Source organism: Porites lutea, chromosome 7 (genome assembly GCF_958299795.1).
Source record: "Porites lutea chromosome 7, jaPorLute2.1, whole genome shotgun sequence".
NCBI classification, from domain to species: Eukaryota; Metazoa; Cnidaria; class Anthozoa; order Scleractinia; family Poritidae; genus Porites; species Porites lutea.
In genome coordinates, this window is record NC_133207.1 from 6971374 (window position 1) to 7115552 (window position 144179).

At 39.4% G+C, this 144179-nt stretch overlaps 3 protein-coding genes, 2 long non-coding RNA genes and 1 pseudogene across 9 annotated transcripts in view; 4 read left to right on the forward strand and 2 right to left on the reverse strand.

Moving 5' to 3' along the window:
• The first annotated feature begins 9730 nt into the window (after window positions 1-9730).
• On the forward strand, window positions 9731-32896 carry LOC140943329 (uncharacterized; annotated as a pseudogene).
• A 4115-nt stretch (window positions 32897-37011) lies between these two features.
• On the forward strand, window positions 37012-70826 carry LOC140943326 (uncharacterized). The gene is made up of 17 exons (XM_073392407.1): window positions 37012-37170; window positions 39210-39915; window positions 40151-40256; window positions 42172-42718; window positions 52549-52798; window positions 54041-54250; window positions 55083-55256; window positions 56534-56699; window positions 56830-57065; window positions 57480-57696; window positions 59094-59338; window positions 61533-61671; window positions 62071-64040; window positions 64568-64604; window positions 66771-67013; window positions 67286-67366; window positions 69775-70826. Exons 2-17 carry the CDS (start codon window positions 39247-39249, stop codon window positions 69963-69965), a joined length of 5481 nt encoding a protein of 1826 aa, XP_073248508.1. The 5' UTR covers window positions 37012-37170; window positions 39210-39246; the 3' UTR covers window positions 69966-70826.
• Window positions 48912-51725, reverse strand: LOC140943330 (uncharacterized). The gene is made up of 2 exons (XR_012166604.1): window positions 51014-51725; window positions 48912-49328 (listed from the first exon to the last, which is right to left on the reverse strand). It is a non-coding gene; the product is annotated as an uncharacterized lncRNA (long non-coding RNA).
• Window positions 70827-89764: 18938 nt separating the features above from the next.
• LOC140944371 (uncharacterized) lies at window positions 89765-136452 on the forward strand. The gene is made up of 19 exons (XM_073393527.1): window positions 89765-89896; window positions 91421-93708; window positions 94406-95639; window positions 105489-106165; window positions 106401-106506; window positions 108422-108968; window positions 118795-119044; window positions 120284-120493; window positions 121326-121499; window positions 122777-122942; window positions 123073-123308; window positions 123722-123947; window positions 125336-125580; window positions 127775-127913; window positions 128313-130282; window positions 130812-130848; window positions 133009-133251; window positions 133525-133605; window positions 136014-136452. The coding sequence occupies exons 2-19, from the start codon at window positions 91516-91518 to the stop codon at window positions 136202-136204; spliced, it is 8925 nt and encodes a 2974-aa protein (XP_073249628.1). The 5' UTR covers window positions 89765-89896; window positions 91421-91515; the 3' UTR covers window positions 136205-136452.
• LOC140942535 (uncharacterized) lies at window positions 115148-117971 on the reverse strand. Its single transcript, XR_012166550.1, has 2 exons — window positions 117260-117971; window positions 115148-115575 (listed from the first exon to the last, which is right to left on the reverse strand). It is a non-coding gene; the product is annotated as an uncharacterized lncRNA (long non-coding RNA).
• Window positions 136453-138403: 1951 nt separating the features above from the next.
• LOC140944168 (uncharacterized) overlaps window positions 138404-144179 on the forward strand; it is a 70486-nt gene continuing 64710 nt past the window's right edge. For 2 of the 5 annotated variants that reach the window (XM_073393293.1, XM_073393292.1), the window contains exons 1-2: window positions 138404-138541; window positions 143641-143924. In XM_073393293.1, the coding sequence (XP_073249394.1) occupies window positions 143648-143924 (277 nt within the window). In that variant the 5' untranslated portion in view covers window positions 138404-138541; window positions 143641-143647. Of the gene's footprint in view, window positions 138542-139500; window positions 139621-143640; window positions 143925-144179 lie in introns of those variants that run through there. The other 3 variants (XM_073393295.1, XM_073393297.1, XM_073393294.1) reach the window with 3 other exon arrangements.

Sequence of the window (144179 nt, forward strand, 5' to 3'; positions counted from 1 at the left end):
CTGTTTTCACTAGATCGTTAAGTCCTACGCTTCTGATTACGACTCCGACTCCGACTACGACGCCAGTGAAAACCAGCCTTTAAAGGTCAAAATTCCCTGGCCACGCCTTAAAATTGGTCTCTTTTCCAATTGTCCGAGGAGCAACCCTTTGCAATTTAACATGGGAATCTCGCGCGGTACAGCATCAACCTGCCAGTTAAACGTGACGTAAAGTTCAGAGAAAAGGTTCGGGCATGCGCAGAAGGAAATACTTTGGTTGCAACCACAACTTTTACCTTTCGCTTTTTCTCCTCTCTCTTTCTCTCTTCGTTCTTCTTGTCCCGCATTTTTTCTTTTGCCAGGCATTAACTAGGGGTTGCTCACTATTTAAAAATCTTGGAAATCTTGTGCACTGATAACGGCAAAAAAAACTTTGCAATTGAACATGGTGGGAGAGTGATCCGCTGACTGCATCTGCAGAACAGACTAAAAAGAAGACAAAAACTGGATCGCCTCAAAACATAGCCCATATTTTCGGAAGCTTCCCAAACGGAACGGCACGAATCATTGGATTTTCCAACCAAAATTTCAGTCCGGTTTTCTCAGGTAAACGGTAAGTACCCTAGGGTTCTTTTCGGTGGAAAGACTTTTAGGATCGAAGGATTAAAAGGAAGTAAGTGCGAGTGGGAAGTGGAGTAAGATTTTCATTGGAATTTCCGTTTCAAACTGACGTATATGTCGTTTTGTGTTTTTCTCCGGCCTGCCGGTTTGACTGAATCGTGCTCATTCTCATTTGATTTGAAAGATCTCTATCCCTGCGCAAATTAGATGTCAGAGTTGTCCTTGACTGTTAAACAGATTACGTCGGAAGCAATACAAGGGACATAGATCAGCACGGGCAGTTATGGCCGGTTCAGGGCTTAACGGAGCTTAAAACAGCGAACATACAAATGAACTTTTTTGCGTAACGTTATTCGCTTCGTGCCGTCTTATTCTATTTGAGCCAGTTCCATATCCATCGTGATTTTTTCCTTCTGAATTTCTAGTACTTTCCCTTTTATGTTGTTATTTATTTTTTCAATGTTATCTTTTATCAGATCATAGAGGGGAACAAGGACGGTAACTCTGTTGTGATATACCATCTCAAAAAGCCGTTTGTAACGAAAGAGTTGAAGATTATTCCTGATGTTTCAACGTCACCCATCTGCTTAAGAACAGAAATATATGGATGTCACCCTGCTGGTAATAACATTACGGCTCCATTACAGTAAATGGAATATGTTCGGTTGACCTGCACCGTTCTAAACCTCTTATTTCATTGGTCCCCTTTAATCTACACTTCCATTGTTTTTAGGGATATTGGCATTGTTATGTCACAATCCCTATTTAGACTAATTGTTTTCCCAGCTAATCGTACATGTCAAACGCCGGATCTTTCGAATAGGTACAGATCACCCCAATATGTTTACCATAAAAGAATTCGTTGCCTTATAGCTCCTTAGCTAAAAAAACTGGATTTGAAAAGAAATAATCACAACTATTATAGTACGAAACTCACAGGATAGAAGGAATAAAATTGTACATACCTATACAAATATGAGAACACACTTTCTAAAACTAATAAATAATAATAAATAAACTGCTTTTCACAAGTGCAGTATACAGCCAGTCCGAATACTCTGAAGGTTTTGTGCTTGTCACAACTCCAGGGGAAGACTATTCTAAAGAACAGCCCCATAGCCTAAATTGATATGTTCTTCATACAGAAATCAGTGAGTGGCAGTGGAATGAAAGTTTGCTCTCAGTGTCCCTTATAGAAATTAAAGGAAAAAAAATAGAACAGAGACAATTCAGAGGAAGACTGTTGGAATAAAGACCATAACTACTTTTTGAGCTTTTCTTTGGCAGTCCAGTAATTTACCAGCTAATAAGCCAAAAAAGATAATCAGCATCAGTGTCTCAGCTGGGGAAAGTTAACACCTGTGCCGCCCCTTTTTGAAGCTTTTGTAATTTGACGCTAAGTAGGTAGGGTTTAAGAAGCTCTTACTCGTATAAAAGTACGATTTAAGCGAACATGTTTCTTCTTTTCTGTTCTTTAAGGGTATTTAATTTATTTAATTTTAACTTTTTTCTGTTTTTTTTTTTAGATTGTATTCTGCTAGGTTCAATGTTTTGGGGACTTTGGTCACAAAGAGACAACTCAAGTAATTACTATATGACCTTCATATCACGGATAAATAACACTCACATTGAATTCATCTTGCAATTGAACAATAACTGGAAACGAACATACAACCGTACTGCTCCAGTGCTTATAATAAACAGGATCCCAGAGAAGCAGGAAATATCAGTTAACGCACCTGTCATAGCTGTTCACAAACGTAACAGGCCAGAGTGGTATCGAACCGGTACCGTGAAAAAGATAGTGTCTGACAGGGGGAAATTCAAGGTGGAGGTAAAATTCGATAACGGTGACTCAAGATCAGTCCTGTTAACAGAAATCCGCTTAGCCAAGCGACCACGATTCTGTTAAGAATTGCATCTAACAGAAAGGCTGCTTTTATTGAAAATTTTTTAATCTAGATTTGCGAAACCACAAAAAAAAAAAACAAAACAACAAAAAAAAAAACGAACGGTTTGCGCTATGGCTTTGTTTTTGCTGTTGTAACACAAATCCTCGAACTCTTGGCAATTTATTAGTTCCTTTTAAAACCTAATTATAACAACAACAAAAAGGACTTAAAACATCGTCTGTCTTGCCTAGCATCCTTTCGTTTTTATTTACTCTTAACTTTTTACCTTTTCTTTTTTTTTCTTTGTGTAGACGAGTATATTTTAACATTTTACAATTAAGAGGAGGAACAGTAAGAAAGCAAAAATTACTAGATACAGTAAAACCCCGCGAGAAAGAACCTGCATTTTCCCAAGTGAGTAGCCCAAACATGTTCTTACGTCAATGCATGGTAATTAGCACAAATTTAAGCTTTGGTTCCTAAACAGGTTCCTATTTTCTGAAGAAAAACAATACATTGTCGCTTAGAGTGCTATTTAGCATTTTTAATATTCCTTATATAAAATCTGCAAACCATTTGTAATGCCTTCTCTTATTTGTCCAAGAGTACAAATTTTTTTTCAAAAATTTTTAGAAAATAAGAACCTCTTTCGAATGTAAGGCTAAACATGTCCTTGTACAAAAGAGGCCGAACTGGCAAATTTTAGCGTAACAGATTCTTAAAAACCCGGTGCTTACTAGCTGGTTTTTACCGTAGTGGTAACATTAATTGTAACTCGTTATGATACAAGACGGTCTGATTGTTCATACTTCTTTTCGAAGAAGTGTTAAGTCACCTTAACAGTTAACAGACAGTAACTTTGTTAAGATGGTTAACTTTTAAACTTTAAAATACACACAAGTAGGCAGCCTTAAAAGGAAATTAAAAAACGCTTCTTTCTTCACTATGTGTCTTATTTATTCTGAAATTATGAGCACCGAGAGGATGACCTTTACGGTATCATTTTCACCTCTTTAGTAATTTACCTCAGTCGGCGTATCTGACTAGAACTTGCAATAACGTAAGTAACAAGACGTATAACTGTGGAAAGACCACTGAAGATTTAGTAACATTTAGAAATCCACGGAGCACCAAGAGGGTCATTTGATATAGAGAGGCCCTGCCAGGGTAAATTCCGACAAGCGACAGAGCGTAAAATGAAATGGCGACAAGAGACAACCTCCCTCAGCGAAATTGCGACAGTGATGGCAAAGCCGAGAATAAGCGACAAAGAATGGTGGTTTGGCTAATTTATTACCAGTCTGAATGCCAAGAAGAAGTAATTTTAGTCAATTTTCCTTGCGCTTCAGAGAACGTCTCTTGTCAGTGAGCTTCGGTGGACATATCCTGAGCGTGCGTCGCGTTACCGTGATTCCATTCACCCAACCCCGCACAATTCCTGGGAGACCTGAGAACGAGGTTGTCCGTCACGTGGCTTAATTTTATGCTACATCTCCATGAACGGGATGTTCGAACATCGCAAGGCTTCAATCCTCGGCCAGTATTATGATCGTCGTACTCACTATACACTTGGGTGAAGAGTAGCCTGAGTATCAGGCGTTTCTGGGGAAAAATCTCTAAAATTTCCTCTCCCCTAGCCCCTTAGGAAGGACTGATACTCAGGCTAGGTGAAGAGAGACAATGCGATCCAGACTTAAGTTTCTTGTTTAATGTAAGCAACACGGTAGTGACGACGGTGGAGAGACCAGGGACCAGGTAACCTAACCACCGACCTTCCAACCACTCACCGGCTCACAGAATAGACCACCGTTAACCGTGCATTCACGATTTACCAGGTCAGTTAGTCTTAAAATGTTGAACGTGGGTCACATTATTGTGAACGGCGATGTATATGTGTTCGATACGCGAAATGTTAACTGAGAAATTGCAGAACTGTAATGGTTTCTTTACAACCCATCGCTATCCCCTCTTTTTAAAATTCCGACAAAGACAAAGAAGTTTCGTTCAATTTCCGGCAGGGACGTGAAGCATGTATAAACACCTACACGAGACGTTTTAAAATTCAAACGAGTGACATGGGACACACCCCCCCCCGCCTCTCCCTGACGGGTCCTCTATAGATCATCATCATCATCATCATCATCATCATCATCATCATCATCATCATCATCATCAATCTTTATTTATACACGAAATCGTATCATTTTACACGGTCTTCCTAGGAATCGTGTTTAAAACTAGACTAGAATACTCTAAGGAACTATTGACTTTAATGTTAAAAATACAAAAACTTACATTATGAATAATAAGAGTTACAATGGGTCATGGCGTATAAGTGAGAGCGGCACAATTCGGCTCCACGAATTTTTACAAGAATGGGCGAGTTGTATTATTCTTCTGAAGTGTACGAGGAAGTAGCTCATGACTGAACACCTTCATTCGTGTGTTTTTACACCATGGTTGACGTCTTTCGTGACTTCAGTGTTGAATTCGTGATAAACGTGATACTGCAGAGCAACTTTTTATTGAGGCTCTCTACAAATTTTAGAAGTGTACATTTACTTCATGCAAACAAGGTAATTTTCACTGCAGGATTCGTATTGTGGTACTGCCGCTGGGCTACGCGGAGAGTCCTGAGACTGCAACATCTTTAAAAAAGAGCCTTCAGGCTTCTCGGTCAGTGGATAAGGATTCTCGATTACCCAATCGAGTTTACCCACGATTCCAAGAAGCATCCCGGAAGTACTTCCGCTTGTTTGTTGTTGGTGATGTTTCTCGCTCGTCGATTTCTGATCATTTCTCTTTCTCTCGGCCAAAATGCGCCTAAAAAGATGTAACTATCAAGAGTGACCCTATCAGTGGCAGCATGGACAGTGGAGTTAATTATCAACGGCGCCGAGAGAGGTAAGGGATGTCGTTCTTATGCACGCGAAAGACATTGGCTGATAAAGATTTTTGCGCGAAGGATGATTGATCCTAGTGCTGTGGGTCAGTGAACATTATATTTAGTAGAAGTGTGCCTTTTCGTTACTTGGGCAAACGGTTGCGGAGCTTGTCATATGAGCAATATTTTATGAAAACAGGCGGTGACTATAACAAAATTTTAACTTTAATTTCAAGTTAACGGTTCCGCACTGCCAGTTTCAGGTATACATGCTCATAGAGGGATCGGGGGGGGGGGGGGGGGGGGGGGTTTGGGTTAATTTTTGCTGGATATGTGCCGCTGGCTCTCAGAGCCCCTACCCCATTTTAGTCTATTTTTTGGCCAATGATAGACCCCATCTTAGTCACTTTTTGGAAAATGTAATTTTCACAATCCCAATGTAGTCACTTTCTAGTAATGTATCTACCTTGTCAATCTTTAAAAAGATCATCCAAAAAGTATCTTCGATGGACGATAACAATCCAGTAGAAAAGCACATGCCGTAGCACTGATGACACTGATGTTTCAGTGGACTTTGTTCTAGACGCGTGATTTTGTGCTATTGAGTAACTAGTGTTAAGTTGTGGTTTCAAGAACGGAATGTAATGCGGTCAATGCCAGCTTATTGTTAAACTTAATAACAACAACTTTGTGATCTTTTTAACCGAGAATCTTCCCATTTTGAATCCCTACTCAGGGCTGTGCTCTAGCAGAGCCCGGTGGCCCCTGGCGCCTAACTTTTGCCCTCGGGCGACTAGAAAATCTTTCATTTTTCATACAAATCATATGCTGGGCACCCTAGATTTGACAGTTTCAGAACAGTGGGCTCCCTTGAATTTTCCTTAGAGCACAGTCTTGCCTACTTACCCCAAAAATCCGAAAATGTGCGACCCCATTCTAGTCACTCCAGTCTTAAAAATGCGACCCCATCCAGCGGCAAATCCCCATTAGCCTGTTGTAAGGAAGAACCCCCCCCCCCCCCCCTGTAAGAGGGATGAGTGGAGAAAATGGTGCCTGTTTTGTTCAATTATGATAAAATTATTAATTTGCATACCTTAATGGTCATTGGTGCAAGTACATTTTGTCCCAAAACCTGTGGGGTTTGAGCTAGCCTGTTCCACGCTCTCAGATAGAGGGGAAGACATGAAAGTAACATGCATGCGAAAAGTTGGCGGGCACCTGCTCTCCCCAGTTTCTTCCCGTTTTATTTTCGTGTTTGCACTATCTCAATTCAGCGGACCGGACTATCTCGGAGCCTGGAACAGGCTAAGGTTGAGCAAGATCAGGTCAAATTTGTTTTCAGGTTAAAAATTTTCAACCTAGGCTGATTTTTGATTTCCTTTGTCTACTATAGGGCTAGAGGACAAAGGAAATTGAGAATTAAACTTAGTATAGGTTAAATTCAAAATTACCCGAGATCAAATTTGGTATATATTTTGAATCCCTGGAGCACTCCTCTTGGTCTGCTAAGCCCAAGAAAAATTTCCACTTACATGCATAGCTCAAGAAAAGTATGCTTATTGTTGTGTGTTAAGCCATGTAGCCTGAAGATTAAAGCAAGCATATGCATATTTTTCACTGTAGCTAGTATACTGAGAAGAAAGTGAGACCATCTTTATTGCCTAGTATAATTTGCATAACTTTGTCATCTAGTAGGTTGGCTTGGTTAAAGAAAAAACTCCTTCAAGCTAAATCCAAGCAAGTTTAGGATTAAATTAAGGCTAATTATTTTATATTTATATTATTCTGTTTATTATAATTATTATCATTATTATTGTTATTTCAGTCGGTATTCACTCAAATGTTCTTCCCATTGCAAAACCAATGGCCATCTATCTGCCCATGCAACTATAAACTAAGGCTAATAAATTCTCACCCCTTAGAATGAGAATCAGGCCTCATTCCGTTCAAAAGGTTAGGTCTTCAAGTAGAAAGGGTAATGTCCGACAAATCTCCATAACTCATACGGACTAGAAAAGCTTTCGGGCATACATTATATGGACTTTCTATGTCATTCTCTAGCTTCCAAATGATAATCTTTGACATCTTTGGTATTTTATTTGTCCGTTGATCATAGACCGACCGCGGGTAGAATGTCCTCGGACATAGGGCATATTTTAGTCAGACACTGTCCTTGCAATGACCGACTGTTTTACTGTTATTTGCAGCTCTGAAAGGTGGATACTGATTTTCACTGCATAATCATACAACTCAGTATTTTGCCGTACAGCTATGAACATTCTATTTTTAGCTTTACTTTTGACCTTCGTATTCCCCATTTTAACTTTTTAACAGTTTCACGAGAACAAAGACTCCCGCAGATGAGCTAGAGGAAGTTCCAAAAGAATACAAAGGTTTGGTGTTCGGCAAAGGGGGCAAAAATCTAATGGACATCAGTAAGAATACAGGAGCGCAAGTAATTCGTAGAAACGGAGAAGTCTTCATTATTGAAGGTAAAGAGGAAGAAAGGGAGCAGGCAAGAATAGAAATCAAAGTAAAAATTGTAAGTAAACGAATAAGCTGAATGTAGTAAATGAATATAGCGGAATTTCCAGCCGAGCGAAGCCTCCATTGCTATCGATGCGAGAAAATTTTCTTTTGGCGCCAGCGTACGCTCGTCTGCCCTCCGCCCGTACAGACTCTTGTGGTGGGGGAGAGGAGACTAAGTTAGGGAGGGGAAGAGTTCAAGATATGCACCTTGCATTTTTCCAGACGCAAGTTGGCCAGTCTAAAGGAAACCTTCTGTTTAAGTCTGTGTTTGACCTACAAAAAACAAAAACAAAAAATAAACCAGTTCAAAGTCTTGACAGGTTAATTAATACATTAAAACGTACCCAACATCTGGAAACGAGGGACTTTGAGCAAGGATTTCGGAAGCTTCTAGTACGTTGACCGGAAGTACTTTTTTCCCGCCAGGTGTCAATGCCTCAAGTAACGACTTTAAAGGAGTTGTGTAACGAAATTTATCAAATTAGCAGGGTGGGAAACATAAACATAACCGCTCAACTGAAACATTAAAAGAAGTTATAAATACCACATCAAATACAAAAGTAGGCACGGATGGACTCATTTAAAGACAGAGATTTTAAACGGATTGGAATTGCGAAGCAGATCTGTCTTCGAATTAAGCTTATTATGTCTTAAACTATCCCCCGATTCGTCCATCTATCCTTTCAACCATCCGTGCATTTGTATATGTCATTATTCCTTCATTCCCTCGTATCATTCAGAGCACTCGCTTTACTGGTGACTAGAGCACCGTTCTAATGTATAAGCTTTAACTTTAACATTACTGGAAAGTCATACAAATATCTGTTGCACTCATGAAGGCATCGTTTATTGCTAGGCTGGAGCGAGACTCAGAGGTCCAGGAAACAAATTCATTAAGTTCGGTGTCTACATCGATGGCCTGAATCTCCCAGAGAACTGTAAACTAAAACTGGAGCAAGTGAGTCAGGAAGATCGTGTTGTTATCCCGGAATCGTATACACAGTACCGACTGAAACCCGTCGAGGAGTTAATGCAACAGGTATGCCCTTTTTTTTTTGTCGTATATAAAGTGAAGGATCGAGCTGTGTCGATAACCAACATGGATTCGAATAACAACGAACTTCTAATAATTTAAGCTGATAGGCCAATCAAATTCAGAAGCATATTTTACACGCATTTGTTATAAGATTACTCTTATTATTACAATATTTTTTAAATACCAACAAATAATAATAAGACTAAGGCAAAAGAAAAGACGAAACGGTTTTACACGTAACAAGAGCATGATCTTCTCGGAAAGAAGGTATTGTCCAAGTGGAATATATACAGGCTGATATTTTTTATCATTCTTTGTCACTAAGTGAAAGAATATAATTAAAAGATCAGTTTAATTCGCACCCAAAACCTATCGACACATTTACGTGTAAACGTAATAGAGGCCTCTTTCCCGGATGATTCATCGCACCCTAGTAGATCGAATAAACACATTATCATTAAATAAGACTGATAAAACATTCCTTCATTCTTTGTTTTCTCTCCTCACTCAAACGCGCTAAAACTGTGTTTGGTAAACAAAAAATGCTTGTCGTCCTACACGTCAGTGCAAAAACATAATTTTTAATTTAAAAAAAAAACACACAAAGACAAATGCTTTCTCTTTACTTGGCGATAAGGTGTTCAATAGCTTTTTCGGTTCCTGCTTTATGTATTTTTCAATGTTGTTTGGTCATGAAAATTATCAACACAAGAAGCAGTTAAAAATTATACAACTGAAAATTATTATAGTTGTTTATAGTTGTCTGTTTTACTCACATTCCTTAGGAAACTAGTACTCCAACTGATCAACCAAACTACCTATCAAATCTCTTCAGTGATGCTTTGGAAACTCTTCGAAGGATAAAACAGGAAATGACCACAAAAGAGAACCTGAAAGCCGATATGTGGTGTCATTTTGGTAAGGCCGTCATCCGAGGACCCAACCAAGGTAATGCTAAAATTTTGCTTAACCGATACACCTAGTATCTAATATCGCATGTAAGTCCTGTAATCCCTTGTCTGATCCATCAGGTCAAAATTACACTAAGGGTTGATTTCCAGTGTCGCCTAATTTTTACGTGCGTACGTTAGTAAAATTTACGTTCGCAAATAAAATAGAGGCAGTGCATGAAAGGTCGCTCGTAAGCGTAAAAGTTGAACCTCGCTCAACTTCTCCTTTACTTTCAACACGTTTTATATTGCCTCTATTTTATTTACGTGATTAAAATTTACATGCGTTAATGCCGTAGCCAAAAACGCGTCAGTGAAAATCCACTCTAAGGGTTGATTTCCACTGTCGCGTAATTCTTCCTGAGAACGCACGTAAAATTTACCTGCGTAAGTGAAATGGAAGAAATGTATAAAAGACTACGCGTAATACATTGCCTCTGTTTTACTTACGCGTACGTACGCCCATCCACTCAGCGCGATTAGCTTTTGCTATTTCTGAGTAGCTGTGCCTTTCATTCTTTCACAATTATTTCCTTTAAATGACTCTACACTTTTGTATCAAGAGCACAATAAAGATTGTTGTTGTTGTCGTACGCACATAAGACGCGACAGTGGGAATCGACCTGAAGAGAGTAATTGAAGAGAGTCCAGGTTTAAACCCTTGACTTGTGAGCTGATTTTGCGTTTTGCTTTATCCTTATCAGTTTTTATTCCCCCATTTCCCCCAAGCCTTTAAGTGCCTCGTATTTTCGTGTGGTGCACGGTGGGTGGGGGAGGGGTGGAAAGGGGGTCATAAGGACGGGGACGGATCAAATGTCTTCCACCAGCTCTGATGTTTAAATGTTCTGTCTTTCTTTTTTGTATCTTAATCTCATGAAATATGCAGAAGAAGCTGATCGAGGAAGTTGGAGTATCGATGACGCAACGAACAAGTTTAAATCATCACTTGGAGGAAACTTATGGAAAGCAGCATTGAAATCAGGGGTGAAATTGGACGCGAAAGTCCTGGAAAGACATATTTGCGATAAAACTCCAGATGAGTACGTCAATTATGCTGCAAGATATGAGTTAGCATTTGTAACACCGTGCGGGTATCAAGTGATATTAAAGGTGAGGTTCAAAATTCATTTCGTCACTTACATGTGTATTGCGTTTTTTTTGCTAGTACTCTGTCCTTTTTATCATAAGCGCGTGCCACTTTGCAGCTGGAATAAAGGATGGCAGGGTTTTTGGCCCAGATGCCAAAACCTTAACGAGGCATCCTTGGGGGAGTGTACGCGTAGAAGAACCAACAGGTGGCGTATGCGGAATGTATGCCAGTGAAGTTTTCCATGTTGTGTGGAGACAAAAGTGTGTTAGGTTCGCATTTCGTCAATAAAAAAATTAAGCCGTAGTCGGACGGTTAACAGAATAAATAGGAAGTCATTACGAAGGGGCCATGCAATGATAGTTAATCAGCGAATAGCTACAGGAGTCATGATATTGACCTGATCTTATCTTGATAAATTATACTAATAAAAACAAGAAATCTGACACAAATTAATTGGACAGAATAAAGATCACAACTATGCGTCGCTAAGGGAACTTTAACTCGACAGAGTATATGTAGAATGATTTAGCAGTTGCAAAGTGGACAACGAAATAGAAACCTGTCAATTTTTCAGGACTTGTGTCGAGGCTTAATCTAGCAAGTGTTTACGTAAACCGCAAACGAAGGTGCCATAACCAAACTCTGTGAGGAGATTCTTACTAACATAAAAACACTCAGCTACTACCAGTTTTGTTCTCTCTATAATGTAAATTTTATATTAAGTGTAAGTCATAGACTGAAACTGAAATGTGACCTTTTCTAACATTGTTGCGCCCGCGCAGGCGGATCACGACTTAAGTCCTAGGTCTGCAATATGGATGCAGTTCAAATGCAGTTCTAGTTTTATTCCACTGGAGTGTCAGATAAGTTGTGAGCTAAACGTAAAAGCCAGAGATCTGGAACCATTTAGACACATTCGCCAGCACCACGTTACTCCTCCAACTTTGCTGGGTGTTGTAAAGACTGAGATATAACCACACCATCCAAAGTTTTTAAGAAAACGTTTATTAACGCGAATAACAAAATAAAGGTCGAACTGTGTCCTGAGATGCCATGAATTCGATTTCTGTTGCATGCTGATGACATCTTTCTCCAACTGGAGACCTCACCTAATTTTTCGGACAATTGCTCTTGTTCTCTTGTCAATAATAGAACTGAAAGCACCGTGTGACGCGATTTGCGTCAGCTTCTACTAAAAAAGCTACAAAATTTTAAGTTACTTTTAGATTTTTCGTTGTTATTACACAGGTGTGGGTCATAAAAGGGGACGTCGGCAAAAAACTGGAAGATATACCAGCTCCTTTTAGTGACGTCAAGAATATTTTGAAAGAGATAGAATTCAAAGATGAAACGACACGTTCACGATGCAAGGGATGGCTGATTCTACCATCTCGGAAGTACCTGCAAGCAGACATTTTGTTTCCTGGCTGCGCATTTGATTGTAGGCTCCATATTCGTGGAAGGATTGGTACGATTTGGTGTAACAGTTATGAATACGTTAATAGAAGCATCAATACTCGACAGTTATGTCTATTTATATTGGAAAAGAAAACACGCAAATATAATGGCATATTACAAAGCAGATTTTGGTATAACACCTTTGTGTACTATTTTAAGCTTTAACTGAGCGTCAGTCGAAATTGTCCGAAGCGTCCCAATTGCCCGTTTGAAAAATTCGTACACTGACTGTCACTGTTATCTTGGTAAGACATTGCCCTAGCTCATTCACCTAGTCGTGCTAACCTCGTGCACCTCAGGACTGGTTAATCAAGTGTTTCTACACATTTTTTGTATATGTGCCAAATGTCTGGTATGAAAGTAGTTTTTTTGACAGCTGAGATACCTCGCCCATATTTTTCCCCTGTAAATGAATCTTTTGCACTAATTTGTGTTGCATTGGTCTCTCATCATGCAGACAATGCTCTTCTGGCAGACTACGCACCTAAGGCAGAGGTGATACAGACACTGGCAAGATATGTTTCTGACCTGACTTTGACAGATGAAGAGGGAATTGGATTTTGTCGACTACCAGAGGAGAAAATACCCCGTGGATTTCATCTTACTTATAAACGGTGCTCCAAAAGATCTATGTATGAAATTAGTCCAGGCTTCACGACCATTCTCTCTAAGGAAAACTCTTGGCGAAGTGACGGGCTGAACCAGGAATCAAGAGAATCGGTATAATGAAATTATCACCATTTCTCGACTATTCTGTTCTTAGAAAAGTTAAGATAGTTGTGTCGCCATGTCATAAACGATTGCAGAAGATCTACTGAAACACACATCCGGCTGCGTAGTATTTAAGTGATTCAGGTTTACATGAACTACGATAATTCTTATCTTTACCAATTCATTCATTTAATTATTTATTCACTGCTCTGGCAGACCGACCTACACCTTCACTGCAGAGAGTGGGACAATTTGCTTAATAATGGAGACTGGAGCCCGGAAGTGATAGCTGGGACACTACCAGAGTTTTTTGGCTTCGTGAAGAAGGTGCAAGCAATTGTCTTGGAAGGAGAAGGTAAAAAGTATTAACTATGGTGTTGAGTAGATGGTAACTTAGGATTTTATACAGAAGCCTTAAGATCGTTATATTTTGTGTCACACGACAATCTGCTAGGAGTAGATTATAATCACATGCAGCTTTCGAGGGAAAAATTTTTTATTCATATGCTACTATTCTCAATCAACTTCAATTCTGACTGCTCGAAAAAAATGATACACGTTATAAACTCACTCTAGTAACGATCGTTATGAATACGCCACAGCCGGAGACATACCACCCCCCCCCCCCCCCCCCCTTATCTCAAGGTCTGGATCCGGCACTGTGCACAAATTTGCAGAGGCGTTATTCTGACTTAGTAAATAACACTTTAAAACCCGAGAACCCGAAAAAAAGTAAAAAAAGTAATACCTGAGAAAACGAAATCAAACAGACTACAATGGAAAAACAAGTGCGTTGGAACCTTGATAACGGCCAAGAGACTGGCAAACTTTGTTCGCTATAACGAGGTTTAATTATATCGAGGTTCTTTTTCACAAGATTTTACCATTTCTGGGGTAAAGAAAATCGTTCGTTATACCGAGGACTTTGTTATGTAGAGGTTCGTTATATCGTGGTTCCACCGCTTTAAGGAATTTATAAGCCGAGAGCAACCAGTGTTGTGAAGGCCATCATGGTTCCCCATTTTGAAGCAACAAGCCCAACTGAAATTCCCCAGAAACATTCGAAAGCTCCCTTTCCTTTATGCCCTTTTCTTCCAGATGCAGGTAAAGTATACAGCGGTGAATACGAACCTTTCTCCTTGATAAGCTGTCGATCATTTGGGCAATGTTGTTTACAGATAACGTTTCGTTGACGTTGAGTGGCATGGGATAAAATTAGTTATGCGATGCCTTCTCGTGGTATACCGTAAATATACCATTTGTGACTTGATTTTTCTTTGTATACACACTGGCCTAAAGGCTCGTGTCTACTTAGAAACATCAAACCACTCGTGAGATGTTTTACTGTATAACCCTCGAAAGAATGGCATAACTAGTGTATACATTTTGAATATTTTTCCTCTAAGCTGTTTTTATGAGGCTCATAAATTAGAAAACTCTTAAAGGTTATAACGTCTCTCTCTTTGAATAAAGTTAATTGTGTTGTATTGATAATATAGTTAGATTTAGGATCGAGAGCCATTGGTTTTTAGGCTGGTCTATTGTCAAGCATTTCTCTCGTTAAATAAAGACTAAGTTTATATTTTTTTATTATAATTATTAAAAGACTATACAATTTGGTAGGTTCAAGAGGTCTCTTCAAAATAGTATAGAGTATCATCTCAATTAACAAACCCTACAAAAGGCAGACCTTGAGAACTGACAAAATTTTGTCCTAAGTTAATGACAAGCCATTTTACCGCTCATGTCTCTTTTTCACAGTTAAAGATGATTTTAAAGTTAAGTTTTAACAATGATAAGGTCGAAAACGTGAACTAAGACATTAATCGAAATTAAAGGCGATTATTGGCTTTTCATTGTGTTCGTTTTTGGTTGCAGTTCCTCCCGAGATACTTGCGCGGGGTCTTGCAGCGGTGGAAGCCTACAACAAGGCCCTATTAAGTGGAAAAACCGTGCTCAAAAGGATTCCGTTAATGCTTATTGGTCAGGACCAAGCAGGAAAGACCAGTTTAAAGAAATCTTTGAGAGGAATCGCTTTCGATCCGGAGGAAGACAGCACTGATGGAATAGATGTGGATCCTTCTTTTTTCAACGTGTGCACAGAGACATGGAGAACTGGAGAACAGGACGAAGGACAAAATTCAGATAAAGAGATTTCTTTTGATTTTCAAACAGCACGACGCATTGTAGATAGTCTGAAAATGGAAAGGAAAAGTACCACAGTACACGCAGTCACGGAGAAGTCAAGTCTATTCGATTCTGAGAGTGCTAACGTAGAACCGGAAACGCGAAACATTAAGTCAGCAACGGTAGGAGAAAACCCTCAGAAATCCAGAAATCCAGCCCCTACCTCTAGTAAAAACATACCCAGTGTTACCCCTGATCCGAAAGAATCAAACCCCGTAGGGAACCTTTCAGCTTTAGATGTTCCTGATGAGGTGGCTTCTGTTGCTGAAACTTTACTCCAAAGTGATAGGGAGGAAAGTGAAGACGAGGTTTATTCAACTTTCTGGGATTTCGCTGGACAGTCTGTTTACTATGTGACACATCCACTATTCCTTACGAAGAAAGCCATATACTTCTTGGTGTACGATCTGAGCTTAAATCCACACGGTAAAGCTTAGCCTTTGGTGAAGAGTGGATTATACAAGAAGACTGTGGAGAGCTTCAGTAGTCTAAAGACCAATTTAGATTATCTTGAGTTTTGGATGAAGTCCGTCGCGTCTTTAGCCAGTTGTCAGGAGGAATGCATGGCATCGGAATTGCTACCTGAGAAGCTACCTCCGGTTATCTTAGTATGCACTCACGCTGATACACCTTACAATGATCGTGATCCCAAAGAATTGGCCACCGAAATCTTCGGATTCCTCAAGGATAAACCATACGGTTGCCACCTATATGACGAACCGTTTTTTGTAGATAACACACATTTGCGAAAAAATAAATCTGAGTGCTCACAAGTCCAGTGCTTGCGGAAGGAATTAGTTTCCGTCGTCAAAGAACTACCCCTAACCCACGACACCATTCCAATCAAGTGGCTAAAATTTGAGAAGGTGCTTCGGGTAGCAAAGAAAGGGGGACCCAAGTACATTACTCTGGAGGCAGCAAAAGACATAGCAAAAGCCTGTGACATTAATGACGACACAGAGATCAAGACCCTGATAGACTATTTGCACGACCTAAGAAGTTTAATCCATTTTGACGACAACGCAGACCTTAATAAGTTGGTGGTTTTAGATCCTCAGTGGTTGGTTGACGTGTTTAAGAGAGTGATAACTGTCAAACCGTATGATCGTAAAGAAAAGGAAGTCTTAAGTTTATGGTGTAAGCTTGAGAAGAAAGGAATCCTAGAGGAAACTCTTTTGGCACATGTGTGGGGCCCCTTGTTTGACAGCAAGGACGAAGAAACATATCGGGTTCTTATAGAAATGATGATGAAATTTAGTTTGCTGTGCCCGTGGTCTTCAGATGGTAAAAACAAGAGTTATCTTGTCCCATCAATGCTGAGATCACATCCACCAGAGGAGGTTCTTGAGCTGGTTAAGAGCCAATGTCGGAAAATATCGAGAATCTCAAATCAGTTCCAAAAATTCCAATTTTGGCTGATACCACCCAAACATCCCTTTAGGGGAACTCTTTCAAGAAATGATATTAAGAAATTCCCAAGCGCTTTACATTTTGAGAATTTTAGAAAAGTTCGAAAATTCGCAAAAAATACATTTTTTAATTCAGAAAATGGGTGCAAATTTCAACAGATTTCAACGAAACAGTACAAGCGCGCAAAAGCTCCTATTCACTTGATATTGCTCATGCATTTAGCAGACATCCACAGCTTTAAGACCGCATAAAAAGGTCTTGTAAAATTACTATTTTAATATAGTTTCTGGCTTTTATTGTGTGCGCTCTGATTGTGTGTTGCTTTGGCCGTAAAAATAACGCCCAACTTCAACCGTCAAAAGTCGATCCTGGTATGTCACAAATTGAAAAAACTACTATACCAAACAAAAAACCTGTTATTCTTTTAACTACACTTGAAGTTTTAGCTCTGCGAATTTAAACGCTTGCGAGGAATAAAATTTTAACTTGTGCCCCCCAAGTCGCCTGTCCGCGACAAGAACGGGAATGTAAACAAAGGAAAACATATGCAAATCGAGGAGAAAATCACATGGAAGTTATAGCTAGCACATCAAAGCGCAAAAAATTGATGAAAATTCTGTTATCTAATCAATTATTGGTACCTGGGAAGCTACAAAAGCGTAATTGTTCGTCGAATAATCTAAAACAAGGAAAAAAATAAAAAAGAGTGATGGGCCAAAAAAATAATGCAATTGCTCACAAATTTTGATCGGGTGAATTCCCGGTACTGAAGTATCAGGTCTATCAATCATTTCTGTCAACTTCAAAACCCCATTGCAAACTATGTCAGAAAAAAAAAGTTACTTAGATAAAAATGAACTATGAAACCCAAGTCAAAACTATTGTAAATCCGGACCTCTCAACAAAATGGAATTAAAGCGGCTATCAAGACCGCAAACAAACACTAAGCGGACCGTAATAATTGTTTCCCAAATAAAAGAGATTGTTCGTGCTCAAAGCTAAAAGGCATTAAGATGCAAGTATTTCAAAGCAAACATTTACAATAATGGTGAACACACCTTCCTGCAGGGTCCTCAACAGACATCCACCTCTAAGCTTTGAGATTACGAAACACGAATATTGGTTTTCGACGTTCGTCCAGGATTTGTAGAAACTACTGTAATACCCTCCACCCAGTCACAGTGTTAGCAAGTGTTCATATCTTTCTCGTGATGTAAGGCTCTTAAGGTTACCTGAATAAAATGACTTAAAACTAGCGACTAACTGAAAATTGTAATCTGTAGTGTACGTCCGTAAAAAGATTTCGGCGCCAAATGTTGGTTCTCCTAACTTGGTGTCAAGTTACGTGTATGATGATTTGAATAAATTACTCTGCAGCCGCTCACGCAATCTTTCCCGTGTACACGTAATCACCTAATTCTGTACAGTATGTCGAAATCTAAAAAAAACTGCATTGCATAATCGACACATGGTATAACCTACAGCGTTTATAACGAAAGTGTGTGGAAAGAAAAAAATGTTGTGTACTTTTTCGACTCTTGTTGATGGAAATCTTAAATGCGGTGTTAGCCAGGAATATCCTGGTCAATACGAATGTATACCTCTTGGTAAATGCGAACGAGACATCACGAGACATCTGGAAATGTATGGCCTCAGTGAAGATCCATCGTTGGAAAGTGAAAGGAAACTGCTACTAGCTCGTGCAGGTCAGTAAATGACACGTGGTTGAATTTTTACTTTGTTTTGATTTTCTGTCAGCACCTAATATAATTCTAATTCCGAAGGTTTTTTCTAATCAGGAATTTTTTCGCCGGATGTGTCTCATGACCTTATAACTATATGTCCCCGTCATCGGGCGGAATATGGTATAAGATGGAGAACAGGGAAAACTATGTGTTCGGTTCCAAGCCCAATGATCGCACATAAGTCAGCAAAAGTGAAAGGAACACGCAGAATAAGCAGTCAACTATCTTCACTTATTTTGAAGGAAACAGGCCAGCTAATTGTTGTTGGATCGCGTAAGTGATTTTTACGTTTTGTCTTGTAATTTTACTGAAATTCTTATGAGCGATTGAACGCTTTGACTCTGTTAGTAACAAACAGCGGTTGGGTAAGGAAGTGATGGAATCCAGGGGTGGTTTATTCTCCAGCTGGAAGTTCGGATTTGTTTTTGATCCTCGGCCGCATGACCTTCAACTTCCTGCGCTTGAGCTTTTCCACATTGCATTTGAGTTCTTTATGGAAAACTGATACCAAGTTCAGGAGCCCATAAGAAGAATCCCATCTCCATTAAGCCACCCCTCAGGGGGGTAAGTCCCCCATCTCTATTAAGCCACCCCTAGGGGCCTTAATCGAGGATTTTCTAACATACTATTATTTCACATTAGCTATTTGCTCGACTTGCTTTGGACATCTGACGAGGGAAGAGGAAAAACATCTAATGGGCGCTGGAGCAATAGAGAAGGGATCAGAAGGACCTAAGGAAGCTAAAGCTGAAGAGGAGAAGTTAGAAGGACCTATGGAAAGTGGGGATGAAGTAAAGAATTTAGAAGGACTCTTGGAAACTGGTGATACAAGGCTGGTATGTTGATAAGCCCATAAAATAGGTTATTTACTCAAAATATTTCTCCGTTATTAATTGGCTCAAACCCCTCCCCCCCCGCCCCCACCCCCCCCGCAACCTCCCCGCTTATTCTTTGTAAACAGCAAACATTGACGACGATTGTGATATCTGGAAAAAGATGTCAATATCACAGGAAAGACGCCAGAAAAAGAAAGGTCAATTGAGAATTACTGGGGTCGAGTCGAGGTTGCCACTAAGCGTAAGCCAGTTCCTGTAATAGATGAATCACCAAAAGAAATGATTTTAGGCAGACCGAGAAAGGTGAATTCGGCCGAGGCTGAAAGGCTGAACTTCAGCCCAATCAAATTTAAAGAAACTGGAAGCTGTAAATAAAGTGCTATCAAACGAGCAAACTGTTCACCTGCGTCTTCGATGAGTTTTTTTTTTCTCAAACTGTATTATCCTCTTATCCTTACAAAATCGAAAAATGCGGCAAACCGGTTTAAACTGTAATGGGAATTAAAAGGATTCTCTAATTTGTTATTTATTTTAAATGTGTAGGAAACTGAGGAGTCGACATCTGCAGACAGTGATGTCTCTAGTGCTGTCCTTGGTGCATTAAGCAAGTTAGAAATTGCTGATGAGACCTTTTTAAGCCCTGAAACCAGGAGCACAGCGTCTACTCAAAGCGATGAAATTGTTCCCTCTCAAGCAACAGCCGCAGAAATGCAGCGTAGCCTTCTGAATGAGTTCTCGGTGGCTTGGAATATACCGCCGCTTCAAAGAAAATGGTTGGACTTTAGCAGTTGCAGTGAATCCACTAAACAAAAGTATACAAGAAGATCAAGCGACATCGTAGCTGCAGTGCTAAAAACCATTTCTCCCGAAGATGCTGGCCTTATTTGGAGAGCCATGACATCAACAGCTTCCATGAACAAGTTGCTTGGTATTGAAGATATCCCACAAGCAGATCAGCGTTACCTAGAAGCCCTAACAGAAGCGTATAATAACGCCGATAGCTGGGATACCCGCCGACAAATCCTTTCTGTAATGACTGGTGTTGCTGGTTTTAAAATTTTAGCCACCTTCATTCCAGGGCTAACAAGGTACCGGTACTCTATGGCAAATCTGCACCGCCTTCAGTTTGGTCGTGGCGCACCTGTACCTCCTCGGGTGTCAACAAGAATAAAAGTAGATCTAAAACAGTTAGATCATTTTCTGTGCTTTATCACAAGCCCACATTTAGTACAAGATCTTCCGTTCGGACAGAAACAGTTCACTCTTTCGACGGGTGAAGTCCTTAAAGTCCCCAACGTGATAAGAACCATGATACCTCAACGAATCGTGCGTCAATATACTCAGTACTGTGAAGAGACTGGCTTTAAGCCGTTTAGTCAAAGCACGATGTTGCGCATTTTGTCTCAATGCAGTGCGTCAGTAAGAAAGTCTCTTCAGGGACTCGATTACTATGCCGCGGATGGTACACGAGCATTTGATGACCTGATATCACTGGTGCGTCAAATAAATGAAGTAGAAAGTGACATGGATTGGGAAAGACGAATGATCGAGTCCCTCAAAGCTGCTAAGCTTTATCTAAAAGGAGACTACAAGGTATGTTTTAAGCAAACAGAAAAATTTGATGGTTAATGCATTAATAAATTTGGAGTATTGATAAGTATAGGTACATTTCGCCTCAGTTCCCGCCTAATCGTTAGTTACCTATAAGATACTAGGAGACATCACTGTTTACAAACATTGTAATTTGTAACGAGTGAAACAAAATAGTCTTTTGTTACAAGAACCAAAGCGCTTCTACCCTGGGAGAGACTTTTCTTGCCTGGTTTCCGGTTTCTGTAAAGCCTTAACAGTGAGCCGCATTTTTCTCAAGACTTCGGCCGTCGGCCGACGCCGAGGATTCCCGCAGGCCCTACGCGCGCGGAAAAAAACCCTGGTACCCAGGGTAATGCACTTCTTGTTGGCAAATTAATTATATCAATAGGTAAGGTAAGCTTGAGTATCGCTATATCCCCTTCCCATGTAGGAAAAAGTTTGTGTGAAAAGCGTATAACTTGGGTAGCCAGCACATACAGGCGCAAAAAATGTGAACCGCTGTTGTGGAGTGTAGGTGATCGCCCGAAATAAGTTGATTAAATGAGGCTTATTGCTTTTGCAATGAATTGATTTGTTTGCAGGTGCATTTGGAGAAGGAAGCTAGCATACCAGATCACTGTGTAGCGTTTTCATTGAGCGATGCTAGCGATTCAGACTACCAGGTGCAGTGCCAACACAATCACGAAGATATCTGTGAGCAGTGTGAAGCGCTAAACGAAACTTTAAGGGAAATTGACAGTCGCATTAACTGTTGCCATTTTTCATCTGATGACGAGCGTGAAGAAGCGATTTACATTATGCAGTCATCGAAGCTTGCCATCCGTTCATGGCAGTGCCACATATTACGATCATTTAATCAAGACCAAGCCCGACTGGACTTTCTTGACCTTCTTGACAATGAGACAGTACTGATTGTCAACGACTGGGCAATGAAGTTTCTCCCACAGAGGTACCGAGAATCGCAGTCTGACTGGTTCGGAAAGCGTGGCATATCTTGGCACATTTCCGTGGTCTATAGAAGATCTGACAGTCAGTTACAGTGGCAAGGATATGTTCACATCATCCAGTCATGCAGTCAGGACAGTACCTCTGTGATATCAATCATGCAGGATGTGCTTCGCTCTGTCAAATCTGAGATCCAAACGTAACGAAGGCCTATTTTCGGCAGGACAACGCTGGATGCTATCATTCGTCCGCAACGATCCTTGCGTGCCCTGTAGTTTCGAGTTCTACAGGAGTCCAGATCAGACGCATTGATTTCAGTGATCCACAAGGCGGTAAGGGAGCTGCAGATCGCCTTGCGGCCACATGTAAGGCTCACGTGCGCATTTTCATCAATGAAGGCCATGATGTCACGAATGCCACTCAATTAAAAGACGCTCTTGTCTCACATGGAGGAATTGATGGCGTCCGCGTAGCGTGTCTGGATGCAATCACAACGGCATCACCAATCAGCGAACCAGCGAAGATCCACAATGTCAGTAAACTCAACAACTTTGAGTTTACAGAAGGTGGTATCAAAGCATGGAGGGCATATGACATTAGCAAAGGAAAAGAAATCAAAGCCGATACCTCGACAACAGGTAACGCACAGTCTTAAAGTTTTGGTTTTTGTTGTTTGTATTTGGGACCCTCGACTATTTTAAAATTTTCATTAAAAAAAACTTAAGGATAGCTAAGAAACCCGTACGTAACCGGGGAGATCAACTCAAAAGCAATAAGAGCAATGGAAAAAATAATACCGATATAGCAATACATACAAAGCTCCTAAAACTGAAACACAATAAAATAATATCTATCTCTACACTGAATTTATTCGTTTACCCAGTGTCGTTTTGACACTTATAAATTTCCCTATTTACAGAATCCGAAAACAGGTGGCTAGAATCTACATTTTCTCCGGGAAAATTCAAGTCTTTCGGCCATAAAGAGAAAAAGCATGTAGACGACGACGAGTGTCCCAAAACAAGAAAGAGTTCCAGTGACGTACAGGAGAGTCAGACCAACCATGGTTTATACACTTGCCCCGAGAGTGGATGTACAAGGGTTTTCCAAAGACATTCGGCATTAACGAAACATCTGTCCTCTGAGAAATGCATACGGTCCTTGGAAAAACACACTCTTATGGATCTTGCTAAGCTTGGCTATCAGCAGGTTTTAGAAGAGGGTGTCGGTGTCGTGCCAACCTTAAGAACCACCAGCGTTGCAAACAAACAATCCAGAGAACGTTTAACAGAGGGATGGGCGTTGCGACCAGCTAAGAAGGCGTACCGTTTTAGTGAAAAGCAGAAGGCCTACCTCACTGCTAAATTCAACATTGGTCAGTCCACTGCACGGAAAGTCGACGCAAGTCTTGTAGCACGTGATATGAGACGTGCCCATGGTTCGAATGGCGAGCGGCTTTTTAAATCAACCGAATTTCTGACCTCTCAGCAGATATCTTCATATTTCTCTCGCCTTTCCGCGACAACTCGCCAACAGACCCTCACCCATGAAGCCGACCTTACCGCCATTGAAGATGAAATAAATTTTTCTACGGCCAGAGACCAAGTGATGGCTACTGTCACACTCCAACATCCCATTGTTTTTGACCAGTACAACATCTGTGCCATGGCAGAAGAAGACACATTAAAGAGCTTGAAGGTTTCGTTGCTTCAGGTGATTTGTCAAGGCCTCAATCTTGACATTCCCGATCAACCAATTCGCCGTAAAGCTCCATACCTGAAGTTGCTCAAAGAAGCCATCAGTAATTGTGGATGCCAAAGCCAAGGCTGAAATTGTGTACTGAATAGGTGACGCTAGTCCGGGGGGGAGGGGTACTCCTGAAAATTCTTGGTGGGGGTGTGCCGCCCGTTTCTCCTAATTCTGACCCTACTCCAGACCAAAAAATGTCATTTTCCACACCCGTTTTCAGACCCGACCACTAAAATCAAAATCGTTTTCAGACCTGGCCTTTAGGTAAAAATTATGTTATCATTACTTAGATTAAAGCGTAAACAAAAAAAATTAAATCCATCTCGAATTCGCATAATTATCTTTCTTTCTTTCTCATCTGGAATTGAAACGACAAAAACTTTCATACACTCCCGTAGTTCCTTCGAAAACCATACCCGATTCCGTACCAAAATGGGCAAAGTGTGTACCCGTTTTCAGACCAAAAAGGCCCAAAAACCCGTGATAAGTGATATTTAAGTGATATTTTACGAAAGTAAAGAAGAATAAGTGGAGATCTTAGGCTCGGTTTGGGCCGCTGCTATTGTTAAACTTTTCGGAATTTTGGCGGGTCGATGTGGTAGTCAAAAAGTAGAGAGGTAAGGGAGAGAGATTAGGATAGGAAAGGTACCGTGGGGTTTGACCGTGGGTTCCGATTTTCTTTCTTTCTAATAGAAACACTCTCAATAACAGGTCAAAAAGTTTCTAAGTGTCTTAAAAATGGCAGCGACCGTTTACGAAAGGGACAACTGCTTCGCCGCTCCCTCCTCTCTGAGAACAGACTTTTGGAGGAGGAGCGCGGGCTCATTTCCTAAGCAACTGCTGGTAATCGAGCCTACGAAAATCTCAAATACTTTAGTTGTAAGAGACGGACCATTACAAAAGTTATGAGGGGGGGGGGGGGTTGGGGGTGGAGTATTCTAGAGCCGTATGTCGAAGAATACTTTTTCGTTGACATTTCCCTTGCTTGAACTTTGTTAGGCCAATGCGAGAGTATTTTTAAGGCTACTCGGCGTGCATGAAGTATTTTTTCAGAATTTTTCCTTGCACGAATATATATAGAATTTATATAACCTCAAAAAACAGGAAAAAACGACTCTTGCCGATATTTTATCTATATTAAAAGACTTCGTCAGGGCAATTAAATACATTTTTGTAATTCTTTCCCACTCCAGAACTTTTTTAATGATCTGTCCCTTTCCCTATAAAAATAGAGCAGTGCGTGGCAGAGATTTACCACACACCCGAAGAGGTACTCTACATGGGCCCTCTTTAACTGGTGTCAAACACTTTTTAGGATTAATACCCTTAAGGGTCATTGAAAGATATCACCAAAGCTCTCATGACTCTTGCGTGGTTTCTTCTTCTTTCTTTCCTTTCCCTAACTCTAGGGATGTCGGAAGAAGAATTACCCTGGAAAGGGGCTTGACAGCTCCGGCATGGGTACGATTGGCACCCCTATTCAGGGAAGAACCTCCACCTAGACCTCCACCTCCGACCGACCCACCTTCACGAGAGGGAGGGCGACGGGAAACGAAACATTTTATGGGGATGGCCTAATAAAGTAGAAGTTAGTAACGATTTGGATCTGTCATACAGCGGGAAATTCTGAATACAAGATGATGTTTTTGTTAATGAAAATTTAAACGGAGATGGCTTGTGTGCTCCAGGAGATTCTGTTAGTTTTGATTGCACAGTCCTTCTTTATTCATTGACAATTGTGCGATGTTTTGCAGGTGACTACCTTAAGAGAAATAACTAAATAATATGTTTTGTATTTCATTTTCACAAACCGTGTACAGCAAGCAAAACACGTGACTTGAAAAATGTGACAGGTAACACAACACCAAAAAAACGAGATGAATTGACTTCTTCGTTTTCTGTGTTTATGGGAGGTTTATTAACTCACTATCTATAGTTCTAGTAAACAAATAAGTTAGTCTTTTTTTATGAAATGTATAAACAAGACGGAGGGTTTTACTCTTCTCCTGTGGAACTTGGAACATGTAACACGACATAAGATCAGTAAGTAAACATTCCTGGTATTTACATAATTAAAACTTTGCGATGAGGGAAATCTAATTCTCAAGTTAGCATTATACTTTTTAAAGATTATTGTAATATATGTTTTATTTCGTTGAATCTTGTTTCGGTTTTTTGGACTTAACATTGAGTACGATAGCCAAGGGACGGACCATTTAAAATGGAACTGTCGATGGCCTCTGTCATTTTATTTCTTATCTCTTTTAATTTTAAGGGTCACTTGTAAAAATAAACTTACAATGGTTCATTTCTATCATACCTCAAAATATCAGTCTACTTTTACTGACATTGTTTGCTTGCTCTATGGTGCATTTTGAAAGCTTCTTTAGAAGCTTTTTTATCTCCGGAACCATACACACGAGTTCCGATGCATCCGAGGCGATTTCATGACCCTAGCCCTCCGGCCCTTTTTATAGCTTTTTTATTATTATTGGACGGATAATTTCGTTTTATTAGTCTCTCAGATAGAAATACCTGTTAAGGTAACAGAATTCCATCAATTTTTTGCGCTTTGAGGGGTAAGTTATAACTTCCGTATGATTTTCTCCTCGATTTGCATATGTTTGCCTTTGTTTACATTCCCGTTCTTGTCGCGGACAGGCGACTTGAGGGGCACAAGTTGAAATTTTATTACTCGCACGCGTTTAAATTCGCAGAGCTAAAACTTCAGGTGTAATTAAAAGAATAACAGGTTTTTCGTTTGGTATAGTAGTTTTTTCAATTTGTGACATACCAGGATCGACTTTTGACGGTTGAAGTTGGGCGTTATTTTGACTGCCCAAACAACACGAAATCAGAGCGCACACAATAAAAGCCAGAAACTATATTAAAATAGTTATTTTGCAAAACCTTTTTACGGGGTCTTGAAGCTGTGGATGTCTGCTAAATACATGAGTAGTATCAAGTCAATAGGAGCTTTGGCGCGCTTGTACTGTTTCGTTGAAATATGTTGAAATTTGCACCCGTTTCCCGAATTAAAAGATGTATTTTTTGCGAATTTTCGAACTTTTCTAAAATTCTCAGAATGTAAAGCGCTTGGGGATTTCTTAATATCGTTTCTTGAAATAGTTCCCCTAAAGGGATGTTTGGGTGGTATCAGCCAAAATTAGAATTTTTGGAACTGATTTGAGATTCTCGATATTTTCCGACATTGGCTCTTAAGAAGGCAAAAGTTCCTCCTCTTTTTGTCAAATTTTTAAACGGCCAGGTGCCTCCAGATTTGTTTCCACGTCTGGTTGTGCAGTTCTGTCAGTGGGTCAAAGACGAATGCAAGATATTAGAACAGCCTCAGTTGTTCCACGAGTTTGCACGATTTATTACATCTGAAGATGGCGACTCGGTTATCCTTATCTGCCACTCCTCAGTAGTTGAAGTTGTCGTTCTCGGAGATGATGACAGTCACAAATTGGCAAAACATCTGTCAGCAAGCATGACATTATCAACAGACGTCCAGGTTGAAACCACGAAGTTAATCTATGCTAGTGATGTTCATAGGCAACTGGTTTCGATACTTGAACGCATGCGCAATGAATCTCGCTGGCAACGAGATATGAGCTACGAAATCAGTTTCCTATGTCCAGTCTGCTCTCCTGAAGGTGTTGTTAGCTACTGTCAAAATCATGGTACTGAAAAATGCAAAGAAGAAGAGTGTCTGCACTTCCTGTGTGAGTCAGAGCTGCGCAGTGCCAAAGAAATAATAGTTTGCCCCAAGGCTTCCTTTGCTCCGAATCTTAGAGTGCAAGTGAAGCTATTTGAACCTTGGTTTGCTTCTTCAACAGAGCAGGTATGTAAATAGCGTAAGACATGTTTCGATCTTACCAAGGACCATCTTCAGCTACAAATGAAGGTTGCCGAATTAATGTTACTTAACACGAACGACCAAAAAACGCGATAACCGCGTCAGTACAGGAACAGTAGAATTTATAATTAAAGCAGTGCTTATAACAAAATCGTCTTCGCTAACTCTAGTGCTAGGCAAATTTGGTGAATCTCATGGACACTTTTTCAATCGTGTTCACGACATTCTATCTCTTAGTTTCTGTTTATCATTTAAAATCTGTTTTGTACTGACTCATGAACATTGTAATTATCCCCGTGTTTAACGCTGCAGTAAACATTCCGAACATGAGCAGTAATGAAACTGTTAAGTTGGCTGGAAGTAACGGTTCCGCGACAGAATTGAAAAATAAACGCCCTTTTTCAGCTTTGAAGTCAGAGGGAGCTTGGAAGCAGAGATGCAGAAGTCGTGGAACTTTTAGAAATTTTACCCTCTGTACGACAATGTTTCTTTCTGTACTAACAGGAAGACAAAGGGTTAAGGATATGGCAGGTCTCTGGTTTTAAGTTTCCAAACCAGTGTTCCTCACCTTCCATACGCCAGGTTTGCTCTTACTTTCAGGCCATTGAAATGGAAAACAAAACTAATTAGGAACTAAGAACTATGTGTGATTATAGTTACCGGTATCTTTTGTTTTTTTGCAGGGTTCGGGCCTCCCCAGCTCAGATGGCACAACAAAAGAAGCGCGAGTTCCAAGTATTCCCGAAAACTGTGCGAGAGAGTTGAACATCACTCTGTTGGCGAGTGAGTGGAGTTCATCCATGGGTGGCTTGTCAACCTTAAATAGAAAGCTTGCAGTTTTACTAGCGAAGCAACCTCACGTCAATGTCACTTTCCTTGTTCCACAAAACGCTTGTTCTGAAGAAGATAAGAAGGGCGCGTCACAGTCAAATGTTACCATTCAGGAAGCAAAGAAGCGTCCAGGCTTTGATGATCCCCTAGACTGGTTGTGCTCTCCACCAAAACGCCTTTCAATCGATATCATTGTGGGCCATGGTGCTAAGCTAGGCAAACAAGCCCAATTTATTACCGAGTCTCATAGTTGTAAGTGGGTGCAGATGGTGCACACTGCACCTGAAGAACTTGGAATGTACAAGGAGTATCCTGGGGCAGTTTCTAAAGGCGAAATGAAGAATAGAGTTGAAGTAGATTTGTGCAAACTGGCAGATCTTGTTGTTGCTGTTGGGGCTAAGTTAAAGGAAACCTATTTATCCTACCTTCGGTCTTGTCAGAAATCCCAAGATATCTTTCAACTGACCCCGGGCACATTCAATGAATTCAAAGCAGTAGAGCAGGCCGCCCAGGAAAGGAAAAAGTTTAAGGTTTTAACCTTTGGCCGCGGCGATCCTGAAGACTTCGAACTCAAGGGATACGACATTGCTCCAAAAGCACTAGCTGAACTAGAGGACAACTCCTATTGTCTGGTTTTTGTTGGTACACCCAAAGGGAAACAGGATGAAGTCAAGGAACGTTTGCTCGAGTCTGGAATCCCTAAAGATCAGCTTATCGTGAGGGAGTTCATTCAAAGTAAGGAAGGGTTGAAAGAACTGTTTTGTGAGGTTGACCTTGCCATCATGCCTTCCAGAACAGAGGGCTTTGGATTGACAGGTCTTGAAGCATTGTCCGCTGGTCTTCCCATTCTAGTAAGTGGCAATTCAGGATTCGGACATGCACTGCGCGCTCTTCCACAGGGGCATTCATTCGTTGTGGAATCGAAAAACCCTAATGACTGGGCAAAGGCAATAGCCTCTGTTCGTCGAAAAGAGAGAGCAGAGCGTCTTCAAGATATCCAATCCTTGCGAACAAGTTATGAAGAGAGGTACAGTTGGGAGGAACAGTGTACATCTCTCATTGAGAAACTGTGGAGTTTGACTAAAGGTGAGCTTTTATTTTACTAACTGTTAAGAAAGAAGTGAACGGTTGAACGTAATGGGACTTTTTCTCAGGTTTACAGCAACAAAGGTATTTTTCAAATATACTACAGTGGGGTAGAGGGGTCAGACGGCCAATTGTTGTTGCTGGAAATATCTATAAGTCGTCTAGCCGTTTTTGACGAAGGTTGATTATTCTGGTATCATCACACGCATTTTGGTCATCTGTGGCTTACTTGTGTGCATCTTGTGCGTTAGGGCGTAATTGGTAAAAAATGGGATCACTCTTTACATGTGTGTAGAGTGTACACTACATGTATTTTGCGTTCTGCCGTTAAGTTCCTGTGCACTACAGTACACAGAGACCTTAACCGCTATAGCACTCAGAATAGTACACTTAAGTACTCGGAGAAGAGAAAGAGCGCTACATTGTAGTATGTTGACGTTTGCGAGTTCCAAACGGTGCATCATAAAAATCGGAGAAACGAAAATTGACGAAATGACGTTAAAACTGACTAGAAGACAAGAGACGGTTATGAAGCAAAGGAAAAGCAGTTTTACCTCTATAAATTAAGTGGTAATGATGATTTAGTGCTTTTTAGACCAATGCTTTGCTCATTGAAACCCCAATGAAGGTGATTCACTGAGGTGATTACAACTGGAGTCACCAATGACCTATTTGCCTGTGATAATGCAAGCATAATCATTTTTTCCAACATATGGGATAACCACAGTCGAACTGAATTAACCTTAATTTCCTCACATGGTATGCTTGGGCTGCCTGTGCAACAAAACCTTAATAGCAGATCGCCTTTTCTTACTTTCTCACGTTGTCAGAAACTCCCGTTTTACCTGATTTTTTTTTGCCTGTTCTTTGATCCCTCTAGAGACTTGAAGAGTATCGATAGGCAAAGGTTAGTATGTTTTTGTTCATGTTGATTCAAAAGAAAGGAGAAGAGATCTTCACCATATAATAAGTTGCAGGCTACTATCGGACATCATTTTTGTGCTTCTGCGCCGCCTATTTGCCTGTTGTTAACGGTCGTTGGCATTGAAACGGTCGATTCCACCATTGGTAACCAAGCCTTTAGTCATGATAGATGTAATACTTTCCCTGGATTAAGTTGCAAATAAGGCAGATAATACGTTTTTGAATAGTCTCAGAAAAAACGACCTTAAAGCCCAACTTGAAATTACCTTACAAGTTATGAAAAAGGCTAGGGTCAACTGTTATTGATGTATCAGCTGAGAAAGACAGTTTTAATTTTTGGCGGGTCGGTGTGGTAGTGCAGTGGTAACCTTTAACCTTTATTTTAAGAGGGTGACACCAATTGCAATGAAAAGTATTCTCCCTAGTGGCCCTCTGAAAACAAAATTGATAATAATAAATTAAAACAATCATGATTGAAAGCCTATTTACAAATACTAATTATAATAAAAGATCGTAAAAATTCTAGTATTCTCCCTCCCTAGTGGCCCTCAAAAAAACATAGTTGATAATCAAAAAAATTACAACAATCATGATAAAAAGCCTATTTACAAAAAGTGATTATAATAAAAGGTCTTAAAAATTCTAGAGATTTAAAAAATTGAGAGATGTTAAAAACGGAAGTGAATACATTGGTAAAAAAGGGAATCCAATGTACTATGATATTAAAAAGGGCGGATTTTTAAAAGTCAGAATAACTTTTTAACTTTTAAATTGTCCACCGTATAGTTTGAGGCGGCGTTATTAGTCAGTGTTGTCTTCATTAAGCTAAAGGAGGTGGTTGGTTCTAAGTTAAGAGCATTTAGTTCTTTAACAGTGGAATAAAAGAATGTTCTCCTCATTGCTTCAGTTCTGGGTTTCGGTAAGCGGTATAATGTTTTTGTTCTGGTAGAGTACTTGTGTTCAAACCGAAGTGAGCTTGAACAGTTGATCAACCGAAAGTATGATAAGATCGTGCATCCCGAGCACTATATAGTTTAAACAGTTCGTCTAAGTTGGTTTGGCTACAGTTGCTCCAAACAGTACAGCAATAAGTAAAGAGCGGTTTGATACTTGCATTGTAGAGAAGCAATCGATATTTAGTTGGTAAGGGAGAGAAAAAGGATACGAAAAGTCCGGATCGAGGTCTGGGGTCGACCCTGGGTTGCGATTCTTTTTTAAGAGAAACACTCTCAGTAACAGGTAAAAAATATGGCGGCGACCGTTTACGAAAGAGAAATTTACATCTGCGCTGCATACTCACAAGTTTGTCATTGGTGAAATATAACTAGCCCCTCAGACCTTATCACGTTTACGATCTTCGTAGCCTAACTTTCCCTCAGGCTTTGACAATCCGCGTTCTTTCTCATTTTGCAAACACGCGCGCAGATGATTTATTTTTTAGAGGAGGATTATAATGAAAAACTAAAATGAAGGTTATTGTCTCTCCTGTAGTTAATGTGAAGCTTAATTAATAAACCTAATATTCATGAAAGACGGGGGTGTTAGCCAAACGTTTATTTATTTAGTGTCTAATATATTTGTTCTCGTAGCGGGAAAGATGAGCTTTCGCCTTCACCGCTATTTATATGAATTTATAGTGTTCTCTCTTTTTCCTTTACAGCTGAGAATTCCCTAGGAGTAGCGGCATAGTGAGCTGCTTTGTCATACCAGTTTATCACAAGTTCATTTATTTCATAAACACCAGGCGACCGTACATTTCTGCCCGTATCAGCAAGTTCATAGTCAGATCATTTTAATGTCGTAATGTAATCTTCGAGAAAAGAATATCGAAGCAAAACAAAGGAAGAGCGAAATTATGTACCTGTCGAAACACGGAACACCAGTTTAATTTCTAAAAATAGCGTCTTCAGGGTTAAGCTTCTGTAATTTATAATCTTCGATATTTCTTTTGTCGCCCCTTTCAGTTATTATACAGTTGAACCTCAATTGTAAGCGGCCACCCAGGCGCGGGGTCCCGACAAGGCTGCCTAATGGAAGTTAGCCGCTAAAAGAATCTCGTCATAAATTAGCATAAGCTTTAAGAAGCCACCTTCTTTTAAGCAGTCAGTAATCAAAGTCCCGAAATACTTGCGGGAAAGACTGTATTACCTTCGACTATTCACAAGTTAAACATGCATGGAAATAAATGTATTGATTTATTTAGGAACTGCCAGGAGATGTTGGTGAGACTAGTGTCACAGACTAGTAAACCAAAAAAACTACAATAATTATCAAGATTCTTAATGATATGATTAAAAAACATCTGTAAATGGTAGGATTTTAAAAGATAATTGTATATATTTAGAAAATAGAAGGTATTGTAGAATATTTCATCGAACTGCAAGCGTCTAAGATGAAGAAGCAAAAATGTCATTACGAACTGAGCTAAATATGTGAATTTCTATGTATCTAATACCACAGTGAACTCAAGCTTTATACAGGTCTACTCCTTTTTATTGTATGCACTATCGTTAAATTACAGACTTAATTAGCAAGGGTTGTTTCGTTTAAGCAATTTAGACCACTTGATTTTCATCAAGGAAACGGTTTCCTTTTTTCAAATTTCTCCCTGTTCGCGTTGAATTGAATGTATATTTGACATAATTGAAAACAACAACAACAACAACAACAAAAATTCTGAGACGTCTCGTGGTCTGAAATGGGTAAACAAACAACCCAAGAAAGACATAAGGAACGAAAAAAAAGAAACTTAAAGATCGTAAGTAAATACGGAACATATACCGTAAATCCTCTATAAAGCCCCCCTCTCAAATCCTTCTAAAAAGCCTCCCCTTTTTAGTGGAAGACAGTTCATAAGCCCCCCCCCCCCTCCCCCAATTAGTCTTCACTAATAAATGATAGACTGTATTAATCAATCACGACTGTAAAACTTCGTGTGGACTGATCCGGGGTGATTTATTTACCAATTGGAAGTTCGGATTTGATTCCGATCCTCGGCTGCATGACCTAAAACGTCTTGTACTTGAGCTTTTCCGCTTTGTATTCTAGTTCTTTATGGAGAACTAACACCATCGTCGTTTCTAAATTAATAAACCCCACCTCTCAAATAAGGTCAGCGTCTTCATTAAGCCCCCCCCCCCCCCCTCCGCTTCAAGTAGGCTTGGAATAAATAAGCCCCCCCCCCTTCCTGGGGAGGGGTTTAATATAGGATTTACGGTTTGCAGACTGCGCAGCAGGTAGCTTAAAGTTTAGTCGAGCGGACCAGTTCTATTTATTGCAATATTTATCATAACTACAATTCGTCTTCATTAGAATCGGATTTATTAATTTGAAAAGCACTTTACAAAATCAAAGAAAGAATAGTAAAAAGGGAGAAAATGTAATTAATTATTAAGAGGAGTATTTATTCGTCCTTGAACTAATCATCTCTGTGTCAACATAAGAATTTTTATTTCTTTGGAAATTTAAGAGGATACTATGAATCTCTCCCTTGAACCCAAGGTTTCTAGTTTCTCCGTCAGTTTACACGAACTTCAGACTTCAGTACATCATTCTGATCTTTTAACCTTATAAATTAGTCATAGCGTAGATAGATAGATGAGGGTAGAAAAGAAATAACACCGCAAGTTTTAAGGAGATTCCGCACCGCCGGGGTCCGCTCTTAAGGGACACGTGCTATCCCAAGCTATAAGGGTCGTTTTGAGTCAATAACAATTACAATGCAACAAGATTTTAACTAAAGGGTTTTTTTTTCCATTTTCATTTTCTTTACTCGAGGTCTTAAATTGCGATTGATTTTTAAATAAAATGTTCTTTTATGAATCGTTAGTACGTAAGTTGTTTCCTGTGAAGTTTGGTGGATATGAAGCGATTTTTTTGGCGTTCAATTCCAACGGCTTCTGCTCCTGTAGATGGGGTATTGGGTAGAATATCTTGTAAAAAATAGCAGGGGCAAACGTACATAACAAAGGGTTCTTATTCTGATGGATCTAGTCAGCAAAGGTTTTGAAAGCAAACAGGAAAAAAAGCAAGGCTGACTGTAATTGTAGAAGCTTAACCCTTACCCCCCTCAAATTCCCTTCTCCATCCCCTTACATTTCGTAAAAAAAATTAAAAATAAAAGAAAGCTTTGTAGGTGTCACTCCAAGTATGCGCTTTATCGGTTACGTGGCTGTAAAGACGCTTATCAACCACGAAAACACTGCATTGTTCTCTACTTAACAGTTATACTACAAGACCTACTTATGAGGCGAGAGATTCATAGCTTAAGCCCCCTTTTCAATGCGACGCCCTGGAAGCAACTCTAAAAAGATGAACTTAAAGGGGGAAGAGGGCGAAGTACAAAATGGGACAAATATATGAAAATAATTCATGTACGCCAAGCAACCCTAAAAAACATTAAAGCCCCGGCCTGCCAAAAAAAAAAATCATAGAAGGGAAATGGTAACAAAAAAAAATTCATGCGGCTTGAAAATTCCATCCCAGGCAGTGCTGCATGGACTTCCCTTGGGATCATGAAGCTAGTCCCGGAAGCTAGTTTAACGTTTGGTGACATTTGCCCTCTTCATGAATATTAATTTCAAAAAGTTCACGTGGATCCTGCGCAAATCACTTTCTGCACCTATCATTGTAAAGCCGGCTGGGGAGGGGATGGGGGAGCCAGGACATGGCGTGAGGATTTGATTGTCTTTGTTGGCCCTGTGGTAGGACATTTGACTGATCTTGTTCTCCCGGGGGATAGGACATTTGAACCTTTCTTCGCCCGATGTGGGGATATTTGACTGCCGACTCGGACGAAAGAGACTGAGACCGAATATATATTTTCCCGCCTCTACGCTTCATGCATGCGCCGTACGGTGTAGAAAGATCTGAAAATCATGGAAGCCAGGCCAACGATAACAATTGAACCTTTAAGATACTGTGGTATCAAAGTAAAAGGGAGTAAAGAGAAACCAAGTCGATTTTGCAAGTACAATTGATCAATGTATGGATCATTCGCTATAATCACTGTATAAAGCTTCTAAAACTGACTTTCTTTGTACCCTTTACCTAGAACGGTATATTCAAACTTACAAAATGTGGACTATCTCCTAAAGGTTTCTGTATTCTACGTTTTTGAGCAGGGGGGGGGGGGGGGGAGCTACTTCCCATACATTCCCTTAAATGAAATCGAAACGATGTTCTCACAACTTGCAAAGCGATCAGCAAAGCTTTTGCTATTCTCGTCCCCAGAGCCCGTCGTTTCTTGGTCACGTGGTTAGGAAAGGTCGGTTACAAATTAAGCCGAGTGGCTCTGGGGACGAGAATGATCAACGGTCTTGAGAAGAAACAAAATCATGGCGGTTGAAGGCGGCACTGTTTCTCACTATTATATTTTGATAATTCGCAAATTTATTGCTTTTATGTCGCTTTTAAGGCATAGTGTGTGGTTTTCCTTTTCTGTTAAACGATTTCCCTCTGCAGAGTTTGGAATATGCAACATATAGCTCCGTATAGCTGATAAGAAGCGCCGAACAGTTGAGCTATCAAGACGGTGCTTTGCTGCAAACCGTAGGAAAGTTAAAGTCGCTTCAAGGTGCAGAGCTTTCAGTGGTAGTAGTTGTCATTTGTCTGTTAGGATCGTTTTCAATTTTAACTTTGGATTCAAGGTGTTGACTGATCGTAATAAAGGAAGTGAAATGTTATGAAGTGTGAATATTCAGTTATGATATGTAGAGCTGTAAGCTCATATTTATAAAGCTCTCTGAATATACTTGCTTTCGATAAATTTGACACTTTCTTCAGTAATTTTTATCAGTATCAAGTTATCCTTGCCCGGCAAAAACGATGTTACCTGTAAATCGATCGAGCGCGATGTTGTTCAGCTGTGTTGTTGGTTAAGATCTAACACGGTTGCGTTTAAGTTTCTCCCGCAATTTCAGTACCGAAAAGACAAATCCGATATGCAAGAAAAAACAAAGATGCATGATATTATTTTTTTCAATTTTTTTTTTTCTCTGCCGGTTCGCTTCTTCTAAAAAGTCTAAAAATATAAAGTACAATAATAATAGGTATGCTTAGGTACATAATAATAATCATATATGAAGTACCTACCAAGACACTTCAATTATCCGCTGACCACCACGCAGGATGACCGTTTTGCAAGTTGTGAGAACATCGTTTCTCGGTCCCAGACCACGTTTCTCCCCCCACCCACCCCTCCCCGCTCCTGTTTTTGAGTTTTACTTGAAGATATTTTTATTGTGCCTTTCTTGGGTCTAGCATTGGGATATTTGACAGCAATTGCAACCAGGGATGGGGAAATTTGGTCGCAATTGACTGGAATTTGACGACAATTTTTTTAAAAAATTTCAAATCCCCACCCCATGCCCTGTCTCCCCGGCCCCCACCGCCGACTTAACATTGATAGGTGCATTATACAAGAACAGTGTGATGTTGCGAGTTTTTGACAAACTGTCAACAAGCTGCCTGGCGTTTAACAAAGGTTGGGCATTAAAACAAAAAATGAATACAAGGTTGGCAATACGGCAAAGGGCTGATTTATTTGAGGCCAATATTTCGGCCAGCAAAATTAGCCTTCCTCAGGGTCAGAGCTACACTGTAAGGGAATACTAAAACAGCTCCTGCTTTGGTAGCCAATCAGAAAACAGAGTTCAGTTCACGTGAACAGTAATAAATTCCATTGCATCCCGGAAGCATTTCTTGTTGTTTTCTCTGGTGGTTTTCATTTTATTATTGCTCCTCTGAATCGTTTAGTCTCAGATGTAGAACAGTTCTAAACCAATTGCTAAAGTGTAACACGTTTAGAAATCAAAAAGTCATGGCCAGCGAGGACTATGAGAGACGGCGAAAGAGGTAAGCTATGTTTTAATCGATTCATCGAGCAATCTAGATCCATTCGATTCGTCGATTTAGATTTTGAATAGCTGCAGGCTTTTGAATATCGTAAAATATCATTTCCGTTTTCCCTTTTCGTTCCCTGAACGATCGTCACTAGCAGGAGTAAATGTAAGGCTTTGACTTGTCGTTTTAATAGAGCTGATTTAAATGCAGTCGAAGGTAGCGGAGAAAGATTTCTGCTGTGGAATGGTCAATGATTTGTTTATTTTGAATATTTTGATGCCTTAAGTTTATTGATAGTAAACTTTGGATTTGTAGATGAAAATCGAACCTCCCATGCTATTTATAATTGAATTAAAGAATTTTCCACTGATTCCACCAGGTAAGGGAAGGAACATACATTTGTGTTTGATATACAGTAGACGCCGTGAGTCCCTGCGATCACTCTCGTAAGTCTCGCAACCATGGCCACACCGCAAAAAGAGTCGAGTTGAGACACCCTCCCCCCCCCCCCCCAAAAAAAAAAAAAAAAAATTGAGTAAAACGTTGCATCCACAATGACACCAAATAGTGAGTAGGCGTAAGCTTCGATATTGAGTAGAATGTACTTGACATTATGATCAAAAGCAACTCATCTGTGAGTGAAACAACTCAACGCTTGAGCAATTTTAACTCAAAATACAGAGTGAAAGCACAAAATCGCAGTGCATCAACAATGACGCCTTATTTTGAGTAAAATGTCACCTTACTCAATGTTTGAGTAAATTGTACTTTTCATAATTAGCAAAACCACTCACGGAAATGTCATCAACAATACTCTTTATTTTGAGCAAATGCCACTCTGAAGAAAGAGTACATGAAACTTTCAGAAAATTTCTTGGGTCCTATGGAGTATTCCTTTAATTGCAATATGGCCAGTAAAAGCCAGTTATGCCTTTGCTGTAGTAAAAACAGCTTCAAATAAAAGCTTGTATATCTTACAGGTCGAAATTAAATTCAGGTTAATTTTGATGTAACATTCTTAGGAATGATTCTCAGTTTCCTTTGTTTCCTAGCCCTAATATATAATTGTTAGGGCTAGGAGAAAAAGGAAATTGGTAATTTTGATTTTAATGTTCGGTATTGCAGTATCGCGAAATATTGGCTCGTCACGCTAGCTGTGCATCGCTTCTCATTTGAGATTTGGACCGAAATTTGTTTTCTTGACTTGGTTAAAATAGCGAGTACAGAGAATTATACTGGTCAACTCGAGAGACTGTAGTCTTAAATATTTATTCATATTTGTATTAGGTCATAAGGGTCTTGTAGGAATATCGTATGTGTGTAACATTCCATCAAATTTGCATTCATTTAATGCAATGGCCGCCAAAACACCGACTGCAGACTGGCTATATTAAAACACGGACTAGAGGCCCCTACAAGCCAGGTATTAAAACGCAGGCTACGTTAAAAACAGCCCTTGGTGTTCTTTTAGAACATCTACAGCTTTTTCAGGTCTCTGTAAAAATGAGGTAAATAGATTGCGGACCAAGACATTAAAAGAAGTACTAAGTGGTCCTCTCGCCCCATAGAGACATTCTTTTGGCTCGTCACGCAATCTCTCCTCCCAAATACGTGATGAAACCCCAAGAACCTCTGGCTAAAGGCTAAAAACTGTAACACAGATGTCCTGCGCAGGTATAGAAAAACTGAAGATGGTATATATAACTGAAATAAACTGAGATGTGCTTAAATCGTTATTTAGTGCTTCTTCATAGCTTTAGATCTTTTATTGATTTTGGTTACATTATTTTCCTGACTCGTTTAGCCGAAACAAAACAACAAAAGTTTCAAATGGTCGGTCAGATCCAGGTGCATAACCTATACTGATCTAGGCTTAGTTATAGAGCTAAACGTGACTCTCTGACTGGAGGGTCTCGTGTGGCTTCTCAAAAAATAGGGAAAAAATTAATTTGCCCCTAACCGGTAGAGACTGATGTTTTAAGTGCTAAAAAACTTCAAGCTAATTATTTCAGCAAAATATAATTCAGTTATGTTTGCATCCCATTTCCTAGTAATATGATCAGTGATTCATAAGTCTAAGAGAAGAAAATGGCGGTCGCTCCAGATCCAGAAGAAATCCTCCGTTCGACGAGTGGAAAAGAAAATTTCCAGCGCATTACACGACTTTTAATAAGTGGAGGGACCAGTCTACTGAGGGAGATTTTTGACTCAATATGTCCTCCAAGTAATCTTCCTACGATTCTCAGCAATCCAGTAACAAAAAATAAGGTAAAAGCTGCAAAACTCACCATGCCACAGTGCCACTGTCTTTACCCTTCCCCAGGGGTGTACGGCAAGTCAGCAGATTTTGATGTCACTCTGCTGGTCCGTTTGCTGAGGACAATATGCAACCTGACCCCTCCCACCACAGGATGGGATGAACTACCGGCTAGTACAGACCACAGTTTAACAGCTGATATAGCAAGAATAAAGTATTACCGAAACTCGGTATATGGTCACGTGAACCAAGGCATGGCAATCAGAGATAATGAGTTTAAAACACTATGGCAAGAAATTAGTGAAGCTCTCGTGAGGATTGCTGGGCAGATTAGTTCTACAAGGAAAACTGCATGGCAAGGAGCCATTGCTAAATATTTGATAGATCCCCTCACAACTGAAGATGAACGCAATGTGCAAGAACTTGAGGCGTGGTATAAAAATGATATGGAGATCAAGAAATCCATGGATGAAGTCAATGAACGGATAGGTCGTTTGGAGGTAGGGTTAAAAGTAAGCAAAAAAAGACAAACAAAATAAAACTCAAACGTAAATTGTCATTTGAGTTGTAGAGAGAACTTTAAAGCTTTCAAATTCAATAGTTTTATGCTTTTTGATAAAGCCAAGGAGTTACTGGGTTATTTTTTAAGTTTACTGATTTATTTAGTGCAATATAAAGCAACTTCTTTTTTTTCCCAGATATGGTGACTTATGACACTTTGAATTTTACACTCAGACAGCAGTTCATGAAAGAGCAAGAGAAATTAAAGATCATCTGGAAGAGATGAATCAGTTGATAAACACACTCGCCTCTTCAAGTGCTGCAAAACAGTCCTCTAGGGGTGAGTTTCTTAAAACATTACTTCTTTGCTCAGTGAACCGAGAGTTACCCAATTGTTGTCACCTCCATTAACGGGCCACCATGCGCTTGATACACTTACTTTGGCTTTGTGTTAAGAATGAAAGAAAGTACAATCCGAGATAGAGGGTGATGACTGATTGTGAGCCAGTTCTGTTCCCGTCGCGTGTTTGTTTCAAAAGAAAGTGATGTTTCTTCTAAAGGTTATTTTATAACGAACCTCTACTGAGCGGCCAAACTTTACTTTTTCGGCCACATGCCGGTACCCCCGAGGATGGCCGCTTAGTAGGAGTTCAACCGTAATTCCAAAAGCCTCTTTTTTCCTTAACAATGGTGCTGTTGTTTCCCTTCCAAAAATGAAGGGAAAGAACGCGCTTGTTACTTGTTATTTGGTAGTTATGCTCGTTCGCTATTCGGTGGGCCAGTTAACGTTAGGAATTCCTTTTACATACTAAGCAACGTCCACCTTGGCTCCACGTCTCCGTTTTCAACCATTTCAACGAACCCTTAACAATTTAACAACATTGCGGCGCTCACACGAATAATCCTCACATACTCTTGATACAACGACGTCTAAGTGTACGCTTTGAGAGCGTCTTGTTTCTATTTCAGGCGGAAGGAGTCGTCATGGCCGAGCGGTTATAACGCTGAATTTGCAATCCGGAGGACCCGAGTTCAAGTCCCGCCCTGACCGCCAGCCTCTCGAGCTTTTTTTCCGGGGGCTCCGATTAAGATTGATAAGCAAGCAATCAGTTATTGGTAACTCGGTGTTTCAAAGCAAAAAATATCGTTTATTGTTTTCGGTCGGCTGAGTGCTTTTTACACGGCTTGCATGATAGTTTATGTAACACGATTGTCGTCGGCTCATGAACAAACGTCCGCTTATCTATCTGCAGTGACTTTGTTACACAATATATTGTGGTATTCAATGTAACGTGGTCATGTTCCCTTATAAGCCTTCTTCTGGCATGTTTTTAACTGAAAGGAAGTAATTGAAGTTCACTGGTTTGAGAGATGACATCACTTGTGTCGTGTTCGGCCGTACCGCCTCCATGGTTCGCAGTGACTTACCGTTGATAATTAACTAAGAAAGACCTCTACAAGGCAAAATTGAGATTATTTGGCACTGTATTAACATAAATAAAAATATTTTTTCTCTCTTTATTGCAGATTATCTTTCGCATGAAATTATAGTGCAACGGCATTTTTGACGAAAGTATTCTTTCCATGGGCTACCCAACCAAGTTGGAAAATTACGGAAATTCCAGGGGGTGGGGGGATATGACAAGCATCCCCTGGAATGGAAAATCCAGGGGGTTAGGGGTCTAAAACAAAAGTGCCGTCCGCTGGGGGTATGGATATTTTTTGGAACACAACGAATAGATTATCCTCGCAGTTAAGAGGCTTACCTGGGGTGGGGAGTTCTACATTGCGCTGTGAAAAATGAAATTTCACTGGGGAACTGGCGGGATCAGTTGTACTTCGTACAAATTTAGTCCGGAGCTGAGGGCAGTGTTGTGTGTTTTACTTGATTTGTTTTTGCTTCAGGTTCCTAATCACATATTTACACCGGTGCAGCGCACTAACCAATTTGGGTAGCAAGACAGCTGAGAGCTGGTCATTAATTGTTGGTATTATACCCGGGAAAGATGAAGACGAAATGATGAATATATGAATTTCATATATTTGAACCGCGGAATTAAACAAAACAAATGAAGAGAGCATGATCATTGCAGTCAAAGACACGACTTTGCGAAAAGAAAGCCTGAATAATTTAGGCTTTGTCGGGATTTGACTGGAGCTTGTCATTTTTTGTGAAGTGAAATAGAGAAACAGGTTACAATCACATTAATTGGTCGTCTACATCCACCTTTAACAGATTTTTTTTATGTTATTAGCTCTTATTAGATTAAAGATTGAGTGTGAGGCCATTTCTGGACCTGGCCTGCAACAAGGAGCCACGGTGATGATAGGACAGCCACAGGAATCCCAAGGAGTGATAAAGGAAGGTGCAGTTGCATCGGTCACCTCAAGTCAGTCACAAGTGTCAAACACAACTGCTTCCCCAAGTGGGAATGTCGGAAACGGTGTCATTCCTTCCTCACAACAAATTCTGAATTCAATTGCCTCAAAGTACTTGAACAACCTAAATCCATCGACACAGGAAGATTTCAATTGTTTTATTCGATACATGAAAGAGGTACGCGAGGTGATTTTAGTTGATTGTAAGCCTGGGAGCTTGATAATCACTGTAGAGTGCGGTTCTTTAAAGATTCTTGAAGAACTTTGGCAAGACTATTGTACAGGTAATCTTGGTCGAGTGGTGCAGGAATGCCTAGTAACGGAGGATATTCTTAAAGAACTTGGCCTTTCTGAGATAAAACTGATCACGACCATCGACGAAAAAGACTACAAAGATTGTCAAAAGTACTTAGCAGGGTGTAGGTATGAACTATATGATACATCAATATAGACCGTTTTGCCCAGGGGGGTACATACTCCGGATTTCAAGTGACAGGGATGATCGAAGGGTTGTTTTTGGGTTTGAAAAATGGCAAGTATCTTTTTTGGGTAGCTTGATTTTAGTAGGGATTTTTTTGGATATTCAAAACAATCTGAAGATTCGTGATAGTTCCTGCGTATCCCGGCCGCGTAGTTCCGCAAATATGTTTTTATGGCTCGAAAATTGGGCATGGGATTGTTTTGGGTTTTGTTTGAAGCCCTAGGGATTGCTTTGGGTTTTGATTTCCCCCCATTAGATAATCCCTGCCACTTGAAAAGCAACCCCTAAAGATAGTTGGATACGCGGATACTCAGTCACTCTGTAGCCGCGTATGCACTTTGTCACTACGTATCCGGCTATCCACCTAGTAAATATGTTTTAAATAATAGTCACTGCGTATTTTCGATATACATTTAAGGTGACTCGACCCAGTTATTTTGTGGGGGTACCATCCTACTTGGAAGCTCTCCGATATCCCCACCTTTACTTTGATCGTCAGTCCAACATATAGCATGAATAACATATAGATCAATCTACAATACAGCATTAAATTTTTGGCGATCGGAGTAAATGTCACGTGGTTATAGTACCACGCCTCTTTCGGGTCTGGGTCGAAATTCTGCTGTTGCCGGCATTTTTTCGTCAAAATCTCTCGGCTACATATAGTGCGCATTAGTGCCTTGCGTTGAACAGAGTTTCACCAAAATCGCAAAGACCCATGGCCAATTCGAGAAATTCAGCGGTTTGCAAATTCAGGTCATAATTTATGTGAGAATGATAAGCAAACTTTACACGATTATATCTAATAAACTATGAGATTTATCCCTTTATTTTGGGGATCTTTATAACAGATAGGTCCTTGCAATTCAGTAAAAAGCTTTAGGGCCTTGTAAGTGCGCGCGATTTCGAGCAATGCAAACATATGGAAATTAGAGTTTTAGCTATTTGTTGACGTTTGTCAGCGTTTAAGAGTCCTTCTCACGAAAAACGCATTTTGTTAAAGCTTCGTAGTTTTTTTCCCTTCAAATTTTTTTCAGGGCCACAATTGATTAACTAACTACCCGAATGGTCATTGAAAAACCGTGACATTATCTTCTATAACGCCAAACGTGAGTAAACATTGAAGATTTTTATCGTTTTGATTGAGTTTGTGCTTTGGGAGTTTTTTATTGTTTCTAGTCTGTCATGATACAGCATTCTTTTTTAGCATGCGTGCAATGACCGCACTTGGCTGACTTCCGAATGCTCACCGAGATATGATAATTTAGTATGAGAAAATAGAAGAGATTCCCGTCTCGTAACGTCTCTAGCCAGCTGAGTGTACATCATGCCGAGAATTAAAAACTCGAAAAAGAAAATGGTCGGGGTGTTCATGGCCTAAACCGCCGTGACGAATTATTGTAATCCATATCCTTAGTATTTTTCCTTTCCAGTTTTTATGTTATACGTCATTTCCGTCTCTCCCTTTTATTGCGACATTTTCCATTTATATAATATTGTGGTTGCTACATAAGTTCAGTAACATCTGTAAACCTGAAGAAGGCTGGTATGGCCAGCCGAAATATTGTTATAAAAAACAATATACGTTGTTTTAAATCAGCTTTGCAGTAGTCTTTGGACTTCTTGTTCCTGGTTCTTTGTATTTTGGCTGATTTGATCTCTTTTCTAGAGATCCAACGTTTTCAACTAGCAGGATCTTCGTCCACGGTTTTTGCAGCTAATTTAATCCTTGCATTTTTAAGAAAATGCTTTTTTCGCGAGAAGGACTCTTAAACGCTGACAAACGTCAACAAATAGCTAAAACTCTAATTTCCATATGTTTGCATTGCTCGAAATCGCGCGCACTTACAAGGCCCTAAAGCTTTTTACTGACTTGCAAGGACCCATCTGTTATAAAGATCCCCAAAATAAAGGGATAAATCTCATAGTTTATTAGATATAATCGTGTAAAGTTTGCTTATCATTTTCACATAAATTATGACCTGAATTTGCAAACCGCTGAATTTCTCGAATTGGGTCTTAGCGATTTTGGTGAAACTCTGTTCAACGCAAGGCACTAATGCGCACTATATGTAGCCGAGAGATTTTGGCGAAAAAATGCCGGCAACAGCAGAATTTCGACTCAGACCCGAAAGAGGCGTGGTACTATAACCACGTGACATTTACTCCGATCGCCAAAAATTTAATGCTGTATTGTAGATTGATCTATATGTTATTCATGCTATATGTTAGACTGACGATCAAAGTAAAGGTGGGGATACCAGAGAGCTTCAAAGTAGGATGGTACCCCCACAAAATAACTAGGTCGAGTCACCTTAAAACAGTATATAAAGCTTATAGATGTCTAGTTGTCGTTCTTAAAGCCACTGAAGGTAGAAAAGCGCATAAAAGGAAAAACTGCGTATCCACGTATCCAGCTCTTTCAGGGATACAGCCTCGTAGTGGCAGGGTACTCTGCAGTTACTCCGCTGACAAGATATAATTAGTGTTGCTTAAACCCAATCAAATTACAGTCTGTAGTGAAATGGTCAATATTCCTAGAGTCATGATAGATTTTTAATACATCGAACGTGGGTTGTTAAGAGGCCAACTTTGTTTTTTTAAATTATTATTTGGGGGGGGGGGGGGGGGGGGGTTAAGAAAAGAATCCTTCACACAAATTCTTGCACAGAATTGAGAGTCTGATTTTGAAAAATAAGGAAAAATCAGCCAAAGTATTAGGTTTGGAAAAAAAATCCTGGCCTAAACCTAGCAACCGAGCCCTCCCCTCTCCTCATAAACAAATATACCACCCAGCACCCGCAACTCGTACGAAGGTCTCTGATAATGATTTGACACTCCGACGAGCTGAGTATAAAATAAAGATGTAGATGTAAAGCTAGAGGTCATCACTGAAAACATGTTGTTTCCAATGATCTATTAACATAGAAACTGCACATAAATACAGACTTTTTTTTTAAACTAGCAAACTATAACCAAAAAACAAAAATCTTGTCCGCTAAAACGTACATGAATGCAAATGGCGATGCTTTGTGCTTTGTCTGTTCTTTGTCTGAGGATACTAATACGTTTAGGATGTTGCAAAAACATATATCCCTTTTACACTAGTTTTGCAGAAGGCCCACAGAGCCCTTAACCTATTAGTACGTAGCTCCTTCTTCAAGGCGATAAGCCTAAGCTTATATTGTCTGCGAGTGCTTATCTTGTAATTTCGAAGAATCTTCAACACCAGTACTATCGACGAGCCATGTCTGTACGTCGTAAACACGAGACTCTACCCCCACGGCTAAAACTAACCTACAAGTAACTAAATCAATATCGAAGCAAGAAAAAATCGAAGAAGGTATAAACGGCGTTTTACGTTTACGTATATCTTATCACTTTTATGCTGATGATACACAGCTATATTTATCTTTTGAAACGTCATCGCCTGAGGATTTGTCAACATGTAAATCTGCTCTTGAAGATTGTGTTAAAGATATTGACCTTTGGATGTTAAATACCAAGCTGAAACTGAACAGTGGGAAGACTGAAATTATAGTTTTTTCATCCTCCTATCGCCCACGTCCTGCGTTAAATAACCTGGTGATTGTCTCTGACACTGTTGACTGTTCAACTACTGCTAAATTTTTGGGGTTATTTTTTATAACTCTCTATCGATGTTACCGCACGTTACTGCTGTTTGCAAGTCTTCGTTTTTTCATTTACGCAATATTTTTTAAGATTCGCAAGGTTCTTTCTTATGATACATGTAAAACGCTAATTCATGCCTTTGTTACTACAAGGATCGACTATTGTAACTCATTGCTCTACGGTCAGCCTAAATGTATCTTGAAACGTTTACAGAGTGTCCTAAATAGTGCTGCTAGGCTTATTCACCTTACTAGTAGATATGAACATGTTACGCCGTTGCTTATTCAACTTCATTGGCTGCCAATTGAACAAAGGATAACTTTCAAAATTGCAGTAATTACATTTAAGGCACTTCATGGTGCTGCACCTAGCTATATCACTGATCTCATCAAGCCTTATACACCTGGTCGACTTCTTAGATCCTCTAATCAATTTTTAGTTTCTACATCATGGTGGCCGGTCTTTTACTATTGCTGCACCTTCTGTTTGGAATGCACTTCCATTCGAACTTAGATCTTGTAATTCCCTTTCTTCTTTTAAATCTAAGCTTAGGACTTGGCTTTTTAAAATTTGTTATGACGTTGTCGTATAGAATGATGATGTTTTTATAGGGTGACAATGTAGTTTTGTAGTTTTTGTAGATTTAGGATTTTGTTGTTATTTTTATTATGTAAAGCGATTTTGGACCATTGGGAATTTTTATAGGATGACAATGTAGTTTTGTAGTTTTGTAGGTTTAGGATTTTGCTGTTGTTCTTATTATGTAAAGCGCCTTTGGACCATTGGGAATTAGTGCTCTATAAATATTGTATATTATTATTATTATTATTAAAATCGTTATTTTTGAGCGCTCGTTTATCCAACGATAATTTGATCCAAGACCAGTGATTGGTTCAAGTGTTCTACGTGATCAAGTCAATGATTTATTTGCGCGATCGAGACAAATGATTGGTTGAGCAAAACAAATGATCAATGTTCGTATGAGAACAACGGGATCATTAGATCCCTTCGACCGTAGCCCCTTCTGACCCCTCATGAAATTTACACAACGTAGTTTTTACAGATTAGGGTTAAGAACTGCCTTTCACAGATTAGGGTTAAGCACTGCAGATCCAAACTCAGTGTAATAATGTTGCTGAACGAGCACAGGTTGATGAAGACGACGACACAGAAGACAGTTGTAGCTTTGGTGTTGAATCAGTTTGGGATAGCTTGCCGCTTGATCGTAGCGTATAGATTCTGATAGCTAAACCGCTTGGTAGATCGGTATACCACTGAGATCATTGCAGCTTTGTGCCTTCCTTAATTTGCAACGCTGAAACGAATCGGTAAACTTTGTGTGAGTGTTTTTACTCAGTTGTCTGCTTCACAGCCAAGTAACTCGAAATAAGGTGTTAATTTTACTCACCATAAAAGGTAAAAGGATTTATATTACTCAGCGAGTAAATGTTTTACTCACATGTTTTGATCATAGACATTTTACTCAGAATAGTGAGTTGTTATAACTCTCTCTGAGGGTTACGAAAGCTAACTCATATTAACGGCTTGGAAACTAAAATTTCGAGGACGTTTTTGGACTTTTTACATTTAGGGCATGAATTTTTCGTCATTTCAGGCCGTGGAACCTAAAAATGAGCCTAGCTAGCTGTAAAAAGGGGCAATACGGACGCAATACGTCCTAGCCGGCATGATCGCATGCTGTTTACTGAAAATTCCCTCATCCATGTCAGGAAATTCTGTATTTTAAAACCTCCCCTAGGGCATGACTCAGCAACTGAGGACATTTCTGCTACGTTTTCAATGTTGGTTAGCATACAAGGATTTTTCCCATGCCTATCGTCAATGATTTGCTCACTGGTAATAGAGGGGGTGGCCCCAGAGTGGTTTTGCATTGAAATTGGCATGCAACAGAATTTCGCATGCCCTGTAAGCATAATTTGAGGTTCCGTGACCTTCTCACCCAGGCCGCGAGAAGCCTAGGTTCTAGTAATAAGTAATTCATACCCAGCAAAATCTCCGGCATGCCGGGCATGCCAAATTTTCTGGCATGCCCGGCATGCCAAATTCTCTGGCATACCGGGCGTGCCATAATCTGGGTCATGCCGGGCATGCCAAAATCGGTCTCTGGCATGCTCTCAACGCACAGGTTATAATTCCTTGAATCTACAGAGATTTTAAGCCTGGCTAAAAAAAAAAAACTAAACAGATCACAGTCCTTATCTTTTGATGAACGGTTACACGATGACGTCATTGCTGTTCCTTTCATTTTCATAGATTTGGTTGTCCCAGCGAAGTTTAAATGACAAAAGCTATAATTTTCACAAGAAAGAAAAACCCTGAGGGATTCTGCCGTAGTAATAAAACAGCGTCATCGTGGAGATGACCTGTTGGGGGATTGTAAAAACTCCTCACCCCTTTTAATGGGTCTTTAATAGGATTCCCATTTCACATTGCGAATAAAATGGAATTGACTGAAATCAGTAAAAAGAGAGACAGAGACTATTTTCATTGTATAATAAAATGCATCTATGTTCCATGAAAGCTTTTAAAAATACAAGGTTATAGAATATCTTTCAAAGTTCATTACAAACTGAGCTAAGCCCCAAAATCACTGTTCATTATTCAGTAAATTATGATGTTTGACAATGCAATGTGCTTAAATATAACGTTGCAATTACAAATCTCTCTAACGCAATTTTCCCTACGTCAGAAAAGCTGTTTTTATCTTGTTTCACATTTTGATAAGGAGTCTGAGTTCCTCTTTCGTGTTTTGTAGGCTTGCCAGGGATTAATGTTTTTGTGTCATTACCAGTGTCTGTGTTCTTTGTTTTTAACTCAAAGTAAGTCAGTAATAACTGACAGTATCAAAGAATTGCTCTCTAGAAAAGTAATTATCTCCTCGTCATGTCTGGAAGTTACCTGTAACAAAAAAGAAATGGAATGTTAACACATGCAAGGGCAATATGAAAAAAAGAAATAGAACATGTAGAGCTCAGCTTCTCTTAACATATTTTCATGCTGGCTTGTTGAGTCTGTTAAAGGTCGAAACTAATTGTCTGAGGCTAATTTCACAAGAGTATGCAATTGAGATAAATGCATGGTAAATAAAGTGAAAGAAACGTGGTTTCACATTAGCCAATTTACATTGCATTGTTCGATGATGTTTACACGCTCTTCTACTGCGAAATAAACCTGTGCATTTGGATTTGCATGTCAAGATTATACCGAGTTTGACTGACACTTAATTGAACAACAGTTTCATTTTTAAGCAGGTGAGGTGTAGACCCATATAAAGCCGGAATATGTAAAGGAAACTCTGCGAAAACTTTTTCGCATCTTTTTGTGGCGATATTCTCTCATGGCCCGTCAGCTGATTAGGGCTTGCGAAGAAAAAGTAAATTAGGACCAAAGGTTAAAGCCTGTCCGGTTACATCATTTCGTATGTTTCGTATAAATAGGTCATAAAATAGGATTTAACGAGAGCGAATTTGTTTCTCAATCGGTGTATAAAAAAGTGAAGCTATCAAATGAGAAGTTTATAGAGTATCAAAATTATTAAATTAAAAGCTCATATAATTAGGAAAATTCCTGTACGAAAACAATGCTAGTGACATTAAATTGATCAGATAAAATTCTCAGAAAAAATGTCGAATAAAAGCCTCATTGTTTGCTTTTGTTTTTGCGTAAAGGTAAATTTTTCGGCCCACAAAGCAAAGCTGAAAACGGGACTAAATCTTAGTTTTTTACATTGAATTTGTTTATTAGCTTAGTTTTCGTCCGTTTTAAAAGCTTTATAACCCAGTCATAATTTTCGGGTTAAAATAGTACAAAATCATTTCAAAAACCATGTTCATTCAAAGTAGAGCGAGCAAACGTGAACATTTTGTAATTCAAAAGTCGGACCCAGCCAGGTTGTTTAAGCTTAGAATTATTTGCATTTTAGTGTCCTATAAATTTAACAGAATCGCCTCTCAGAGGCTTACTGTAGCAAAGCATTTTGTAGTACACTCGTAGACAAGCAATGTAAGCCTTAAGACTTTGCTTGGATGAGATGTCCAAAAGAAAAATTAGTTTTGTGGACCTAAACGCACATTCACAGACTGCTTATATTGAGTTGTTTACAACTTTGCATTGACACCTGCAGCATGTTCATTTTTTTAAAGCGAAATCCAAATCTGATTTTGGCAGTTGATTTACGGATATTTTATTTTGTCTCCAAAAGTGATTGTAATATCCGTTTGATTGTCTTTCAAACAACAGTCAAACTATGCAGCAAAAATAAGTAACTTTACCATTACAGTGAAAAAATATGACCGTAGGTGCCAAAAATAATTATACTCGAGCTATAAAATTAGATCTGACTTTTTTTAGCTTTGGTTTCTATATTTTTGAAGTTTTCTCTAGCTAGTCTTCTTAGCAGCAGAAGAAGATTACAAGACATACAAACAGAAACAATCCGAAGTGAACGAGTTGACAACCACTTATGCCGGAGTTCTTAGGCATGCTCAACAGCAAGATAAACTGAATGCCAAAAGGCTAATTTACGGGATTTGTTCGATATTCAGGCTTTTTCTTTACGAAATTAATACTAAATTTGTACTTACAGTCTCTCGCAGAATCCATTTCTTGTCCAGCATTCACCAACATCTCAACTATGCACCGCAGAAAAAAAAGACAAACAAGTGCGAAGACACATGACGACATCGTGACGCCACAACTGCCACGCTACATCAAACTAGATTCATCGTCATCCGAAAACACTTCTGCGGAAATTCGGCCGATTTCGTGCGTGCTCGGGGTATCTTCGGATGACGCAGATGACGTTGCTCAAAGGACTATCGTCAGCAAGGAGTAAAACAGTTTGCGAGATTCGCATAGCCGACAAGAAGCGTACTGAAAAACTAAGCAAAATCTCTCTGAGAAGGCAGTCCAAATTCACCAAATCTGAACGTCTTTGCAGTATTAACGTCGTACTCTCGTACTGACTTGAACGACCTGGTAAGCTTAATTTTCACCAGTCTTTTAATGCTGTTGACCGGGAAACATTCCGACGCGATAAAACTTAAGCATGGATAAGTTTATACTGAGAAGATTTGTTATCTTATTGTTTAAGACGCTTTTCCGCGATCAAATTTAAATCTGGACCTAGAAATGTCAGTATCGGTTTGAAATAAAAGGATTAATCTTTGATTGCAAGTTAAGTATTCTATTTTATGCATGAATAATGTTGTTTTGTTGTGCTTTTTATTTATAAATCCAGGCTTCTGTCTTCAGTTTTGCCAGTCGATCCCGTGACACACATTGTGACAAACATGACTTTTTTTGTTATGCATTTATTGCCAGGCATGAAACCTGTCACTTCAAGCTCCCTAAGATATATTTGGCGATTATATGTGATTCTCAGGATACGATGCTGAAGCGAACATCAAAATCAGTCTCGCTGGGCATGTCAATTTCTTGCCTGGCATGCCGGGCATGCCAAACCAACTGGCTTCACCATCGGCATGCCGGGCATGCCAAACCAGAGGAGCAAAAACTGGGAATGAATTATCAACCCGGCGAGAGATCTGGGACCTAAGTTTAGCTCGGTCAATTTTGGGCTGCGAGGGCATGAACCCATTTTTTCCATGCCTATGAGATGTTATTTCTAAGTACCAATGTTCCCTTGAATTTTGTCATGCCTAAATATATAAAATTTTCCCTCTCTCATTAATCCTCAGACTGGATGCGTTTTTTACGCTCGCTAGGCATGTTCCACTGAAAATCATGCCTATACCCTTATTCAAAACAAAATGCTATCAAATTTTAGTTTCCAAGCCGTTTATTGAGTAATTTTACTCAATAAATTGAGTAAAATGTAACACTTCACTCAAAATTGAGTTATCTTGACTCATTTGTAAAAAAAATTCTTTTTTACTGTGCGTTTTTTTCAACCAGCGGCAGTGGAAGGGTTTACAAGTAAAAGAAAAAAAATCGGAGAAAAAGGATAACTTTGGAAAATCTAACGTGCATCGGCAGGCGACTATATATTGTCACAGATGACAACATAAATCACAGCTAAAACATTCTACACTAATTCTACATATTTAACAAAGTATATGTATCTCAGTGGATTTCTTTGTCCTATTAAAACTGTCAGGTTGTCGCACGATAATCTCCGGGAGCAAAGTAAAGAACAAGAAAAAGAAGAAGAAGAAGAAAGTAAATTTGTAGACGTTCCAGTGAGTCTGAAGGGTCATGTTATTGGAAAGGGTGGCCACAAGCAGCGTGAAATTACGGAGACAACTGGAACAAGATTAGTCTCCCAAAGCAAGGAGGAAGCCGGATTTACAATCTTTGGTGATGAAGAACAAACTGCACATGCTGAAAGGCTTATCAAGGGAATAGTGGTAAAGTGTTAAACCCATAGTTACAGTACAGGAAATAGTTCTCACAGTACACTTAAGAGCCTGCATTAAACCCATCATCAGCAAGTATACTTTATGCAATGTCATGCCACCTTCAATGACTTCTTAATATATTTCGCATTCTCAAGCGACCTTTTATTTATAGTGGCTAAATGTTCTGCAGAAACGAATGCCAAATAAAAAGATAACCAAGTAGTGCAGTTAGTGTACTGAGCTCGATTTGTTTATTTGATTGTTAATTTTTTGTTTTTGTGACTGGTTAAAAATAGGAGTTAATATAGGAGTTAAGGCTTCTTGACTTAAGAAATCAAGAAATAGAAATGCTGGGCATTTTAGGATCAATGTTAGGTCATGTAAAGCTATCGAGGGCTGGAGGTTGGAATAAGCTCTTCTTTTGTAACTGGTATTTTTAAACAGTGTCTTAAATAATACAGATTTCATTTTTATGACCATAGTCGACCGAACAAATAAATATTATTAATATTAAATAAGATCACGTTCCTTTTAAACTTTTTAAATGAGCAGTAACTACTTACAGTACCCAAAAATAGTTTTAAGATCATTTTCACGGTGGTATCATTCTACTAAAAGTACAAATATGCTTCAGCGATTTTTTTCGTTGATGCTAAAAACTCAAAACAGAAAAGAAAGAAAAAACGAAATGAATTCCACTTCTTGACACAATATGATTTCCCATATTATGAAAATGATCTATTTACCTGCCACATATAATGACGCCATGTTCGCATTATACGTCCCGGATACATAGCTTTCCCCCCCCCCCCGGGGGGGCTACTCCCTTATATAAACCATAAAGGTATATGCCGCCCCAAAGGGTATGGTTTTTGGGCTCCTTTTGGTCTGAAAACAGGTATTTATTTTGCCCAGTTCGGTCTGGATTCGGGTATGGGAACTACGGGAGTGTATGAACGTATTTATCCTTTCATTTCCAAATGATTAAGAAAGAAAGAGAAATATGGTCTGGAGAACCGGACGGCACACCCCCATTAAGAATTCCCAGGAGTACCCGCCGGGAGCTTTTCGTGCCGACAAGAAAAGCTATCCGGTATACTATGATCAAAACCTATCAGAGATGCACAGCTTCTCTCCGTTACAGAAATCGCACCATGTGAACAGAAGCCTTATCTGGTATGGGTTTCGGACCGGCGCAAAAGCTATCCAGTATAGTGTGAACATGGCCTGAATTTAGTCTTTTTTGTGCAGGATAGTGCCAAAAGAAGAAGGCGGGAACTAATAAAGGTTGAAGACAGATTCAAGGGTTTAGTGATAGGAAAAAAGGCAGCTAAACTCCGACACATTTCCGCCCAGTCAGGAGCAAAAGTAATCTCAGATCGTGAAGATCAAGAAATTTACATAATCTCTGGAACAGAAGAAGAAAGAGAGTATGCTAAAGTGCTAATTGGAGAAATAGTGGTGAGTAAAAGTTGTCTTTCGTAAGTGTAGATCTACGCATCGTGCTTCACATCTACAAGTAGGAAACGTTCATTTTAATTTATATTTTAAGAAGGTCATTTTATGTTTTTAAGAAAGCAATCTTTCTTCTCACTAACTACCGCAATCCGTTGAACTATGAAGTCGAATTATGGACGTTCAAAGTCTAGTCCGTCAAATCATCATGACAGTCCAATCCGCTTTTAGCTTTTGAGTAAATCAGGAGTAAACGTAGGGGTCTTAACGACGAGCCCTTTTTTACTTTTTTTAAAGACAGAACCTTAAATCTCAAAAACTAAAAAATATTTCACCAAACACTCATATCATGATAGGACGCTTTCTCGTTAACACGACCACAAATGTGGATGTATCGACCGGGTTCTACTGTCTGATGTAAGATATGAATGCCTTCAGAATACACAAAATGCTGCCTCAAGCGTGCCTACGAAACCCCCTAATACCTCGAGCAGGCATTCAGACACAGTGGAGAGTGGCGCAAAATGGCGAGGAGAGGGGAAAGGAAACACGCGAAATTCAACCTTGGACAATCCAATTTTTCAAGTTTCTTCAGGGGAGTATCCTCGCTTTATTTTCCTACTACGCTTCTATTTGCGCCGTCCTCGTTTCTGTCTGAATGCCTGGAATAAGCTACTTATAGGTCATACGCTTTGAACCTTTTCATGACGAGATGCCTGGGAAACAGAATCGGGAAGGGGGCATGCAGAAATTTACTTCTATCTAAGAGTGGCCAGAGGCTTTTGTTATCTCAATCTTGGGCTCTTCTTTACAGTATGTGTTTTGGCTTATGTTGAAGGCTTTTGCAAGAGTGAGAGGTGTTGGACGACAAAACACGAAAGCCAGTTGCTGGATCGATGACTATAATCTCAAGGTACCAAAACTGAAACTGGAGCAGGTGCTGAAAAATGGCCATCCAACCGGACCGCTCGTACAATACCGACTGAAACCAGCCGAACAATGTGAACCACAGGTGTGTCATACAAGTGATTAATTTCCTCTGTTCTCCATTCATTGGTTGCCTCTCCCAATTCTTTCTTTGGACTGACAGTTATTGTTTATGAATATTCTTTTCAAGTTTTAGCATGCAGATTTGAAATTTTTACCAGTTTTGCATAGTAAACTCGAAGGCGATGTCATCTTGGATGCTGTTTGGTTGACGTCATGTTTTTTAAGCTTTCCACCAAGCGTTTGCGTAGTGAAGCTAAAAAATGGGGAGTTTAGATACGGCGACTACGGACTAACGACTACGCTTAAACATGCTACTGTGCATGATCAAAACCACGTGACTGTTCATTTTTCCCACGTAATCCTGCGGCTACGGTGAGTTGTTGAGCTGTTTCGCGTGGTCGGGACTCAGAGAACATTTTGGTCGTATTTTGCCGTTTCGGTAATTCAAGAATCTCGTCTTTTCTTAAAAAAGTTTTCAATTCACCTGCTTTAAGTGAGAGGGAAGCGAAATATGTAAGTTGTGTCTAATTCTGCTCATATTTACGCTTTTAATCCACTGTTGTGACTACATTTTTATCTAGCTAAGCTCATATTTAAATAAGCTTAGCTGTTTGTACGGAGAATTCAGATTGACGGCCGAGGAGAAGAGAAATCATGCAGGTAACTTACTTTCTAGTTCGCACTTGAAAAGTTTCAATGTTTGCTCGAACTGATTAGTGTGTCTTTCTACTTGTGTGACCTTTGTTTATGCGAGTTTTTGTATCGCTTTTGCTGAATGAAAATGATGTAAACATCTTCGAGACAATCGAAACTCGGCATTTCAATACTTCAAACTACATCAGATCAGTAGTGGGAGAAGTCCATCTTCTAAATCTAATAAATGAGCTATTACTATTTCTGTCTATTTCTTTAATATTTGACATAAGTATTCATGGGCGAAAAAAATAAAACCTGTGTAACTAAAACTTTGTTCACCAGTTTCACCCGACGTAATCGCTTCCTTCAAGTATGGAAGAATTTGTTTATTGTTCTAAGGATAAGATCACATGCAAAACTGACTTGCATTTTTGTGAACTGTGATGAAAACAAGAAGATCTTTGCGTGCTGTTTCCCTCTCCGCCTCTTCTCTTGTAGTCTACTGTCTATCGTGTAATCTTAATGTTCTATATTTGCACGACTCAACCCATTGCTACAAACAAAGGACAACGCTCGTCCAGCCGTAGTTCGTAGTCCGTGGTCTCCGTATCTTAAACTCCCTAATAAGCAAGGCAAACACCTTACTTCCTTTCTCTCGCTTAGGAACCATACACTTCTGACGCTGGTCATCCAAGCTATAAAGAACAACTAATGAAGGACGTCTTGGTATCTCTACGTAAGGTTAAACAGGAAATGGCTGAAGAGTTGATACCAAAGGCCGACATGTGGTGTCACTTTGGAAAGGTTACAATTAAAGTTCCGGATCGAGGTAGTGTTTCTTTCAGTTTTACTATAAATTATCAGCTAAATTCATTACTTTATGAAGTGTTATGTATGGGCTTGTGAATGTTGGTTGTTAACAGCAATCCATAGACCGCTTTTTATCATTTTTCCTTCAGAGGATGTTCGGGATGGACGGTGGAGCATTAGAGAGGCCACAGAAAAGATAAACTACCGTAACAATAAACACTGGAAGCTAGCTTTTAACTTGGAAGGGGTTACGCCAAATGAAAGAGCATTAAGAACACAGTACAAGGAAACCTGTCCTGAGGAGACAGGTTATGTTTCAAGATATGATTTAACATTTCTGACACCATGTTGGTATCAACTGAATTCTCTCTTGTTGAGATGCAAGGTAAGTCCGCGTGCTCACAATCCTGAGGTCTGTGTCTAATAATTGGTAAGTAAATGTTTTTTTTTTTTATGAATAAATACACAAACCTCCACGTGTATTTTAAGAAACAAATACCTCACAAAACTGATCCTAAGAACCTGCCCACCCACAAAAGTAATAACTGCACTTTCCCCAGATAAATTTACTATGGGGTATATTCAAAGATACGTAAAAAGATCAGAGAGAGCGCCCATGATATTTAATGAGGTAAATAGTAAAACTTTTCACTACCCGACGCCCGACTCTTCATTTAACATAAACACTGAACCACAAAAAGAGTGTTTATTTGAAGCAGGTTATGTACTAGGCACTATTTCGGGAATGATCAATGTTCATATGTCAGATTTCACAACATAATCCATTTTTTTAACGTAGGTATGGGTTGCAAACGAGAACTCCAAGCAAAGGCTGGAAGACATACCGATTCCTTTTGATGTGAAGAACATTTTGGGAGAGATACACTTCAAAGATGAAGATACACGGTCAAGATGTCGGGGATGGCTAGTTCTCACGTCTCTGAAGTACTTAAAAGCAGACATCTTGTTTCCAGGCTGTGAATTTGACTGCAGGTTCCACATTCAGGGACGAAGAGGTAGGATAAGTAAGCGGTGTAGAGGTGTTAGACTAAACTCGAAGAAAAAATAATGCGGCGATACCCAACTCTTGAAAATGACACTGTAAGGCGGCATTAAAAAGGGGGTTTGTTTTCTGTAGAACTTTGGAGACACTTTGGTGTCTATTAACTGTTTTATGAACATTGTTAAAGAAGATGGTGATGTAATTGAAATGACAATTTGCAAACAGAAGCAGAGTGAGACGTTATGTCAAGGTATAATGAAAATGGCTTCAAGACTAATAGATCTAATTACCGAAAAAAAAAATTACATGTGCAACACACTTTTTCTTCTAATTAGCAAAAAACAAATTTGCACGTGCAGCACGCTTTTTGGTCTATCCCTTGCCGTTGTTTTGCAGGACTACAAGGCTGTTTTGTACGACTAAAACGTCAAACTTCCTAGTTACACATTTTTTTTATGGAGGAATTGTCGTATATGCTTACCCAATATTTTGTTTCCTGTGTTCATCTTCGCTTTTATTTTTCACTGCCGCTCATTTTCACCTTGCTGGCCGCTAGCATTTCTCATTTTCTCATCGCCGCCTTGAATTTCCATGTTTTTCTTCCTACGAAATTCGTCTCCTTTGTTTTCAATAACTCGCTGTAGCTCTTTCTCTGTTATCCACCTTATTGTAAACATAAAAAAAATAACGCCGAAAAAGACGCGACTTTGTTGTTGTTTTTTCTTTTTAAATTTCCGGGCGGTCGTGTGATTTCCTTCCAAATACAACCTTGAGTTGCATTTGGGTTGTCATACCTGTTGATTGAGTTATTTTAGATTGGTATGCCTGTGGTGCGGACGGACGGTCACTCGCTCGCTCAGTCTACGGTCACGTGATTACCAGATTTTCTCGAATGGGTAGATTAGCACATTTCCTTAACTATGGTGCTCCACCCACGCGCGGCGCTTATATGCGACTTTTTTGTACAACAACTACAATCTGCCGCAGATTTGTTTACGTGTATGCCAGACACCGCCGACATAATTAAATGCGTGTTTGCACCCTTACGAAATACCTTAAGATGTTCAGGAGCAACTAAACTTTATCATTTTTTGCGGTCAGAGAGGCTTTTGAAATACGAAGCAGAGCTTTTTCGCTCGTAATGGTGTTCACCTTTATAAGCTGGAGCATTATAAGTTTTACTGCAGTCGACGAGAGGCCGTTGTAAAGTTTTGCAATCTTGGGCGAACGCTCCGCATAATTTTCTTACCGGTAGTAATTTTTCATTAACCCATTTCCTATTTATCTTTCGTTTTATAGTTCACACCAGGCCACGTTTTTTATGGAGGTTTGTTCTCAATAGGAATTGCTGTGAAGAGGGTCATCAGATCATCCTTTCAAGATCCTTAATGCAGTATTCTCTATTCACAGATAGCTCTCAGGACCTGGACTATGCACCAGACGAAAACATCCAAGATGCTCTATTGACCTACCTGTCTGAGTTAACATTGACGGATGAAGAGCCGATGGGACTGCATCTTCCCAAGGGAGACGAATTTCATTTTATACATTGGCGTCGTTCTAAACGAACAGAGTACACTGCTAGTACAGGCTTTAGCATTATCCTTTCTAAAGAACACACGTGGAGCATAGGAAATAAAGTCATCAGAGAAACGGTCAGCATGCATTCTCTTTAGGAATTCTCAACAAAACTACCCTACCGGGAATTGCTTATATTTCAACCCATAGCTGAATTTTTTAAAAATGGTAAAACCTACCAAAGTTATTGTGCTACTGAGACCCATGCATGGAAGGATTTGCCACCCATAAGATCCCAACCAGTATTTTTTATCCCAAAAAAGTACCAATGCAACTCATTATATAAAGCAATTTTACGATGATACTAGAAAAATCGCCTTTCCTTGAAATTTCCGACACAGAAACATGGATTTCTGCCGTACAGATGTATAAGCGGATAGTGAGTGAATTTGAAATTGACTACAGGGTGTCCAATAGACCTGTCTTGCTTGCAACACGTGACCTCAATTAGAACAACAAACGATCAAACTTCTCAAACGAGCACGATACATACCAACAGTGCGTGTGCCCAGTGACAGTAGTGTAAATAGCGGTTTCTGCGTGGCGGTTTCCCTCGCTTCATTTTATTTTCCACGCTTGCTTCTAGAGACATGGCAAAATGACTCCCATCGTAACTGAAAGGAAGAATTAATTATGTTGATACCATGCGGTTCGTAAGCCATTTTGTGATCATGCTTTGACTTTCGAAAGATTTTGCCTTGTTTCTGGTCTATCGATGGTATAACCAGATAACTACTACGCAATCTACTTCATCCTTACCCAACATCTCTCATTTCAGACATCATTGTTTCCTTGATATCGACAACTGGAACTTCACTTGCAGTTTCTGCGGGGTCTGCTGTCGCCTTTCGTTTGCTTTTCGCTTTCGTTCGTGTTGATTTCGCACTGGTTTTCGGCATCTTTCCCAACCTAACCAACATTTCAAGAAATAAACACAATATATTTTTATTGTCACATGAAAATCGGATTGTTGTTTGTAAATTAAACGATTACTATACATGTACGTTCACTTACCTCAACAAATTTTGTCTTTTGTCCACACGCGGTGTAATTGAACTGACTGGAAGCAAAATAATTATTTCCCGCTGCTTGCCGCGAAAGTTTGTTCCTGTTACATGTTACCTGTCCTACTGTTAGAGAAAATTGATCCCTCTCTGATATCAATCAGAATAAACATTTAGGTGTTATAATCTCATTCCAGGTAGGATGCCGCCAAAAATGTATTTTCTATTTTATCTCCGAACGCAAATTTTGCCGATCGACTCGCACGTTTTGAACTCCAAGTCGGCAGCCTTTCAATCAATTTGGCTAAAATTTGGCAAGAGTGATGCCTTATATCTCTTCTACCAAACTGTGTCTGCGGATTTTAATACTCCTTTTCATTTTAAAGCTAGAACTTTTTTCCACAGGTGGTGTTGATTAATTGCCTTCCCCAACTTCATTTGCTAATAAAAGAAAAACAAACCCACTTGTCAAAAATTTGAGACACGGTTTTTTAGTGGAACGTGTTGAGAAGCGAATGCGGTGTTAATTTGTTTTCTTCCGTTTATTTCCGGCGTGAGTGGAACATGATTTATAGAGACGTGTACTTTTACACAAAGCGTTCCAAATTCGAAACACATTTAAGTAAATCGTTTTTGTTAGTTCAAATCCATAATCTGGAATTATTAAGCTTTTAAAAAATATATGGTTTATAGGGGTTTTTATAAAAACAACTAACGCTACAGCGATCCGCGCGCGGACGGTCCTGAAGGGTGGCTGACTTTTCAATAGAATACAAATTTCAAAGGTCAGAGCAGCACTTTGAAGGAAAATCAATATTTCCTTGGGTTCGCTCGAACTTCATCAGCGATGTAAATGTCAGGTTACGTAACAGATAGGTTGTTACGTATTGCTAGGATACTAAATGTCTTCGCCGGAGCAGATAAAAAAACTTTTTGGTAACTGAAAAGTCACCTTTTTAAGGTTTCAGAACCACCAAGATATCGCCACTTTCGCTTTACTAAAGGCTCTATGCTGTCGAAAAGTGTCGTTCCTCGAGAGCATATATCCGTCCGTGTCAATAATTGAGGCATTTGTCGGCCCAGTACAAAAACTTTACCTTGGTTAATATCAAGCGATTGGGTCACTGTGGACAGTAATAGGTAGACAATCTTGAACAAAATGCATTTGTGCATTGACCATTTGATATTATCTTCACTCACCTTATGGTAAGATTTAGATGTAAAGCTTTTACCTGAACTACTCTCTTTCCATTTTACCGTTTAATAGACTGACGTCCATGTGCGCTACAAAGAGTGGGACACTTTACTTAGCAGCGGATTATGGGAACCAGAGGCCATAACTGAGAAGCTGCCTGAGTTTCTAGAATTTCTAAAGGAAGCACAAGCCTTCTTGTTTCATGACAAGGGTAAGGAAAGTTTTATTATTTTGATCATTGTTTCTTTTCTTTAGAATTGTTTACTGATTCTACAGGCTGAACTTTGCTTTTGTTTTAAGTGGTCAGCCTCACTCAATTTTTGTTTTGTTGTTTTTGGCGTTGACACTTAATTTTAATTTTCATCATATTATTTTAGATTCTCGTTGAATGTGCAAAGACGTGTATTAATTTGAAATATAGGTGTGAGTTTGTGACCGAAAGTTTATGACACCAGAGGATGGTCAGGTTAAGTTAAAAACCTTATCAGTGAGTTGAGAAATACAACGTTGTTTTCCCCCTTACTTTAACTTTTTATCTTGTCAAATCTTCGGAAGCAACACCCATGGACTAGAAAACTGAGGTTGTGAAACATTTGCTCTTACATTATAGTACCTCCAGAGATTCTTGCGCGGGGTTCGTCCGCCGTGGAAGCTTATAAAAAGGCTCTCACGCATGGAAAAACGTCTGACAGAAGGTTTCCATTGATGCTCATTGGACAACACCGAGCAGGAAAGACCAGTTTAATGAAGTCACTAATGGGGATATGCTATAACCCACGAGAAGATAGCACCATTGGCATAGAAGTGGATCCTTCCTATTTTAAAGTGACCACAGAGCCTTGGGTAACAGAAAAGAGCAGCGAGGACCAAACTTCTGAGTTCGAAGAAGTAGCAGCTGTGACTGGCGATTTAGACGTGTGTTCTAATTTTTGGGATTTTTCGGGACAGTCAGTTTTTTATAATACACACCCACTGTTTCTGACATCACGAGCAATTTACTGCTTGGTGTATGACCTAAGCTTAGATCCATATGGCAAGGCTGAGCCTTTGGAGAAACAAGGTGTATACGAAGCAATACCAGAGAGCGCAAATCTGAAAACTAATATAGATTATCTCAACTTCTGGATGACGTCTGTGGCCTCGTTAACTTGTAGCGACGAAGAATGCTGCTCATCAGATGTGTTGCCAAAGAAACTTCCTGCTGTTTTCCTGGTATGCACGCATGCTGATAAACCATTCGGCGGTCAAGACCCTAGAAAATTATGTCGTATAATTTTTGGTTATCTGAAGAAAAAACCTTATGGTGACCATTTGTGTGATGTATTCTTTGTAGATAACACAAGTCTGAGGGTCAAATCCTCTGACTGCCCAGAAGTCGCACGCTTGCGACAGAAAGTACTTGAAAAGGCTAAAGAACTTCCGCACATCAAGGCGACCATTCCATTGAAGTGGTTGAGATTTGAGAAGGCGCTTCAAGCTGTGAAGAAAAAGGGATATAAATGCATTTCCCTGGAAGCGGCAAAAGATATCGCCTCGGAGGTCGGCAAAGTCAACGAAGAGAACGAGTTCACGACCTTGATGAACTACCTGCATGACCTAAGGTGCTTAATCCATTTTGATGACACTGCCGACCTGAAAAAAATCATAATATTAAATCCCCAGTGGCTAATTGACGTTTTTAAAAAGGTGATCACTGTCAAGCCATATGATGCTGATGAAAAGAAATTCTTGGATTCATGGCTTAAGCTTGAGAGGGAAGGAATTCTGGATGAAGATCTCCTAGCACATGTTTGGGGTCCTTTGTTTAACGAGAAAGAAACATGTGCCACTCTTATTGAAATCATGGAGAAATTTTGCCTGTTGTGCTCCTGGCCATGTGATACAACAAGCAGCAAGAGCTACCTAGTCCCTTCAATGTTAAAGTCGCCCCCACCGAAGCAGATCACTGAGTTGGCTGCCTCTGCAAAGTTTCCTTCTTTGTTTATCAAATTCGAGAGTGGTCTAGTCCCTGCAGGGCTTTTCCCGCGGCTAGTACTGCAGTTATTTCAGTGGGGCAAAGACAAATTGTGGAGGGATGATAACCCTCATTTGTTCAATGGCTTTGCCAGGTTTTTCACCACTGAAGATGACTACTCCGTTATTTTGATTTGCAACTCGTCAACGGTTGAGATTGTAATGCACAGAGGAAGTCACAACCTAGAATTGGCTGAGGATGCGTCATCAAATATGTCATCATCTCTACATTGTCACAGAGGCACAACTGGGATTAACTGTTGCGCTGTTGTGAGAAAGCAATTGGGTTTGACGCTTGAGTGCATGCGTAACGAGTTTTGTTGGTTAAAGAATATGAAATATGAAATGAGTGTTTTATGTCCAGTTTGCTGCAAGCGAGGATCGGTGGCCTACTGTCGAACACATCAGAAAGAAGGTTGCGAAGAAGAGCAATGCCTGCACTTCTGGTCCCTTACCGAGTTGTACCGTTCCAAGCAAGACGTCTTTTGTACAGAATCTGCGTTAACTAAAAATCCCAGAGTTCCGGTCATGCAGTTTGCACCTTGGCTTCCCTTTGAAGAACAACTGGTAAGATGTTGTAAGATATTGTTACGATGAAAATGTCAACTGGTGACTTAAGAATTTTGGAACACCCTAAGGACTAAGGTTACCCATAACAGCTTCCAACCTATCCACCCCGCCTGGGGCGGAACGTGCCCTCGCTAACTTAGACCATGCATTTTTTTTTCAAGGCAACCAACATGTACAAGTTTTTTGACTAAAACCGACGCTACAACTTCTTGTATGGGTTTATAACATTAGATAACTAACACTAGATTTCATTACTGATTTTGCACAATACATTCAAGATGAGGAATCCAAAACAGGTGGTCATTTCGTACAATCTTAAATTCACTGCTGTAAGTGAACAGCCACGCCGGCGTAGTCGTTGACAAACATTTTGTGTTACAATCCATGTAGGGTTTATTCTTAGAGCTTTCAAATTCTTAAAAACATGGAGGATCAAAGTGTCCAATAAATGCACCCCGACCCATGGCCAGACTATTTAACTATTGTTCCTTTAGTTAACGACTCTCACATCTATTTTCTCACAGCTCGAAGTTGATGAAAGGCTTTTTGCGGGTAATGAAGGTAAGCTTGAGCAAGTAATTGTTGAAGCAATACAAAAGAATTGCATATCCTCTATTCACCTTTACTGCCTGTGTTAAGCGTTTTATTTAGGAAAAAATAAATGTAAGATGGGCATGAGCAAGTTTTTCAAACAGATAATCTCATCGTCCTAAACATTGATGAATATGATACACTCTTTATCTTGTAGACTAACTGTTATCTCACGTTCTTTTATCCCTGAAAATCGCAGACATCTGAAGAATCAAGAGGAAAAGTCTGTACTTCACGTTCGTAGCAAAATTTCTGGTTCTCAGCAAACCGTGGTTTCGCAAATATATGGCAGAAGAGACTAAAAAATTGACATGCATGACTCCTGTGCATCATTGCACTCAGGAACAAAACGTTAGCCCACACTTTCCTTCTATCTTTCGACAATGCTTTCTCTAAATCTTAAAAAGACTAAATTTATGGTCTTTAAACCAAGACAAAAGCGTTCAATTTGTAATATTCAAATAAGTATAGATAATTAAAATATTGTTGAAGTAAAGGAGACAAATTTTTTAGGCGTAATTTTGGATGAAAACCTAAATTGGAAGTCGGAAATATCACACGTTACAAGTAAAGTTGCGAAGTCAATCGGTATAATATCTAGATGCAGCTTCTTTCTTCCTAAATCGTCTTTACGTATGCTCTACTATTCCTTAATTTATCCTTATTTTTACTACTGCAATATCGTTTGGGCTTCAACCTATAAAACCAATCTCCGCCGCCTTGTTATCCTGCAAAAGAGCATTATAAGAATTATTAATAAATCACATTTTGAACAATGCTCATACTGAACCCATCCTTAAGGACCTCGGTATACTAAACTTTAATGATATCCATTTGTTTCAACTGGGCCAATTTATGTATTCTTGCAAAAATTCATTCTTACCTCCAAAGTTTAATAACAATTTCTCTCAAAGCAATCAATTCCACTCTTACAATACAAGAAATTCCCAGGCCTACCGTCTACCGTATTGTCGTACAATCATGAATAAGTTCTCGCCCTTTTTTCAAGGGCCTAAGTTTTTTAATTCACTTGACAACAAGGTCATCAACTCTCAATCCCTCTCCTCTTTTAAGAAAAAAATGAAGATTAAATTATTGAGTAAGTATGAAAACAGTTCATAAATCTTTCCATCTTCGACTTTTCGCCTTCTTTTCTTCAGTTGATGTGAAACAGCTCTAGCTCATAGCTCGAGGAGGCCTAACCTCTCATTAGCTCCTATAGTTTCTGTTAGGTCTCCTCGCCACGTCTTTTTTTCTTCTTTTCCTATATTTTTTTGTAATTATTGTGTGGCAAATAAAATAAAATAAATAAAATAAAAATAATGCAAATGGCCGTCTCTTTCAAGAAAGGTTATCTACTATGGAATGTGATGTGACACTTCTCCTCTCTATTGGTGACAGGCATAAGAACCGTGCGATAGCCTGTCCTATTGAAGTTATTTTTTGGAGAACTAGCCGGGGGATTTCTGGATGAATAGTAATGAGTGTGAATATGCACGAGAATAGAAACAATATGTTCATAGTGAATTTTCGTTCTTGCACTCGTTTTGAGAAAGAGGCTTTGGGGCAACTAGGGTTTATTCACACACAATAAAATTTAGTATGACATAGTCTAGTCTGTTGATTACAAGTATTAAAAAGCAAATTTAGGTAAAATACTATCCATTAAACTTATCATCCGACCATCAGCCCATTAGTCTTAAATTATACTACTTTTCAGAGGATTCAAGTCTACTTTATGCGTCCAGGGTAGGGGTTCGTTTTCGTTTTTTCCTTCGAAGAGTTAGAACCCCAGACCTTATTTTGTTCATGGAATTCAAATACTCTGTAGTGTTAATTGTAAGTGATTAGCTCGGTTACATGACGGTTATCAAAAATGTATTGTTTTGATCCGAAAAAAGTACACACTGAGGTTGGATTCTGACTAGCTTTCGTCGTCCAATTCACTAACGAGATCAGGTGTTTAGCGTCCCACGACTTTTAAGACCGTCAGTTTCTTGCTCTTGTCGGTGTGGGTGCTTAATACACGCCAAAATAGATCTCGGGAGCATAAAGTCACTCAGCTTTGATGCTGCGCCTCGGCTATAGGGTACGACAATTGGAACACCTCTAACCGTGCTCCATTTTATTTCGTAGAACATGTGGAGAAGGCGATAACTATCCCTGATGATGTCTTGAAAGCCCTTACGCCCGGATCTTGTGATTCGGAGGAAGTTATTTGTCAGTTGAAAGAAAATTTGCAATTGGACCAGTCCTCTTTTGAACAGGCAGATTGCCACACTAGACAACTGATTCGCTGTTTCGCAAGGGAAGCTAAGCTTTCAAATAGGGATGATGTCATCATTCATCTAAGAGAAATGACACCGCCTGGAACAACGGGTGGGTTTATCAGTTTTAATAATTTATACATGGCTCTCGGAACGCGAGTGCATTTAAATGCATCCTCAGGCTTTGCTGTTGTATCGATTTTTTTTTACAGTTTTTATAGTTGTTGTTTTGTCTTCCGCCTTCAAGATATGTGAAGTCAATATATTAACTTGTAGGTTCTGCAATTACTTGCGCTGGGATGAGTTTGTATATGTATCTGTCCATATACTTTCAAACTATGGATAGACCGAAATGTTCTAACTTGTTTATCAAATTTTTTCTAGGTCCTTTGTTACGTGAAAATCTTGATGTGAGAAGAATTCCTATCTCCTTGGAAAAGGAGTTGACCATCGCTTTATCATGTGGTATGATTGAAAAAGCTTTCAGGCCCTGTCCAGAAAAAACGCAACTTTTTCTTTACGGATATGGCTTCCGTCCACACGAATCCGATGAAAACAATCAATGAAAACGGAACTTTTCGAAAACTCTCTCCAGAGTGGAACTTTTTGAAAACGCTGTTTTCCCGTGTTCGTGTGGACAAACGAAAACGGAACTTTTCGTAAAAGCTGAGGACAAATTATCAGTTCCAATCCACTCCGCACAATATTAGAAACTTATTAAAGGTGGCGGAAGGGCCCTTCCCTTTCTTGTCTTTTATAATTGGGCTTATTTCTAACCTAATTGCTTGTTTTCAAGCAAATTTACCTTTGTGAATTCTTCAAGCTGATTATTCTAGGAGGCAGCAGAACTTTATCAGGTTACTTTAGCTACCGGTGTCAAGAGGCGGAAGGTTGGATCTCCCTTTAGTTTGTCTTTGTTTTTGCCCTTATTTTGACATTTTAACTGTTTCTGCGACTTTAAAGAACGTCACAACAATATATACCCACACCAAAGAAATTCAAAGATGGCGTCGATTTATCATTTCGCGGGCTCATAATAGCGAACACGTACGCGTCAAGCATGCGCAGTCGGGTAAGTTATCGTTTTTAAATCGATTCATCGTATGCGTCTAATCTCGACCCCACAGCTCTTCTGCGCCTGAAGGCCAGGGAGGAAGAGCTCTGGGGAACCCTGGAACAAGATTGTCTCTGATTGGTTTCAGCAAAAAACAATAAACGTGTTTCTTATTGGTCCATTCAAGTTTGCAAGAGCGCGGGTGAACGTGTGGCGTGTCTGGCGTGTGAGCGGGTTTTTCCCTAGAAATGTTGAAGTATTAAAACACGCCCGGCCGATTCTTGATTTCAGCGATTACAAAACAACATTGGCTCAAATAATTAGGCAGAATAACTGAATTCCCCAATTTTCAAATAAAATACCTTAGCTACATATCGAAAATTGACCAAGAAAAAGATTTGAATGTGAAAAATAATAATAATAAAAAATACACCGACATCTTTGCCAGCTAAAATTTAAGAACCATGACACATTACTGACTTTTCTTCGACTGCCACGTCATCGTATTCACACGAAGGAGCCGAGTATGAATAAAAACTTTAGCTTCACGTCGTGAATTGCCCAAAAACAGACTTGCAAGGGAAAAGTGAACAGAAAAAGTAAATCGTGACGTGACGCGACGCGTTTATAATGCGACTAGATATTTATAGTTGTCTTCTGTTCCCACGATATCGCATCTCAAAGTAGCTTTACGGGAGCGTTTAATATTCATGAACAAACATAAATAAAAGGACCTTAAATTCTTATTTTGGAAAGTTTTATTGGAATTTCCATATGTTTATCTTAACAAGCCATTCAGGTTTCACTTACCGCTTCGTGAAGTAGTCCACGCAAATATTTAATCAACTGTCAAGCATATGCAAATTTCAAGTCTCAAATCTGCGAACTTTTAACGGTATTTTCTCAGCAGCTACCACAAGAGCCTTGGATACCTGAAAAGTCTTCAAGGACTCCGTTAATTTCTTCAGTTCTAATTCCGAAGCAGCATAAAACTTTCGCGATGAAGTAGATATAAAAGAAGAAAAACGTTTTTTTTGGAATAAAAGAGCATGCGCTGTGAGGCCCAAAGAACCAGATTTTGGCTACACCGGCGCAGAGTTCCAAACCCGTAAGCACTGGGGTCGAGAATGCGTATACGTGTGGACGGGCGAAAACGCTACGAGTGGACCCGATTTTTTTAAAAAACGGAGAAAAAAGGTTGCGTTTTCCAATGAATACGGATACGTGTGGACAGGGCTTCTGTTATTAGTTATGTCCACCATGCCTGTTCTTTCTAGTAACTTTTAGCCACACTCCATGCACATTATAAGACACATTGTTCTTTACGCACAATGCTTGCTTTATATTAACGAAACCGAGCCACACTCCATGCACATTATAATTAAAAACACATTGTTCTTTATGCACAATGCTTGCTTTATATTAAAAGTACTGAGCCATTGGGTAAATCAGAACTTAGGGAGGGTAAAAGGCAATTAAGGCCATATCCACTTTTCCCGTACAAAATGGAGACACCTTCTAAAGTATGTTCATCACACGCATTTTAGGGTAGACCGCGAACGGTCGTCTTTCTTTCCTCAGAGTAGCCTGCGGTGATAAAGGCGGGCGAGAGTAGGGAAACCGCGAGTTTTGAGGCTTCGCCGCTCAATAGTACTCTCGACAAAACCGCCATACTACGCAGGCTATCCTCAGAGCCACGCGCAATGAGCGAAAGAGTCAAATTATGCAAATTAATCGTTAAAAAGGAGAAGAGATTAATTGGGGCGGGGAATGAAAAAAAGTTAGGGTAATTTTCCTTTTCCCTTTTCTTATGTTGCAGGAGACCACTGGAAGATTGTTGCTGAGAAACTGCGTTTAACTCCACAAGAAATTCGTTTTCTTGATAGACGCACACTGAACCCAGCTGAAGCTTTGATTGGTTACATCGCAAATCAGCGTTACCTGTCTGTAGGGGAACTTTACGACGTTTTATGCGACTCTGACCTACCTGTAGTGGCCGATCTATTGTAACGAAAATAGGACATGTCCAAAATATTTCTCTTGATTAAGAACATATATTACGGACATTACGCCATTTCATGTACTTTTAAATGAACTGTTTGTGAAGAGAGGTTGAAATTGCGCATTAGTCCTCCTTTTCTTCGCTCAAATCCCGTAGACCTATTCGGTTAACTCAATGTTGTACCCAATTCAAATCTCCCGGTGTTAAGATTCTTTGTGTATTGTATTTGCATTATAATGTGGCATTCACATTTAAATGATGTGGAAATTGCTGAAACAAAACGTTTTATTCCCAAAGGGTTTGAATTGGGTACAACATTGAGGTAGCCGAATAGGTCTATTACCCCTTGACCCTCTTTGAGTTTGATACTCTTGTGCATGGGACATTTTTTTGGATTGTAGGAAGAATTCCACGTATATTATCGAAATAAAAAAGTGGCGTGGGCTTTAGACAGCAATGAATAGTGGCATTTTCAGATCAGAATGGAATTTACCTCCTTTAGCTTAATGAAGACACTGACTAATAACGCCGCCTCAAACTATACGGTGGACAATTTTAAAGTTAAAAAGTTATTCTGATTTTTAAAAAATCCGTGCTTTTTTAATATCATTGTAGATTGGATTCCCTTTTTTACCAGTGCATTCACTTCCGTTTTTAACATCTCTCAATATTTTAAATCTCTAGAATTTTTAAGATCTTTTATTATAATCACTATTTGTAAATAGGCTTTTTATCATGATTGTTGTAATTTTATTATTATCAATTTTGTTTTTAGAGGGCCACTAGGGAGTACACTTTTCATAGTAATTGGTGTCACCTTCTTAAAATAAAGGTTATAGTGGTAAAGAATAAAACCACTATGGCCTAAATTTAAAAGAGTAATTGTTTTAATACATACACTTGAAATGATCTTAGCAGAATCAGAGGGAGAACCTTTAAAAACACGGTTTAATTGAAGGGTCTTGCCTAGTCCCTAGGACTCATTTTTCCGTGCGGTCTATGCACTTCGGGTCACATGGTAAAAGGCCTGGGACTGAAGACGCTGTACAGGGACAAGAGAACATGATCTCTTAAGAGGGACTAAGCAATAACGGATCAATTCATACTTGGAGAATGTGCATGTAGCGGTAAACAATACATGCACAAAAGTTAGATCTTTAAGTTGGATCTTTTTTAATCACGGCCAACTGATCAGGCTGATAATCACCTTTTTTCGGCAGTGCACAGTACAGCCATGGTGCCGCTTTCTTTTGTGGGGTTCATTTACAGAGACTTTATGGTGCCCCCTTTGTGGCAATAAGCAAGGAGTTCTCGGATATCCCCTATATGTCAATTTACAGATATTAAGGACATTAGAATTGCCCGTTTGTTTGTTTGTGCCCATTTAATTGATCAGTTTACAAAGATTTATGATTTGCCGTTTGGGTCAATTTACAAATAATTATGGTGACCCATTTGTCACAATTTACAGGAATTTCTTAACCCACGAGTTGTTAATTTTGCAAATAGAAGATTTACGACCAGCATGTACAAAAATTCTAAGCAGATTTTGTTAAAGTCTAAAAGCCTGTATGTCTTTGCTTTTTATACTGTTGCAGTGGCGGATCCAGGGGAAGGGGCCCGGTGGGCCCGCCCCCCCCTTATTTTTAGACCAAACTGAGGCAAACTGAGAAAAAAATTTTTTGAAGACCACCCCCCCCCTTATCTCAGGATCTGGATGACCGGGCACCCCCCCCCCCCCCCCCCTTATCTGAAGAGCTTGATCCTCTTCTGTGTTGTCAGAATTCTAATTTCTTTTGACCCAAAGAATAAGGCAACTAAAATGTGAAACGGATACACAAATATTTTGTATCGAAACAGGTTGAAGCAGCAGGTCTGTAAAATTCTGGACTTGTACTTGTCTGTATATGGTTTCAATTTGCCAGTGGGTGTTCACTTGTTGTATTTGTAGTTCGTTTGATACCGCAGCAGTGAACTTTTGTGCAGTCGACAACTTTTCTTTTTGGCAGGTTAGATCAATTTACAAACAATTATGGTGCCCCATTTGTCACTAACTCGCAAATACTCGGAAATGCGATGCGGTCTCGATTGTATCCCCTTGGTTTTTCCTAAAGATCGCGTGGGATTGAAGAATGAACAATAATTACTGTCCATGCAAGCAGGCGTATCATTTTCTCGCTCTCTATTCTCCCTGAGATAAGGATCGATTGCAGTTTGGAGATAATTTATGGGGGCGTTCCTTTGGGATGATTCAGGTCAGGATCAGTGATTCGAGATCTCTCGGATCATGATCCACCAAAGGAACCGTATTTTATTCAAGACAGTACTATTTTACAACCTCTGTTTCACTTACCACTTCTTTCGAAAAAGAATCTGAGTAATCTCACTTTTACAAGCCGGAAATTGGAAACTGTCAGAGATGGGATCACTGTCTAATCAAGTCAGTGATCATGCGATCGAATAGTATATTGCTGTTTAAGATTTTCTCTGACGTTCATTGTGTTTAATAGCAGTCCGTGCATCTCACAAAAGTGAACTCTTCTTTGTTTGGCAGAGCAAATTTGCTTCAGTTTGGTCGAAGTTGGTAAGTTACGAAATGTTCTTAGTTAATGAGAATTTCGAGGTTTTATCACACGCAGCTCTTTATTCATTCAATTCGTTTTTGTTTGGTTGCAACCTTCTACAGTGATATTTCCTACTCAGTCAAAAAAGTTAGGTAGTAAATGATCTATTAGACGCCCGGGGCGTCTATCTAATTTTCGGAGCCAAAGCGGGGGCGTTTAAAAGAGAGAGGCGTTTACTCCCATAACAAACTCCACAAACCGATTCCGCGAATACAAAGTATATCACCACAGTATATAAATAGCAGCCGGACCATAGTTCACTACGCCGTTTAGATCAATGTGTTTTTATAAACCTCAACGTTCGATATCAGAATCGTTATTTTGAATTGACATTGAAGAAGATGCAATGCGCAAACTCTTGCTATTCAGAAAATAATCTGAATAAATAGAATGGTTTTTCTCCTTTTTGCTAATTCCTAGTATTTTGGTGTAATGATCATGGGGAGTGTCTATAAGACAAGGGGCGTTTATTGGAGAGGAGCGTCTAATACACGCTCAAATGCATAAGGGGGGCGTTTATTACAAAAGCGGGGTTTATTTGTTGAGAGTGGGTTTCTATTAGATCATTTACAGTATTATCAATTTTGCGTGGTAAAACGGCAGCGGCCGTGTACATATTTTACTAACTCGCATTTCAATAGTATTTTAAGTTCCTGATTCCCCACTTCTTAGTTCTCTGGGTAACTTTTCTTGCTGAAACCTCGAAAGACTTGGAAATAATCCTCATAACTATTGTACGGAGTTTTACGAATAGTCTTTCACGCACTAGTCTTTATTTTAGCCTTAAGACAAGTTTCGTTTATTCAAACCTCTTCAGTTTGGCTAAAACTGTTACAATACGTTGTTACATTCAAACAAGCAAACGTGTACGCTCACTCTCAAGCGCGTGCAAGAAGGCGCGCGCAACTGCTTAAAATTACAATCCATCAATTACTTCACTATTGCCGCTTGCGGCAATGTTATAGAGTTCCATTCCGTCTTGTTATTTATCGATCCTTCCCGTCTGTCCCGTGAACATCGTAACTAAAATCCAAACCAACCTCCTGGACTTCTTACGAACATTTCTGTAAGTTAACCCATTATGTGGGCTTGACACTCTTTGGTCTTTGTTCCCATTGATTGTCAATGAATAAATAAACAAATTATACTGTCACTTCTCTCTGAAACCTAGGCCCACCACCCGACGGCTGGGGGCACGGGTGAGGAGTACCGCGGGCGCATCGAGACACCCAAGGCTCAAACAAAACTAGACTAATGTGGCGTGTTTGTAACCAACCTATAAAAGCGTTTGCTTTTCTGTGCCGCGCGTTGAGAGAATTTTTCAGATAATCACAACTCAAACTTTTTTGTCAAACTTTACGGTTTTTTGGATAGTATTTAGTTGTTCGTATATCGAGTTTATATGAATGTATTCGGAAAGTTTAGAAAATGAGTGGCCCTCATTTGGATTGTTTATCTTGTGTTTAAACAGGGAAAAACTCTAGTAGGTTAAGTTATTTTAAAACAGTATCTATTTAAGCACTGAAGTTCTGAAGCAAGGTAGCACTGAATGTTTTGTAACTTTGTTTACACTACAGTTGCCGTATTTGCGACGCATTGCGCGAATGGCCATAGCGCGTTGCACCAGCTTGGAGGCAAAGTTTGAAGCAGTACAACGCCACTATATCCAGTTAATTTTTTATGTTATGTAAAATTACCCCCCTTTAACATATGTAAAAATTACGGTTGAGTAGTGTTAAACTTTTGCAAACGACACGACGAAAGACGATTATGTCATATTTAGCGGCAGGAGGAGGCATTTTTAAAACACTTTCAAATTGAACTCAAATTTTGATATTATACCACCATCCACTAACAAGTTTGACTTTTAGGCATACAAACATAAACATATGAAACTGTTTATCAATATTGTTATGAAACGAATTTACCTATTTCACACTGTAAGCTGAAATTACAAAAAGAAAATAGGATTTCCGGTTTGCAAAAAGGAAAATTTCGCCAGCCTTCTAGCTCAGCGGAAGCGCGGAAAGAACTCTCGTGCCAGTCCTACTCCGCATCACACATCACTTGAAGAGCAGAGTGCTCGTTTCATCGCCCAACCTTTATCGGCCCTGCTTTATGACCAAGTGAAAATCAAAAAATCGAAGTCGCCAGCAGATTCATAAGCGCGACGGAATCGGAGTCGGAAGGATTAGAACGTTTTCATTTTCTTCAGACTCTGCTTACGACCAAGTAAAAATCAGATTGTCGGAGTCGGAAGCGGAAGCGGGAGGATAAACCAGTCACAAAGCTTGTTCCCACGCTATGTGATTGGTTTAGTTCTTCCGCTTCTGCTTGCGACTCCGACAATCTAGTTTTCACTAGATCGTAAGCAACGGAGTCGTAAGCGGGATCAGAACGCTGTTTTCACTAGATCGTTAAGTCCTACGCTTCTGATTACGACTCCGACGCCAGTGAAAACCAGCCTTTAAAGGTCAAAATTCCCTGGCCACGCCTTAAAATTGGTCTCTTTTCCAATTGTCCGAGGAGCAACCCTTTGCAATTTAATATGGGAATCTCGCGCGGTACAGCATCAACCTGCCAGTTAAACGTGACCTAAAGTTCAGAGAAAAGGTTCGGGCACGCGCAGAAGGAAATACTTTGGTTGCAACCACAACTTTTACCTTTCGCTTTTTCTCCTCTCTCTTTCTCTCTTCGTTCTTCTTGTCCCGCATTTTTTCTTTTGCCAGGCGTTAACTAGGGGTTGCTCACTATTTAAAAATCTTGGAAATCTTGTGCACTGATAACGGCAAAAAAAACTTTGCAATTGAACATGGTGGGAGAGTGATCCGCTGACTGCATCTGCAGAACAGACTAAAAAGAAGACAAAAACTGGATCGCCTCAAAACATAGCCCATATTTTCGGAAGCTTCCCAAACGGAACGGCACGAATCATTGGATTTTCCAACCAAAATTTCAGTCCGGTTTTCTCAGGTAAACGGTAAGTACCCTAGGGTTCTTGTCGGTGGAAAGACTTTTAGGATCGAAGGATTAAAAGGAAGTAAGTGCGAGTGGGAAGTGGAGTAAGATTTTCATTGGAATTTCCGTTTCAAACTGACGTATATGTCGTTTTGTGTTTTTCTCCGGCCTGCCGGTTTGACTGAATCGTGCTCATTCTCATTTGATTTGAAAGATTTCTATCCCTGCGCAAATTAGATGTCAGAGTTGTCCTTGACTGTTAAACAGATTACGTCGGAAGCAATACAAGGGACATAGATCAGCACGGGCAGTTATGGCCGGTTCAGGGCTTAACGGAGCTTAAAACAGCGAACATACAAATGAACTTTTTTGCGTAACGTTATTCGCTTCGTGCCGTCTTATTCTATTTGAGCCAGTTCCATATCCATCGTGATTTTTTCCTTCTGAATTTCTAGTACTTTCCCTTTTATGTTGTTATTTATTTTTTCAATGTTATCTTTTATCAGATCATAGAGGGGAACAAGGACGGTAACTCTGTTGTGATATACCATCTCAAAAAGCCGTTTGTAACGAAAGAGTTGAAGATTATTCCTGATGTTTCAACGTCACCCATCTGCTTAAGAACAGAAATATATGGATGTCACCCTGCTGGTAATAACATTACGGCTCCATTACAGTAAATGGAATATGTTCGGTTGACCTGCACCGTTCTAAACCTCTTATTTCATTGGTCCCCTTTAATCTACACTTCCATTGTTTTTAGGGATATTGGCATTGTTATGTCACAATCCCTATTTAGACTAATTGTTTTCCCAGCTAATCGTACATGTCAAACGCCGGATCTTTCGAATAGGTACAGATCACCCCAATATGTTTACCATAAAAGAATTCGTTGCCTTATAGCTCCTTAGCTAAAAAAACTGGATTTGGAAAGAAATAATCACAACTATTATAGTACGAAACTCACAGGATAGAAGGAATAAAATTGTACATACCTATACAAATATGAGAACACACTTTCTAAAACTAATAAATAATAATAAATAAACTGCTTTTCACAAGTGCAGTATACAGCCAGTCCGAATACTCTGAAGGTTTTGTGCTTGTCACAACTCCAGGGGAAGACTGTTCTAAAGAACAGCCCCATAGCCTAAATTGATATGTTCTTCATACAGAAATCGGTGAGTGGCAGTGGAATGAAAGTTTGCTCTCAGTGTCCCTTATAGAAATTAAAGGAAAAAAATTAGAACAGAGACAATTCAGAGGAAGACTGTTGGAATAAAGACCATAACTACTTTTTGAGCTTTTCTTTGGCAGTCCAGTAATTTACCAGCTAATAAGCCAAAAAAGATAATCAGCATCAGTGTCTCAGCTGGGGAAAGTTAACACCTGTGCCGCCCCTTTTTGAAGCTTTTGTAATTTGACGCTAAGTAGGTAGGGTTTAAGAAGCTCTTACTCGTATAAAAGTACGATTTAAGCGAACATGTTTTTTCTTTTCTGTTCTTTAAGGGTATTTAATTTATTTAATTTTAACTTTTTTCTGTTTTTTTTTTAGATTGTATTCTGCTAGGTTCAATGTTTTGGGGACTTTGGTCACAAAGAGACAACTCAAGTAATTACTATATGACCTTCATATCACGGATAAATAACACTCACATTGAATTCATCTTGCAATTGAACAATAACTGGAAACGAACATACAACCGTACTGCTCCAGTGCTTATAATAAACAGGATCCCAGAGAAGCAGGAAATATCAGTTAACGCACCTGTCATAGCTGTTCACAAACGTAACAGGCCAGAGTGGTATCGAACCGGTACCGTGAAAAAGATAGTGTCTGACAGGGGGAAATTCAAGGTGGAGGTGAAATTTGATAACGGTGACTCAAGATCAGTCCTGTTAACAGAAATCCGCTTAGCCAAGCGACCACGATTCTGTTAAGAATTGTATCTAACAGAAAGGCTGCTTTTATTGAGTGAGTATCGAACCGGTACCGTGAAAAAGATAGTGTCTGACAGGGGGAAATTCAAGGTGGAGGTAAAATTCGATAACGGTGACTCAAGATCAGTCCTGTTAACAGAAATCCGCTTAGCCAAGCGACCACGATTCTGTTAAGAATTGCATCTAACAGAAAGGCTGCTTTTATTGAAAATTTTTTAATCTAGATTTGCGAAACCACAAAAAAAAACAAAACAACAACAAAAAAAACGAACGGTTTGCGCTATGGCTTTGTTTTTGCTGTTGTAACACAAATCCTCGAACTCTGGGCAATTTATTAGTTCCTTTTAAAACCAAATTATAACAACAACAAAAAGAACTTAAAACATCGTCTGTCTTGCCTAGCATCCTTTCGTTTTTATTTACTCTTCACTTTTTACCTTTTCTTTTTTTTTCTTTGTGTAGACGAGTATATTTTAACATTTTACAATTAAGAGGAGGAACAGTAAGAAAGCAAAAATTACTAGATACAGTAAAACCCCGCGAGAAAGAACCTGCATTTTCCCAAGTGAGTAGCCCAAACATGTTCTTACGTAAATGCATGGTAATTAGCACAAATTTAAGCTTTGGTTCCTAAATAGGTTCCTATTTTCTGAAGAAAAACAATACATTGTCGCTTAGAGTGCTATTTAGCATTTTTAATATTCCTTATATAAAATCTGCAAACCGTTTGTAATGCCTTCTCTTATTTGTCCAAGAGTACAAATTTTTTTTCAAAAATTTTTAGAAAATAAGAACCTCTTTCGAATGTAAGGCTAAACATGTCCTTGTACAAAAGAGGCCGAACTGGCAAATTTTAGCGTAACAGATTCTTAAAAACCCGGTGCTTACTAGCTGGTTTTTACCGTAGTGGTAACATTAATTGTAACTCGTTATGATACAAGACGGTCTGATTGTTCATACTTCATTTCGAAGAAGTGTTAAGTCACCTTAACAGTTAACAGACAGTAACTTTGTTAAGATGGTTAACTTTTAAACTTTAAAATACACACAAGTAGGCAGCCTTAAAGGGAAATTAAAAAACGCATCTTTCTTCACTATGTGTCTTATTTATTCTGAAATTATGAGCACTGAGAGGATGACCTTTACGGTACCATTTTCACCTCTTTAGTAATTTACCTCAGTCGGCGTATCTGACTAGAACTTGCAATAACGTAAGTAACAAGACGTATAACTGTGGAAAGACCACTGAAGATTTAGTAACATTTAGAAATCCACGGAGCACCAAGAGGGTCATTTGATATAGAGAGGCCCTGCCAGGGTAAATTCCGACAAGCGACAGAGCGTAAAATGAAATGGCGACAAGAGACAACCTCCCTCAGCGAAATTGCGACAGTGACGGCAAAGCCGAGAATAAGCGACAAAGAATGGTGGTTTGGCTAATTTATTACCAGTCTGAATGCCAAGAAGAAGTAATTTTAGTCAATTTTCCTTGCGCTTCAGAGAACGTCTCTTGTCAGTGAGCTTCGGTGGACATATCCTGAGCGTGCGTCGCGTTACCGTGATTCCATTCACCCAACCCCGCACAGTTCCTGGGAGACCTGAGAACGAGGTTGTCCGTCACGTGGCTTAATTTTATGCTACATCTCCATGAACGGGATGTTCGAACATCGCAAGGCTTCAATCCTCGGCAAGCATTATGATCGTCGTACTCACTATACACCTGGGTGAAGAGTAGCCTGAGTATCAGGCGTTTCTGGGGAAAAATCTCTAAAATTTCCTCTCCCTTAGCCCCTTAGGAAGGACTGATACTCAGGCTAGGTGAAGAGAGACAATGCGATCCAGACTTAAGTTTCTTGTTTAATGTAAGCAACACGGTAGTGACGACGGTGGAGAGACCAGGGACCAGGTAACCTAACCACCGACCTTCCAACCACTCACCGGCTGACAGAATAGACCACCGTTAACCGTGCATTCACGATTTACCATGTCAGTTAGTCTTAAAATGTTGAACGTGGGTCACATTATTGTGAACGGCGATGTATATGTGTTCGATACGCGAAATGTTAACTGAGAAATTGCAGAACTGTAATGGTTTCTTTACAACCCATCGCTATCCCCTCTTTTTAAAATTCCGACAAAGACAAAGAAGTTTCGTTCAATTTCCGGCAGGGACGTGAAGCATGTATAAACACCTACACGAGACGTTTTAAAATTCAAACGAGTGACATGGGACACACCCCCCCCCCCCGCCTCTCCCTGACAGGTCCTCTATAGATCATCATCATCATCATCATCATCATCATCATCATCATCATCATCATCATCATCATCAATCTTTATTTATACACGAAATCGTATCATTTTACATGGTCTTCCTAGGAATCGTGTTTAAAACTAGACTAGAATACTCTAAGGAACTATTGACTTTAATGTTAAAAATACAAAAACTTACATTATGAATAATAAGAGTTACAATGGGTCATGGTGTATAAGTGAGAGCGGCACAATTCGGCTCCACGAATTTTTACAAGAATGGGCGAGTTGTATTATTCTTCTGAAGTGTACGAGAAAGTAGCTCATGAAACACCTTCATTCGTGTGTTTTTACACCATGGTTGACGTCTTTCCTGACTTCAGTGTTGAATTCGTGATAAACGTGATACTGCAGAGCAACTTTTTATTGAGGCTCTCTACAAATTTTAGAAGTGTACATTTACTTCATGCAAAAAAGGTAATTTTCACTGCAGGATTCGTATTGTGGTACTGCCGCTGGGCTATGCGGAGAGTCCTGAGACTGCAACATCTTTAAAAAAGAGCCTTCAGGCTTCTCGGTCAGTGGATAAGGATTCTCGATTATCCAATCGATTTTACCCACGATTCCAAGAAGCATCCCGGAAGTACTTCCGCTTGTTTGTTTGTTGGTGATGTTTCTCGCTCGTCGATTTCTGATCATTTCTCTTTATCTCGGACAAAATGCGCCTAAAAAGATGTAACTATCAAGAGTGACCCTATCAGTGGCAGCATGGACAGTGGAGTTAACGATCAACGGCGCCGAGAGAGGTAAGGGATGTCGTTCTTATGCACGCGAAAGACATTGGCTGATAAAAATTTTTGCGCGAAGGATGATTGATCCTAGCACTGTGGGTCAGTGAACATTATATTTAGTAGAAGTGTGCCTTTTCGTTACTTGGGCAAACGGTTGCAGAGCTTGTCATATGAGCAATATTTTATGAAAACAGGCGGTGACTATAACAAAATTTTAACTTTAATTTCAAGTTAACGGTTCGGCACTGCAGTAGCACGAGTTTGAAACAGCCCTAAGATACTGCGGAGTAAGTTCCTCCATGGTGAAATGTCTAATAAGTCGCCATATATTACACACCGGTAAAAATAATCTTGAGTTCTTATACGAGTCTTACTTCATCCGTCGAGTCAGATAAATAGTGTGAAGAGCATTGTTCATCAACCCTGACCCTTTTTAGGACAAAAAAACCCCTGTCCAGTGGCACATCCCCTTATTGACCAGAAAGGGGAGTACCCTTCAGGGTTCATCAGTCTGCAATTGCTCTTGATCAAGTTATCCATGATATTTTTCATTGTTTTATTCTTTATTTTCACTGTCACGCAATAAACACGGCACAAAAAAATTAATTGGAAACCGTCTAGTGGAAGAAGCCAAGAAAATGAAATGTTATAAAAGACTAATATATAAACAATTTGTCCAAATCTCAGGTCTTTGTGGCCCACAGTTTCTGAGTTATTTGCCAAAACATTTTACGCACCTTTGTAGAGCTTTGTATGGAGACGCGACGTTGGTGGACAGAACCTGTCATGCACTGCGAAAACTCGCAAGTTCAAATTGCTGTATTTTTTAAATCAAACATGCTTCGGGGCTGGAAACTTGTACAAAGATTTATTTTCTATTTATCTTCAACTAGTGTAATAATAATTCATAATCTGATGTGAAAACCGTCAATTAATGAGAATGGTGTAATTTGACCCCGAGGGATAACTCCTGGGAATTCTTCGTGGGTGAGTGCCATCCAGTTCTCCAAATCCTGAACCTATTTCAGACCCAAAATGTCATTTCTCACACCTGTTCTCATACCTGACCTCTAAAATCCATACCCATTTTCAGACCTGGTCTCTAAGTCATCATTACTCAGATTAGAACACCAACAAAACTTGTTAAAATCCATTACAATTTTGCATATTTCTCTTTCTTTCTCATTTGGAAGAAACGATAAACAGATTCATATACTCCCATGTTCCCTCAAAACCCATAAAATTCTTGTCGTTATTTTCTTACAATGATTAATAAAACTCAGTAATTTAATAGATAAAATAATCAAGGTCTTAGTAAGTGTTATCAGCCTCAGCCTTCAGCTCGGCAGTTAACACTTTCCTCGACCTTGATTATTCCGGATATCTCAAAAACCTCATCCAATAATTGTTTATTATTGTTACCATTATCATTATTATTATTGTTGTTGTTATAATTTATGATTTTAACCTGGCCAGGGAAAGGGTTATTGAGGCAGATAGTGATGTCAAGCTACCCATGGGATAAGCCAGTTTCAGGTATACATGCTCATAGAGGGATCGGGGGGCGGGGGGGGGGGGGACTTGGGTTAATTTTTGCTGGATATGTGCCGCTGGCTCTCAGAGCCCCTACTCCATTTTAGTCTATTTTTTGGCCAATGATAGACCCCATCTTAGTCACTTTTTGGAAAATGTAATTTTCACAATCCCAACTTAGTCACTTTCTAGTAATGCATCTACCTTGTCAATCTTTAAAAAGATCATCCAAAAAGTATCTTCGATGGACGATAACAATTCAGTAGAAAAGCACATGCCATAGCACTGATGACCCTTATGTTTCAGTGGACTTTGTTCTAGACGTGTGATTTTGTGCTATTGAGTAACTAGTGTTAAGTTGTGGTTTCAAGAACGGAATGTAATGCGGTCAATGCCAGCTTATTGTTAAAGTTAATAACAACAACTTTGTGATCTTTTTAACCGAGAATCTTCCCATTTTGAATCCCTACTCAGAGCTGTGCTCTAGCAGAGCCCGGTGGCCCCTGGCGCCTAACTTTTGCCCTCGGGCGACTAGAAAATCTTTCATTTTTCATACAAATCATATGCTGGGCACCCTAGATTTGACAGTTTCAGAACAGTGGGCTCCCTTCAATTTTCCTTAGAGCACAGTCTTGCCTACTTACCCCAAAAATCCGAAAATGTGCGACCCCATTCTAGTCACTCCAGTCTTAAAAATGCAACCCCATCCAGTGGCAAATCTCCATTAGTCTGTTGTAAGGAAGAACCCCCCCCCCCCCCCTGTAAGAGGGATGAGTGGAGAAAATGGTGCCTGTTTTGTTCAATTACGATAAAATTATTAATTTGCATACCTTAATGGTCATTGGTGCAAGTACATTTTGTCCCAAAACCTGTGGGGTTTGAGCTAGCCTGTTCCACGCTCTCAGATAGAGGGGAAGGCATGAAAGTAACATGCATGCGAAAAGTTGGCGGGCACCTGCTCTCCCCAGTTTCCTCCCGTTTTATTTTCGTGTTTGCACTATCTCAATTCAGCGGACCAGACTATCTCGGAGCCTGGAACAGGCTAAGGTTGAGCAAGATCAGGTCAAATTTGTTTTCAGGTTAAAAATTTTCAACCTAGGCTGATTTTTGATTTCCTTTGTCTACTATAGGGCTAGAGGACAAAGGAAATTGAGAATTAAACTTAGTATAGGTTAAATTCAAAATTACCCGAGATCAAATTTGGTATATATTTTGAATCCCTGGAGCACTCCTAGCCTCTTGGTCTGCTAAGCCCAAGAAAAATTTCCACTTACATGCATAGCTCAAGAAAAGTATGCTTATTGTTATGTGTTAAGCCATGTAGCCTGAAGATTAAAGCAAGCATATGCATATTTTTCACTGTAGCTAGTATACTGAGAAGAAAGTGAGACCATCTTTATTGCCTAGTATAATTTGCATAACTTTGTCATCTAGTAGGTTGGCTTGGTTAAAGAAAAAACTCCTTCAAGCTAAATCCAAGCAAGTTTAGGATTAAATTAAGGCTAATTATTTTATATTTATATTATTCTGTTTATTATAATTATTATCATTATTATTGTTATTTCAGTCGGTATTCACTCAAATGTTCTTCCCATTGCAAAACCAATGGCCATCTATCTGCCCATGCAACTAGAAACTAAGGCTAAATAATTCTCACCACTTAGAATGAGAATCAGGTCTCATTCCGTTCAAAAGGCCAGGTCTTCAAGTAGAAAGGGTAATGTCCGACAGATCACCATAACTCATACGAACTAGAGAGACTTTCGGGCATACATTATATGGACTTTCTATGTCATTCTCTAGCTTCAAAATGATAATCTTTGACATATTTGGTATTTTATTTGTCCGATCATCATAGACCGACCGCGGGTAGAATGTCTTCGGACATAGGGCATATTTTAGTCAGACACTATCCTTGCAATGACCGACTGTTTTACTGTTATTTGCAGCTCTGAAAGGTGGATACTGATTTTCACTGCATAATCACACAACTCAGTATTTTGCCGTACAGCTATGAACATTCTATTTTTAGCTTTACTTTTGACCTTCGTATTCCCCATTTTAACTTTTTAACAGTTTCACGAGAACAGAAACTCCCGCAGATGAGCTAGTGGAAGTTCCAAAAGAATACAAAGGTTTAGTGTTCGGCAAAGGGGGCAAAAATCTAATGGATATCAGTAAGAATACAGGAGCGCAAGTAATTCGTAGAAACGGAGAAGTCTTCATTATTGAAGGTAAAGAGGAAGAAAGGGAGCAGGCAAGAATAGAAATCAAAGTAAAAATTGTAAGTAAATGAATAAGCTGAATGTAGTAAATGAATATAGCGGAATTTCCAGCCGAGCGAAGCCTCCATTGCTATCGATGCGAGAAAATTTTCTTTTGACGCCAGCGTACGCTCGTCTGCCCTCCGCCCGTACAGACTCTGGGGGTAGGGGAGAGGAGACTAAGTTAGGGAGGGGAAGAGTCCAAGATATGCACCTTGCATTTTTCCAGACGCAAGTTGGCCAGTTTAAGGAAACCTTCTGTTTAAGTCTGTATTTGACCTACAAAAAACAAAAACAAAAAATAAACCTGGTCAAAATCTTGACAGGTTAATTCATACATTAAAACGTACCCAACATCTGGAAACGAGGGACTTTGAGCAAGGATTTCGGAAGCGTCTAGTACGTTGACCGGAAGTACTTTTTTTCCCGCCAGGTGTCAATGCCTCAAGTAACGACTTTAAAGGAGCTGTGTAACGAAATTTATCAAATTAGCAGGGTGGGAAACATAAACATAACCGCTCAAAACATTAAAAGAAGTTATAAATACCACATCAAATACAAAAGTAGGCACGGATGGACACATTTGAAGACAGAGATTTTAAACGGATTGGAATTGCGAAGCAGATCTGTCTTCGAATTAAGCTTATTATGTCTTGAACTATCCCTCGATTCGTCCATCTATCCTTTCAACCATCCGTGCATTTGTATATGTCATTATTCCTTCATTCCCTCGTATCATTCAGAGCACTCGCTTTACTGGTGACTAGAGCACCGTTCTAATGTATAAGCTTTAACTTTAACATTACTGGAAAGTCATACAAATATCTGTTGCACTCATGAAGGCATCGTTTATTGCTAGGCTGGAGCGAGACTCAGAGGTCCAGGAAACAAATTCATCAAGTTCGGTGTCTACATCGATGGCCTGAATCTCCCAGAGAACTGTAAACTAAAACTGGAGCAAGTGAGTCAGGAAGATCGTGTTGTTATCCCGGAATCATATACACAGTACCGACTGAAACCGGTCAAGGAGTTAATGCAACAGGTATGCCATTTGTTTTTGTCGTATATAAAATGAAGGATCGAGCTGCGTCGGTAACCAACATGAAATCGAAGAACAACGAACTTCTAATAATTTAAGCTGATAGGCCAAACAAATTCAGAAGCATATTTTACACGCATTTGTTATAAGATTACTCTTTTTATTACAATATTTTTTAAATACCAACAAATAATAATAAGACTAAGGCGAAAGAAAAGACGAAACGGTTTTACACGTAACAAGAGCATGATCTTCTCGGAAAGAAGGTATTGTCCAAGTGGAATATATGCAGGCTGATATTTTTTATCATTCTTTGTCACTAAGTGAAAGAATATAATTAAAAGATCAGTTTAATTCGCACCCAAAACCTATCGACACCTTTACGTGTAAACGTAATAGAGGCCTCTTTCCCGGATGATTCATCGCACCTAAGTAGATCGAATGAACACATTATCATTAAATAAGACTGATAAAACATTCCTTCATTCTTTGTTTTCTCTCCTCACTCAAACGCGCTAAAACTGTGTTTGGTAAACAAAAAATACTTGTCGTTCTACACGTCAGTGCAAAAACACAATTTTTAATTAAAAAAAAACACAAAGACAAATGCTTTCTCTTTACTTGGCGATAAGGTGTTCAATAGCGTTTTCGGTTCCTGCTTTATAGATTTTTCAATGTTGTTGGGTCATGAAAATTATCAACACAAGAAGCAGTTAAAAATTATACAACTGAAAATTATTATAGGTGTTTATAGTTGTCTGTTTTACTCACATTCCTTAGGAAACTAGTACTCCAACTGATCAACCAAACTACCTATCAAATCTCTTCAGTGATGCTTTGGAAACTCTTCGAAGGATAAAACAGGAAATGACCACAAAAGAGAACCTGAAAGCCGATATGTGGTGTCATTTTGGTAAGGCCGTCATCCGAGGACCCGGCCAAGGTAATGCTAAAATTTTGCTTAACCGATACACCTAGTAGCTAATATCGCATGTAAGTCCTGTAATCCCTTGTCTGATCCATCAGGTCAAAATTACACTAAGGGTTGATTTCCAGTGTCGCGTAATTTTTACGTGCGTACGTTAGTAAACTTTACGTTCGCAAATAAAATAGAGGCAGTGCATGAAAGGTCGCTCGTAAGCGTAAAAGTTGAACCTCGCTCAACTTCTCCTTTAATTTCAACACGTTTTATATTGCCTCTATTTTATTTACGTGATTAAAATTTACATGCGTTAATGCCGTAGCCAAAAACGCGTCAGTGAAAATCCACCCTAAGGGTTGATTTCCACTGTCGCGTAATTTCTTCGTGCGAACGCACGTAAAATTTACCTGCGTAAGTGAAATGGAAGAAATGTATACAAGACTACGCGTAAACGTAAAAGTTGAGCGAGGGTCAACTTTTACGTTATAAGTGGCTTTCCATACATTGCCTCTGTTTTACTTACGCGTACGTACGCCCATCCACTCAGCGCGATTAACTTTTGCTATTTCTGAGTAGCTGTGCCTCTCATTCTTTCACAATTATTTCCTTTAAATGACTCTACACTTTTGTATCAAGAGCACAATAAAGATTGTTGTTGTTGTCGTACTCACATAAAACGCGACAGTGGAAATCGACCTGAAGAGAGTAATTGAAGAGAGTCCAGGTTTAAACCCTTGACTTGTGAGCTGATTTTGCGTTTTGCTTTATCCTTATCAGTTTTTATTCCCCCATTTCCCCCAAGCCTTTAAGTGCCTCGTATTTTCGTGTGGTGCACGGTGGGTGGGGGAGGGGTGGAAAGGGGGTCATAAGGACGGGGACGGATCAAATGACTTCCACCAGCTCTGATGTTTAAATGTTCTGTCTTTCTTTTTTGTATCTTAATGTCATGAAATATGCAGAAGAAGCTGATCGAGGAAGTTGGAATATCGATGACGCAACGAACAAGTTTAAATCATCACTTGGAGGAAACTTATGGAAAGCAGCATTGAAATCAGGGGTGAAATTGGACGCGAAAGTCCTGGAAAGACATATTTGCGATAAAACTCCAGATGAGTACGTCAATTATGCTGCAAGATATGAGTTAGCATTTGTAACACCGTGCGGGTATCAAGTGATATTAAAGGTGAGGTTCAAAATTCATTTCGTCACTTACATGTGTATTGCGCTTTTTTTGCTAGTACTCTATCCTTTTTATCATAAGCACGTGCCACTTTGCAGCTGGAATAAAGGATGGCAGGGTTTTTGGCCCAGATGCCAAAACCTTAACGAGGCATCCTTGGGGGAGTGTACGCGTAGAAGAACCAACAGTTGGCGTATGCGGAACGTATGCCAGTGAAGTTTTCCATGTTGTGTGGAGACAAAAATGTGTTAGGTTCGCATTTCGTCAATAAAAAAATTAAGCCGTAGTCGGACGGTTAACAGAATATATAGGAAGTCATTACGAAGGGCCATGCAATGATAGTTAATCAGCGAATAGCTACAGGAGTCATGATATTGACCTGATCTTATCTTGATATATAAAAACAAGAAATCTGACACAAATTAATTGGACAGAATAAAGATCACAACTATGCGTCGCTAAGCGAACTTCAATTCAAAATAGTATATGTAGAATGATTTCGCAGATCAATATGGATGCAGTTCAAATGCAGTTCTAGTTTTATGCCACTAGAGTGCCAGATAAGTTGTGAGCTAAACGTAAAAGCCAGAGATCTGGAACCATTTAGACACATTCGCCAGCACCACGTTACTCCTCCAACTTTGTTGGGTGTTGTAAAGACTGAGTTATAACCACACCAATATGGATGCAGTTCAAATGCAGTTCTAGTTTTATGCCACTAGAGTGCCAGATAAGTTGTGAGCTAAACGTAAAAAGCCAGAGATCTGGAACCATTTAGACACATTCGCCAACACCACGTTACTCCTCCAACTTTGTTGGGTGTTGTAAAGACTGAGATATTGTAACCACACCATTCAAAGTTTTTAAGAAAACGTTTATTAAGGCGAATAACAAAGTGAGGGTCGAACTGTGTCGTGAGATGGCATGAATTCGATTTCTGTTGCATGCTGATGACATCTTTCTCCAACTGGAGACCTCACCTAATTTTTCGGACGGTAGCTCTTGTTCTCTTGTCAATAACAGAACTGAAAGCACCGTGTGACGAGATTTGCGTCGGCTTCTACTAAAAAAGCTACAAAATTTTAACTTACTTTTAGATTTCTCGTTGTTATTACACAGGTGTGGGTCATAAAAGGGGACGTCGGCAAAAAACTGGAAGATATACCAGCTCCTTTTAGTGACGTCAAGAATATTTTGAAGGAGATAGAATTCAAAGATGAAACGACAAGTTCACGATGCAAGGGATGGCTGATTCTACCATCACGGAAGTACCTGCAAGCAGACATTTTGTTTCCTGGCTGCGCATTTGATTGTAGGCTCCATATTCGTGGAAGGATTGGTACGATTTGGTGTAACAGTTATGAATACGTTAATAGAAGCATCACAGTATATGCATTTAGAGCCCAGGGTCAATACTCGACAATTATGTCTATTTATATTGGAAAAAAAAACACGCAAATATAATGGTATATTACAAAGCAGATTTTGGTATAAAACCGTTGTGTACTATTTTAAGCTTTAACTGAGCATCAATCGAAATTGCCCGAAGTGCCCCAATTGTCTGTTTGAAAAATTCATACACTGATCGAGTGTCACTGTTATCTTGGTAAGACATTACCCTATAGCTAGCTCATTCACCGGGTCGTGCTAACCTCGTGCAGCTCAGGACTTGTAAATCAAGTGTTTATACACATTTTTCTGTATATGTGCCAAATTTCTTCTATGAAAGTAGTTTTTTTAGCAGCAGAGATACCTCGCCCATATTTTTCCCCTGTAAATGAGTCTTTTGCACTAATTTGTGTTGCATTGGTCTCTCATCATGCAGACAATGCTCTTCTGGCAGACTACGCACCTAAGGCAGAGGTGATACAGACACTGGCAAGATATGTATCTGACCTGACTTTGACAGATGAAGAGGGAATTGGATTTTGTCGACTACCAGAGGAGAAAATACCCCGTGGGTTTCATCTTACTTATAAACGGTGCTCCAAAAGATCTGTGTATGAAATTAGTCGAGGCTTCACAACCATTCTTTCTAAGGAAAACTCTTGGCGAAGTGACGGGCTGAACAAGGAATCAAGAGAATCGGTATAATGAAATTATCACCATTTCTCGACTATTCTGTTCTTAGAAAAGTTAAGATAGTTGTGTCGCCATGTCATAAACGATTGCAGAAGATCTACTGAAACACACATCCGGCTGCGTAGTATTTAAGTGATTCAGGTTTACATGAACTACGATAATTCTTATCTTTACCAATTCATTTATTTAATTATTTATTCACTGCTCTGGCAGACCGACCTACACCTTCACTGCAGAGAGTGGGACAATTTGCTTAATAATGGAGACTGGAGCCCGGAAGTGATAGCTGGGACACTACCAGAGTTTTTTGGCTTCGTGAAGAAGGTGCAAGCAATTGTCTTGGAAGGAGAAGGTAAAAAGTATTAACTATGGTGTTGAGTAGATGGTAACTTAGGATTTTATACAGAAGCCTTAAGATCGTTATATTTTGTGTCACACGACAATCTGCTAGGAGTAGATTATAATCACATGCAGCTTTCGAGGGAAAAATTTTTTATTCATATGCTACTATTCTCAACTTCAATTCTGACTGCTCGAAAAAAATGATACACGTTATAAACTCACTCTAGTAACGATCGTTATGAATACGCCACAGCCGGAGACATACCCCCCCCCCCCCCCCCCCCTTATCTCAAGGTCTGGATCCGGCACTGTGCACAAATTTGCAGAGGCGTTATTCTGAACTTAGTAAATAACACTTTAAAACCCGGAACCCGAAAAAAAAGTATAAAAAGTAATACCTAAGAAAACGAAATCAAACAGACTACAATGGAAAAACAAGTGCGTTGGAACCTTGATATAACTAACGGCCAAGAGACTGGCAAACTTTGTTCGCTATAACGAGGTTTAATTATATCGAGGTTCTTTTTCACAAGATTTTACCATTTCTGGGGTAAAGAAAATCGTTCGTTATACCGAGGACTTTGTTATGTAGAGGTTCGTTATATCGTGGTTCCACCGCTTTAAGGAATTTATAAGCCGAGGGCAACCAGTGTTGTGAAGGCCATCATGGTTCCCCATTTTGAAGCAACAAGCCCAACTGAAATTCCCCAGAAACATTCGAAAGCTCCCTTTCCTTTATGCCCTTTTCTTCCAGATGCAGGTAAAGTATACAGCGGTGAATACGAACCTTTCTCCTTGATAAGCTGTCGATCATTTGGGCAATGTTGTTTACAGATAACGTTTCGTTGACGTTGAGTGGCATGGGATAAAATTAGTTATGCGATGCCTTCTCGTGGTATACCGTAAATATACCATTTGTGACTTGATTTTTCTTTGTATACACACTGGCCTAAAGGCTCGTGTCTACTTAGAAACATCAAACCACTCGTGAGATGTTTTACTGTATAACCCTCGAAAGAATGGCATAACTAGTGTATACATTTTGAATATTTTTCCTCTAAGCTGTTTTTATGAGGCTCATAAATTAGAAAACTCTTAAAGGTTATAACGTCTCTCTCTTTGAATAAAGTTAATTGTGTTGTATTGATAATATAGTTAGATTTAGGATCGAGAGCCATTGGTTTTTAGGCTGGTCTATTGTCAAGCATTTCTCTCGTTAAATAAAGACTAAGTTTATATTTTTTTATTATAATTATTAAAAGACTATACAATTTGGTAGGTTCAAGAGGTCTCTTCAAAATAGTATAGAGTATCATCTCAATTAATAAACCCTACAAAAGGCAGACCTTGAGAACTGACAAAATTTTGTCCTAAGTTAATGACAAGCCATTTTACCGCTCATGTCTCTTTTTCACAGTTAAAGATGATTTTAAAGTTAAGTTTTAACAATGATAAGGTCGAAAACGTGAACTAAGACATTAATCGAAATTAAAGGCGATTATTGGCTTTTCATTGTGTTCGTTTTTGGTTGCAGTTCCTCCCGAGATACTTGCGCGGGGTCTTGCAGCGGTGGAAGCCTACAACAAGGCCCTATTAAGTGGAAAAACCGTGCTCAAAAGGATTCCGTTAATGCTTATTGGTCAGGACCAAGCAGGAAAGACCAGTTTAAAGAAATCTTTGAGAGGAATCGCTTTCGATCCGGAGGAAGACAGCACTGATGGAATAGATGTGGATCCTTCTTTTTTCAACGTGTGCACAGAGACATGGAGAACTGGAGAACAGGACGAAGGACAAAATTCAGATAAAGAGATTTCTTTTGATTTTCAAACAGCACGACGCATTGTAGATAGTCTGAAAATGGAAAGGAAAAGTACCACAGTACACGCAGTCACGGAGAAGTCAAGTCTATTCGATTCTGAGAGTGCTAACGTAGAACCGGAAACGCGAAACATTAAGTCAGCAACGGTAGGAGAAAACCCTCAGAAATCCAGAAATCCAGCCCCTACCTCTAGTAAAAACATACCCAGTGTTACCCCTGATCCGAAAGAATCAAACCCCGTAGGGAACCTTTCAGCTTTAGATGTTCCTGATGAGGTGGCTTCTGTTGCTGAAACTTTACTCCAAAGTGATAGGGAGGAAAGTGAAGACGAGGTTTATTCAACTTTCTGGGATTTCGCTGGACAGTCTGTTTACTATGTGACACATCCACTATTCCTTACGAAGAAAGCCATATACTTCTTGGTGTACGATCTGAGCTTAAATCCACACGGTAAAGCTAAGCCTTTGGTGAAGAGTGGATTATACAAGAAGACTGTGGAGAGCTTCAGTAGTCTAAAGACCAATTTAGATTATCTTGAGTTTTGGATGAAGTCCGTCGCGTCTTTAGCCAGTTGTCAGGAGGAATGCATGGCATCGGAATTGCTACCTGAGAAGCTACCTCCGGTTATCTTAGTATGCACTCACGCTGATACACCTTACAATGATCGTGATCCCAAAGAATTGGCCACCGAAATCTTCGGATTCCTCAAGGATAAACCATACGGTTGCCACCTATATGACGAACCGTTTTTTGTAGATAACACACATTTGCGAAAAAATAAATCTGAGTGCTCACAAGTCCAGTGCTTGCGGAAGGAATTAGTTTCCGTCGTCAAAGAACTACCCCTAACCCACGACACCATTCCAATCAAGTGGCTAAAATTTGAGAAGGTGCTTCGGGTAGCAAAGAAAGGGGGACCCAAGTACATTACTCTGGAGGCAGCAAAAGACATAGCAAAAGCCTGTGACATTAATGACGACACAGAGATCAAGACCCTGATAGACTATTTGCACGACCTAAGAAGTTTAATCCATTTTGACGACAACGCAGACCTTAATAAGTTGGTGGTTTTAGATCCTCAGTGGTTGGTTGACGTGTTTAAGAGAGTGATAACTGTCAAACCGTATGATCGTAAAGAAAAGGAAGTCTTAAGTTTATGGTGTAAGCTTGAGAAGAAAGGAATCCTAGAGGAAACTCTTTTGGCACATGTGTGGGGCCCCTTGTTTGACAGCAAGGACGAAGAAACATATCGGGTTCTTATAGAAATGATGATGAAATTTAGTTTGCTGTGCCCGTGGTCTTCAGATGGTAAAAACAAGAGTTATCTTGTCCCATCAATGCTGAGATCACATCCACCAGAGGAGGTTCTTGAGCTGGTTAAGAAGGCAAAAGTTCCTCCTCTTTTTGTCAAATTTTTAAACGGCCAGGTGCCTCCAGATTTGTTTCCACGTCTGGTTGTGCAGTTCTGTCAGTGGGTCAAAGACGAATGCAAGATATTAGAACAGCCTCAGTTGTTCCACGAGTTTGCACGATTTATTACATCTGAAGATGGCGACTCGGTTATCCTTATCTGCCACTCCTCAGTAGTTGAAGTTGTAGTTCTCGGAGATGATGACAGTCACAAATTGGCAAAACATCTGTCAGCAAGCATGACATTATCAACAGACGTCCAGGTTGAAACCACGAAGTTAATCTATGCTAGTGATGTTCATAGGCAACTGGTTTCGATACTTGAACGCATGCGCAATGAATCTCGCTGGCAACGAGATATGAGCTACGAAATCAGTTTCCTATGTCCAGTCTGCTCTCCTGAAGGTGTTGTTAGCTACTGTCAAAATCATGGTACTGAAAAATGCAAAGAAGAAGAGTGTCTGCACTTCCTGTGTGAGTCAGAGCTGCGCAGTGCCAAAGAAATAATAGTTTGCCCCAAGGCTTCCTTTGCTCCGAATCTTAGAGTGCAAGTGAAGCTATTTGAACCTTGGTTTGCTTCTTCAACAGAGCAGGTATGTAAATAGCGTAAGACATGTTTCGATCTTACCAAGGACCATCTTCAGCTACAAATGAAGGTTGCCGAATTAATGTTACTTAACAAGAACGACCAAAAAACGCGATAACCGCGTCAGTACAGGAACAGTAGAATTTATAATTAAAGCAGTGCTTATAACAAAATCGTCTTCGCTAACTCTAGTGCTAGGCAAATTCGTGAATCTCATGGACACTTTTTCAATCGTGTTCACGACATTCTATCTCTTAGTTTCTGTTTATCATTTAAAATCTGTTTTGTACTGACTCATGAACATTGTAATTATCCCCGTGTTTAACGCTGCAGTAAACATTCCGAACATGAACAGTAATGAAACTGTTAAGTTGGCTGGAAGTAACGGTTCCGCAACAGAATTGAAAAATAAACGCCCTTTTTCAGCTTTGAAGTCAGAGGGAGCTTGGAAGCAGAGATGCAGAAGTCGTGGAACTTTTAGAAATTTTACCCTCTGTACGACAATGTTTCTTTCTGTACTAACAGGAAGACAAAGGGTTAAGGATATGGCAGGTCTCTGGTTTTAAGTTTCCAAACCAGTGTTCCTCACCTTCCATACGCCAGGTTTGCTCTTACTTTCAGGCCATTGAAATGGAAAACAAGACTAATTAGGAACTAAGAACTATGTGTGATTATAGTTACCGGTATCTTTTGTTTTTTTGCAGGGTTCGGGCCTCCCCAGCTCAGATGGCACAACAAAAGAAGCGCGAGTTCCAAGTATTCCCGAAAACTGTGCGAGAGAGTTGAACATCACTCTGTTGGCGAGTGAGTGGAGTTCATCCATGGGTGGCTTGTCAACCTTAAATAGAAAGCTTGCAGTTTTACTAGCGAAGCAACCTCACGTCAATGTCACTGTCCTTGTTCCACAAAACGCTTGTTCTGAAGAAGATAAGAAGGGCGCGTCACAGTCAAATGTTACCATTCAGGAAGCAAAGGTGCGCACAGGCTATGATGATCCCCTAGACTGGTTGTGCTCTCCACCAAAAAGCCTTTCAATCGATGTCATTGTGGGCCATGGTGCCAAGCTAGGCAAACAAGCCCAATTTATTACCGAGTCTCATTGGTGTAAGTGGGTGCAAATGGTGCACACTGCACCTGAAGAGCTTGGAATGTACAAAGAGTATCCTGGGGCAGTTGCTAAAGGTGAAGTGAAGAATAGAGTTGAAGTAGATTTGTGCAAACTGGCAGATCTTGTTGTTGCTGTTGGGGCTAAGTTAAGGGATGCTTATTCATCCTACCTTCGGTCGTGTCAGAAATCCCAAGATATCATTCAACTGACTCCGGGCACGTTTGATGAATTCAAAGCTGTAAAGCAAGCCGCCCAGGAAGGGGAAAAGTTTAAGGTTTTAACCTTTGGCCGCGGTGATCCTGAAGACTTCGAACTCAAGGGATACGACATTGCCCCGAAAGCACTAGCTGAACTAGAGGACAACTCCTATTGTCTGGTTTTTGTTGGTACACCCAAAGGGAAACAGGATGAAGTCAAGGAACGTTTGCTCGAGTCTGGAATCCCTAAAGATCAGCTTATCGTGAGGGAGTTCATTCAAAGTAAGGAAGGGTTGAAAGAACTGTTTTGTGAGGTTGACCTTGCCATCATGCCTTCCAGAACAGAGGGCTTTGGATTGACAGGTCTTGAAGCATTGTCCGCTGGTCTTCCCATTCTAGTAAGTGGCAATTCAGGATTCGGACATGCACTGCGCGCTCTTCCACAGGGGCATTCATTCGTTGTGGAATCGAAAAACCCTAATGACTGGGCAAAGGCAATAGCCTCTGTTCGTCGAAAAGAGAGAGCAGAGCGTCTTCAAGATATCCAATCCTTGCGAACAAGTTATGAAGAGAGGTACAGTTGGGAGGAACAGTGTACATCTCTCATTGAGAAACTGTGGAGTTTGACTAAAGGTGAGCTTTTATTTTACTAACTGTTAAGAAAGAAGTGAACGGTTGAACGTAATGGGACTTTTATCTCAGGTTTACAGCAACAAAGGTACTTTTCAAATATACTACAGTGGGGTAGAGGGGACAGACGGCCAATTGTTGTTGCTGGAAATATCTATAAGTCGTCTAGCCGTTTTTGACGAAGGTTGATTATTCTGGTATCATCACACGCATTTTGGTCATCTGTGGCTTACTTGTGTGCATCTTGTGCGTTAGGGCGTAATTGGTAAAAAATGGGATCACTCTTTACATGTGTGTAGAGTGTACACTACATGTATTTTGTGTTCTGCCGTTAAGTTCCTGTGCACTACAGTACACAGAGACCTTAACCGCTATAGCACTCAGAATAGTACACTTAAGTACTCGGAGAAGAGAAAGAGCGCTACATTGTAGTATGTTGACGTTTGCGAGTTCCAAACGGTGCATCATAAAAATCGGAGAAACGAAAATTGACGAAATGACGTTAAAACTGACTAGAAGACAAGAGACGGTTATGAAGCAAAGGAAAAGCAGTTTTACCTCTATAAATTAAGTGGTAATGATGATTTAGTGCTTTTTAGACCAATGCTTTGCTCATTGAAACCCCAATGAAGGTGATTCACTGAGGTGATTACAACTGGAGTCACCAATGACCTATTTGCCTGTGATAATGCAAGCATAATCATTTTTTCCAACATATGGGATAACCACAGTCGAAATGAATTAACCTTAATTTCCTCACATGGTATGCTTGGGCTGCCTGTGCAACAAAACCTTAATAGCAGATCGCCTTTTCTTACTTTCTCACGTTGTCAGAAACTCCCGTTTTACCTGATTTTTTTTTGCCTGTTCTTTGATCCCTCTAGAGACTTGAAGAGTATCGATAGGCAAAGGTTAGTATGTTTTTGTTCATGTTGATTCAAAAGAAAGGAGAAGAGGTCTTCACCATATAATAAGTTGCAGGCTACTATCGGACATCATTTTTGTGCTTCTGCGCCGCCTATTTGCCTGTTGTTAACGGTCGTTGGCATTGAAACGGTCGATTCCACCATTGGTAACCAAGCCTTTAGTCATGATAGATGTAATACTTTCCCTGGATTAAGTTACAAATAAGGCAGATAATACGTTTTTGAATAGTCTCAGAAAAAACGACCTTAAAGCCCAACTTGAAATTACCTTACAAGTTATGAAAAAGGCTAGGGTCAACTGTTATTGATGTATCAGCTGAGAAAGACAGTTTTAATTTTTGGCGGGTCGGTGTGGTAGTGCAGTGGTAACCTTTAACCTTTATTTTAAGAGGGTGACACCAATTGCAATGAAAAGTATTCTCCCTAGTGGCCCTCTGAAAACAAAATTGATAATAATAAATTAAAATAATCATGATTGAAAGCCTATTTACAAATACTAATTATAATAAAAGATCGTAAAAATTCTAGTATTCTCCCTCCCTAGTGGCCCTCAAAAAAACATAGTTGATAATCAAAAAAATTACAACAATCATGATAAAAAGCCTATTTACAAAAAGTGATTATAACAAAAGGTCTTAAAAATTCTAGAGATTTAAAAAATTGAGAGATGTTAAAAACGGAAGTGAATACATTGGTAAAAAAGGGAATCCAATGTACTATGATATTAAAAAGGGCGGATTTTTAAAAGTCAGAATAACTTTTTAACTTTTAAATTGTCCACCGTATAGTTTGAGGCGGCGTTATTAGTCAGTGTTGTCTTCATTAAGCTAAAGGAGGTGGTTGGTTCTAAGTTAAGAGCATTTAGTTCTTTAACAGTGGAATAAAAGAATGTTCTCCTCATTGCTTCAGTTCTGGGTTTCGGTAAGCGGTATAATGTTTTTGTTCTGGTAGAGTACTTGTGTTCAAACCGAAGTGAGCTTGAACAGTTGATCAACCGAAAGTATGATAAGATCGTGCATCCCGAGCACTATATAGTTTAAACAGTTCGTCTAAGTTGGTTTGGCTACAGTTGCTCCAAACAGTACAGCAATAAGTAAAGAGCGGTTTGATACTTGCATTGTAGAGAAGCAATCGGTATTTAGTTGGTAAGGGAGAGAAAAAGGATACGAAAAGTCCGGATCGAGGTCTGGGGTCGACCCTGGGTTGCGATTCTTTTTTAAGAGAAACACTCTCAGTAACAGGTAAAAAATATGGCGGCGACCGTTTACGAAAGAGAAATTTACATCTGCGCTGCATACTCACAAGTTTGTCATTGGTGAAATATAACTAGCCCCTCAGACCTTATCACGTTTACGATCTTCGTAGCCTAACTTTCCCTCAGGCTTTGACAATCCGCGTTCTTTCTCATTTTGCAAACACGCGCGCAGATGATTTATTTTTTAGAGGAGGATTATAATGAAAAACTAAAATGAAGGTTATTGTCTCTCCTGTAGTTAATGTGAAGCTTAATTAATAAACCTAATATTCATGAAAGACGGGGGTGTTAGCCAAACGTTTATTTATTTAGTGTCTAATATATTTGTTCTCGTAGCGGGAAAGATGAGCTTTCGCCTTCACCGCTATTTATATGAATTTATAGTGTTCTCTCTTTTTCCTTTACAGCTGAGAATTCCCTAGGAGTAGCGGCATAGTGAGCTGCTTTGTCATACCAGTTTATCACAAGTTCATTTATTTCATAAACACCAGGCGACCGTACATTTCTGCCCGTATCAGCAAGTTCATAGTCAGATCATTTTAATGTCGTAATGTAATCTTCGAGAAAAGAATATCGAAGCAAAACAAAGGAAGAGCGAAATTATGTACCTGTCGAAACACGGAACACCAGTTTAATTTCTAAAAATAGCGTCTTCAGGGTTAAGCTTCTGTAATTTATAATCTTCGATATTTCTTTTGTCGCCCCTTTCAGTTATTATACAGTTGAACCTCAATTGTAAGCGGCCACCCAGGCGCGGGGTCCCGACAAGGCTGCCTAATGGAAGTTAGCCGCTAAAAGAAGCTCGTCATAAATTAGCATAAGCTTTAAGAAGCCACCTTCTTTTAAGCAGTCAGTAATCAAAGTCCCGAAATACTTGCGGGGAAGACTGTATTACCTTCGACTATTCACAAGTTAAACATGCATGGAAATAAATGTATTGATTTATTTAGGAACTGCCAGGAGATGTTGGTGAGACTAGTGTCACAGACTAGTAAACCAAAAAAACTACAATAATTATCAAGATTCTTAATGATATGATTAAAAAACATCTGTAAATGGTAGGATTTTAAAAGATAATTGTATATATTTAGAAAATAGAAGGTATTGTAGAATATTTCATCGAACTGCAAGCGCCTAAGATGAAGAAGCAAAAATGTCATTACGAACTGAGCTAAATATGTGAATTTCTATGTATGTAATACCACAGTGAACTCAAGCTTTACACAGGTCTACTCCTTTTTATTGTATGCACTATCGTTAAATTACAGACTTAATTAGCAAGGGTTGTTTCGTTTAAGCAATTTAGACCACTTGATTTTCATCAAGGAAACGGTTTCCTTTTTTCAAATTTCTCCCTGTTCGCGTTGAATTGAATGTATATTTGATATAATTGAAAACAACAACAACAACAACAACAACAAAAATTCAGAGACGTCTCGTGGTCTGAAATGGGTAAACAAACAACCCAAGAAAGACATAAGGAACGAAAAAAAGAAACTTAAAGATCGTAAGTAAATACGGAACATATACCGTAAATCCTCTATAAAGCCCCCCTCTCAAATCCTTCTAAAAAGCCTCCCCTTTTTAGTGGAAGACAGTTCATAAGCCCCCCCCCCCCCTCCCCCAATTAGTCTTCACTAATAAATGATAGACTGTATTAATCAATCACGACTGTAAAACTTCGTGTGGACTGATCCGGGGTGATTTATTTACCAATTGGAAGTTCGGATTTGATTCCGATCCTCGGCTGCATGACCTAAAACGTCTTGTACTTGAGCTTTTCCGCTTTGTATTCTAGTTCTTTATGGAGAACTAACACCATCGTCGTTTCTAAATTAATAAACCCCACCTCTCAAATAAGGTCAGCGTCTTCATTAAGCCCCCCCCCCCCCCTCCGCTTCAAGTAGGCTTGGAATAAATAAGCCCCCCCCCCTTCCTGGGGAGGGGTTTAATATAGGATTTACGGTTTGCAGACTGCGCAGCAGGTAGCTTAAAGTTTAGTCGAGCGGACCAGTTCTATTTATTGCAATATTTATCATAACTACAATTCGTCTTCATTAGAATCGGATTTATTAATTTGAAAAGCACTTTACAAAATCAAAGAAAGAATAGTAAAAAGGGAGAAAATGTAATTAATTATTAAGAGGAGTATTTATTCGTCCTTGAACTAATCATCTCTGTGTCAACATAAGAATTTTTATTTCTTTGGAAATTTAAGAGGATACTATGAATCTCTCCCTTGAACCCAAGGTTTCTAGTTTCTCCGTCAGTTTACACGAACTTCAGACTTCAGTACATCATTCTGATCTTTTAACCTTATAAATTAGTCATAGCGTAGATAGATAGATGAGGGTAGAAAAGAAATAACACCGCAAGTTTTAAGGAGATTCCGCACCGCCGGGGTCCGCTCTTAAGGGACACGTGCTATCCCAAGCTATAAGGGTCGTTTTGAGTCAATAACAATTACAATGCAACAAGATTTTAACTAAAGGGTTTTTTTTTCCATTTTCATTTTCTTTACTCGAGGTCTTAAATTGCGATTGATTTTTAAATAAAATGTTCTTTTATGAATCGTTAGTACGTAAGTTGTTTCCTGTGAAGTTTGGTGGATATGAAGCGATTTTTTTGGCGTTCAATTCCAACGGCTTCTGCTCCTGTAGATGGGGTATTGGGTAGAATATCTTGTAAAAAATAGCAGGGGCAAACGTACATAACAAAGGGTTCTTATTCTGATGGATCTAGTCAGCAAAGGTTTTGAAAGCAAACAGGAAAAAAAGCAAGGCTGACTGTAATTGTAGAAGCTTAACCCTTACCCCCCTCAAATTCCCTTCTCCATCCCCTTACATTTCGTAAAAAAAATTAAAAATAAAAGAAAGCTTTGTAGGTGTCACTCCAAGTATGCGCTTTATCGGTTACGTGGCTGTAAAGACGCTTATCAACCACGAAAACACTGCATTGTTCTCTACTTAACAGTTATACTACAAGACCTACTTATGAGGCGAGAGATTCATAGCTTAAGCCCCCTTTTCAATGCGACGCCCTGGAAGCAACTCTAAAAAGATGAACTTAAAGGGGGAAGAGGGCGAAGTACAAAATGGGACAAATATATGAAAATAATTCATGTACGCCAAGCAACCCTAAAAAACATTAAAGCCCCGGCCTGCCAAAAAAAAAAATCATAGAAGGGAAATGGTAACAAAAAAAAATTCATGCGGCTTGAAAATTCCATCCCAGGCAGTGCTGCATGGACTTCCCTTGGGATCATGAAGCTAGTCCCGGAAGCTAGTTTAACGTTTGGTGACATTTGCCCTCTTCATGAATATTAATTTCAAAAAGTTCACGTGGATCCTGCGCAAATCACTTTCTGCACCTATCATTGTAAAGCCGGCTGGGGAGGGGATGGGGGAGCCAGGACATGGCGTGAGGATTTGATTGTCTTTGTTGGCCCTGTGGTAGGACATTTGACTGATCTTGTTCTCCCGGGGGATAGGACATTTGAACCTTTCTTCGCCCGATGTGGGGATATTTGACTGCCGACTCGGACGAAAGAGACTGAGACCGAATATATATTTTCCCGCCTCTACGCTTCATGCATGCGCCGTACGGTGTAGAAAGATCTGAAAATCATGGAAGCCAGGCCAACGATAACAATTGAACCTTTAAGATACTGTGGTATCAAAGTAAAAGGGAGTAAAGAGAAACCAAGTCGATTTTGCAAGTACAATTGATCAATGTATGGATCATTCGCTATAATCACTGTATAAAGCTTCTAAAACTGACTTTCTTTGTACCCTTTACCTAGAACGGTATATTCAAACTTACAAAATGTGGACTATCTCCTAAAGGTTTCTGTATTCTACGTTTTTGAGCAGGGGGGGGGGGGGGGGAAGCTACTTCCCATACATTCCCTTAAATGAAATCGAAACGATGTTCTCACAACTTGCAAAGCGATCAGCAAAGCTTTTGCTATTCTCGTCCCCAGAGCCCGTCGTTTCTTGGTCACGTGGTTAGGAAAGGTCGGTTACAAATTAAGCCGAGTGGCTCTGGGGACGAGAATGATCAACGGTCTTGAGAAGAAACAAAATCATGGCGGTTGAAGGCGGCACTGTTTCTCACTATTATATTTTGATAATTCGCAAATTTATTGCTTTTATGTCGCTTTTAAGGCATAGTGTGTGGTTTTCCTTTTCTGTTAAACGATTTCCCTCTGCAGAGTTTGGAATATGCAACATATAGCTCCGTATAGCTGATAAGAAGCGCCGAACAGTTGAGCTATCAAGACGGTGCTTTGCTGCAAACCGTAGGAAAGTTAAAGTCGCTTCAAGGTGCAGAGCTTTCAGTGGTAGTAGTTGTCATTTGTCTGTTAGGATCGTTTTCAATTTTAACTTTGGATTCAAGGTGTTGACTGATCGTAATAAAGGAAGTGAAATGTTATGAAGTGTGAATATTCAGTTATGATATGTAGAGCTGTAAGCTCATATTTATAAAGCTCTCTGAATATACTTGCTTTCGATAAATTTGACACTTTCTTCAGTAATTTTTATCAGTATCAAGTTATCCTTGCCCGGCAAAAACGATGTTACCTGTAAATCGATCGAGCGCGATGTTGTTCAGCTGTGTTGTTGGTTAAGATCTAACACGGTTGCGTTTAAGTTTCTCCCGCAATTTCAGTACCGAAAAGACAAATCCGATATGCAAGAAAAAACAAAGATGCATGATATTATTTTTTTCAAATTTTTTTTTTCTCTGCCGGTTCGCTTCTTCTAAAAAGTCTAAAAATATAAAGTACAATAATAATAGGTATGCTTAGGTACATAATAATAATCATATATGAAGTACCTACCAAGACACTTCAATTATCCGCTGACCACCACGCAGGATGACCGTTTTGCAAGTTGTGAGAACATCGTTTCTCGGTCCCAGACCACGTTTCTCCCCCCACCCACCCCTCCCCGCTCCTGTTTTTGAGTTTTACTTGAAGATATTTTTATTGTGCCTTTCTTGGGTCTAGCATTGGGATATTTGACAGCAATTGCAACCAGGGATGGGGAAATTTGGTCGCAATTGACTGGAATTTGACGACAATTTTTTTTAAAAATTTCAAATCCCCACCCCATGCCCTGTCTCCCCGGCCCCCACCGCCGACTTAACATTGATAGGTGCATTATACAAGAACAGTGTGATGTTGCGAGTTTTTGACAAACTGTCAACAAGCTGCCTGGCGTTTAACAAAGGTTGGGCATTAAAACAAAAAATGAATACAAGGTTGGCAATACGGCAAAGGGCTGATTTATTTGAGGCCAATATTTCGGCCAGCAAAATTAGCCTTCCTCAGGGTCAGAGCTACACTGTAAGGGAATACTAAAACAGCTCCTGCTTTGGTAGCCAATCAGAAAACAGAGTTCAGTTCACGTGAACAGTGATAAATTCCATCGCATCCCGGAAGCATTTCTTGTTGTTTTCTCTGGTGGTTTTCATTTTATTATTGCTCCTCTGAATCGTTTAGTCTCAGATGTAGAACAGTTCTAAACCAATTGCTAAAGTGTAACACGTTTAGAAATCAAAAAGTCATGGCCAGCGAGGACTATGAGAGACGGCGAAAGAGGTAAGCTATGTTTTAATCGATTCATCGAGCAATCTAGATCCATTCGATTCGTCGATTTAGATTTTGAATAGCTGCAGGCTTTTGAATATCGTAAAATATCATTTCCGTTTTCCCTTTTCGTTCCCTGAACGATCGTCACTAGCAGGAGTAAATGTAAGGCTTTGACTTGTCGTTTTAATAGAGCTGATTTAAATGCAGTCGAAGGTAGCGGAGAAAGATTTCTGCTGTGGAATGGTCAATGATTTGTTTATTTTGAATATTTTGATGCCTTAAGTTTATTGATAGTAAACTTTGGATTTGTAGATGAAAATCGAACCTCCCATGCTATTTATAATTGAATTAAAGAATTTTCCACTGATTCCACCAGGTAAGGGAAGGAACATACATTTGTGTTTGATATACAGTAGACGCCGTGAGTCCCTGCGATCACTCTCGTAAGTCTCGCAACCATGGCCACACCGCAAAAAGAGTCGAGTTGAGACACCCTCCCCCCCCCCCCCCCCAAAAAAAAAAGAAATTGAGTAAAACGTTGCATCCACAATGACACCAAATAGTGAGTAGGCGTAAGCTTCGATATTGAGTAGAATGTACTTGACATTATGATCAAAAGCAACTCATCTGTGAGTGAAACAACTCAACGCTTGAGCAATTTTAACTCAAAATACAGAGTGAAAGCACAAAATCGCAGTGCATCAACAATGACGCCTTATTTTGAGTAAAATGTCACCTTACTCAATGTTTGAGTAAATTGTACTTTTCATAATTAGCAAAACCACTCACGGAAATGTCATCAACAATACTCTTTATTTTGAGCAAATGCCACTCTGAAGAAAGAGTACATGAAACTTTCAGAAAATTTCTTGGGTCCTATGGAGTATTCCTTTAATTGCAATATGGCCAGTAAAAGCCAGTTATGCCTTTGCTGTAGTAAAAACAGCTTCAAATAAAAGCTTGTATATCTTACAGGTCGAAATTAAATTCAGGTTAATTTTGATGTAACATTCTTAGGAATGATTCTCAGTTTCCTTTGTTTCCTAGCCCTAATATATAATTGTTAGGGCTAGGAGAAAAAGGAAATTGGTAATTTTGATTTTAATGTTCGGTATTGCAGTATCGCGAAATATTGGCTCGTCACGCTAGCTGTGCATCGCTTCTCATTTGAGATTTGGACCGAAATTTGTTTTCTTGACTTGGTTAAAATAGCGAGTACAGAGAATTATACTGGTCAACTCGAGAGACTGTAGTCTTAAATATTTATTCATATTTGTATTAGGTCATAAGGGTCTTGTAGGAATATCGTATGTGTGTAACATTCCATCAAATTTGCATTCATTTAATGCAATGGCCGCCAAAACACCGACTGCAGACTGGCTATATTAAAACACGGACTAGAGGCCCCTACAAGCCAGGTATTAAAACGCAGGCTACGTTAAAAACAGCCCTTGGTGTTCTTTTAGAACATCTACAGCTTTTTCAGGTCTCTGTAAAAATGAGGTAAATAGATTGCGGACCAAGACATTAAAAGAAGTACTAAGTGGTCCTCTCGCCCCATAGAGACATTCTTTTGGCTCGTCACGCAATCTCTCCTCCCAAATACGTGATGAAACCCCAAGAACCTCTGGCTAAAGGCTAAAAACTGTAACACAGATGTCCTGCGCAGGTATAGAAAAACTGAAGATGGTATATATAACTGAAATAAACTGAGATGTGCTTAAATCGTTATTTAGTGCTTCTTCATAGCTTTAGATCTTTTATTGATTTTGGTTACATTATTTTCCTGACTCGTTTAGCCGAAACAAAACAACAAAAGTTTCAAATGGTCGGTCAGATCCAGGTGCATAACCTATACTGATCTAGGCTTAGTTATAGAGCTAAACGTGACTCTCTGACTGGAGGGTCTCGTGTGGCTTCTCAAAAAATAGGGAAAAAATTAATTTGCCCCTAACCGGTAGAGACTGATGTTTTAAGTGCTAAAAAACTTCAAGCTAATTATTTCAGCAAAATATAATTCAGTTATGTTTGCATCCCATTTCCTAGTAATATGATCAGTGATTCATAAGTCTAAGAGAAGAAAATGGCGGTCGCTCCAGATCCAGAAGAAATCCTCCGTTCGACGAGTGGAAAAGAAAATTTCCAGCGCATTACACGACTTTTAATAAGTGGAGGGACCAGTCTACTGAGGGAGATTTTTGACTCAATATGTCCTCCAAGTAATCTTCCTACGATTCTCAGCAATCCAGTAACAAAAAATAAGGTAAAAGCTGCAAAACTCACCATGCCACAGTGCCACTGTCTTTACCCTTCCCCAGGGGTGTACGGCAAGTCAGCAGATTTTGATGTCACTCTGCTGGTCCGTTTGCTGAGGACAATATGCAACCTGACCCCTCCCACCACAGGATGGGATGAACTACCGGCTAGTACAGACCACAGTTTAACAGCTGATATAGCAAGAATAAAGTATTACCGAAACTCGGTATATGGTCACGTGAACCAAGGCATGGCAATCAGAGATAATGAGTTTAAAACACTATGGCAAGAAATTAGTGAAGCTCTCGTGAGGATTGCTGGGCAGATTAGTTCTACAAGGAAAACTGCATGGCAAGGAGCCATTGCTAAATATTTGATAGATCCCCTCACAACTGAAGATGAACGCAATGTGCAAGAACTTGAGGCGTGGTATAAAAATGATATGGAGATCAAGAAATCCATGGATGAAGTCAATGAACGGATAGGTCGTTTGGAGGTAGGGTTAAAAGTAAGCAAAAAAAGACAAACAAAATAAAACTCAAACGTAAATTGTCATTTGAGTTGTAGAGAGAACTTTAAAGCTTTCAAATTCAATAGTTTTATGCTTTTTGATAAAGCCAAGGAGTTACTGGGTTATTTTTTAAGTTTACTGATTTATTTAGTGCAATATAAAGCAACTTCTTTTTTTTCCCAGATATGGTGACTTATGACACTTTGAATTTTACACTCAGACAGCAGTTCATGAAAGAGCAAGAGAAATTAAAGATCATCTGGAAGAGATGAATCAGTTGATAAACACACTCGCCTCTTCAAGTGCTGCAAAACAGTCCTCTAGGGGTGAGTTTCTTAAAACATTACTTCTTTGCTCAGTGAACCGAGAGTTACCCAATTGTTGTCACCTCCATTAACGGGCCACCATGCGCTTGATACACTTACTTTGGCTTTGTGTTAAGAATGAAAGAAAGTACAATCCGAGATAGAGGGTGATGACTGATTGTGAGCCAGTTCTGTTCCCGTCGCGTGTTTGTTTCAAAAGAAAGTGATGTTTCTTCTAAAGGTTATTTTATAACGAACCTCTACTGAGCGGCCAAACTTTACTTTTTCGGCCACATGCCGGTACCCCCGAGGATGGCCGCTTAGTAGGAGTTCAACCGTAATTCCAAAAGCCTCTTTTTTCCTTAACAATGGTGCTGTTGTTTCCCTTCCAAAAATGAAGGGAAAGAACGCGCTTGTTACTTGTTATTTGGTAGTTATGCTCGTTCGCTATTCGGTGGGCCAGTTAACGTTAGGAATTCCTTTTACATACTAAGCAACGTCCACCTTGGCTCCACGTCTCCGTTTTCAACCATTTCAACGAACCCTTAACAATTTAACAACATTGCGGCGCTCACACGAATAATCCTCACATACTCTTGATACAACGACGTCTAAGTGTACGCTTTGAGAGCGTCTTGTTTCTATTTCAGGCGGAAGGAGTCGTCATGGCCGAGCGGTTATAACGCTGAATTTGCAATCCGGAGGACCCGAGTTCAAGTCCCGCCCTGACCGCCAGCCTCTCGAGCTTTTTTTCCGGGGGCTCCGATTAAGATTGATAAGCAAGCAATCAGTTATTGGTAACTCGGTGTTTCAAAGCAAAAAATATCGTTTATTGTTTTCGGTCGGCTGAGTGCTTTTTACACGGCTTGCATGATAGTTTATGTAACACGATTGTCGTCGGCTCATGAACAAACGTCCGCTTATCTATCTGCAGTGACTTTGTTACACAATATATTGTGGTATTCAATGTAACGTGGTCATGTTCCCTTATAAGCCTTCTTCTGGCATGTTTTTAACTGAAAGGAAGTAATTGAAGTTCACTGGTTTGAGAGATGACATCACTTGTGTCGTGTTCGGCCGTACCGCCTCCATGGTTCACAGTGACTTACCGTTGATAATTAACTAAGAAAGACCTCTACAAGGCAAAATTGAGATTATTTGGCACTGTATTAACATAAATAAAAATATTTTTTCTCTCTTTATTGCAGATTATCTTTCGCATGAAATTATAGTGCAACGGCATTTTTGACGAAAGTATTCTTTCCATGGGCTACCCAACCAAGTTGGAAAATTACGGAAATTCCAGGGGGTGGGGGGATATGACAAGCATCCCCTGGAATGGAAAATCCAGGGGGTTAGGGGTCTAAAACAAAAGTGCCGTCCGCTGGGGGTATGGATATTTTTTGGAACACAACGAATAGATTATCCTCGCAGTTAAGAGGCTTACCTGGGGTGGGGAGTTCTACATTGCGCTGTGAAAAATGAAATTTCACTGGGGAACTGGCGGGATCAGTTGTACTTCGTACAAATTTAGTCCGGAGCTGAGGGCAGTGTTGTGTGTTTTACTTGATTTGTTTTTGCTTCAGGTTCCTAATCACATATTTACACCGGTGCAGCGCACTAACCAATTTGGGTAGCAAGACAGCTGAGAGCTGGTCATTAATTGTTGGTATTATACCCGGGAAAGATGAAGACGAAATGATGAATATATGAATTTCATATATTTGAACCGCGGAATTAAACAAAACAAATGAAGAGAGCATGATCATTGCAGTCAAAGACACGACTTTGCGAAAAGAAAGCCTGAATAATTTAGGCTTTGTCGGGATTTGACTGGAGCTTGTCATTTTTTGTGAAGTGAAATAGAGAAACAGGTTACAATCACATTAATTGGTCGTCTACATCCACCTTTAACAGATTTTTTTTATGTTATTAGCTCTTATTAGATTAAAGATTGAGTGTGAGGCCATTTCTGGACCTGGCCTGCAACAAGGAGCCACGGTGATGATAGGACAGCCACAGGAATCCCAAGGAGTGATAAAGGAAGGTGCAGTTGCATCGGTCACCTCAAGTCAGTCACAAGTGTCAAACACAACTGCTTCCCCAAGTGGGAATGTCGGAAACGGTGTCATTCCTTCCTCACAACAAATTCTGAATTCAATTGCCTCAAAGTACTTGAACAACCTAAATCCATCGACACAGGAAGATTTCAATTGTTTTATTCGATACATGAAAGAGGTACGCGAGGTGATTTTAGTTGATTGTAAGCCTGGGAGCTTGATAATCACTGTAGAGTGCGGTTCTTTAAAGATTCTTGAAGAACTTTGGCAAGACTATTGTACAGGTAATCTTGGTCGAGTGGTGCAGGAATGCCTAGTAACGGAGGATATTCTTAAAGAACTTGGCCTTTCTGAGATAAAACTGATCACGACCATCGACGAAAAAGACTACAAAGATTGTCAAAAGTACTTAGCAGGGTGTAGGTATGAACTATATGATACATCAATATAGACCGTTTTGCCCAGGGGGGTACATACTCCGGATTTCAAGTGACAGGGATGATCGAAGGGTTGTTTTTGGGTTTGAAAAATGGCAAGTATCTTTTTGGGTAGCTTGATTTTAGTAGGGATTTTTTTGGGTATTCAAAACAATCTGAAGATTCGTGATAGTTCCTGCGTATCCCGGCCGCGTAGTTCCGCAAATATGTTTTTATGGCTCGAAAATTGGGCATGGGATTGTTTTGGGTTTTGTTTGAAGCCCTAGGGATTGCTTTGGGTTTTGATTTCCCCCCATTAGATAATCCCTGCCACTTGAAAAGCAACCCCTAAAGATAGTTGGATACGCGGATACTCAGTCACTCTGTAGCCGCGTATGCACTTTGTCACTACGTATCCGGCTATCCACCTAGTAAATATCTTTTAAATAATAGTCACTGCGTATTTTCGATATACATTTAAGGTGACTCGACCCAGTTATTTTGTGGGGGTACCATCCTACTTGGAAGCTCTCCGATATCCCCACCTTTACTTTGATCGTCAGTCCAACATATAGCATGAATAACATATAGATCAATCTACAATACAGCATTAAATTTTTGGCGATCGGAGTAAATGTCACGTGGTTATAGTACCACGCCTCTTTCGGGTCTGGGTCGAAATTCTGCTGTTGCCGGCATTTTTTCGTCAAAATCTCTCGGCTACATATAGTGCGCATTAGTGCCTTGCGTTGAACAGAGTTTCACCAAAATCGCAAAGACCCATGGCCAATTCGAGAAATTCAGCGGTTTGCAAATTTAGGTCATAATTTATGTGAGAATGATAAGCAAACTTTACACGATTATATCTAATAAACTATGAGATTTATCCCTTTATTTTGGGGATCTTTATAACAGATAGGTCCTTGCAATTCAGTAAAAAGCTTTAGGGCCTTGTAAGTGCGCGCGATTTCGAGCAATGCAAACATATGGAAATTAGAGTTTTAGCTATTTGTTGACGTTTGTCAGCGTTTAAGAGTCCTTCTCACGAAAAACGCATTTTGTTAAAGCTTCGTAGTTTTTTTCCCTTCAAATTTTTTTCAGGGCCACAATTGATTAACTAACTACCCGAATGGTCATTGAAAAACCGTGACATTATCTTCTATAACGCCAAACGTGAGTAAACATTGAAGATTTTTATCGTTTTGATTGAGTTTGTGCTTTGGGAGTTTTTTATTGTTTCTAGTCTGTCATGATACAGCATTCTTTTTTAGCATGCGTGCAATGACCGCACTTGGCTGACTTCCGAATGCTCACCGAGATATGATAATTTAGTATGAGAAAATAGAAGAGATTCCCGTCACGTAACGTCTCTAGCCAGCTGAGTGTACATCATGCCGAGAATTAAAAACTCGAAAAAGAAAATGGTCGGGGTGTTCATGGCCTAAACCGCCGTGACGAATTATTGTAATCCATATCCTTAGTATTTTTCCTTTCCAGTTTTTATGTTATACGTCATTTCCGTCTCTCCCTTTTATTGCGACATTCTCCATTTATATAATATTGTGGTTGCTACATAAGTTCAGTAACATCTGTAAACCTGAAGAAGGCTGGTATGGCCAGCCGAAATATTGTTATAAAAAACAATATACGTTGTTTTAAATCAGCTTTGCAGTAGTCTTTGGACTTCTTGTTCCTGGTTCTTTGTATTTTGGCTGATTTGATCTCTTTTCTAGAGATCCAACGTTTTCAACTAGCAGGATCTTCGTCCACGGTTTTTGCAGCTAATTTAATCCTTGCATTTTTAAGAAAATGCTTTTTTCGCGAGAAGGACTCTTAAACGCTGACAAACGTCAACAAATAGCTAAAACTCTAATTTCCATATGTTTGCATTGCTCGAAATCGCGCGCACTTACAAGGCCCTAAAGCTTTTTACTGACTTGCAAGGACCCATCTGTTATAAAGATCCCCAAAATAAAGGGATAAATCTCATAGTTTATTAGATATAATCGTGTAAAGTTTGCTTATCATTTTCACATAAATTATGACCTGAATTTGCAAACCGCTGAATTTCTCGAATTGGGTCTTAGCGATTTTGGTGAAACTCTGTTCAACGCAAGGCACTAATGCGCACTATATGTAGCCGAGAGATTTTGGCGAAAAAATGCCGGCAACAGCAGAATTTCGACTCAGACCCGAAAGAGGCGTGGTACTATAACCACGTGACATTTACTCCGATCGCCAAAAATTTAATGCTGTATTGTAGATTGATCTATATGTTATTCATGCTATATGTTAGACTGACGATCAAAGTAAAGGTGGGGATACCAGAGAGCTTCAAAGTAGGATGGTACCCCCACAAAATAACTGGGTCGAGTCACCTTAAAACAGTATATAAAGCTTATAGATGTCTAGTTGTCGTTCTTAAAGCCACTGAAGGTAGAAAAGCGCATAAAAGGAAAAACTGCGTATCCACGTATCCAGCTCTTTCAGGGATACAGCCTCGTAGTGGCAGGGTACTCTGCAGTTACTCCGCTGACAAGATATAATTAGTGTTGCTTAAACCCAATCAAATTACAGTCTGTAGTGAAATGGTCAATATTCCTAGAGTCATGATAGATTTTTAATACATCGAACGTGGGTTGTTAAGAGGCCAACTTTGTTTTTTTAAATTATTATTTGGGGGGGGGGGGGGGGGGGTTAAGAAAAGAATCCTTCACACAAATTCTTGCACAGAATTGAGAGTCTGATTTTGAAAAATAAGGAAAAATCAGCCAAAGTATTAGGTTTGGAAAAAAAATCCTGGCCTAAACCTAGCAACCGAGCCCTCCCCTCTCCTCATAAACAAATATACCACCCAGCACCCGCAACTCGTACGAAGGTCTCTGATAATGATTTGACACTCCGACGAGCTGAGTATAAAATAAAGATGTAGATGTAAAGCTAGAGGTCATCACTGAAAACATGTTGTTTCCAATGATCTATTAACATAGAAACTGCACATAAATACAGACTTTTTTTTTAAACTAGCAAACTATAACCAAAAAACAAAAATCTTGTCCGCTAAAACGTACATGAATGCAAATGGCGATGCTTTGTGCTTTGTCTGTTCTTTGTCTGAGGATACTAATACGTTCAGGATGTTGCAAAAACATATATCCCTTTTACACTAGTTTTGCAGAAGGCCCACAGAGCCCTTAACCTATTAGTACGTAGCTCCTTCTTCAAGGCGATAAGCCTAAGCTTATATTGTCTGCGAGTGCTTATCTTGTAATTTCGAAGAATCTTCAACACCAGTACTATCGACGAGCCATGTCTGTACGTCGTAAACACGAGACTCTACCCCCACGGCTAAAACTAACCTACAAGTAACTAAATCAATATCGAAGCAAGAAAAAATCGAAGAAGGTATAAACGGCGTTTTACGTTTACGTATATCTTATCACTTTTATGCTGATGATACACAGCTATATTTATCTTTTGAAACGTCATCGCCTGAGGATTTGTCAACATGTAAATCTGCTCTTGAAGATTGTGTTAAAGATATTGACCTTTGGATGTTAAATACCAAGCTGAAACTGAACAGTGGGAAGACTGAAATTATAGTTTTTTCATCCTCCTATCGCCCACGTCCTGCGTTAAATAACCTGGTGATTGTCTCTGACACTGTTGACTGTTCAACTACTGCTAAATTTTTGGGGTTATTTTTTATAACTCTCTATCGATGTTACCGCACGTTACTGCTGTTTGCAAGTCTTCGTTTTTTCATTTACGCAATATTTTTTAAGATTCGCAAGGTTCTTTCTTATGATACATGTAAAACGCTAATTCATGCCTTTGTTACTACAAGGATCGACTATTGTAACTCATTGCTCTACGGTCAGCCTAAATGTATCTTGAAACGTTTACAGAGTGTCCTAAATAGTGCTGCTAGGCTTATTCACCTTACTAGTAGATATGAACATGTTACGCCGTTGCTTATTCAACTTCATTGGCTGCCAATTGAACAAAGGATAACTTTCAAAATTGCAGTAATTACATTTAAGGCACTTCATGGTGCTGCACCTAGCTATATCACTGATCTCATCAAGCCTTATACACCTGGTCGACTTCTTAGATCCTCTAATCAATTTTTAGTTTCTACATCATGGTGGCCGGTCTTTTACTATTGCTGCACCTTCTGTTTGGAATGCACTTCCATTCGAACTTAGATCTTGTAATTCCCTTTCTTCTTTTAAATCTAAGCTTAGGACTTGGCTTTTTAAAATTTGTTATGACGTTGTCGTATAGAATGATGATGTTTTTATAGGGTGACAATGTAGTTTTGTAGTTTTTGTAGATTTAGGATTTTGTTGTTATTTTTATTATGTAAAGCGATTTTGGACCATTGGGAATTTTTATAGGATGACAATGTAGTTTTGTAGTTTTGTAGGTTTAGGATTTTGCTGTTGTTCTTATTATGTAAAGCGCCTTTGGACCATTGGGAATTAGTGCTCTATAAATATTGTATATTATTATTATTATTATTAAAATCGTTATTTTTGAGCGCTCGTTTATCCAACGATAATTTGATCCAAGACCAGTGATTGGTTCAAGTGTTCTACGTGATCAAGTCAATGATTTATTTGCGCGATCGAGACAAATGATTGGTTGAGCAAAACAAATGATCAATGTTCGTATGAGAACAACGGGATCATTAGATCCCTTCGACCGTAGCCCCTTCTGACCCCTCATGAAATTTACACAACGTAGTTTTTACAGATTAGGGTTAAGAACTGCCTTTCACAGATTAGGGTTAAGCACTGCAGATCCAAACTCAGTGTAATAATGTTGCTGAACGAGCACAGGTTGATGAAGACGACGACACAGAAGACAGTTGTAGCTTTGGTGTTGAATCAGTTTGGGATAGCTTGCCGCTTGATCGTAGCGTATAGATTCTGATAGCTAAACCGCTTGGTAGATCGGTATACCACTGAGATCATTGCAGCTTTGTGCCTTCCTTAATTTGCAACGCTGAAACGAATCGGTAAACTTTGTGTGAGTGTTTTTACTCAGTTGTCTGCTTCACAGCCAAGTAACTCGAAATAAGGTGTTAATTTTACTCACCATAAAAGGTAAAAGGATTTATATTACTCAGCGAGTAAATGTTTTACTCACATGTTTTGATCATAGACATTTTACTCAGAATAGTGAGTTGTTATAACTCTCTCTGAGGGTTACGAAAGCTAACTCATATTAACGGCTTGGAAACTAAAATTTCGAGGACGTTTTTGGACTTTTTACATTTAGGGCATGAATTTTTCGTCATTTCAGGCCGTGGAACCTAAAAATGAGCCTAGCTAGCTGTAAAAAGGGGCAATACGGACGCAATACGTCCTAGCCGGCATGATCGCATGCTGTTTACTGAAAATTCCCTCATCCATGTCAGGAAATTCTGTATTTTAAAACCTCCCCTAGGGCATGACTCAGCAACTGAGGACATTTCTGCTACGTTTTCAATGTTGGTTAGCATGCAAGGATTTTTCCCATGCCTATCGTCAATGATTTGCTCACTGGTAATAGAGGGGGTGGCCCCAGAGTGGTTTTGCATTGAAATTGGCATGCAACAGAATTTCGCATGCCCTGTAAGCATAATTTGAGGTTCCGTGACCTTCTCACCCAGGCCGCGAGAAGCCTAGGTTCTAGTAATAAGTAATTCATACCCAGCAAAATCTCCGGCATGCCGGGCATGCCAAATTTTCTGGCATGCCCGGCATGCCAAATTCTCTGGCATACCGGGCGTGCCATAATCTGGGTCATGCCGGGCATGTCAAAATCGGTCTCTGGCATGCTCTCAACGCACAGGTTATAATTCCTTGAATCTACAGAGATTTTAAGCCTGGCTAAAAAAAAAAAACTAAACAGATCACAGTCCTTATCTTTTGATGAACGGTTACACGATGACGTCATTGCTGTTCCTTTCATTTTCATAGATTTGGTTGTCCCAGCGAAGTTTAAATGACAAAAGCTATAATTTTCACAAGAAAGAAAAACCCTGAGGGATTCTGCCGTAGTAATAAAACAGCGTCATCGTGGAGATGACCTGTTGGGGGATTGTAAAAACTCCTCACCCCTTTTAATGGGTCTTTAATAGGATTCCCATTTCACATTGCGAATAAAATGGAATTGACTGAAATCAGTAAAAAGAGAGACAGAGACTATTTTCATTGTATAATAAAATGCATCTATGTTCCATGAAAGCTTTTAAAAATACAAGGTTATAGAATATCTTTCAAAGTTCATTACAAACTGAGCTAAGCCCCCAAATCACTGTTCATTATTCAGTAAATTATGATGTTTGACAATGCAATGTGCTTAAATATAACGTTGCAATTACAAATCTCTCTAACGCAATTTTCCCTACGTCAGAAAAGCTGTTTTTATCTTGTTTCACATTTTGATAAGGAGTCTGAGTTCCTCTTTCGTGTTTTGTAGGCTTGCCAGGGATTAATGTTTTTGTGTCATTACCAGTGTCTGTGTTCTTTGTTTTTAACTCAAAGTAAGTCAGTAATAACTGACAGTATCAAAGAATTGCTCTCTAGAAAAGTAATTATCTCCTCGTCATGTCTGGAAGTTACCTGTAACAAAAAAGAAATGGAATGTTAACACATGCAAGGGCAATATGAAAAAAAGAAATAGAACATGTAGAGCTCAGCTTCTCTTAACATATTTTCATGCTGGCTTGTTGAGTCTGTTAAAGGTCGAAACTAATTGTCTGAGGCTAATTTCACAAGAGTATGCAATTGAGATAAATGCATGGTAAATAAAGTGAAAGAAACGTGGTTTCACATTAGCCAATTTACATTGCATTGTTCGATGATGTTTACACGCTCTTCTACTGCGAAATAAACCTGTGCATTTGGATTTGCATGTCAAGATTATACCGAGTTTGACTGACACTTAATTGAACAACAGTTTCATTTTTAAGCAGGTGAGGTGTAGACCCATATAAAGCCGGAATATGTAAAGGAAACTCTGCGAAAACTTTTTCGCATCTTTTTGTGGCGATATTCTCTCATGGCCCGTCAGCTGATTAGGGCTTGCGAAGAAAAAGTAAATTAGGACCAAAGGTTAAAGCCTGTCCGGTTACATCATTTCGTATGTTTCGTATAAATAGGTCATAAAATAGGATTTAACGAGAGCGAATTTGTTTCTCAATCGGTGTATAAAAAAGTGAAGCTATCAAATGAGAAGTTTATAGAGTATCAAAATTATTAAATTAAAAGCTCATATAATTAGGAAAATTCCTGTACGAAAACAATGCTAGTGACATTAAATTGATCAGATAAAATTCTCAGAAAAAATGTCGAATAAAAGCCTCATTGTTTGCTTTTGTTTTTGCGTAAAGGTAAATTTTCGGCCCACAAAGCAAAGCTGAAAACGGGACTAAATCTTAGTTTTTTACATTGAATTTGTTTATTAGCTTAGTTTTCGTCCGTTTTAAAAGCTTTATAACCCAGTCATAATTTTCGGGTTAAAATAGTACAAAATCATTTCAAAAACCATGTTCATTCAAAGTAGAGCGGGCAAACGTGAACATTTTGTAATTCAAAAGTCGGACCCAGCCAGGTTGTTTAAGCTTAGAATTATTTGCATTTTAGTGTCCTATAAATTTAACAGAATCGCCTCTCAGAGGCTTACTGTAGCAAAGCATTTTGTAGTACACTCGTAGACAAGCAATGTAAGCCTTAAGACTTTGCTTGGATGAGATGTCCAAAAGAAAAATTAGTTTTGTGGACCTAAACGCACATTCACAGACTGCTTATATTGAGTTGTTTACAACTTTGCATTGACACCTGCAGCATGTTCATTTTTTTAAAGCGAAATCCAAATCTGATTTTGGCAGTTGATTTACGGATATTTTATTTTGTCTCCAAAAGTGATTGTAATATCCGTTTGATTGTCTTTCAAACAACAGTCAAACTATGCAGCAAAAATAAGTAACTTTACCATTACAGTGAAAAAATATGACCGTAGGTGCCAAAAATAATTATACTCGAGCTATAAAATTAGATCTGACTTTTTTTAGCTTTGGTTTCTATATTTTTGAAGTTTTCTCTAGCTAGTCTTCTTAGCAGCAGAAGAAGATTACAAGACATACAAACAGAAACAATCCGAAGTGAACGAGTTGACAACCACTTATGCCGGAGTTCTTAGGCATGCTCAACAGCAAGATAAACTGAATGCCAAAAGGCTAATTTACGGGATTTGTTCGATATTCAGGCTTTTTCTTTACGAAATTAATACTAAATTTGTACTTACAGTCTCTCGCAGAATCCATTTCTTGTCCAGCATTCACCAACATCTCAACTATGCACCGCAGAAAAAAAAGACAAACAAGTGCGAAGACACATGACGACATCGTGACGCCACAACTGCCACGCTACATCAAACTAGATTCATCGTCATCCGAAAACACTTCTGCGGAAATTCGGCCGATTTCGTGCGTGCTCGGGGTATCTTCGGATGACGCAGATGACGTTGCTCAAAGGACTATCGTCAGCAAGGAGTAAAACAGTTTGCGAGATTCGCATAGCCGACAAGAAGCGTACTGAAAAACTAAGCAAAATCTCTCTGAGAAGGCAGTCCAAATTCACCAAATCTGAACGTCTTTGCAGTATTAACGTCGTACTCTCGTACTGACTTGAACGACCTGGTAAGCTTAATTTTCACCAGTCTTTTAATGCTGTTGACCGGGAAACATTCCGACGCGATAAAACTTAAGCATGGATAAGTTTATACTGAGAAGATTTGTTATCTTATTGTTTAAGACGCTTTTCCGCGATCAAATTTAAATCTGGACCTAGAAATGTCAGTATCGGTTTGAAATAAAAGGATTAATCTTTGATTGCAAGTTAAGTATTCTATTTTATGCATGAATAATGTTGTTTTGTTGTGCTTTTTATTTATAAATCCAGGCTTCTGTCTTCAGTTTTGCCAGTCGATCCCGTGACACACATTGTGACAAACATGACTTTTTTTGTTATGCATTTATTGCCAGGCATGAAACCTGTCACTTCAAGCTCCCTAAGATATATTTGGCGATTATATGTGATTCTCAGGATACGATGCTGAAGCGAACATCAAAATCAGTCTCGCTGGGCATGTCAATTTCTTGCCTGGCATGCCGGGCATGCCAAACCAACTGGCTTCACCATCGGCATGCCGGGCATGCCAAACCAGAGGAGCAAAAACTGGGAATGAATTATCAACCCGGCGAGAGATCTGGGACCTAAGTTTAGCTCGGTCAATTTTGGGCTGCGAGGGCATGAACCCATTTTTTCCATGCCTATGAGATGTTATTTCTAAGTACCAATGTTCCCTTGAATTTTGTCATGCCTAAATATATAAAATTTTCCCTCTCTCATTAATCCTCAGACTGGATGCGTTTTTTACGTTCGCTAGGCATGTTCCACTGAAAATCATGCCTATACCCTTATTCAAAACAAAATGCTATCAAATTTTAGTTTCCAAGCCGTTTATTGAGTAATTTTACTCAATAAATTGAGTAAAATGTAACACTTCACTCAAAATTGAGTTATCTTGACTCATTTGTAAAAAAAATTCTTTTTTACTGTGCGTTTTTTTCAACCAGCGGCAGTGGAAGGGTTTACAAGTAAAAGAAAAAAAATCGGAGAAAAAGGATAACTTTGGAAAATCTAACGTGCATCGGCAGGCGACTATATATTGTCACAGATGACAACATAAATCACAGCTAAAACATTCTACACTAATTCTACATATTTAACAAAGTATATGTATCTCAGTGGATTTCTTTGTCCTATTAAAACTGTCAGGTTGTCGCACGATAATCTCCGGGAGCAAAGTAAAGAACAAGAAAAAGAAGAAGAAGAAGAAAGTAAATTTGTAGACGTTCCAGTGAGTCTGAAGGGTCATGTTATTGGAAAGGGTGGCCACAAGCAGCGTGAAATTACGGAGACAACTGGAACAAGATTAGTCTCCCAAAGCAAGGAGGAAGCCGGATTTACAATCTTTGGTGATGAAGAACAAACTGCACATGCTGAAAGGCTTATCAAGGGAATAGTGGTAAAGTGTTAAACCCATAGTTACAGTACAGGAAATAGTTCTCACAGTACACTTAAGAGCCTGCATTAAACCCATCATCAGCAAGTATACTTTATGCAATGTCATGCCACCTTCAATGACTTCTTAATATATTTCGCATTCTCAAGCGACCTTTTATTTATAGTGGCTAAATGTTCTGCAGAAACGAATGGCAAATAAAAAGATAACCAAGTAGTGCAGTTAGTGTACTGAGCTCGATTTGTTTATTTGATTGTTAATTTTTTGTTTTTGTGACTGGTTAAAAATAGGAGTTAATATAGGAGTTAAGGCTTCTTGACTTAAGAAATCAAGAAATAGAAATGCTGGGCATTTTAGGATCAATGTTAGGTCATGTAAAGCTATCGAGGGCTGGAGGTTGGAATAAGCTCTTCTTTTGTAACTGGTATTTTTAAACAGTGTCTTAAATAATACAGATTTCATTTTTATGACCATAGTCGACCGAACAAATAAATATTATTAATATTAAATAAGATCACGTTCCTTTTAAACTTTTTAAATGAGCAGTAACTACTTACAGTACCCAAAAATAGTTTTAAGATCATTTTCACGGTGGTATCATTCTACTAAAAGTACAAATATGCTTCAGCGATTTTTTTCGTTGATGCTAAAAACTCAAAACAGAAAAGAAAGAAAAAACGAAATGAATTCCACTTCTTGACACAATATGATTTCCCATATTATGAAAATGATCTATTTACCTGCCACATATAATGACGCCATGTTCGCATTATACGTCCCGGATACATAGCTTTCCCCCCCCCCGGGGGGGCTACTCCCTTATATAAACCATAAAGGTATATGCCGCCCCAAAGGGTATGGTTTTTGGGCTCCTTTTGGTCTGAAAACAGGTATTTATTTTGCCCAGTTCGGTCTGGATTCGGGTATGGGAACTACGGGAGTGTATGAACGTATTTATCCTTTCATTTCCAAATGATTAAAAAGAAAGAGAAATATGGTCTGGAGAACCGGACGGCACACCCCCATTAAGAATTCCCAGGAGTACCCGCCGGGAGCTTTTCGTGCCGACAAGAAAAGCTATCCGGTATACTATGATCAAAACCTATCAGAGATGCACAGCTTCTCTCCGTTACAGAAATCGCACCATGTGAACAGAAGCCTTATCTGGTATGGGTTTCGGACCGGCGCAAAAGCTATCCAGTATAGTGTGAACATGGCCTGAATTTAGTCTTTTTTGTGCAGGATAGTGCCAAAAGAAGAAGGCGGGAACTAATAAAGGTTGAAGACAGATTCAAGGGTTTAGTGATAGGAAAAAAGGCAGCTAAACTCCGACACATTTCCGCCCAGTCAGGAGCAAAAGTAATCTCAGATCGTGAAGATCAAGAAATTTACATAATCTCTGGAACAGAAGAAGAAAGAGAGTATGCTAAAGTGCTAATTGGAGAAATAGTGGTGAGTAAAAGTTGTCTTTCGTAAGTGTAGATCTACGCATCGTGCTTCACATCTACAAGTAGGAAACGTTCATTTTAATTTATATTTTAAGAAGGTCATTTTATGTTTTTAAGAAAGCAATCTTTCTTCTCACTAACTACCGCAATCCGTTGAACTATGAAGTCGAATTATGGACGTTCAAAGTCTAGTCCGTCAAATCATCATGACAGTCCAATCCGCTTTTAGCTTTTGAGTAAATCAGGAGTAAACGTAGGGGTCTTAACGACGAGCCCTTTTTTACTTTTTTTAAAGACAGAACCTTAAATCTCAAAAACTAAAAAATATTTCACCAAACACTCACATCATGATAGGACGCTTTCTCGTTAACACGACCACAAATGTGGATGTATCGACCGGGTTCTACTGTCTGATGTAAGATATGAATGCCTTCAGAATACACAAAATGCTGCCTCAAGCGTGCCTACGAAACCCCCTAATACCTCGAGCAGGCATTCAGACACAGTGGAGAGTGGCGCAAAATGGCGAGGAGAGGGGAAAGGAAACACGCGAAATTCAACCTTGGACAATCCAATTTTTCAAGTTTCTTCAGGGGAGTATCCTCGCTTTATTTTCCTACTACGCTTCTATTTGCGCCGTCCTCGTTTCTGTCTGAATGCCTGGAATAAGCTACTTATAGGTCATACGCTTTGAACCTTTTCATGACGAGATGCCTGGGAAACAGAATCGGGAAGGGGGCATGCAGAAATTTACTTCTATCTAAGAGTGGCCAGAGGCTTTTGTTATCTCAATCTTGGGCTCTTCTTTACAGTATGTGTTTTGGCTTATGTTGAAGGCTTTTGCAAGAGTGAGAGGTGTTGGACGACAAAACACGAAAGCCAGTTGCTGGATCGATGACTATAATCTCAAGGTACCAAAACTGAAACTGGAGCAGGTGCTGAAAAATGGCCATCCAACCGGACCGCTCGTACAATACCGACTGAAACCAGCCGAACAATGTGAACCACAGGTGTGTCATACAAGTGATTAATTTCCTCTGTTCTCCATTCATTGGTTGCCTCTCCCAATTCTTTCTTTGGACTGACAGTTATTGTTTATGAATATTCTTTTCAAGTTTTAGCATGCAGATTTGAAATTTTTACCAGTTTTGCATAGTAAACTCGAAGGCGATGTCATCTTGGATGCTGTTTGGTTGACGTCATGTTTTTTAAGCTTTCCACCAAGCGTTTGCGTAGTGAAGCTAAAAAATGGGGAGTTTAGATACGGCGACTACGGACTAACGACTACGCTTAAACATGCTACTGTGCATGATCAAAACCACGTGACTGTTCATTTTTCCCACGTAATCCTGCGGCTACGGTGAGTTGTTGAGCTGTTTCGCGTGGTCGGGACTCAGAGAACATTTTGGTCGTATTTTGCCGTTTCGGTAATTCAAGAATCTCGTCTTTTCTTAAAAAAGTTTTCAATTCACCTGCTTTAAGTGAGAGGGAAGCGAAATATGTAAGTTGTGTCTAATTCTGCTCATATTTACGCTTTTAATCCACTGTTGTGACTACATTTTTATCTAGCTAAGCTCATATTTAAATAAGCTTAGCTGTTTGTACGGAGAATTCAGATTGACGGCCGAGGAGAAGAGAAATCATGCAGGTAACTTACTTTCTAGTTCACACTTGAAAAGTTTCAATGTTTGCTCGAACTGATTAGTGTGTCTTTCTACTTGTGTGACCTTTGTTTATGCGAGTTTTTGTATCGCTTTTGCTGAATGAAAATGATGTAAACATCTTCGAGACAATCGAAACTCGGCATTTCAATACTTCAAACTACATCAGATCAGTAGTGGGAGAAGTCCATCTTCTAAATCTAATAAATGAGCTATTACTATTTCTGTCTATTTCTTTAATATTTGACATAAGTATTCATGGGCGAAAAAAATAAAACCTGTGTAACTAAAACTTTGTTCACCAGTTTCACCCGACGTAATCGCTTCCTTCAAGTATGGAAGAATTTGTTTATTGTTCTAAGGATAAGATCACATGCAAAACTGACTTGCATTTTTGTGAACTGTGATGAAAACAAGAAGATCTTTGCGTGTTGTTTCCCTCTCCGCCTCTTCTCTTGTAGTCTACTGTCTATCGTGTAATCTTAATGTTCTATATTTGCACGACTCAACCCATTGCTACAAACAAAGGACAACGCTCGTCCAGCCGTAGTTCGTAGTCCGTGGTCTCCGTATCTTAAACTCCCTAATAAGCAAGGCAAACACCTTACTTCCTTTCTCTCGCTTAGGAACCATGCACTTCTGAAGCTGGTCATCCAAGCTATAAAGAACAACTAATGAAGGACGTCTTGGTATCTCTACGTAAGGTTAAACAGGAAATGGCTGAAGAGTTGATGCCAAAGGCCGACATGTGGTGTCACTTTGGAAAGGTTACAATTAAAGTTCCGGATCGAGGTAGTGTTTCTTTCAGTTTTACTATAAATTATCAGCTAAATTCATTACTTTATGAAGTGTTATGTATGGGCTTGTGATTGTTGGTTGTTAACAGCAATCCATAGACCGCTTTTTATCATTTTTCCTTCAGAGGATGTTCGGGATGGACGGTGGAGCATTAGAGAGGCCACAGAAAAGATAAACTACCGTAACAATAAACACTGGAAGCTAGCTTTTAACTTGGAAGGGGTTACGCCAAATGAAAGAGCATTAAGAACACAGTACAAGGAAACCTGTCCTGAGGAGACAGGTTATGTTTCAAGATATGATTTAACATTTCTGACACCATGTTGGTATCAACTGAATTCTCTCTTGCTGAGATGCAAGGTAAGTCCGCGTGCTCACAATCCTGAGGTCTGTGTCTAATAATTGGTAAGTAAATGTTTTTTTTTTTATGAATAAATACACAAACCTCCACGTGTATTTTAAGAAACAAATACCTCACAAAACTGATCCTAAGAACCTGCCCACCCACAAAAGTAATAACTGCACTTTCCCCAGATAAATTTACTATGGGGTATATTCAAAGATACGTAAAAAGATCAGAGAGAGCGCCCATGATATTTAATGAGGTAAATAGTAAAACTTTTCACTACCCGACGCCCGACTCTTCATTTAACATAAACACTGAACCACAAAAAGAGTGTTTATTTGAAGCAGGTTATGTACTAGGCACTATTTCGGGAATGATCAATGTTCATATGTCAGATTTCACAACATAATCCATTTTTTTAACGTAGGTATGGGTTGCAAACGAGAACTCCAAGCAAAGGCTGGAAGACATACCGATTCCTTTTGATGTGAAGAACATTTTGGGAGAGATACACTTCAAAGATGAAGATACACGGTCAAGATGTCGGGGATGGCTAGTTCTCACGTCTCTGAAGTACTTAAAAGCAGACATCTTGTTTCCAGGCTGTGAATTTGACTGCAGGTTCCACATTCAGGGACGAAGAGGTAGGATAAGTAAGCGGTGTAGAGGTGTTAGACTAAACTCGAAGAAAAAATAATGCGGCGATACCAAACTCTTGAAAATGACACTGTAAGGCGGCATTAAAAAGGGGGTTTGTTTTCTGTAGAACTTTGGAGACACTTTGGTGTCTATTAACTGTTTTATGAACATTGTTAAAGAAGATGGTGATGTAATTGAAATGACAATTTGCAAACAGAAGCAGAGTGAGACGTTATGTCAAGGTATAATGAAAATGGCTTCAAGACTAATAGATCTAATTAACGAAAAAAAAAATTACATGTGCAACACACTTTTTCTTCTAATTAGCAAAAAACAAATTTGCACGTGCAGCACGCTTTTTGGTCTATCCCTTGCCGTTGTTTTGCAGGACTACAAGGCTCTGTTTTGTACGACTAAAACGTCAAACTTCCTAGTTACACATTTTTTTTATGGAGGAATTGTCGTATATGCTTACCCAATATTTTGTTTCCTGTGTTCATCTTCGCTTTTATTTTTCACTGCCGCTCATTTTCACCTTGCTGGCCGCTAGCATTTCTCATTTTCTCATCGCCGCCTTGAATTTCCATGTTTTTCTTCCTACGAAATTCGTCTCCTTTGTTTTCAATAACTCGCTGTAGCTCTTTCTCTGTTATCCACCTTATTGTAAACATAAAAAATAACGCCGAAAAAGACGCGACTTTGTTGTTGTTTTTTCTTTCTAAATTTCCGGGCGGTCGTGTGATTTCCTTCCAAATACAACCTTGAGTTGCATTTGGGTTGTCATACCTGTTGATTGAGTTATTTTAGATTGGTATGCCTGTGTTGCGGACGGACGGTCACTCGCTCGCTCAGTCTACGGTCACGTGATTACCAGATTTTCTCGAATGGGTAGATTAGCACATTTCCTTAACTACGGTGCTCCACCCACGCGCGGCGCTTATATGCGACTTTTTTGTACAACAACTACAATCTGCCGCAGATTTGTTTACGTGTATGCCAGACACCGCCGACATAATTAAATGCGTGTTTGCACCCTTACGAAATACCTTAAGATGTTCAGGAGCAACTAAACTTTATCATTTTTTGCGGTCAGAGAGGCTTTTGAAATACGAAGCAGAGCTTTTTCGCTCGTAATGGTGTTCACCTTTATAAGCTGGAGCATTATAAGTTTTACTGCAGTCGACGAGAGGCCGTTGTAAAGTTTTGCAATCTTGGGCGAACGCTCCGCATAATTTTCTTACCGGTAGTAATTTTTCATTAACCCATTTCCTATTTATCTTTCGTTTTATAGTTCACACCAGGCCACGTTTTTTATGGAGGTTTGTTCTCAATAGGAATTGCTGTGAAGAGGGTCATCAGATCATCCTTTCAAGATCCTTAATGCAGTATTCTCTATTCACAGATAGCTCTCAGGACCTGGACTATGCACCAGACGAAAACATCCAAGATGCTCTATTGACCTACCTGTCTGAGTTAACATTGACGGATGAAGAGCCGATGGGACTGCATCTTCCCAAGGGAGACGAATTTCATTTTATACATTGGCGTCGTTCTAAACGAACAGAGTATACTGCTAGTACAGGCTTTAGCATTATCCTTTCTAAAGAACACACGTGGAGCATAGGAAATAAAGTCATCAGAGAAACGGTCAGCATGCATTCTCTTTAGGAATTCTCAACAAAAATACCCTACCGGGAATTGCTTATATTTCAACCCATAGCTGAATTTTTTAAAAATGGTAAAACCTACCAAAGTTATTGTGCTACTGAGACCCATGCATGGAAGGATTTGCCACCCATAAGATCCCAACCAGTATTTTTTATCCCAAAAAAGTACCAATGCAACTCATTATATAAAGCAATTTTACGATGATACTAGAAAAATCGCCTTTCCTTGAAATTTCCGACACAGAAACATGGATTTCTGCCGTACAGATGTATAAGCGGATAGTGAGTGAATTTGAAATTGACTACAGGGCGTCCAATAGACCTGTCTTGCTTGCAACACGTGACCTCAATTAGAACAACAAACGATCAAGCTTCTCAAACGAGCACGATACATACCAACAGTGCGTGTGCCCAGTTACAGTAGTGTAAATAGCGGTTTCTGCGTGGCGGTTTCCCTCGCTTCATTTTATTTTCCACGCTTGCTTCTAGAGACATGGCAAAATGACTCCCATCGTAACTGAAAGGAAGAATTAATTATGTTGATACCATGCGGTTCGTAAGCCATTTTGTGATCATGCTTTGACTTTCGAAAGATTTTGCCTTGTTTCTGGTCTATCGATGGTATAACCAGATAACTACTACGCAATCTACTTCATCCTTACCCAACATCTCTCATTTCAGACATCATTGTTTCCTTGATATCGACAACTGGAACTTCACTTGCAGTTTCTGCGGGGTCTGCTGTCGCCTTTCGTTTGCTTTTCGCTTTCGTTCGTGTTGATTTCGCACTGGTTTTCGGCATCTTTACCAACCTAACCAACATTTCAAGAAATAAACACAATATATTTTTATTGTCACATGAAAATCGGATTGTTGTTTGTAAATTAAACGATTACTATACATGTACGTTCACTTACCTCAACAAATTTTGTCTTTTGTCCACACGCGGTGTAATTGAACTGACTGGAAGCAAAATAATTATTTCCCGCTGCTTGCCGCGAAAGTTTGTTCCTGTTACATGTTACCTGTCCTACTGTTAGAGAAAATTGATCCCTCTCTGATATCAATCAGAATAAACATTTAGGTGTTATAATCTCATTCCAGGTAGGATGCCGCCAAAAATGTATTTTCTATTTTATCTCCGAACGCAAATTTTGCCGATCGACTCGCACGTTTTGAACTCCAAGTCGGCAGCCTTTCAATCAATTTGGCTAAAATTTGGCAAGAGTGATGCCTTATATCTCTTCTACCAAACTGTGTCTGCGGATTTTAATACTCCTTTTCATTTTAAAGCTAGAACTTTTTTCCACAGGTGGTGTTGATTAATTGCCTTCCCCAACTTCATTTGCTAATAAAAGAAAAACAAACCCACTTGTCAAAAATTTGAGACACGGTTTTTTAGTGGAACGTGTTGAGAAGCGAATGCGGTGTTAATTTGTTTTCTTCCGTTTATTTCCGGCGTGAGTGGAACATGATTTATAGAGACGTGTACTTTTACACAAAGCGTTCCAAATTCGAAACACATTTAAGTAAATCGTTTTTGTTAGTTCAAATCCATAATCTGGAATTATTAAGCTTTTAAAAAATATATGGTTTATAGGGGTTTTTATAAAAACAACTAACGCTACAGCGATCCGCGCGCGGACGGTCCTGAAGGGTGGCTGACTTTTCAATAGAATACAAATTTCAAAGGTCAGAGCAGCACTTTGAAGGAAAATCAATATTTCCTTGGGTTCGCTCGAACTTCATCAGCGATGTAAATGTCAGGTTACGTAACAGATAGGTTGTTACGTATTGCTAGGATACTAAATGTCTTCGCCGGAGCAGATAAAAAAACTTTTTGGTAACTGAAAAGTCACCTTTTTAAGGTTTCAGAACCACCAAGATATCGCCACTTTCGCTTTACTAAAGGCTCTATGCTGTCGAAAAGTGTCGTTCCTCGAGAGCATATATCCGTCCGTGTCAATAATTGAGACATTTGTCGGCCCAGTACAAAAACTTTACCTTGGTTAATATCAAGCGATTGGGTCACTGTGGACAGTAATAGGTAGACAATCTTGAACAAAATGCATTTGTGCATTGACCATTTGATATTATCTTCACTCACCTTATGGTAAGATTTAGATGTAAAGCTTTTACCTGAACTACTCTCTTTCCATTTTGCCGTTTAATAGACTGACGTCCATGTGCGCTACAAAGAGTGGGACACTTTACTTAGCAGCGGATTATGGGAACCAGAGGCCATAACTGAGAAGCTGCCTGAGTTTCTAGAATTTCTAAAGGAAGCACAAGCCTTCTTGTTTCATGACAAGGGTAAGGAAAGTTTTATTATTTTGATCATTGTTTCTTTTCTTTAGAATTGTTTACTGATTCTACAGGCTGAACTTTGCTTTTGTTTTAAGTGGTCAGCCTCACTCAATTTTTGTTTTGTTGTTTTTGGCGTTGACACTTAATTTTAATTTTCATCATATTATTTTAGATTCTCGTTGAATGTGCAAAGACGTGTATTAATTTGAAATATAGGTGTGAGTTTGTGACCGAAAGTTTATGACACCAGAGGATGGTCAGGTTAAGTTAAAAACCTTATCAGTGAGTTGAGAAATACAACGTTGTTTTCCCCCTTACTTTAACTTTTTATCTTGTCAAATCTTCGGAAGCAACACCCATGGACTAGAAAACTGAGGTTGTGAAACATTTGCTCTTACATTATAGTACCTCCAGAGATTCTTGCGCGGGGTTCGTCCGCCGTGGAAGCTTATAAAAAGGCTCTCACGCATGGAAAAACGTCTGACAGAAGGTTTCCATTGATGCTCATTGGACAACACCGAGCAGGAAAGACCAGTTTAATGAAGTCACTAATGGGGATATGCTATAACCCACGAGAAGATAGCACCATTGGCATAGAAGTGGATCCTTCCTATTTTAAAGTGACCACAGAGCCTTGGGTAACAGAAAAGAGCAGCGAGGACCAAACTTCTGAGTTCGAAGAAGTAGCAGCTGTGACTGGCGATTTAGACGTGTGTTCTAATTTTTGGGATTTTTCGGGACAGTCAGTTTTTTATAATACACACCCACTGTTTCTGACATCACAAGCAATTTACTGCTTGGTGTATGACCTAAGCTTAGATCCATATGGCAAGGCTGAGCCTTTGGAGAAACAAGGTGTATACGAAGCAATACCAGAGAGCGCAAATCTGAAAACTAATATAGATTATCTCAACTTCTGGATGACGTCTGTGGCCTCGTTAACTTGTAGCGACGAAGAATGCTGCTCATCAGATGTGTTGCCAAAGAAACTTCCTGCTGTTTTCCTGGTATGCACGCATGCTGATAAAACATTCGGCGGTCAAGACCCTAGAAAATTATGTCGTATAATTTTTGGTTATCTGAAGAAAAAACCTTATGGTGACCATTTGTGTGATGTATTCTTTGTAGATAACACAAGTCTGAGGGTCAAATCCTCTGACTGCCCAGAAGTCGCACGCTTGCGACAGAAAGTACTTGAAAAGGCTAAAGAACTTCCGCACATCAAGGCGACCATTCCATTGAAGTGGTTGAGATTTGAGAAGGCGCTTCAAGCTGTGAAGAAAAAGGGATATAAATGCATTTCCCTGGAAGCGGCAAAAGATATCGCCTCGGAGGTCGGCAAAGTCAACGAAGAGAACGAGTTCACGACCTTGATGAACTACCTGCATGACCTAAGGTGCTTAATCCATTTTGATGACACTGCCGAGCTGAAAAAAATCATAATATTAAATCCCCAGTGGCTAATTGACGTTTTTAAAAAGGTGATCACTGTCAAGCCATATGATGCTGATGAAAAGAAATTCTTGGATTCATGGCTTAAGCTTGAGAGGGAAGGAATTCTGGATGAAGATCTCCTAGCACATGTTTGGGGTCCTTTGTTTAACGAGAAAGAAACATGTGCCACTCTTATTGAAATCATGGAGAAATTTTGCCTGTTGTGCTCCTGGCCATGTGATACAACAAGCAGCAAGAGCTACCTAGTCCCTTCAATGTTAAAGTCGCCCCCACCGAAGCAGATCACTGAGTTGGCTGCCTCTGCAAAGTTTCCTTCTTTGTTTATCAAATTCGAGAGTGGTCTAGTCCCTGCAGGGCTTTTCCCGCGGCTAGTACTGCAGTTATTTCAGTGGGGCAAAGACAAATTGTGGAGGGATGATAACCCTCATTTGTTCAATGGCTTTGCCAGGTTTTTCACCACTGAAGATGACTACTCCGTTATTTTGATTTGCAACTCGTCAACGGTTGAGATTGTAATGCACAGAGGAAGTCACAACCTAGAATTGGCTGAGGATGCGTCATCAAATATGTCATCATCTCTACATTGTCACCAAGACACCACTGGGATTAACTGTTGCGCTGTTGTGAGAAAGCAATTGGGTTTGACGCTTGAGTGCATGCGTAACGAGTTTTGTTGGTTAAAGAATATGAAATATGAAATGAGTGTTTTATGTCCAGTTTGCTGCAAGCGAGGATCGGTGGCCTACTGTCGAACACATCAGAAAGAAGGTTGCGAAGAAGAGCAATGCCTGCACTTCTGGTCCCTTACCGAGTTGTACCGTTCCAAGCAAGACGTCTTTTGTACAGAATCTGCGTTAACTAAAAATCCCAGAGTTCCGGTCATGCAGTTTGCACCTTGGCTTCCCTTTGAAGAACAACTGGTAAGATGTTGTAAGATATTGTTACGATGAAAATGTCAACTGGTGACTTAAGAATTTTGGAACACCCTAAGGACTAAGGTTACCCATAACAGCTTCCAACCTATCCACCCCGCCTGGGGCGGAACGTGCCCTCGCTAACTTAGACCATGCATTTTTTTTTTTCAAGGCAACCAACATGTACAAGTTTTTTGACTAAAACCGACGCTACAACTTCTTGTATGGGTTTATAACATTAGATAACTAACACTAGATTTCATTACTGATTTTGCACAATACATTCAAGATGAGGAATCCAAAACAGGTGGTCATTTCGTACAATCTTAAATTCACTGCTGTAAGTGAACAGCCACGCCGGCGTAGTCGTTGACAAACATTTTGTGTTACAATCCATGTAGGGTTTATTCTTAGAGCTTTCAAATTCTTAAAAACATGGAGGATCAAAGTGTCCAATAAATGCACCCCGACCCATGGCCAGACTATTTAACTATTGTTCCTTTAGTTAACGACTCTCACATCTATTTTCTCACAGCTCGAAGTTGATGAAAGGCTTTTTGCGGGTAATGAAGGTAAGCTTGAGCAAGTAATTGTTGAAGCAATACAAAAGAATTGCATATCCTCTATTCACCTTTACTGCCTGTGTTAAGCGTTTTATTTAGGAAAAAATAAATGTAAGATGGACATGAGCAAGTTTTTCAAACAGATAATCTCATCGTTCTAAACATTGATGAATATGATACACTCTTTATCTTGTAGACTAACTGTTATCTCACGTTCTTTTATCCCTGAAAATCGCAGACATCTGAAGAATCAAGAGGAAAAGTCTGTACTTCACGTTCGTAGCAAAATTTCTGGTTCTCAGCAAACCGTGGTTTCGCAAATATATGGCAGAAGAGACTAAAAAATTGACATGCATGACTCCTGTGCATCATTGCACTCAGGAACAAAACGTTAGCCCACACTTTCCTTCTATCTTTCGACAATGCTTTCTCTAAATCTTAAAAAGACTAAATTTATGGTCTTTAAACCAAGACAAAAGCGTTCAATTTGTAATATTCAAATAAGTATAGATAATTAAAATATTGTTGAAGTAAAGGAGACAAATTTTTTAGGCGTAATTTTGGATGAAAACCTAAATTGGAAGTCGGAAATATCACACGTTGCAAGTAAAGTTGCGAAGTCAATCGGTATAATATCTAGATGCAGCTTCTTTCTTCCTAAATCGTCTTTACGTATGCTCTACTATTCCTTAATTTATCCTTATTTTTACTACTGCAATATCGTCAATATCTATAAAACCAATCTCCGCCGCCTTGTTATCCTGCAAAAGCGCATTATAAGAATTATTAATAAATCACATTTTGAACAATGCTCATACTGAACCCATCCTTAAGGACCTCGGTATACTAAACTTTAATGATATCCATTTGTTTCAACTGGGCCAATTTATGTATTCTTGCAAAAATTCATTCTTACCTCCAAAGTTTAATAACAATTTCTCTCAAAGCAATCAATTCCACTCTTACAATACAAGAAATTCCCAGGCCTACCGTCTACCGTATTGTCGTACAATCATGAATAAGTTCTCGCCCTTTTTTCAAGGGCCTAAGTTTTTTAATTCACTTGACAACAAGGTCATCAACCCTCAATCCCTCTCCTCTTTTAAGAAAAAAATGAAGATTAAATTATTGAGTAAGTATGAAAACAGTTCATAAATCTTTCCATCTTCGACTTTTCGCCTTCTTTTCTTCAGTTGATGTGAAACAGCTCTAGCTCATAGCTCGAGGAGGCCTAACCTCTCATTAGCTCCTATAGTTTCTGTTAGGTCTCCTCGCCACGTCTTTTTTTCTTCTTTTCCTATATTTTTTTGTAATTATTGTGTGGCAAATAAAATAAAATAAATAAAATAAAAATAATGCAAATGGCCGTCTCTTTCAAGAAAGGTTATCTACTATGGAATGTGATGTGACACTTCTCCTCTCTATTGGTGACAGGCATAAGAACCGTGCGATAGCCTGTCCTATTGAAGTTATATTTTGGAGAACTAGCCGGGGGATTTCTGGATGAATAGTAATGAGTGTGAATATGCACGAGAATAGAAACAATATGTTCATAGTGAATTTTCGTTCTTGCACTCGTTTTGAGAAAGAGGCTTTGGGGCAACTAGGGTTTATTCACACACAATAAAATTTAGTATGACATAGTCTAGTCTGTTGATTACAAGTATTAAAAAGCAAATTTAGGTAAAATACTATCCATTAAACTTATCATCCGACCATCAGCCCATTAGTCTTAAATTATACTACTTTTCAGAGGATTCAAGTCTACTTTATGCGTCCAGGGTAGGGGTTCGTTTTCGTTTTTTCCTTCGAAGAGTTAGAACCCCAGACCTTATTTTGTTCATGGAATTCAAATACTCTGTAGTGTTAATTGTAAGTGATTAGCTCGGTTACATGACGGTTATCAAAAATGTATTGTTTTGATCCGAAAAAAGTACACACTGAGGTTGGATTCTGACTAGCTTTCGTCGTCCAATTCACTAACGAGATCAGGTGTTTAGCGTCCCACGACTTTTAAGACCGTCAGTTTCTTGCTCTTGTCGGTGTGGGTGCTTAATACACGCCAAAATAAATCTCGGGAGCATAAAGTCACTCAGCTTTGATGCTGCGCCTCGGCTATAGGGTACGACAATTGGAACACCTCTAACCGTGCTCCATTTTATTTCGTAGAACATGTGGAGAAGGCGATAACTATCCCTGATGATGTCTTGAAAGCCCTTACGCCCGGATCTTGTGATTCGGAGGAAGTTATTTGTCAGTTGAAAGAAAATTTGCAATTGGACCAGTCCTCTTTTGAACAGGCAGATTGCCACACTAGACAACTGATTCGCTGTTTCGCAAGGGAAGCTAAGCTTTCAAATAGGGATGATGTCATCATTCATCTAAGAGAAATGACACCGCCTGGAACAACGGGTGGGTTTATCAGTTTTAATAATTTATACATGGCTCTCGGAACGCGAGTGCATTTAAATGCATCCTCAGGCTTTGCTGTTGTATCGATTTTTTTTTTACAGTTTTTATAGTTGTTGTTTTGTCTTCCGCCTTCAAGTTATGTGAAGTCAATATATTAACTTGTAGGTTCTGCAATTACTTGCGCTGGGATGAGTTTGTATATGTATCTGTCCATATACTTTCAAACTATGGATAGACCGAAATGTTCTAACTTGTTTATCAAATTTTTTCTAGGTCCTTTGTTACGTGAAAATCTTGATGTGCGAAGAATTCCTATCTCCTTGGAAAAGGAGTTGACCATCGCTTTATCATGTGGTATGATTGAAAAAGCTTTCAGGCCCTGTCCAGAAAAAACGCAACTTTTTCTTTACGGATATGGCTTCCGTCCACACGAATCCGATGAAAACAATCAATGAAAACGGAACTTTTCGAAAACTCTCTCCAGAGTGGAACTTTTTGAAAACGCTGTTTTCCCGTGTTCGTGTGGACAAACGAAAACGGAACTTTTCGTAAAAGCTGAGGACAAATTATCAGTTCCAATCCACTCCGCACAATATTAGAAACTTATTAAAGGTGGCGGAAGGGCCCTTCCCTTTCTTGTCTTTTATAATTGGGCTTATTTCTAACCTAATTGCTTGTTTTCAAGCAAATTTACCTTTGTGAATTCTTCAAGCTGATTATTCTAGGAGGCAGCAGAACTTTATCAGGTTACTTTAGCTACCGGTGTCAAGAGGCGGAAGGTTGGATCTCCCTTTAGTTTGTCTTTGTTTTTGCCCTTATTTTGACATTTTAACTGTTTCTGCGACTTTAAAGAACGTCACAACAATATATACCCACACCAAAGAAATTCAAAGATGGCGTCGATTTATCATTTCGCGGGCTCATAATAGCGAACACGTACGCGTCAAGCATGCGCAGTCGGGTAAGTTATCGTTTTTAAATCGATTCATCGTATGCGTCTAATCTCGACCCCACAGCTCTTCTGCGCCTGAAGGCCAGGGAGGAAGAGCTCTGGGGAACCCTGGAACAAGATTGTCTCTGATTGGTTTCAGCAAAAAACAATAAACGTGTTTCTTATTGGTCCATTCAAGTTTGCAAGAGCGCGGGTGAACGTGTGGCGTGTCTGGCGTGTGAGCGGGTTTTTCCCTAGAAATGTTGAAGTATTAAAACACGCCCGGCCGATTCTTGATTTCAGCGATTACAAAACAACATTGGCTCAAATAATTAGGCAGAATAACTGAATTCCCCAATTTTCAAATAAAATACCTTAGCTACATATCGAAAATTGACCAAGAAAAAGATTTGAATGTGAAAAATAATAATAATAAAAAATACACCGACATCTTTGCCAGCTAAAATTTAAGAACCATGACACATTACTGACTTTTCTTCGACTGCCACGTCATCGTATTCACACGAAGGAGCCGAGTATGAATAAAAACTTTAGCTTCACGTCGTGAATTGCCCAAAAACAGACTTGCAAGGGAAAAGTGAACAGAAAAAGTAAATCGTGACGTGACGCGACGCGTTTATAATGCGACTAGATATTTATAGTTGTGTTCTGTTCCCACGATATCGCATCTCAAAGTAGCTTTACGAGAGCGTTTAATATTCATGAACAAACATAAATAAAAGGACCTTAAATTCTTATTTTGGAAAGTTTTATTGGAATTTCCATATGTTTATCTTAACAAGCCATTCAGGTTTCACTTACCGCTTCGTGAAGTAGTCCACGCAAATATTTAATCAACTGTCAAGCATATGCAAATTTCAAGTCTCAAATCTGCGAACTTTTAACGGTATTTTCTCAGCAGCTACCACAAGAGCCTTGGATACCTGAAAAGTCTTCAAGGACTCCGTTAATTTCTTCAGTTCTAATTCCGAAGCAGCATAAAACTTTCGCGATGAAGTAGATATAAAAGAAGAAAAACGTTTTTTTTGGAATAAAAGAGCATGCGCTGTGAGGCCCAAAGAACCAGATTTTGGCTACACCGGCGCAGAGTTTCAAACCCGTAAGCACTGGGGTCGAGAATGCGTATACGTGTGGACGGGCGAAAACGCTACGAGTGGACCCGATTTTTTTAAAAAACGGAGAAAAAAGGTTGCGTTTTCCAATGAATACGGGTACGTGTGGACAGGGCTTCTGTTATTAGTTATGTCCACCATGCCTGTTCTTTCTAGTAACTTTTAGCCACACTCCATGCACATTATAAGACACATTGTTCTTTACGCACAATGCTTGCTTTATATTAACGAAACCGAGCCACACTCCATGCACATTATAATTAAAAACACATTGTTCTTTATGCACAATGCTTGCTTTATATTAAAAGTACTGAGCCATTGGGTAAATCAGAACTTAGGGAGGGTAAAAGGCAATTAAGGCCATATCCACTTTTCCCGTACAAAATGGAGACACCTTCTAAAGTATGTTCATCACACGCATTTTAGGGTAGACCGCGAACGGTCGTCTTTCTTTCCTCAGAGTAGCCTGCGGTGATAAAGGCGGGCGAGAGTAGGGAAACCGCGAGTTTTGAGGCTTCGCCGCTCAATAGTACTCTCGACAAAACCGCCATACTACGCAGGCTATCCTCAGAGCCACGCGCAATGAGCGAAAGAGTCAAATTATGCAAATTAATCGTTAAAAAGGAGAAGAGATTAATTGGGGCGGGGAGTGAAAAAAAGTTAGGGTAATTTTCCTTTTCCCTTTTCTTATGTTGCAGGAGACCACTGGAAGATTGTTGCTGAGAAACTGCGTTTAACTCCACAAGAAATTCGTTTTCTTGATAGACGCACACTGAACCCAGCTGAAGCTTTGATTGGTTACATCGCAAATCAGCGTTACCTGTCTGTAGGGGAACTTTACGACGTTTTATGCGACTCTGACCTACCTGTAGTGGCCGATCTATTGTAACGAAAATAGGACATGTCCAAAATATTTCTCTTGATTAAGAACATATATTACGGACATTACGCCATTTCATGTACTTTTAAATGAACTGTTTGTGAAGAGAGGTTGAAATTGCGCATTAGTCCTCCTTTTCTTCGCTCAAATCCCATAGACCTATTCGGCTAACTCAATGTTGTACCCAATTCAAATCTCCCGGTGTTAAGATTCTTTGTGTATTGTATTTGCATCATAATGTGGCATTCACATTTAAATGATGTGGAAATTGCTGAAACAAAACGTTTTATTCCCAAAGGGTTTGAATTGGGTACAACTTTGAGGTAGCCGAATAGGTCTATTACCCCTTGACCCTCTTTGAGTATGATACTCTTGTGCATGGGACATTTTTTTGGATTGTAGGAAGAATTCCACGTATATTATCGAAATAAAAAAGTGGCGTGGGCTTTAGACAGCAATGAATAGTGGCATTTTCAGATCAGAATGGAATTTACCTCCTTTAGCTTAATGAAGACACTGACTAATAACGCCGCCTCAAACTATACGGTGGACAATTTTAAAGTTAAAAAGTTATTCTGATTTTTAAAAAATCCGTGCTTTTTTAATATCATTGTAGATTGGATTCCCTTTTTTACCAGTGCATTCACTTCCGTTTTTAACATCTCTGAATATTTTAAATCTCTAGAATTTTTAAGATCTTTTATTATAATCACTATTTGTAAATAGGCTTTTTATCATGATTGTTGTAATTTTATTATTATCAATTTTGTTTTTAGAGGGCCACTAGGGAGTACACTTTTCATAGTAATTGGTGTCACCTTCTTAAAATAAAGGTTATAGTGGTAAAGAATAAAACCACTATGGCCTAAATTTAGAAGAGTAATTGTTTTAATACATACACTTGAAATGATCTTAGCAGAATCAGAGGGAGAACCTTTAAAAACACGGTTTAATTGAAGGGTCTTGCCTAGTCCCTAGGACTCATTTTTACGTGCGGTCTATGCACTTCGGGTCACATGGTAAAAGGCCTGGGACTGAAGACGCTGTACAGGGACAAGAGAACATGATCTCTTAAGAGGGACTAAGCAATAACGGATCAATTCATACTTGGAGAATGTGCATGTAGCGGTAAACAATACATGCACAAAAGTTAGATCTTTAAGTTGGATCTTTTTTAATCACGGCCAACTGATCAGGCTGATAATCACCTTTTTTCGGCAGTGCACAGTACAGCCATGGTGCCGCTTTCTTTTGTGGGGTTCATTTACAGAGACTTTATGGTGCCCCCTTTGTGGCAATAAGCAAGGAGTTCTCGGATATCCCCTATATGTCAATTTACAGATATTAAGGACATTAGAATTGGCGGTTGGTTGTTTGTGCCCATTTAATTGATCAGTTTACAAAGATTTATGATTTGCCGTTTGGGTCAATTTACAGATAATTATGGTGACCCATTTGTCACAATTTACAGGGATTTTTTAACCCACGAGTTGTTAATTTTGCAAATAAAAGATCTACGACCAGGATGTACAAACATTCTAAGCAGATTTTGTTAAAGTCTAAAAGCCGGTATGTCTTTGCTTTTTATACTGTTGCAGTGGCGGATCTAGGGGAGGGGCCCGGTGGGCCCACCCCCCCCCCCCCCCCTTATTTTTAGACCGAACTGAGGCAAACTGAGAAAAAAATTTTTGGAGACCACCCCTCCCCTTATCTCAGGATCTGGATGACTGGGCACCCTCCCCCCCCCCCCCCCCCTTATCTGAAGGGCTTGATCCTCCACTGTGTTGTCAGAATTCTAATTTCTTTTGACCCAAAGAATAAGGCAACTAAAATGTGAAACGGATACACAAATATTTTGTATCAAAACAGGTTGAAGCAGCAGGTCTGTAAAATTCTGGACTTGTACTTGTCTGTATATGGTTTCAATTTGCCAGTGGGTGTTCACTTGTTGTATTTGTAGTTCGTTTGATACCGCAGCAGTGAACTTTTGTGAAGTCGACAACTTTTCTTTTTGGCAGGACAAATTAGTTTCTATTCATTCGAAGTTTACAAACGATCTTTATTTTTAATTATACCAGTTTTGTTTAACGCCCCCAGTTTCACTTACTTCGGTCATTTTGGGAAAAAGGATCTCCGTTTAGAGAGCCAGAAATTTGAAACTGAGTGATAAGATCACCGTCTAATCAACCGCATATGGCTTAACGATCATGCTATCGCGTAGCATATTGATGGTTTCCCTATACCGTTCATTTTGTAGGCAGTACGTGGATCCCACAGCAGGGAACGTTTGTGTAGTCCAGAACTCTTCTTTTTGGCAGCGCAAATTTTTCAGTTCGTTAGAAGTTGGTAAGTTAAAAATTGTTCTACTTTATAAGAATTTCGGGTTATCACATTCAGCACTCACTTAGCTCCTTATTCCAAAAAAAAATCTATTCAACTTATTTTTGATACATCCTTCTACAGGTGCATTATTCACTCTGTCACATCAAAAGGTTGAACACTTACGATTTGGATACTTTCTAAATGTCCCCAGAAATGAGAACTTGCGCTGCATAATTGTATCGATTTAGTTGATGGTGAATGGGTAGTCTTTTGACATTGTAGACTTACAGTATTTCCAATCACTTCTGTTTTTTTGGAAAAAAAATAAATAGATGAAACAGAAACAAAATATGAAAGCAAACCGTTCTCCTGCCCGTGGAAAATTTTTGTTGCTTTAGTAACATTTTCTGTTTTAAACGTCTCCCGTTGAAGTTTATGATTACGCACTTTTATGAAATCCAGTTTTTTTGGTTTTGCCTTCTCCGACATCCGATCCTTAATTTGGCGGATACAACATTTAGAGACTGGTATCTTATTATTTTTTGGTGCCCCATTTGTCACTAACTCGCAGATATTCGGAAATGCGATGCGGTCCCGAATGTCTTGTCCCTCTGGTTTTACCTAAAGCTTACGTGGGATTGTCCTTGAACAATGATTAGCTAGAGTGTCTATGCAAGTAGGCGTATCATTTTCTCTCTCGCTATTCTCCCTGAGTAAGGATCAATTGCAGTTTGGAGATAATTTATGGGGGCGTTCCTTTGGGATGATTCGGGTTAGGATTAGTGATTTGAGATCACTCGGATCATGATCCATCAAAATTATTATATTACGGTATTTTATTCAAGACAGTTTTATTTTACAACCTCTGTTTCACTTACTTCTTCTTTCGAAAAAGAATTAGTAATCTCACTTTTACAAACGAGAAATTTGAAACTGTCCGAGATGGGATCACTGTCTGATCAAGTCAGTGATCATGCCATCCCATAGTATATTGCTGGTTAAGATTTTCTCTGACGTTCATTGAGTTAGCAGTCCGTGCATCTCACAACAGTGAACTCCTCTTTGTTTGGCAGAGCAAATTTGCTTCAGTTTGGTCGAAGTTGGTAAGTTACGAAATGTTCTTAGTTAATGAGAATTTCGAGGTTTTATCACACGCAGCTCTTTATTCATTCAATTCGTTTTTGTTTGGTTGCAACCTTCTACAGTGATATTTCCTACTCAGTCAAAAAAAAAAAATAGGTAGTAAATGATCTATTAGACGCCCGGGGCGTCTATCTAATTTTCGGAGCCAAAGCAGGAGCATTTAAAAGGGAGAGGCTTTTACTCTAATACCAAACTCCACAAAACTATTCTTCGAATACAAAGTATATCACCACAGTATCTAAATAGCAGCCGGACCATAGTCCACTACGCCGTTTAGATCAATGTGTTTTTATAAACCTCAACGTTCGATATCAGAATCGTTATTTTGAATTGACATTGAAGAAGATGCAATGCGCAAACTCTTGCTATTCAGAAAAGAAACTGAATAAATAGCATGGTTTTTCTCCTTTTTGCTAATTCCTAGCATTTTGATGTGATGATCATGGGGAGTGTCTATAAGACAAGGGGCGTTTATTGGAGAGGAGCGTCTAATACACGCTCAAATGCATAAGGGGGGCGTTTATTAGAAAAGCGGGGTTTATTTGTTGAGAGTGGGTTTCTATTAGATCATTCACAGTATTATTAATTTTGCGTGGTAAAACGGCAGCGGCCGTGTACATATTTTACTAACTCGCATTTCAATAGTATTTTAAGTTCCTGATTCCCCACTTCTTAGTTTAAATCCGAATATTGGGTCTTAATGCCTTGTTTGTGTTGATTGAATCTTCGATTTGGATATACAACATTTGCAGACGACTGATCGTTTCTAATTCTTAGCGGCCAAATCCAGACTGATAATGGCCTGTTTTTGTCAATTTACAGCTATCTTATAGTGCCTCTTTTGGGCTCATTTACGGAGATTGTATGGTTCCCCGTTTGTGGCAATAAGCAAGGAGTTATGATACCCCCTATGTGTCAATTTACAGATATTAAGAACATTAAAATAACCCGTTTGTTTGTTTGTGCCCGTTTGATTGATCAATTTACAAAGATTTATGATCTCCTAGTTGGGTCAATTTACAGAGAATTATGGTGAAACATTTGTCACAATTTAAAGGGATTTTATAGTCCACTCGCTGTTTTGCAAATGGACGATTTACGACCAGGATGTACAAACATTCCAAGAGAATTTTGTTAAAGTCTAAAGTGTATATGTCTTATCGAGATTGTGTCAATTTACAGATATATGGTTTCCCTTTGATTCAATTTAGAAGATCTATAATCCGCCGTTTAGATCAATTTACAGAAAATTGTGGTGCCCCATTTGTCACTAACTCGCAGATATTCGGAAATGCGATACGGTCCCAAATGTCTCATCCCCCTGGTTTTTCCTAAAGATCATCTGGGATTGTCCTTGAACAATAATTAGTGTCTATGCAAGTAGGCGTATCATTTCCCGCTCTCTATTCTCCGGATCAAATGCAGTTTGATGATAATTTATAGGAGTTTCCTTTTGGGGAGGATTCGGATCAGGATCAGTGATCCGACATCACGCGGATCATGATACATCAAAAGAACCGATGAATCAACTGGGCTAAATTTCAGAATACCCGGCCAGTTCTTTGCGTATCATTGAATAACAAAAGTGCCTATTGTGTTACCTCGTTCTTTAAAGCGTTCCGACAAATGTAAATGATGTCGCCCAATCGTTGTCCCGATCCAAGTGATCTCGTATTACTGGTCCTAACCCGAATAGACTCTTCCACGGTTCAACTTTTTGCATGGATCAGTTAGGGAAAATCCCTCGACACCATCGGAAAGAACGCCTTAAAATTAGTAAAATTGCCGAATTCGAAAATGCGAAGATATAGCTCTGCAAAGCTGCGAAAATTTATAGACGTTTGTATGGTTAGGAGAACGTTTGTGCCCCATCCATACAAACGTTTGTCTATGTCAAAAGTCGAAAAAAAAAACCGTGGAAAGGGTCTATTATCCCAAAGAACTAACCCTATATTTCAGAAACTTAGTTATCTCACCATTTTGTTGTAAGAACATGTACAAGCAGTAGCGCAAACGTCGCATAAAAAATGGATTTGCCTTCTTTCAGTCTTCATCTCGATTATTATAACTCACTTACTTTGTTAAATGTAGGCGAACCCTCCCGGAGTTGAAATTCTTATCTGAAGGACCATATATATCCAAGTCCAGAATGAGAAAGAAACTTTCGTCGTCGTAAAACGTGAAATTATGCGCTTTCACCTAGTAGACGTGTAGTGACGGCAAAGAAATGCACAAAGCGTGATGCCCGTGCAAAGTTGTTGCTTTGCTGATTAAAACTATTGTCTTTTTTTGCGTTCTCGTTGGCTTCCCTTCTATCTTCCATAGAGCGTTTTCACTCACGTGGCCAGCATCTATGCAAATTTATTGCAACAAAAGAAAGAGTTTTTTAATACATAAGAAAAGAGTTTAACTCCCACAGGATTTGTTTGGAATACCAAAAAATGGCAGCCGTTTCATTGTTTGGGACACCAACATGGCCGCCGTTTCATTGCTTTGAAACACCAATATGACCCACATGACGTCATGTGAAAACGCCCTATACCTTTTATCTACAATCACGGACAAAAGTCTTGGGACACTTTTGCATTTCTGGGGCGTTTTCCAATTCACACAGGTCCAACCCCTCCCCTCACCCCACACACAATGTTGGACGCGTGTATCCAGAATTTTTCCGAGTTTCAACTTTGTATAGGGTGGGGGGAGGGAGAACTGCAAGAAAATTTTGAAAAGGATGCACTGTTTTAAGAGGGAACCGAGATATGACAGAAAAATATCAAGATTGTAGTACTGTCCAAGGACTTTTGTCCAGGATTATAGGGTTTTTTTTCACAAGCCATAGCAGAAACCCTGCCGGTGAGGGCCCCGTGGGGGAGTCCCGTGTCGGCTGGCTGAATTTTAAAATGTCCCGTTTCGGAGCTTAGTCGATGCTTTGCTCGGCTGTGGGAAATTGAACGAAAATAGTGTGCCTTTGTTGTATTTTGGATACAAGTGTGTCATAAGAAAGGCCTACTGTTTCACCACTGATAGTTATCGTTTCGTTTTTTTCCTGGTATTTAAATGTGCTGACAAAGTATGTCAAACTACCTTTCGTTGTCGATTGTTCTCAGTTTTTTACTTAACTGTGGAAATCTTGGCAAGGCGTTTTTCTGATCAAGCGCTTGTAGTTCCAATTGAGTTTGAACATTTTGATGTATTTCTACAATTCTTATTTGTTTTGGTTTTGTTTTTAATTAAATTTTTCCCCTTGACTTATTTCCCTTTATTGTTACTGCTAGCCAATTACAGCCTCGCGAGGTTTTTGCGACAAACGTACTTCTAGTAAAATGTTTATTTAACATCACCAGGAACCATCACAATCTGTGTTATTTGATAGGAAATGTACTGGATTTACCGTTTGCTTGACCTATTGTGACATATCGCTAAGTATGTATGTAAATCAAGTCGATTTTGAAGGATTTTGAGTTCGCCGTTTAGTGAAGGGAAAGGGCGGAATCCATTTTTTCAACGGCTCCAGCGCCAGAGCAATTTTCCCCAAGAAAATCGCATTGCTGCACTTTCAAACTTTGCAGGATAAAGATCAAAAGATTCACGCTTCTTCTCGTACCTTCGGATCGAAAATCGATCCAAAAGGCGCGGAGCTAGTCCTCGAAGAAAATTAAAATCCCACAGTTTTTGAACGGTCAAAATGCGTAGCAAGATTCATACGTACCAGTCAGAAACCGTCCTGCTAACTGCCTCGTTTTGATTGGATGTCGTTAACCAAATGGTTAAACAGTAAGTGCTTTAAAGCAGACTTGGTAAGCGATTATTGTTTAACGACAATCTAAAAAGAGGCAATCAGCGGGACGGTTTCTGACTGGCACGTATGAACCGCGTGTATCCCGCTCTTGCGGTCTCCTACCCCGATTGTGGCTCCCGATAAAACAATATTTAAGACTTACCCCTCTGCCTTCCTGGGCCCAAATTTGCTTCTTTCTCAGCAGAAACATGAAGCACATGCTCTTATTGGGTGTCGTTTTTACTGCCAGCGTGGCAAATGCGTTGTATCTCGCTGATTGCGACCAGGACGTCAATTGCGTTTGCCGAGCAGATCGAAAAGGCCAACTTAAGTTGGACAATGGGAAACTATTTGTCTGTACCGAAAGTGGATGGAATCTATACGAAGAGTATGGGGACGAGTCTCAACCGGGTTCTTCCTGCAAAGATATTAAGAATCACAAAGGAGAAGAAAGCGCAAATGGGATCTACTGGATCAAACTAGAGGGTATTACTCAGGTTTTAAGCTGGGATTTAAGTTCAGGACCTAGCTAGTACCGTAAAAACCCCTATTAATTAAGCCACAACACAACACTTGTTAAATAGAGGTATATAAAGAAAACTCTATCCTTCGTCTACACCTGTCTCGCAACCGAGACGGGAAGCCATTTGAACTGTCAGGGATTCGGAACATGCACTGACAAAGTTTGACTTATGCCGAACGAATATATATGTTTAACAATTATTCCTCGAATGGGTTATG

Coding starts and splice junctions, on each gene's coding strand:
- LOC140943326 (XM_073392407.1), top strand. CDS start 39,247: ATGGCGGTCGCTCCAGATCCAGAAGAAATCCTCCGTTCGACGAGTGGA. Junction 55,257..56,533: donor CCGAACAATGTGAACCACAG/GTGTGTCATACA, acceptor TCTCTCGCTTAG/GAACCATACACTTCTGACGC. Junction 67,014..67,285: donor GACACCGCCTGGAACAACGG/GTGGGTTTATCA, acceptor AATTTTTTCTAG/GTCCTTTGTTACGTGAAAAT.
- LOC140944371 (XM_073393527.1), top strand. CDS start 91,516: ATGCTTATTGGTCAGGACCAAGCAGGAAAGACCAGTTTAAAGAAATCT. Junction 120,494..121,325: donor TGCTAATTGGAGAAATAGTG/GTGAGTAAAAGT, acceptor CTTATGTTGAAG/GCTTTTGCAAGAGTGAGAGG. Junction 133,606..136,013: donor GACCATCGCTTTATCATGTG/GTATGATTGAAA, acceptor CTTATGTTGCAG/GAGACCACTGGAAGATTGTT.